The 120,569-nt window shown below is 39.5% G+C and overlaps 2 protein-coding genes, 1 non-coding gene and 2 pseudogenes across 7 annotated transcripts; 2 read left to right on the forward strand and 3 right to left on the reverse strand.

Moving 5' to 3' along the window:
- Positions 1-3,250: 3,250 nt before the first annotated feature.
- GPAT3 (glycerol-3-phosphate acyltransferase 3) lies at positions 3,251-65,161 on the reverse strand. 2 transcript variants are annotated; one of them, XM_042984251.1, is made up of 13 exons: positions 65,085-65,154; positions 64,656-64,933; positions 56,759-56,825; positions 22,730-23,000; positions 18,910-18,984; positions 18,298-18,387; positions 16,086-16,179; positions 13,598-13,713; positions 12,103-12,158; positions 11,494-11,579; positions 9,859-9,987; positions 9,295-9,374; positions 3,251-4,528 (listed from the first exon to the last, which is right to left on the reverse strand). In XM_042984251.1, the coding sequence occupies exons 2-13, from the start codon at positions 64,794-64,796 to the stop codon at positions 4,432-4,434; spliced, it is 1,302 nt and encodes a 433-aa protein (XP_042840185.1). In that variant the 5' UTR covers positions 64,797-64,933; positions 65,085-65,154; the 3' UTR covers positions 3,251-4,431. The 2 variants fall into 2 exon arrangements, with proteins under 2 accessions (XP_042840185.1, XP_042840186.1); XM_042984252.1 differs by lacking the exon at positions 18,910-18,984 and having other exon boundaries at positions 65,085-65,161.
- A 21,018-nt stretch (positions 65,162-86,179) lies between these two features.
- LOC122238290 lies at positions 86,180-86,286 on the forward strand (annotated as a pseudogene).
- Positions 86,287-88,728: 2,442 nt separating this feature from the next.
- Positions 88,729-90,162, reverse strand: LOC102964577 (annotated as a pseudogene).
- A 1,495-nt stretch (positions 90,163-91,657) lies between these two features.
- On the reverse strand, positions 91,658-91,764 carry LOC122238185. The gene has a single exon (XR_006217147.1). It is a non-coding gene; the product is annotated as a U6 spliceosomal RNA (small nuclear RNA).
- A 10,832-nt stretch (positions 91,765-102,596) lies between these two features.
- On the forward strand, positions 102,597-118,260 carry ABRAXAS1 (abraxas 1, BRCA1 A complex subunit). 4 transcript variants are annotated; one of them, XM_042984255.1, is made up of 9 exons: positions 102,597-102,616; positions 105,127-105,217; positions 109,177-109,213; positions 110,304-110,370; positions 111,894-112,087; positions 113,434-113,553; positions 114,502-114,586; positions 117,149-117,263; positions 117,652-118,260. In XM_042984255.1, the coding sequence occupies exons 2-9, from the start codon at positions 105,187-105,189 to the stop codon at positions 118,083-118,085; spliced, it is 1,083 nt and encodes a 360-aa protein (XP_042840189.1). In that variant the 5' UTR covers positions 102,597-102,616; positions 105,127-105,186; the 3' UTR covers positions 118,086-118,260. The 4 variants fall into 4 exon arrangements, with proteins under 4 accessions (XP_042840189.1, XP_007074881.2, XP_042840188.1 ...); XM_007074819.2 differs by lacking the exon at positions 102,597-102,616 and adding an exon at positions 102,750-102,938; XM_042984254.1 differs by lacking the exon at positions 102,597-102,616 and adding an exon at positions 102,952-103,104.
- The last annotated feature ends 2,309 nt before the right edge of the window (positions 118,261-120,569 follow it).

A 120,569-nucleotide genomic window follows, 5' to 3' on the forward strand; every position in this document is an offset into this window, starting at 1 on the left:
AGAAGACCAAAGAGGGAGGCATCACAATCCCAGACTTTAGCCTCTACTACAAAGCTGTAATCATCAAAACAGTGTGGTATTGGCACAAAAACAGACAAATAGACCAACGGAATAGAATAGAGAACCCAGAATTGGACCCACAAAAGTATGGCCAACTAATCTTTGACAAAGCAGAAAAGAATATCCAATGGAAAAAACATAGTCTCTTTAACAAATGGTGCAGGAAAAACTGGACAGCAACATGCAGAAGAATGAAACTAGACCACTTTCTTACACCACTCACAAAAATAAACTCAAAATGGATAAAGAACCTGAATGTGAGACAGGAAACCATCAAAACCCTAGAGGAGAAAGCAGGAACAAACCTCTCTGACCTCAGCCGCAGCAATTTCTTACTTGACACATCCCCAAAGGCAAGGGAATTAAAAGCAAAAATGAACTATTGGGACCTCATGAAGATAAATAGCTTCTGCACTTCAAAGGAAACAATCAACAAAACTAAAGGCAACTGACAGAATGGGAAAAGATATTTGCAAATGACATATTGGACAAAGGGCTAATATCCAAAATCTATAAAGAACTCACCAAACTCCACACCCAAAAACCAAATAATCCAGTGAATAAATGGGCAGGAAACATAAATAGACACTTCTCTAAAGAAGGCATCCAGATGGCCAACAGGCACATGAAAAGATGCTCAACGTCGCTCCTCATCAGGGAAATACAAATCAAAACCACACTGAGATATCACCTCATGCCAGTCAGAGTGGCCAAAATGAACAAATCAGGAGACTATAGATGCTGGAGAGGATGTGGAGAAATGGGAACCCTCTTGCACTGTAGGTGGGAATGCAAACTGGTGCAGCCACTCTGGAAGACAGTGTGGAGGTTCCTCAAAAAATTAAAAATAGATCTACCCTATGACCCAGCCAATAGCAGTGCTAGGAATTTACCCAAGAGCACAGGAGTGCTGGTGCATAGGGGCACTTGCACCCCAATGTTTATAGCAGCACTTTCAACAATAGCCAAATTATGGAAAAGAGCCTAAATGTCCATCAACTGATGAATGGACAAAGAAATTGTGGTTTACATACACAAAGGAATACTACTTGGCAATGAGAAAGAATGAAATATGGCCATTTGTGGCAACGTGGATGGAACTGGAGGGTATTAGGCTAAGTGAAGTAAGTCATACAGAGAAAGATAGATACCATATGTTTTCACTCTTATGTGGATCCTGAGAAACTTAACAGAAGATCATGGGGGAAAAGAAGAGGGCAAAAAAAAGTTAGAGAGGGAGGGAGGCAAACCATAAGAGACTCTTAAAACTGAAAATAATCTGAGGGCTGATGGGGGGTGGGAGGGAGGGAAAAGTGGGTGATGGGCATTGAGGAGGGCACCTGTTGGGATGAGCACTGGGTGTTGTATGGAAACCAATTTGACAACAAATTTCATATTTAAAAAAAAAACAATATTAGGGAAGGGTAACATAAAAACAAATTAGGGAAGGGTAACATAAACATTCCTCTCTAGGAAGCATAATCTAAATCCGAGCAATATTTGCTTTCTAAAAAGATGTTTACGGAAGCATGGCAATTCCCCCAACTGCAATTCACTTATTGTGCAATTCACAATAAGTTGCAATTCACTTATGCCAATGAAAACTAGCTGCCTAAGTCCAAGACCTACAAAGGTTCCCACTGAGATAGCATTAGACTTTCTAGTGAACATGTGATAGCATTATTGCTTCCAGAGTGCACTTGGAAAGATACATCTTACTGACATCCAAACAAAACAGCTGTTAGTTGTTCTATCAGCTTTTCTGATAACTGGGCTAATTAATACAATGGATTCATTAATTCAAGTTATATTGAATATGAAAAGTAAAAGGGAAAAAGGAACTCAAGGCAAAGAGTCACCCCGAATCAGTCACTTGCTGATTTTCAGTCAAGATCAAAGGGAAGAATCGGGGCCCCTGGGAGGCTCAGTTGGTGGAGTCTGTGACTCTTGATCTCAGGGTTGTGGGTTCAGGCCCCACGTTGGGTGTAGAGATTACTTAAAAATAAAACCTTTTAAAAAAAAGATCAAAGGAAAGAATCAAAGAGTAAGAACATAGGGAAAAAGGATGGGGGGTGCAAAGAACAGAAGAGTAGCTCACCATTTGGGTAACCTGGTTGCACATGTTCCTTTGGGAGCAAATCCATCTAGTTTGATAAGAATGTAAATCATAGCCCTATACCAGACATATGTATAGTGAATTAAAAGATAGTTACCTGGGTGGCTCAGTAGGCTAAGTATCCAAATTCAGCTCAGGTCATGATCTCACAGTTCAAGAGTTTGAGCCCTGCCTCGGGCTCTGGGCTGATGGCTCAGAGCCTGGAGCCTGCTTCCGATTCTGTGTCTCCCTCTCTCTCTGCCCCTCCCCCGTTCATGCTCTGTCTCTCTCTGTCTCAAAAATAAATAAACGTTAAAAAAAATTTTTTTTAAAAGTAAATAAATAACCATTAAAAAAAACTAAAAAGGAAAAAAAAGAGATAGTTGCCTGAGTTCACCCACAAATCAAGTGAAGTTTATGACTTGCTCAAGGCAGAGTCCACAGGGTCAGAGTCCAAATCATCAGGCAAAAAAAAAAAAAAAGAAAAAGAAAAGAAAAGAAAAGTGAGAGACTAAGAGAAAAATTACCAGGTGTACTCACAACGGCAAAGAAAAGACCTCCCCCCCCCCCATTCCCGAAACCAGCCAGGGCGTGCCCAGTTGTGGTTTGAAATAAAGGCAGGAACCAATCAAGTTCTGCTGAGCGTTCAAATTTAAATGTCAACCAATAACAGCTCTGTAACCTCAAAAAAATCCCTAACTTGTTTGTGCCTGTCTATAAAAGAACCTGTAAGATCCTTGCTCGGTGCCTCTTAGCGTCACCGGCAACGAGTGACCTCGAACCGAGGACCGGGTTCGAACCTGCAATAAACCTGCAATAAATGACCCTTGCCGCTTGGCTTTGACTCTGGACTCTGGTGGTTTGTTTTCGGGGGGTCTCTCGAATCGGGGCATATCAAAAAGAAAAGAAAAGAAAAAACAAACCAAAACTAGCTGTTCATGGTCTCATTTCTCAGATATTCCAGTCCAATATAATCTAACTATGTAATTGATATGGAAAACAAACAATTCTTGTTTATAATAAGAAAAAATTTAACCTTCCTCAGACCAGAAGAGGGTAGAGGTGAGGGAAAATAATGCAACACACATTTAGAAATATATAATTTATTTATATTCACTGTAAGACAGTTTCACATTTGGTACACAGTTACCAGAAGAGATGGAACACTCCCAGAGTTTAACATGGTGTTATATTGCTATCAAACATTGCTTACACTGAGTAAATTGGGAAACACTTATCTTCCCCTTAAAAAAATTTAAGGCTCAGTTTCCAAAAGGTAATTTTACCACTCATTCTTCTGTTTAAAAAACTGGGAACATCCTGAAATAAACCTCAAAGGGGTAGAGGGTGAGGAGCAGCACACACGCCTGGCTCATTCATACCTCCCCTGAAGACAAAGTGATTTTTTTGTTGTTAAAGCCTCCTCCTGTTTGAAAATATGCTTCGGTACAAAATCAAACAAATCCGTAAATGGGAGAGGCACTACGTATAGATCTCTACTGTAACCACAAGGAAACCTTAAAGCTTTACCACCAGTGGCCAGCTAAAAAGTTGTTTATTCAAAACTTGCCTACATACAAGTGCACACACACAGTAACCTGCATTCACCTTTCTTCGGTAAAGCTCACCAAGTAATACTTCTCTTCTAACACACTAGTAAAAAAATATTTACATTTGCTTTCAACTTTCAGATCAAGTGGCCACAAATCTGTCCTTTCTCCTAAATACGATCCTCATTTTTCTTTTCAACCTTGCAGTGGAACACAACCCTGGCAGTAACCTTGAACTGATGTGTACTCCCACTGTTTAAGTGATTGGCGGAGGGGCGGGGTGGTGAGAAGGAGTGAGAAAACAAATCATCAAAAGAGCCTGGGGGATTTTTTTTTGAGAATTGCCATATCAACAAGTTCCAAACACAGTGAGTTCCAAAAGTGTTTTAGAAGCACTTTTTCCTGTACAAATATTTCATTCAATCAACAATGACTTCATCATTTTACACAAGACAGAATCTGTTTAAAGTCAGTAAACTACCTTATAATTCATGAGGCTATTGATATGACAACAAAAGCCAAAAAGGGCCCCAGATGGGTTCTGCCTCTGGCGTAAAGAGGTAGAGACAATTCATCCTATAGAAAAGATTAACATTAAAAAACAAAAACAGTAAACCAAAACAATACTCCACTCTCCCTCTCACCCCACCAAAAACAACACATTCCATTTCTAGGGGCTAGTTTTGGTAAGCCAAATTTTATCACCAGGGTGGGATTCAGTCTGATTCAAAGAGATCCATTGCCTACAATCATCTTGCTGTAATTCTTCTGCTGCTCTTCCTTAAAGGTGTCCTTCACCTTTGCTCTCTTCAGCCCTCCATCCCTGGGAATAGAAAGGCAAATAAATAAAAGATATTCCCAGCAATGATTTAAAAGCATTTGCTGTTAACACACACTGTGTGGTGCCATGACACTTTAAGTGGCTGGTCAACAATGGGGCAAAGCACATGGGATTTGGAAGCAGAAAGACCAAGATTTCAGTCTCTGTTCTACCGCTAACTAAATGTGTGTTACTCTGGGGAAGGAACGATCTCTCTGATGCTTAATTAAAATATAGAATAATATCTCCACTCAGTTTCCTTTTAGAAGTTAGGGTTGCTAGGGGCGTCTGGGTGGCTCAGTCTTTTAAGCGTCTGACTTAGGCTCAGGTCACGATCTCACAGTCCGTGGGTTCGGGCCTGCGTTGGGCTCTGTGCTGACAGCTCAGAGCTTGGAGCCTGCTTTGGATTCTATATCTCCCTCTCTCTCTGCCCTCCCCCACTCGCACTCTGTCTCTCTCTCAAAAATGAATGACCACTGGAAAAAAAAAATTAAGAAGTTAGGGTTGCTATATTCAATATTTGGACTTTACATGTTTTTTTTTAATTTTCTAAATGTTTATTTATTTTTTAGAGAGACAGATTGCAAGCAGGGAGGAGCAGAGAGAGACAGAGACAGAGACAGGGAATCTGAAGCAGACTCCAGGCTCTGAGCTGTCAGCACAGAGCTAGACGCAGGGCTCCAACTCACAAACTGAGAGATCAGGACCTGAGCAGAAGTCAGATGCTTAACCGACTGAGCCACCCAAGGCGCCCCTGGACTTTATATTAAAACTAGGATTGTTTGCCTGTCTTTTTCTGCAAGGAAAGCAAAGTATTGTTTTCTTTCATCCAATCAACCTATGTCTTACTAGAAAACCCATATGGAAAATTTAAGGTACACTCAAATAATGGTGAGGGTACTGTGTATGTACGGGTAAATTCCTTAAAGATAAGTGGGTTAATCATTATTCAAACCAAAGCCTTTCTTCCTTTCTTTCCTATGTCTACATAGGAAGACATATGGAAAATACATAGAAAATATGGGAAAGACATAGGAAAATACAATGAAAAGTTGTATTTTCATTCCAAGCACTACATATTTCAAGCATTAATGATCTCCCATATTACAAAACAGACTCAGAATAAAAACGAACAACAAAATCATAAATTGCATTTAACCAGTAGTTAGTGCCTATGTAAGTAGCATTCCTTAATTCAGAGTCTGTGAATCTTTGAACTCTCTCCACGGTGGTGAAAACACAGAGCTGCCTGGGTTATAAGGACTCTGCATGCCTTTCCTTCTTTGGTCAACACAAAGGAACAACAAACTGTAAGCTCTGAGAGGAGAACTGGACTATAAGGGGCCACGATCTCTCTCCTAATCTAATGTTTTTGATTTTAACTCCTAAGAGCATAGATGGTGAACTTGCTTACCTTATACGGTACCTGTTTAATTTTAACCCAGTTAAACACAAATGTTTACCAAGTGCCTTCTGATGATGATGAATGGATCACAGGTTAGCCTGTAAACTCTGCCATGAGGACAGAACTTGACCTACAAACAGACGCCCGCCTGAACCACTGCAATGTTTTGGCCTCTGAAGTCAAAACCAAGACTCAGCCTGCCAGTGAGTCCTCAACTTAAAAACAGACTAAAGTCCACCCATCTTCCAGGGGCTCAGATGTAGGAAATTTCCATGAAACAAAGTTATAAATTGTTATTAGCTCCCCAGAATTGTCCCCCAAAGCCTCTTTTATCCAGAAGAGCTGCCTCTAACTATTCATAGCACTGATGTGAATTCTGAATAGTAGGAACTAAGAGGGGGGGGGGGGGAGGCAGAAGAAAAGCCTTTCTTTCTTTCCTAAGGTCCAAGCCAAAACTGACAAAACAGTTAAAAACATTTGCCCTTGAGCATCCTGACATTATTTTGATGCAACTATCCCAAGCACCCAGGTATCACACACAGCTCTGAGCACCCCAACTGTGACCTGCCCCCTCTAGAGACTTTAAAGTTTTACCCAGTTCCCCTTTGCAATGGCAGCAGACCTGAGCTCCTAAGGATAGCAGCAACCATATGTAAAAACCTGTTTAAGATGATACAACCGAATTCTCATTTAACCTAGGAAAAAAGCCATGTAGACACGTTAATTCATACTCAGTGTGTGAATGACAGGTACACCTGAAAAGGCAGTGAGGCTTGCATATGGCCCAATAAAAGGAAATTGAAAAATTCTCAAAATCTGACAGATTTTCTTTAAGCCAATCTGATTGGGATCTGTCCTGTGGCTGACTTCCTTAGGCTGTTGTCTTTCAAGACTTTCTTCCTTTCTTTGGTGTCTGAGGCTACTGATCCCAAACTCCTAGATTTTCATATGGCTTCAGGGCAGGAGGAGGGCTTTGATGTCAGGTGAGAGGAAGGAGAGTAAAGAACTGAAAACAATGAGGAAAGAGGAAGCCAGATCCAGAGTGAACTTGGATTCACTAGGGCATTGATAAACTAGGACATGTGTAAGCCTGTCATTTCATGATATTATGATGTCTGTAATTTAGTTTCACCTATTTCAGCTTAGGTAGTGTGATACAAATGTTAGTTTTAACCTATCTTGACCCTAGTCCTGGCCTTAGGACCAGTCAAGTTGCCCTAAATCAAGAACTCATACTCTGGGGATGATCAGCCAGGCATTTAATTAGAAGACCACCCTCCAAAGGTGTCACTATAAGGCATCAGCTATCTCTGTCTCCCATCAATTTCCCAACCTTTGTTAATTCACATAATGAATTTTAGAAATGGGTTTTCACTACAGAAATGATTGCCTTCCTAATTAGCATAACAGACGCCAGAAACAGGTTTCTTGGGTGAAATTGGTTGTACTCAAGGTATATGAATGGATAAAATATTCTAGAGACATTCCCCACCTTTGCATAAAGGAGTATAAGAACCCAGCAAGCCCTTATTCCAGAGGCTAATTCCTGAGCAGTCCCGGGTCCCTCTGCAGTTGGCTGAACTGGCTGACAACCTGACTCAGTCAAATCCTGCTCCTAGAACATAACTATAATTGCCTTAAGTGAACTTTTCATGCAGTGTTTTCAAAACACCAAAAATGATAAACAGAGGGACTTTATTAAACTTACAGGATTTGAAGTATGAACTGGTTTTTTTTAAGTTTATTTTTTATTTATTTTGGGGGGGGGGGAGAGAGAGGGAGAGAGGCAGAGCAGGGGAAGGGGGCAGGGATAAAGAGAAAGAATTCCAAGGAAGCTCTGCACTATCAGCACAGAGCCCAACACAGGGCCCAGACTTATGAACCATGAGATCATGACCTGAAACAAAATCAAGAGTGGACGATTAACCAACCGAGCCACCCAGGTGCCCCAAAGTTTGAACTGCTTTATGCAAGCTTGCTAACATAATGTCTGTGTGTGTGAGAATTTAATCTCCCACTATAATGTAGGTATATAGTTAACCCTCACTGATACAGACTAAATGTTTATGCCTTCCCGCCACACCCCCCCCCCCAATTCATATATTGAAGCCCTAACCTCCAATATGATGGTATTTAGAGAAGGGGCCTTTGGGAGGTAATGAGGTTTAGATGAGGTCAGAAGAGTGGTCACTAATCTTCAAGATAGGATTAATGTCTGTATAAAAAGAGACACCTGTGAGCTTGCTCGCTTCTCTCTCCCCATACTCATACAAAGACGAGATTGTGTGAACACAAGGCAAGAAGGCAGCCATTTGCCAGCCAAAAGGGAGAGAGAGCTCTCACCAGAAACCGACCTTACTGGCACCCCAATCTCAGATTTTCAGCCTTCAGAACTGTGAGAAATAGATTTGTTTTTTAAGTCAACCCCATGTATGGTAGTTTGTTATGGCAGCCCAAGCAGACTACTACACTCCCCTACAACCTTCCTCAAACAAATAAAGAAAAAATTAAATCCAAAGTTTCCATAACTAAAATATTCCACTTATTTCCTTTCAAGTTTTTAAGTTTTCTCTAATTTAGTTATAGCTAGCATTAAATATGAACAAGCCTATAAGTTGCCCCTTGCTCCCAGGGTCCGTTCTCCAACCCCAAATCTATTCTCACGTTCTTCTTCAGTAAAAGAATGCTAAATTTCAGCTAGACACATGGCCTTCCAGAACAAAGACGGCATTCTCCAGCTTTCTTTGCGGTTGCCGTCATATTACTTGAGTTCTAGCCAATGGATACAAATGGAAGTGGCTGGTCCAACCTATAATGGTAATAATGAGAGGGGTGTCCTTGTTTTAAGTCTTCCCTACTGGCCATTTTCTGGACACATGGAGTAGCCCTGAAGCCATCAGCCTGGACCCAAAAGTGGAAGCACACTGAGGATGGGATACAGAATGAGCTGTTATACGAGCCTGTGCAGCCTGTGTTTAAGCAAGAGGGATAAACTTCTACCTTATTTAAGCCATTGGTATTTAAATAAACTGCTCTTTCAGCTAAACCTCTGGTTAGCTAGCACAATAAATGACATTACTAAAGACGATTTTTTGGGGGGTGCCTGGGTGGTTGAGTGTCCAACTCTTGATTTCAGCCCAGGTTATGATCCCAGGGTCATGAGATTAAGCCCCATGTCAGGTTCTGCATTGAGCGTGGAGCCTGTGTACGACATTCTTTCTTCCTCTCTCCCTCTCCCCTGCTCGCTCACTATTTCTTTCTCTCAAAATAAACACACTTCTAAAAATAAATAGATAAATAATGCAAAATAAAAGTGATTTTTTTAATGAAAAAGAAATGATAGTACATCTAAAAAATTTCTTACCAGGGAAGCTCAGTCAATCCTCCTTGCACAGCAATAGCAGACTTAACCCTGTTAGCAAACTGGACAGCATCTTCTCCTTCCTGGGGAAAAGAAAATTACAAGTACATCCTGGGAATAGAGTTTTCAAACAATTCTTGAAATAGCTCACAATCATTTAGATTTGTTTTAAAATGTAAGAGTCACCTTTTAGCTCAGTTCTGTTCTCAATCATAGCAAATATCATTTGGTCTGCCAAGAAAATGCAGTGCTGTAATGTTTAATTTTTATCATGTACATATATTATTAGCCTTACCAATATGTAACATTCCATAATATTTGTAGGTTCGCTAAACCAACAGCAAGTATAAAAACCATTATGGAAAAGAGTTTCTGAATATAAAAGAGCCTGACTTGAAGACAGCCAAAATACATTTCGTTTTAAATGACTCGTTTGCTGAGAAAGCAGAAAGGAAGCCCAGCTTTTGCTACTGTGAGGAAGGCAGGCACCCAGGTTTTCAGGGAAAAGTGTTCTCCCCTGGATCTGACTGGATAAAGCACCAAAGACCAGTTGTTATCTATGGATACCTCTCTGGTCATGGGGGGCATGTACCACACATCACAGACGATGGCCCAGCTGGTCATCATTCGAAGCAGGTAGCTCACCATGTTGTATTTACTACTGTTCCAAAATGCATCCCCAAACTGAGGGTTATACTGGGGAAAAAAAAAAAAAAAAGAAGTAAAAGAAAGAAAAAACATTGCAGTCATGAACTAAGTGATGGCTTATCCACATTAGTGTTTCCGAGGCGACAGGCCAAACATCTCTACTGAACCCCAAGAGAAAGAGAAGCTACTTTGCTTGATAGAAATGATCAAAAAAGTAAACCAAGCCAGCTAACTCCTCTGACCAGAGCCCCAGAGTGCTGCAATAAGAGAGTTATCCACATGAGTCTTCAGTATCTGTCTCCCACTTCACTGAAATTGAGCGAAAGTAGGCACAGTACCTCTTTTGCTTATTACCGTGTCCTCAGTACTTAATACAATGCCTGGTACACAGTCCCCTGGAACCCGTCTGTATATGTACCAATAGAGACAGAATGATTGAGCAAACAGGGCAAAATGTAAACAGTTGGTGAATCTGAATAAAGAGTATACAAATGCCTTAAGGAAGACCTTATACACAACAGGTCTTTAGAATATGTTGGTTGGCTAAATATCTCCAACATAATGGCAACACAATATTTCCACCAAGTAATGGTATAACCGTGAGACAAATTACACGACATCTCTGAGACTCAATTTACAAACTGAGAAAGTTTAACTAAAGTTGTGGTTTCTAAACATTCTGGGTTAGCAGCAAATTACCAATCCTTTTCTTCAATTACATCTCACGCAGAATCCCAGGATATAAAACAGATTTGCAAAAAGGAAAAACAGATGTGGAGAAAAGAGATCGTTGGTGCACTGCTGGTGGGGACGTAAATCAGTACAGCCACTATAGAAAACAGCATATGAGAGCGTCCTCAAAAAGTCAAAAATTAGAACTACCATATGATCCAGCAACCTCACTTTTGGGTATGTATCCAATGAAAATGAAAACAAGATCTTGAAGAGATATCCGCCCTCCTATGTTCACTGCAGCATATTTTTCACAATAGCCAAGATATGGAAACAACCTAAGTGTATGTCAACAGATGAATAAAGATGTGGTGTGTGTGTGTGTGTGTGTGTGTGTGTGTGTATACAGATGATATTTGTGACAACACAGATGGACCCTGAAAGCATTATGAGGAGTAAAATAAGTCAGACAGAGAAAGGTAAGTACTGTATAGCCTCATTTATATGTGGAATCTAAAAAAGCTGGACTGATAGAAACAAAGATTAGAAAGGTGGTTACCAGGGCCTGAGGAGGAGAGACGGCACAGTGGAGGAACTGGGGAGATATTGGTCAAAGACAACAGACTTACAGTTATTAAGATAAACAAGTCCTGGGGACCTAATACACAGCATGGTGAATATAGTTAATAACTCTGTATATTGTACACCTTAAATTTACACAACGTTATATGTCAACTATATTCCAATAAAGCTGGGGCAGGGGGAAGAGTGTACAAGCCCTTGTTATTCTTACAGATTTTAACACTGAAGTTATATCAAAATAAAGTTACCAAGTCATTCCCCTTTTGGGAGCCTCGGGGCAGGGGGGTATATCTGTTTTACCTTAATTGCAACTGGATGTATGGTTCCTCCAATTTCAAAGCTTCCCTTTTTAAACATCATGACTGAAGTATTGTTGATGCAAGTCCCTGCAGAAGGGAGAAAAGGGTATGGTGACTATTTTTAAAGGCAGTTTTTCTCTTTCAAACAAATTTTTAAAAGGAATTATTTTGACACAAAATAAAATATTCAAATCCTAGCAAAATTGGAGTTTACTCTTATTTCACAAATCAATCCCTGCTTAATTAAGTAACTCAACAGTTCTAAGCAAGTTTAAAGACAAACTTTTACTTTGTTATTAAATACTCTGGAGATAAAACTTTTGCACAACAGGTGATAATTTTAATACTTGAAAAAATACTTGAAAAAATTAGGAACACTACCTGTACAAGTTCATTACCCAGAAATAACTTTTAAGATCAAAGAGGCACCATGCCTTCCATCAAATGTCAAAAGAAAGCAAGGGATTATTGGCTCAGAGAAGGCCATCCCATTCCTATAGGACAGCAGAGATCTGGACTAAGAGTGAACTTCTAGAACAATCCGATGCCTCACATACTTTTGGTGCTGGTTGGTATCAACTATAGCTTGGTAGGCAGTTACCCTTCTTACCTTCAGGAAAGATTAATATGGGTAGTTTTTTCTTATCAGCAATGTGTTCTTTTAGTCTGTGAAGAAAAATAAAGGATCAGAATGCTACCTTTATAAAAATAGAGGTGGGAATCCACTTTGGTGTTTACACTCCACTAGCACAGATATAATTGTATAGCAATAAGGAGGGGGAAAAATAAGACATAAGTAAAGGGAAAAACTCAAGTTGGACCCTTTCTAAAAAGCATAATGCTATCTGTACTATTTTAATTTCTCTCATTTCAAAGTGAGCAGTTTTCAGTGCCTTCTGCCTACTCTTAAAATAGAACGCTAGGCAGGGGCGCCTGGGTGGCGCAGTCGGTTAAGCGTCCGACTTCAGCCAGGTCACGATCTCACGGTCCGTGAGTTCGAGCCCCGCGTCGGGCTCTGGGCTGATGGCTCGGAGCCTGGAGCCTGTTTCCGATTCTGTGTCTCCCTCTCTCTCTGTGCCTCCCCCGTTCATGCTCTGTCTCTCTCTGTCCCAAAAATAAAATAAATGTTGAAAAAAAAAAAAATTTAAAATAGAACGCTAGGCAGTCATGTGACATGAGCTCTGGAGCCCCCCGTGTCATATAGTTTGTACCCTTCTCCATGTACTTATATTTCCTCATCTGAAAAATGAGAATACTGATCACTGGACCTGTCAGGCTTATGGCCATTGAGTATAAAGAAATTCCTTAAATGAGTCAGGCTCAGCTTTCCTGTGATATGTAATAGAGATGCCAGAAAGCTGAGAACGATGGAAGTTCTTCCAGGCTTAGGTCCTGTCTCCCCTGCAGCCAGCTTTATATTCCCAACTGCTCACCAGAAACTGGTAAGACTGAGAGAGAGAAATTACAGCTACCCGTGTCCCATGCTAAATAATCTCAAACTAGGGAATGGTTTCACTAACTTTCAACAGATTTCAACAAGTACTTTTCAGCTTACTCTTAAAAGCATGCCCTACCTTCAAGTTTCTAGAAGCAATAACCAGACGGCCTTCACTTAAAGGCCTCAGGCAAAAAGCTGTTGTTTCCCAACAAAGGCTTCTGATAGCTCCTCTCAATCCCAAGCCCCAGAGATTTCTTCTGTTCCATAAAGAGCATTAGCTCTGCCAGTCTCTTGATGGATTTAAATGATAACAGACATTCAGCAAACAATCAGCCATCTATTTACTCAGCAAACAGTTACCAATTATTTAACTTTCGTGGTAGTAAGTTTTAATTCTGAAAATTCAGTGACTGGACTATACCTAAACCACAGCAATACAAAATGTATGGGACTTCTAATCTCATCCTATAACCCACTATGACTACAGAATTCAAATTTTTAAGAATGTAGCTCAGACAGGTGATTCAGCAAAAAAAAGTCAACCACAAAGAAAACCCCATATATTTTAGGTTTAATCCTTAGTACTGCTCTGCTGTCTTTGCAGGAAAGCCAAGATTTATCAGATTTTATGTTACCCCAAAGAACACCGAGCAATGTCTCTGCTTACCGCTTAGTGACCAGGTGTCGATCTTTCATTTCCGATCGTTCAAACCAGACATGCGGACAAGCCTTCACCATGGCTCTCTGAATAATTCCCATCAATCCACCGTGAACCTGGCCAACCTAGAAGTACCATTAGAAAAAAAGAAAAATGTAAAGGCACAGATATGCAAAGAAAGCTTTTTTTTTTTTTTTTAAGTACCAGTAAGTTCGTATTCCCCACCAAGAGAAAAGATTGGCCTTCTTCTACTGACTGAAGTTCTTAGTCTAATCAAAAGATATGAATGGCCAGATATAAGCAAAAAGTGTTCTTTAGTAGCACCTTTGAATTTAAACTGTGTTCCTACACTAGTTATAATCTAGCTTTAAAAAGTAAAGGTCTTTCAACTCAGTCAAGATAAGGGAAATGCAAATTAAAACTACACTGAAATACCATTTTTCAATCATCAGACTGACAAGGACTCAAAAGCTTAACAATGCACTCGGAGCCAAGACTATGGAAAATGGCACTCGTACATTGCCTGAGATGGGGGAGATTATAACACCCACAGAAGAAAACTTGGCAGTATCTATCCAAACTACATACACATTTACCCTTCAACTCAGTAATCCCACTTCTGGGAATTTACTCTGAAGATATACCTCCAACAAGATGAAAATACATATACACGAGGTCTTAATTGTAAGATTATTTGTAATTCCAAGATACTGGAAACTACCTAAATATTCAAACTTTAAGAAATCAGATGAATAAACTATGGTACATATATGCAATAGAGTATCATGCAGCTGGGAAAAGAGCAAGGTTGATCTCTATGACTGATAAGGCATGATTTCCAGGAGATACTGGTTGGGGTTCTGGTTTTGGTTTGTTTTTGTTTTTGTCTAATTTAATTTTTTTTAAATTTGAGTATAGTTGACACACAATGGCACCCTAGTTTCAGTTGTACAACATATCACTCAACCCAATGGAAAGTTAGCAGGCTCTATGCTTTTCTAAACTTTGGCTAATATTATAACTGCAGTTACAACAATAAAAAAGCCAACAAAATTCTGAGGCCCTCAGTCACAAATGAGTTTTATTCAACTTTTTGTTGACAGGGACAGAGAACAAATATGGTCCCAGAAACACAAAGTCATAATTAAGTAAGTTGGTTAAAATGCCTGAGCCTCTGCTTTCTCATCTATAACAAAATCTCAGCCTTAATCCCACTGCATTACAGGGAAGGTCACATACAATACATGTGAATATGCTTGTCCACATAAACGCAAGGAACTGTCATACACCCAGAACTGTACTGGGGTCTACCAAGGATTGTTAACATAAAGGTCCTTGCATGGGCTTTCTAAGAAGCCATAAACATCTTGAAATTATGCACAAAATTGTGCTTGTATGATGCACATGTATGTCATTGTTTTTCTCAAGAAAGAGTACATAACTATTAACTGATTCCTAACCTAAAAAAGGTTAAGAACCACCAATTCCCATAAGTCTTTTCCTAGAAGTAGTTAAAGCTTCCTTGGATTTAGAACAAGCTCCACAACTTAAAGATTAAATGTGGTTGCATGGGGCACCTGCGTGGCTCAGTTGGTTAAGCATTGGACTTTGGCTCAGGCCATGATGTCTTGGTTTCTTAGTTTGAGCCCTACATGGGGCTCTCTGTGGTAACAGCTGGAGCCTGGAGCCTGCTTCAGATTCTGTCTCCCTCTCTCTCTGCCTGCCCCTCCTATGCTCATGCTCTGTCTCTCAATAATAAATAAACATTAAACAAACTTTTTTTTTAAATAAATAAAAAAAATGCGGTTTGCACAAGAGTCGTATATCTGAACTTATTGACAGAGAAAGGCAATGTGTTATATATATATTTGTCTTTCTCATCTGATCTTCATTAAAAAGTCTGATTTTTTTGTTTGCTTGTTTAATTGTATGTGACTCCCTGAAGGAAGACAGAACTAATTGGCTGGTAAGGGATTTGCACAGCTCTAAGGAGAAAGACTTTAATGTCTTGAAGTGTTATTGAACATTGCAGGGATTTTAGAAGCAAGATGAAGTCAACTTTGTAAATTCCTATCAAGTTCATGTATGTCTATATTTCACTAAGCTAAATTTTTTACCATCTTTTTTTTTTTTAAAAGAGATTGATCCATTTATTCATTTTTATTTTTTAAAGATTTTTTTTTCTTTTTAGTAATCTTTCCACTCAAGGTGGGGCTGGAACTTACAACCCTGAGATCAAGAGTCTTACACTCCACCGAGTCTCATACTCCAGCCAAGTGTCCCCAATTTTCTATTACCTTAAATATAATGGCTCTTTTCTTTCTTTTTCTTGCCCCATATAGTCCTCATTTAATGTGTTATATAATTCATACAGCTATCGTAGTATAACCGAGTCACTTTCTAATATAAAACTTTCTAATTTGTGCCAAAATAAATTAAAAGTTTGAACAATCCACAAATCATGCAATTACTTGAACTATCAATGAGCTGCTCTTACCATAGCATAGCATCCATCTGTTGTCAAGATCAAAACATCTATTGGAGAAGTATGGTTGGCAACACAAATGCCTCCCTTCTGGGGTCTGTACTGTCTGCAATTACAAACAGTGGTAAATACTATACCCTGGAAAAGAGCCACTATTCTGCAGCATGTAGAGATTCATCCTATTTTACTTTAAAAAAGTACATTAAAAGTACAGTTTCAAAGTATATGGGCTCATCTTAAAAGGTTATTTCTAGGCAGTATGATGGGAGTGGGGTAAAAGTAGATAGAGAAGAAGGGGCCCATGACTTTCCCTTTATATATATTTACATTGTTTTTTTGTAATGATCATATTTTCCTTTTATAATGAAAAAGTAATTTTAAAATATTAGATTGAATTACAAAGATTCCACAACTTTAATATTGTGATATGTAAGTTTCACATATTTTGTAAGTATTTTCATATTATTCCACTCTTTAAATGCATCACTTTTAGTAGCTTCACAATGACCCAAAAAGTAAATTTACTATAGTTTCCTCCCTCTTATCCCCCTAAAGCAGAGGCTGGTAACTTCTCCTACTGAGGGCCATAATAAATATTTTAGGTTTTGCAAGCCAGCCAATCCCTGTCAAAACTACCGGATTCTGCTATTTGGGCACAAAGGCAGTCACAGACAATATATAAATGAATAAGTTTCAATAAAACTTTATTTACAGAAAACAGATGGCAGGCCACATTTGGCCTCCAGCCCCATAGTTTGCCGACCTTTATCTTAAAGTTCAACCAGTATTTGATATTAATGAAGCAAAGTAGTTTTTGTTGGCCCTATACAAAGAAGAAAGGCAACCAAATGCATAACAACTTTAGCATGTTTTCTTTAAAATTAGAAGTAATTCGGGGCGCCTGGGTGGCTCAGTCGGTTAAGCGTCCAACTTCAGCTCAGGTCACGATCTCACTGTCCGTGAGTTCGAGCCCCGCGTCAGGCTCTGGGCTGATGGCTCAGAGCTGGGAGCCTGCTTCCAATTCTGTGTCTCCCTCTCTCTCTGCCCCTCCCCCGTTCATGCTCTCTCTGTCTCAAAAATAAATAAACGTTAAAATAAATAAATAAATAAATAAAATTAGAAGTAATTCTATATATAATAAGTTACGAACTCTCTATGTAATTAAAGCACCTTTTCTGTAGATAGTATCTCTTCTTGATCACAGTTCTATCAAAGCATTTTCTTCTACTTTTCACCCCAAAACTCACAGCTCAATGAAAAAATCATGTAATTTTAGAAACTTAAGGGGCCTCTCAATGTTGGTAACACATGGTAAAGCCAAATGAGAAAATGTTTCCCTTCTACAAATGAGACAGAAAGACCCAGTCAGGGAAAAAAAAAAAAAAAGAGAGAGAGAGAACTTTTAAAACAATGAGATTAAACGTAAAAAAATAAAACTGAGTTAACAGAAAAGTAATTAAAACAACCAAAATTACTTCAATCAGCTAACAAGTTAGCTACCACTACCCCTACCCTCTACAGTTAGGGGTGAGGGAAGCAAAGTGTGGGTGTTCTGTCTCAAGGCTCAGTTACAGAATTTCAGAAGCAGCGGGACTGAGACTGGAAACCAGGCCTCAAGACTCGAAGGCCAGTCCTCCTTCCTCCACACTACAGGCCTGTCAACTTCATGGCTTTTAATATGGACAGACCCAGTTCACAACCTGACTCTGCCACGTGCCAGGCATGTGACCCTAGACAACCAATCCCAGGGCTCCCAGCTCTTCACCTGTAAAACAGGACACCAGTGTCTCTCTCATAGGATGGCCTATGAGAAGCTCGGGCCTGGCTGCACACCATAAATGCCCAATTTTTGTTTTTTGTTTTTATGTTTTTTCATTATTTTTGAGAGGTGGGGGAGGAGGGACAAAGAGCCTTAAGTGGGGCTCAAGCTCACAAACCATGAGATCATGACCTGAGCCAAAGTCGGACGCTTAATGGGCTGAGCCACCCAGGCACCCCTGCCCAATTTTTAAGTGTCATCACATGTCTATTATTATGTTCCTTCTGCAAATGGATGGCTTTTTAAAAGGTTTTCGGGCAAAATTGTTATGTCTGTGACACTCTAAGCAGCAAGAATGAACACATTGGAAGGACTTTCATTTCATCTGCTTCCTCCACCTGCTACTGTCAGTCATGGGCTGGACTTCCTGAACAGAAAGGCAGAAGGAAGCAGGCACACACTCACTTGTTATGGTAATGAATGGTACCAGAGAGGGCTCGCACACAGATCCGGCAGCAAGTCAGGTGAACCAGTTCACTCAGCCAGTTTTTGAGGCTGAAAAAAAGAGGAAACATTTTATGGTGCAGTTCTGGGCACTGCTAAAAGACAATAGAATAAAAACTTCAATGTGCTCCTTCACAGCAGCATACTGTGTTCTGAAACACAAGCATAGTTCAATTCTTAAAGTCTCATTGATGCATTAGGACAAAATTCTAATGGAAAATAGCTCCCGCCCTACTAGACTATCATGATAAATGCCTGACCAAGATTAGCTGAAGCTTCTCTGGTCTCAGCCTGATGAGCCTGACCAGATGATAACACTCTCGTGGTTTCCTTGAGTCCCTCACTCTATTTTCTTTTCTTCATTTCCCCTTTGAAAAACAATTTCTTAGGATTTATATGAAAGTGTGGTGGCAAATCAGATGAAGACTATGAATACGAAGTAAGCAAAATTTTAATAAGTGTGATGAGGCCATAAATTTGATGCAATACATAGGAATCAAATATTCTTTTATGAGGATAAGGCCAAGAAAAGGGACGATCCTATTTATGGCTGGGTGGAGGCAAACATTTCACCTGCCATCTGGAAGCTGCCCAACCAGTGTAGTTCCCAATACCAACAAACTGATCCCAATGAAAGCCAAGGTAACCCTGAAAAAGAAAAGAAAAGGTAATGTGAAAGTCAGTTGAATAGCAGCAGTAGAGGGAAATAACCTGAAAATTCATAAATAATTACATTGTAAATAAGTTGCGAAACATGTATGGCAGTGCCATTAAAAAGAATCAGGTAGGGGCGCCTAGGTGGCTCCATCAGTTAAGCATCTGACTTCGGCTCGTGAGTTAGAGCCCTGCATCAGGCTCTGTGCTGACAGCTCAGAGCCTGGAGCCTGCTTCAAATTCTGTCTCCCTCTCTCTCTGCCCCTCCCCACCTCCAACTCATGCTGTCTCTGTCTCTCTCTCTGAAAAATAAATAAACATTAAAAAATTTAAAAAAAAAAAAAAAGAATCAAGTAAATCTATAGATTCTGACATGGGAGAATGGTCCTTGGTACTTTTGAGAAAAGAAAAGCAAAATTAATTTCAAAATAATATGTAGAGTATGATAACCATTTTCAAAACAACAGCAAGCATATAACTAGTTGATAGATGCATAGAGAAGGCTTGGAAATTTATTTATAAAGCTATCAAATTCAATCTATGTAATCACCAAAGGGTTAAGTGGGTTAGTGACAAGAATAAATTTAAAGGCTTGCCCCTTTTGCTTTTCAGAATTATTTTAATTTTCAAAAATATATTCATATTAACTAACATCTTAGATAATAAAAAGTTTTATGTTGTATAAAGGAGTCACGTCAGGTTGAAAGGAGTTATCTAATTCTGTTCAGGATACATTGGTGGGCATACTGTGGGTGTAAAAGAAAATATTTTCCAAAGGTATGAAAGTAACTTGTTTTTCTGTGTTTTTTCATGATGGAGGGAGGTACAATTCAAATTTTTCTCAAGGGAATTTAAAATTTATAGCAAATCGCAAGAAAAGCTCTTTCATATTAAGAACACCAAATTATATCACCATGTAGAAATCCTTTAATGCAGACCTTTGTCCCTTTGCATGTTTGTGGTAACTCACATCTAATCTCCACGAAGACACTTTCTCAGTTTTGAAAAGTGCTTTTAATATACATTCTAATCACTTCAGAAAGAAAATAGTCACCTTTAGAAATGTAAGTAGGATTAACCCAAAAAGAAAAAATTGAGATTTAAAATCTTTCAAAATAAGGGGGACTTCCTTATAAACACCTTCTTAAGGTGTGAAACCTTGTTGAAGTCTTATTTTAAGACCTTTTGACAGAACAATTTGAAGTTCCGATTCCATTTTCTTTCGATGCCACATTTTCATGCCAGCACTGATGCAATAACTAAATCACTGCTTAATCTCATTCACCAATTATGCAAAAGTTTTAAAAGAACGTTTTGCTATCCTGCTGTAATGGCAATCATTTGTTCCTATACATTAAGTCAGAAGGGCCTTACATTTTAACATGTTTCATAATTGGGTTCAAAACTATTGAAAGCTTTTATTTGCTTGATGAACAGGCCAAAAAAATCTGTTTTCCAATTTAAGAGAGCCAACATGAGAGTTCTCATAGATGACACAAGGTTTCAGTCACAACCTGTTTTTTATAAGAGTTCTACTGAGACACAAGTTACATATCATACAATTTACCCCTTTAAAGGGTTCAATGGTTTGGGGCCTATTCACAGAGTTGTGCAAACATCAACATAATCAATTTTAGCACAGTCTGCTTTTTGAGTGTTCACTTTGTAGCAACAGCTCATCTTATAAAGCATTTTCAGAGCAATTCTTTCACACTGAAGAGTATGTACTAAGTAGGAGTCTCAATTCTGCCATTTCTTCCTGTTCCTGGGTGCTTACATTACTGGATTATCCTACACCTGCTTTCTTCACAAGAATCTTTTATGTTATTTCTTTAGTTTGTGAGTGTTATTTAAATGTAACTAGATAACAGAATCATAATACCATTTGCTGGCAGCCACAGCAGCCAAAAGCTAACCAACAAATGAGGGCATCTCAAATACTCTGTGTGGCAAAATCCTCACTTTTTTACCACGTTGCCTTAGATACAGTGAATGACTCATGGGACAAGTGGAGATATAAGAGCTAATCTATATACTCTACTTTATTGAAGTTTCATTCCTTTTTAAGAATAAGAACAGAATAGGGGCGCCTGGGTGGCTCAGTCAGTTAAACGTCCAACTTCGGCTCAGGTCATGATCTTGCAGTCGGTGAATTCGAGGCCCACATCGGGCTCTGTGCTGACAGCTCAGAACCTGGAGCCTGGTTTGGATTCTGTGTCCCCCTCCCTATCTCTCTGCCCATCCCCTGCTCGTGCTCTGTCTCACTCTGTCTCTCAAAAATAAATAAGTATTAAAAAACTTAAAAGAAAAAGAATAAAAAACAATAAATGGAATTTCTAATTATAAATAGACTAGAAATCTCTAATAAATAAAAGTTCATGCATGTATACCAGTGGATAGTCTTGTGCATGCTCAGAGTACATGAACCCCAGTTTGGGAACACCGGTTTAAGGTTGAAGGAAAAGTAGATGTGAAATCCTGAATTTCACTTTGTTATCACAGCTGAAATGATTCCCAAAAGACAAACCATGCCCCAACTGGCAACATGGGCACGTGCACACACACATACACACACACACACACACACACACACACACACACACACAATGTACCTTTGTACTCTTTGTACTCTTGTAATAGACCTAAATGAGGCAAATATAGGCCACCCGAGGGATGGTAAAAAAGTTTCAACTCATGTGCCCATTTAAGGTGGCTGATAGCAACTATCTGGAAAACTCTATTGAGAGGATGCCAAGGCTGTGTCGAGGGAAAGCAAACAAGACGATCAATAGCAATATTGTGAATGGTACACATGCCTACAACCTCCCATCACCATGCTGAATACACCTTGGCTACTCATGCTCCTTCCCACTGCGCAGTGTCACTTCTGCTAATCTTATGTTCCACACTGTGGTTCCAGTAAACTGGACCTGAAGGTACCTCCTACCTCAGTCAGCATTCAAACTTAGAACCAGAAGGGGACACAGGTGGGTGAAATTTTAATAAGGAAAGTGAGGGGCAGCTGGGTGGCCCAGTTGGCTAAGTGCCCGACTCTTGAGTTTGGCTCGGATCATGATCTCACAGTTCATGGGTTCAAGCTCTGTGCTGACAGCATGGAGCTTGCTTGGGATTCTCTCTTTCCCTCTCTCTCTGCTCCCCGCAAAGGGAAGGGAAAGGTAGGGAAGGGGAAGGAAGGGAAGGGGAAAAAAGAAAAGACAGAAAGAAAGAAAAAAGAAAGAAAGAAAGAAAGAGAAAAGTGAGTAATCATAATGGAACTGGATGGAACAAATTCAGTCTTCTGAATGGCTCTCTCCCATGTGGTAACCACTCTCAGAAATTTTTTTTTCTCCTGGGCAACTGTGAACTGCTAAAGACTAGCAAAGAAAGGCAGTTATAGTTTGGTTGACACTCTGGTGAATCCAAAACTATAAATCTTCTCTCTTCTTTTTTCTACTTCCCTTTCTATCCATCCTCAAATTATTTATGACCGAAAGAACAACATGGATCCAGACTGATACATAGTAGATTCTGAAAAACACTTCCATTTGGGAAAAAATGTGAAAGGAGAATAGATAACATGTTCCTGTGGAGGTCACATTTGGTGGTGTTTTGCAGGTGTGAAGGGGTGGGATTAGTACCATACTACTCTCATGGGACATGATTTACATGTCCCGATATACATGATTTAAAAAGAAAGCCGAACCAATTATACCATCAAATTACTGGGCAGGAGACATACCTCAGGGGTAGTAGGACGCAGTAGCGTACTATGACGCCCAGTACCCACACCATGGTGAGCCGCAGACTGATGTAATGGAAATTTACATTGGTCCTTGTGAGGAGATTCCACGACACTAGCTCCTCTGAGGAGAACCTCTGGGTCACTTCATCTTCCACAATGGCTTCCAAGCCCTTCTTGGAGAAATAGAACACGTCAGACAGCTCAAAGTCCCTTCCTCGCAGACCAGAGAGCCCTTTTTCCATGGGTGACTCATCTCTTTGGATAATACCTTAAAAGAAAGCATCAGAACATGAGAAAATGCCATAGGACACAAGAACTGACCAATGAGGCAACTTTGTACAGAAGACAAATAAACAGATTTAATGGGTAACACGAAGCAGATTTCAAAAATAAAAGACAAGCAACCACAGTGGGAAAAGAGGTGAAATCACTGAGTCTGCATGAAATGGCCTCTACCGAATGACTTCAATTCACTACTGGTCCTCAGTAGCCTTTTTCTTGTTGCATTTCCTCCCTCCACACCGCTAGCGAACAAACTCTCCAGTATAGAACTAGACTGTGTGAAAATAAAACCTTCTGTTTACCCCTGATAAAAACCATAAAACCAAAATGCAAGCAAAGTGGCAAAAGGTCTTTACCACAATTGGCAAAAGGCTGCTGTCTTTAATATGCAGAAATTATTTAATAAGAAAATCAGTCTCCTGTGAAAAAGTGAGCAAAGTTCATGAACTGAATTCATGGAAACATTAATATTAATAGTTAAGATAATCAGAAATGTAGGCAAGAGTGTTCATTGTAGCATTTTCCATTATAATCGATCCAGACAATGAGATATAATGCATCTAATAAATACCCTAGTTAATAAATACTCTAATGTTAAGTGAAAAAAAGGCAAGATCTAAAACTATAGTTCGATCTAACTCTGAAATATATACGCATAGAAAAAATGTCAAGAAGGCCACATTAAGCAGTTATCTCTGGGCAATACGACTAGATTTTCCTCCTTAAACAGTAATTGTATTTCCCATAAGGAAAATAATTCAAAGATTTTTAAGGTACCATAAATTTCATAAGTTGAAAAAATGACTACTGTCACCCAGTTTAACTACTAAGTGAGAGTCATAGATGAGATCTTTGAATAAAAAGTAGTTACACACACAGTGACAAGACCATCTGATTGCCCCTCTGGGGTGTGCCGCAAAGGAATTTACCTCCCAAAGTAGAAAAGTCTTTTCTTTTGAGATGGAGATTAAGAGGTTAAATTCCCTGAAAGAAGATCCCTTTTGATTGTCTCACTTTCCAGTTTACTGGGAAACCAGTGAGGAGAGTGAAGAGTGCTATATTACCTAACCCCTGGAGAACAAGTGCATGCATCCATAGATGAAGAGGTGATATATTAGTTTTTTGAAGGAATGGAAGCATAAGGCACTGGAGTAGAAAGTAAAGAGGACCTGGAGTCCAAGGTCAAGTTCTGTTTAGGACAAAAACGGCTCTGTGACTGTATAAACAGAAAAGTCACCTAAGTCGGTGTCCTCCTTTACAAAATAGGGGGTGGGAAAAGTTTTAGTTTCCTTACAGGACTCAAGTTACACGATTTTCCTTTTGGGTTTTTTGGGTGGTTTTTCTTTGGTTTTTTTTGTTTGTTTGGTTGGTTTTTGCCAACATGCAAACTAATCACCTTAAATTAGAGCAATAAAGCAAGTTCTGAGATGATTAGATTATCTTTTCCAGCCATCAAGTCTAAGTGGTTTAACCTTTCTTCACCATCTCTGAAAAGGATTTGATTCCTATTAGAGGATGAACCAAGACAGTGTCACTGGTGAACTACCCTCTTGCTCTGTGAACACTGCAATACCACTCAGAGCAGCTTACTCAATCCAAGTACTGACCAATATTTAGCGGGGCAAGAATTTCATTATTTAGCAATATATAGGGGTTTTTGTGGGTTTCTTTTTTTTTTTTTTTTTTTAATTAAAAAAAAATACCTCTAGAAGGGTAGGGAGAACAAGCTATTCAGCAAATCTCAGAATGAAACACACTGGAGACAAGTGGACAGCCCTTCTAAACATAATGTTTTTTGGAGGGGCCAGAGATAAAATTTCAAGTTTGAGTTGCCTCATTATTTAACTGAGCGAGGAGAGAGATCTGTAAAGAGGAGCCAGCCCCCAGCGCTTTTCCACTTGATGTGCAATATTCTCTCTGCCCCCCTGACCTACTTAATTTTGTGGAGCTCAAATAAAATATAACTCAATTTTATATTTTTGTTAAGCCTTTCTTTTTAAGTTTATTCATTTATTTTCAAGAGAGAGCGAGCACAGGTGGAGGAGGGACAGAGAGAGGGAGACACAGAATCTGAAGCAGACTCCAGGCTTCAAGCTGTCAGCTCAGAGCCCAAAGTGGGGCTCAAACCCATGAACCGAACTGTAAGATCATAATCTGAGCCGAAGTCGGATGCTTAACCGACTAAGCCACCCAGGCACTCCTTGTGAAGCCTCTTTCAAAAGTATGTGGGTGACTACAATGCATCTAATTGACTAAGGATTAATTTCCAGAATATGTTAAGACATACAAGGGGTGCCTGAGTGGCTCAGTCAGTTAAGCGTCGGACTCTTGGTTTGGGCTCAGATCACGATCTCACAGTTTGTGAGTTCAAGCCCCACATTGGGGTGAGAGCTGACACCGCAGAGCCTGCTTGGGATTCTCTCTCTCTCCCTCTCTGCCCCTCCCCGACTCGTGCACTTTGTCTCTCAAAATAAGTACACAAACTTAAAAAAGAAAAGACATACAAAAAAATAAGAGAAAGTTTTAAAAATATGTGGCAAACAATTCATAAAGAGTAAGCCTTAATGACTACACATTTTAAAAGATGTTCAACTCCACTATAAGCAGAGAAACACAAACAAAAACCACAATGAAATGCTATTTCATACCCATAAAGATTAATACAAATTTTAAATTGAATAGTATCCAGTGTTGGTGAAAATTTGGAAAACAATTTGGTACCACCTAGTAAATTTAAAGAAATTCGTAGCCCAAGACCCAGCAATTCTCCTTCCAGATATTCCTCAGGAAGACTTTTGTTCAATAATTTCAAATCTACAGAAAAGTCGCAACAATAGTTCACTTTACCCAGATTCATAAATTGCTAACATTTTGTCACATTTGCTTTAGTGTTCTATCTCTAGATATATGTAAAATGATACTTTTTCCTGGACCACTTGAGAACAAATTGCAGGCATCATGCCCTTTACCCCTAATATTTCAGCATTGATTTCCTCAACACATGAAGTTTTACTTATTTAACCACAGTACAACTGTCGAAATCAGGAAAGTGGACGTTACTACAATACTAGTACAAATGTACAGCCCTTTTCGAATTTTGACAATGGTCCCAGTAATATCCTTCATATCATTTTTTCTGGCCCAAGATTCAACCAAGGATCATACACGATATGTACGTGTCATCTCTGTAGTGTCCTAATTATATGAAAAAGTTCCTCAGCCTTTCTTTGTTTTTCAAGATATTGACGTTTTTAGGACTACAAACCATTTATTTTGTAGATGGTCTCAATCTGGGTTAATCTGATGTCTCCTCATGGTTAGAGGCATGTTGTACACTTTAGGCAGAAATACTATATGAACGATGTATCCTCCATGCGTCACACTGGGAACACGTGATATCTGTCCCACGATTAATGACCTGTTCCTTTGACCACTTGGTTTAAGATAGTTATTACCAGGTTTCTCTACTATAAAGTTACTATTTTTGTCTTTTTGATTAGTAAGTGGAGAATTATTATCGATAAGTATGTATAAAGGAGAGACTATGGAAATATTGAGACTATGGAAATGTTTGAGACCATGGAAATATCCTGCTCTTCAAACCTTCACCCAATATTAGCAGCTATTAATGGTCCTTCCTGAATAAATTGGTACTATGTGTATTCTAAAATGGTATTTTCTCACTCCTTCCACATGTATTATCTGGCATCCCACCTTAAAGAAGAGCTTTTCCCTCATGCTTGAGAGATTCTTATAAAATTGTGCAAAGTAGACATATATAAGAACATCTGCCACATTGTGGGCAATAGCAAAATAGCGGAATCAATCTAAAGGTACATAAGATAGATAGATAGCAATGTATTAAAATATCAAATCATTATGTTGTACACCTAAAACTTACTGTTGTGTTAATTATACCTCAATAAAAATAAATACTAAAAGGCAGTTCATATAAAAAAGAGATGGATACATACAGTGCATACTACACAAGAGCTAAAAGAAATTAACTAGAACAATTACTCCCTTAGGTAATTTGCAAACATCAGCAGGAACAAACAACTCAGAATGATATGTGGAAGGTGATATTTTTATAGAGCTTGAATAATGCAAAACAATAAATACTATGTATCATTTAAAGATATATGCATGTATAGGGGGAATATGAAAAGATGCATAAAAATAATAAACATTAAAATCAGAGTAATAGTTTCAGGGGTTGACAGGGGAATGGAATCAGGGAGGGATACACCAAAGAACTGTATTGTTTCTGTAAAGTTTTATTTATTAAACTAAGTAGTGGCTACACATGTGCTATACCCCCCCCCAAAAAAAGTTACATGAAACTGAAGATTTTTCCTAAGATAAAGATCTATATTATAAGAAAGCAGGTACCAGCTTAGAAGCTCTTTAATAAGGCACACAAAATATGAAAATGGGTATTATTTTAAAATTAGATGTCAAAAGCAGCACTACTAAATACGTAATATTACTTCCTTCCTGAATTATATTGACTACGATGGTCAGAAACACTGATTCAATTTACCCTAGGTATATCTTCTGAGAGAAAAAAAATATTTAATTCAATCAACACATAGGGGATACTTACTCTGTATCAGGCATCAAAGTACACATTAGAAAGAAAAAGAGGAAATATTTCTTTTGGCACGAAGACACATTTATAAATAGACTGAAAGTCTTCAAAATATAGATTAAAAATACATACTGGATTTAACTAGCACAGACACAATTTTGACATCAGTTTTTATTGTCATTAAGGAAACCTAGTTATCACCAACAAATTAGTCCTGATCCTTCAGGATCCTTCATAAACTGATGAGACCCTGATTCTAGGAAATATTTCCTTTTGTTTCATAAATCAAAACAGTAAGGCCATAAACATTTGAACTTTGTCCTAATACTGAACGCTTTGGCCAACCCAACAAGGTTCATGCTTGAATGAAAATAAAATGAAAAAACTATCTCTATCTAATGCAAGAGATTAATTGCACAAGCTGCCCTGTGCCCTGTGCCCTCAGCAAGTCATGGTACATAAATAATCAGCTATGAAAGTCCTGTTAAATGGAGGCTAAAGTTAAAACCATCTCAAATATAATTAACTCTAAATTAGCTGAGCGAACTCTTGGAATGACTGCCCATTTATAAATCACAGTAGTTTTTCAATCCTCTAGTTGTAAAGCATGTTTCTAAGTCAGCAGTTAGGGAAAATTAGGGCCCACTACAGACCAAAAGTGTATACAATGGACTTTATACAGAGAAGTTGATCTTTAATTTACGAATGGGCTATATTCCAAAAGTCAGAAGCTTAGAGTTCAAAACACACTCTCACCTGGAAACTTGAATTGAACTAATCTGTTTGAGCTAGAATCCTATCCAATCATAAGCCCAACTAACCCCAAAACATAGGTGATCATATACTAGTAATACCATGAAGTAGAAATCTCTTTTAGCACTGTTTCTACCAGAATTTTTTTAATTAAACCTGGTTTGGGGGCACCTGGGTGGCTCAGTCAGTTAAGAGTCTGACTTCAGCTCAGGTCATGATCTCACTGTTTCTGAGTTCAAGCCCCTTGTTGGGCTCTGTGCTGACAGCTCCCAGCCTGAAGCCTGCTTGGGATTCTGTCTCTCTCTCTCTCTCTCTCTCTCTCTCTCTCTCTGCCCTTCCCCCACTTGCATGCGTGCTCTCTCTCTCTCAAAAATAAATAAACATTAAAAACAATTATTTAGGGGCGCCTGGGTGGCTCAGTCGGTTAAGCGTCCGACTTTGGCTCAGGTCATGATCTCGCGGTCCGTGAGTTCGAGCCCCGCATCGGGCTCTGTGCTGACAGCTCAGAGCCTGGAGCCTGTTTCAGATTCTGTGTCTCCCTCTCTCTCTGACCCTCCCCCATTCATGTTCTCTCTCTGTCTCAAAAATAAATAAATATTTAAAAAAAAAACAAAAAAAAACAATTATTTATTTTTGAGAAAGAGAGAGACAGAGCACAAGCAAGGGAGAGGCAGAGAAGGAGACACAGAATCCGAAGCAGGCTCCAGGCTTGGAGCTGTCAGCACAGAGCCTGAGGCAGGGCTCGAACCCACAAGCTATGAGACTAAAATTGGACACTTAACCAACTGAGCCACGCAGACACCCTCCAAAAAAATTTTTTTAAGAAAATAAATTAAATCTGGTTTGGAATTAACAAAAATATACTTCCTTATCCTGTAGTGACTTAGAGGGGACACTGGGAAACTTTCAGGGGTACTGATAATGTTCTTTTTCTTGATCTAAATGAGAGATACATGAATAAATTGACTTTGGGAAATTAATTAAGTTGTACATTTATAATTTTACACTCTTGCCTATGTATGTTAAGTTTCAATTAAAAAAAAATTTTACTTGCGATCTGCTGTACAATATTGCCTATAGTTAACAATATTGTATTATACACTTAAAAATAATGTTAAAAGGATAGATCTCATGTTAAGTGTTCTTACCACAGTTTAAAAAAAATAAAATGGGGGGCACCTGGGTGGCTCAGTGGGTTAAGCGCCAGGCTTTGGCTCAGGTCACGATCTCGCGGTTCGTGAATTCGAGCCCCACGTCGGGCTCTGTGCTGACAGCTCAGAGCCTGGAGCCTGCTTCGGATTCTGTGTCTCCTCCTCTCTCTCTGCCCCTCCCCTGCTCATGCTCTGTCTCTATTTCTCAAGAATAAATAAACTTAAAAAAAAATTAAAAAAAATAAAAAAAGAAAGAAAGAAAGAAAGAAAGAAAGAAAGAAAGAAAGAAAGAAAGAAAGAAAAAGAAAGAAAGAGAATTGGGGGCACCTGCGTGGCTCAGTTGGTTGAGCATCTGACTCTTGATTTCATCTCAGGTCATGATCTCACAGTTCATTTATAAATTACAGTTTTTCCATCCTCCAGCCACACTGTACTGACAGCGTGGGGCCTACCTGGATTCTCTCTTTCTGCTCCTCCCCTGCTTGCATGCCCTCTCTCTCTATCCCAAAATAAATAAACATTAAAAAAATTTAACAATAAAAAAATTAAATTAAAAAAAGAAGAATTGAAGGAGGCAGTATCTGTGAATCCCGTTTCAGTGATTTATCCACTACAGGATTACATAAATACCTACTTCCATGATCAAAAAATAAATAAATAAATAAATAAATAAATAAATAAATAAATAAATTCATATCCCCCTAAGCAAGTGGACAGGGAGGAGTTTACCTGTCTCTGCACCAACCACTGGGACTGAAGTCCCTTTCCTGGTGTGAGGAGCTCCTCTGAGGGGCTGTGGTCCTTGGCAAGGAAGCCGGGCGTACGTTCTACCCCCACCAGACTCCAATATCCTCCCTGACTCAGCCATGTGATTAAAGAAGAGACCAAAGTAAACTAGTTGTAAAGATTAACTGCATGTGGTTGGAGTCGGGGGTGGCATGGACCACTGCTGCTGGCTTTAAAGAACAAAAATATGCAACGTCAAGCTCCAGAGAAAGAAGACCCACATTCAAGCAATCGCTTAGATTTAGTTAAAGACTGAAAGGTATTTATTTATTTATTTTTTAACGTTTTATTTATTTTTGAGACAGGGAGAGACAGAGCATGAACAGGGGAGGGTCAGCGAGAGGGAGACACAGAATCCGAAACAGGCTCCAGGCTCTGGGCTGTCAGCACAGAGCCCGATGCGGGGCTCGAACTCACGGACCGCGAGATCATGACCTGAGCCGAAGTCGGCTGCTTAACTGACTGAGCCACCCAGGTGCCCCAAGACTGAAAGGTCTTTAGACGGTTCTCACAAGTAAGGGCCTAGGACGGATCCTCAGACCACCAATCTCTGTTCTCGTTCTTTTCCATCAGTCATCATACACATGAATATATCCATCGGTGCATCAACTAAATAGCCACCTAACTGTACAGATTTCCAGCCCTCCCTTTGTCACCTTTTATCACAAAAATTTAGCTGTAACACGGCAAGGCTAAATGCTAGATACACCGTGTGCAAAAAATTGCCTGGGCCAATAGTCAGGTTATAATTTCTATAATTTACATAATTAGGGAATTGACTATGCTTATTTCACAGTGAATCCTTTGTGTTCCTGATTACTCCTGCTGTCCTTCCTAAGTACTTTTTCAAAATCCAGTGTATTGTTACTAACTTAGTTAACAATGGTGTCAGGGTTGTTTTTTAAAAAGTCAATTTTTTGAGATGTATATACTGAAGTACTTAAAGGCGAAATGGCATATTCTCTGGGATTAGTTTTAAACTACTTCCATAAAAGGACGCATTAAGGTGAGAATATGGTGTTTCTGATAGCTTCTCTGTATTCTCTAATTTTCTACCTTGCTCACATACTGCATCTGTAATTTAAATTTTAATTAAAAAATACTTCCACAAAGGAAAAACTGAAAAAAGGACAGATGATGCAAACTCTTGTTGAATTTGGGTGATGGGTATAAGATTAGTGACACTATTGTTTATACCTCTTAAAAATAAATGCTACATTTTTTAAAAATTTGTTTAAGAAACTCGTTTGAAAAGTCAATTTCCTCATCTAAACCAAAAGCATTCATTCATTTAGTCAGTCGTCAGCCACTCTAGAGAGAGAATGTCAGGCACTAAACACAGAGGAGAGGGAAAAGGAGCTAGACTAGGCATGGTTCTGCATCAAAACATCTTGGCAACCTATAAAAATACAGCTGTTGGGGGGTGCCTGGGTGGCTCAGTCGGTTAAATGTCCAACTTCAGCTCAGGTCATGATTCCGCGGTCTGTGAGTTTGAGCCCCACATCGGGCTCTGCGTTGATAGCTCAGAGCCTGGAGCCTGCTTCAGATTCTGTGTCTCCCTCTCTCTCTACCCTTCCCCCACTCACACTCTGTCTCTCTCCCTCTCTCAAAAATTAATAAACATTAAAAAAAAAAATTAAAAAAAAAACACAGCTGTCGGGCCCAACCCCAAATCAACTAAAGTAAAACATCAACTACATTTTTAAAAATATACATGAGTGGAAGGGCACCTGGGTAGCTCAGTCGGTTAAGCCTCCAACGTCAGCTCAGGTCATGATCTTGCGCGCGGTTCCTGAGTTTGAGCCCGGTGTCACGTTCTGTGCTGACAGCTCAGAGCCTGGAGGCTGCTTCTGTTTCAGTGTCTCCCTCTCTCTCTGCCCGCCACCCCCCCCCCCCTTGCACTCTGTCTCTCTCAGTCTCTTTCTCTCAAAAATAAATAAACATTAAAATAAAGTTCACTGAGTCACGTAACCTGGAGAAATCTCATAAACATTATACTTTGTGGAAAAAATAGGTACAACAGAGCACATACTGTATGATTCCATTTATGTGAATTCCAGAAATAGTTAAAACTAATTGATGACTGAAATCAGAAGAGTGGTTGCACAGGGACCGAGGGATGAGCACTATATATGGTCAGGGGCTTGAGAGAGCTTTTGAGATTTGGGGTATGTTCTTTAGGGGGACTGTAACAGGTTCTTTGACAGGTCTATAAATACACAAACATTCATCTAGCTGAACACTTGATATTTGTGCATTTTAATATGTTAATTGTGCCTCAATTTCTTAAAAATAAGAAAAATGTTACATTTAAGAGTCTCCACAATTTCTTGCTATAATCCCAATTAGAGGCTCCAGGCAATCATACATATTTTTCCCCTGAATAGTTTTAAATTTCCCATCCTAAACTAGAAGACAACTGACAGTTATTGAATGTTTTCTGATGCCAGACTCTATGCTAAACACTTGACACCTGCACTTCCATAATCCCCATAACCCTATGAGGTATTGTCTGTTACCCACATTTTACAGATGTGGAAACTAAGACTCAGTAGGGTTGAGTAACTTGCCTGGGGCCGCAAAGACAATAAGGAAGAGAACCAGGATTTGAAGCCAACTCTGTGACTCCAAAATGCAATGCTTCCTCACATCCGCAAGCTTCAAATTCCACATCACCCTCTCCAACACCTGCCCTTTGACAAGTCCCAAACGTGTACAATCTTTCTCATCGACTCCACATCAGGCCCAGTTCACCTTGTTAAATAGAAAGCCCTGAGTAACAGTTCTTACAAGTGTCTATCCTATCTTTGAGGGAAGGAATGGAACTTTGATGCAGGAAAAACTATACATGGCCTCCACCTATCGTTAATCTGGATATGTACTTGTCACTAACTGATTTAGACTTACTCATCCTTCCCAGATAATTGGAACCCAAGTCACTTAAAACAAACAAACAACAACAACAACAACCAAAAAAAACTAGGGGAGGAATCTTTCATAGCCAGGAACACATTGATTAGGCCTCTAATGCCTTCTCATGATAAACAGCCCCTGCTTGATGCTTCCCTAGTTCTGTGGTTCAGCCAGGTCTGAGTTGTCCAAGGAAGCTGTTCTGTCGGACTTATGACTTTATGACTTCAGCACACAAATGTCCTTCTGGTACTTTGCTCTTCAAGTCCTCGCTGTGGCAGAAGCAGCTGCCCCATCTTATAGGTTAGTCAAGGTTTAGAAAGAATAATCACCCCTGGTGTTTTATTGTTGTTGCTCTTAGAAATACTTTAACACCTTCTGCCTCCTCATTAACCTTGTCACTCAGCCAACCTTTTTAGGAAACAGCCTCCATCTCTTTTGGTTCCAACAATCTGTTGTGCCTTCACCCATGACTCTAGGTTTGAGTTCAAACTCTCTGAGCCAAAGATAGATTGACCATGAAGGCAGTAAGGTTCATCTTCAGTCTCTTCACCTGCACAGCTCCTTCCAAAGTCTCATCCCTAATTTTTTATATTCTCTTACCTAAAGATTAGGCTCTCCAAGTTGTATAAGCTTCAGGCACCCACAAAATTACATTTGCCCTTACCTCTGAATCACATTATCATTTTGTTGCTACAAGCACCAGATCTGTGATAAACCATTCACCTTGCAAATTAAATTGATTTAGAAGGAGAAATACTTAAAAGATGAGAGAACCGGGGCGCCTGGGTGGCTCAGTCGGTTGAGTGGCCGACTTTGGCTCAGGTCATGATCTCGCGGTCCATGAGTTCGAGCCCCGTGTCAGGCTGTGTGCTGACAGCTCAGAGCCTGGAGCCTGTTTCAGATTCTGTGTCTCCCTCTCTCTGACCCTCCCCCATTCATGCTCTGTCTCTTTCTGTCTCAAAAATAAATAAACATTTAAAAAAATTAAAAAAAAAAAAGATGAGAGAACCAAGTTATTACCAATAAGTATTAGAACATTAGAACCAATAAGTACACAGACACACATTAACATATTTCTGCTTAATTTCACAAATTAGTGATAATATATTACCGATTTGATGATCAAATCAGCAATATACTCATTAGAGGACTGCTGTTGCCTAGGTTGTCTTTTGGTTATTGTTTTAAGGTCTGAAGTTTCTCTAATTTTGAAAGTGGAGAGGTTGAAAAGACATGCAAAAAACATGAATACACGCAAAATGAAAAAAAGCTCACTACAGAAGTTTCACATGTGTCCCTATCACAGTAAAAATGCTTTAAAAAACTAGATTATTATATGTCATATAATAGATCCATAAAAAGAAAAGGAGGGCAAAATCAGCACAAATATCATGACCTGTCATAAATATGAAAAGTGCTCAAAATTAATGCTGGCTTAGCATCTCCTTTGGTTTCCTAAGAGGTACTCGATCACAATTGCCTCATTTTAAAACAAGCATTAGTTACGAAACTACTCATGCTCTCCCTGGCAATGCTTCCCCAGTTGGCACATTTAAGAATGACATTCAACTTTTTAGTTTAATTTTATTTTTTGACATAAAAAAGGGTAAAGTTTACTTTAAACACCTATATACCCCACAAATTAATCCAATTAAGGAAAATAAAATAAATATGGACACAGCCCATATATGATACAAAATAAGAATTTACAAAGGAGAAATAATATAAACAAAATTATAAAAATCGTAAGAAAAAACTTTGCACAAAGTTCTACACAAATTTAATAAAAATCTGGGCAAAACGGATAGTTTTCTACAAACAAAACCAAAAACACATGGCTATTACTAACACCAAGAGATGAAGGCTCTAAAGAGAACCGTTTGTAAAAATAAAATAATGTGTAGGCAGTAAAAAAAAAAGTTTCACCACCCCCCCCCCCAAGCACCAGACCCATAGCTTTACAAAAAATTCTACCAAGCCTTTAAATCTAAGAAGGAAGAGAGAAAGGGAAGGATGAAGTAAGGAGGTAGCTAATACACTAATCTCAAGGATCAATTGCAACAATTCTAATCCCAATTTGGCAGAGAGTTTCCAGCATTATATTATGACCAGACAATGTTTAGTGCATAAATGTGAAGGTGGCTCACATAGTAAGCTATTAATGAAATTTACCATAATATGTCTAAGGGGTAAAATATATATTCATCACCAAAAAAGCTGAGAAAAGTATGACAAATGCAACATTCATTCTTCATTTAATATACTAAGAGTCAAGTACTTAACATGAGATAGAGAGCTAGACCAAAGCGAGTATGCTGTTTACTGGGAAGACACAGACAGCACTACTGCCTGTCCCGACCAGACCCGCAGCTAGCATCGCTGCCCTTCAGCAATGGACCAGAGTAGCGGCCAGTGCACTTAGGCAAGTGAAAGAAATCAAGTAGAAACTGGAAAAGAAATCAAGGACAAACTAAAGTTGAATAAGAAGTGATTAAATCATCACTATTTTAAGTTAAAATAATTGCATACCTGAAAAAAAAAAAACAGACAGAAAATCTGAAAACCTACCTACAGTATGAGAATTCTTACTTTTATATCCTCCTACCTTACTAAAATCACTTTCCAACATTGAATGACACATTGGACCAGATGGACTTAACAGATACAGTCGGAACTTTTCGTCCTAAAGCAGAAGAATACACATTCTTTTCAAGTGCACATGGAACGTTCTCTAGAATAGACCACATACTAGGTCACAAATCAGGCCTCAACAAGTACAAAAAGATTGGGATCATGCCATGCATATTTTCTGACCACCACACTATGAAACTTGAAGTCAACCACAAGAAAAAATTTGGAAAGACCATAAATGCATGGAGGTTACACAACATGCTACTAAAAAAATGAATGGGTCAACCAGGAAATTAGAAATAAAGAAAATACATGGAGGGGTGCCTGAGTGACTCAGTTGGTTGTGCATCCGACTTCAGCTCAGGTCATGATCTCATGATTCACTGGTTCGAGCCCTACATCGGGCTCTGTGCTGACAGCTCAGATCCCAGAGCCTGCTTTGGATTCTGTGTCTCCCTCTCTCCTTCTCTGCCCCTCCCCTGCTTGCTCTCTCTCTCTCTCTCTCTCTCATTCTCAAAAAAAAAACATTAAAAAAATTTTTTTAAAGAAAGAAAATACATGGAAAGAAGTGAAAATGAAAACACAATGGTCCAAAACCGTTGAGGTACAGCAAAGGCATTCCTAACAGGGAAGTATACAGCAATACAGTACTATATCAAGAAGCAAGAAAAATCTCAAATAAACAACCTAACCTCACACCTACAAGAAGCTAGAAAAAGAACAAAAAATGAAGCCTAAAGCCAGCAGATGAAAGGAAATAATAAAGATTAGAGCAGAAATAAATGATATAGAAACTAAAAAAACAACAGAACAGATCAATGAAACCAGGAGCTGGTTCTTTGAAAAGATCAACAAAACTGATAAACGTCTAGCCAGACTTACTAAAAAAAAAAAAAAGAGAGAGAGAGAGACAGAGAGACAGAGAAGACTTAAACAAAATCACAAATGAAAGAGGAAAAATAATAACCAACACCACAGAAATACAAAAGATTCTAAGAGAATATTGTGAAGAATGATATGTCAACAAATTCAGACAACCTAGAAGAAATGGGTAAGTTCCTGGAAACATATAAAGTACCAAAACTGAAACAGGAAGAAATAAAAAATTTGAACAGACCAATAACCAGAATGAAATTGAATCAGTAATCAAAAATCTCCCAACAAACGAAAGTCCAGGACCAGATGGCTTCAAAGGTAAATTCTACCAAACATTTAAAGAAGAGTTAATACCTATTATTCTCAAATTATTGCAAAAAATAGAAGAGGAAGGAAAACTACCAAATCATTCTATGAGGCCAGCATTACCCTGATACCAAAACAACCCAAAGACACCACAAAAACAGAGAACTACAGGCCACTATCTCTGATGAACACAGATGCAAAAATCCTCAACAAAATATTAGCAAACCAAATCCAACAATATATTTAAAAAATCATTCACCACGATCAAGGGAGATTTATGCCTGGGATACAAAAGTGATCAATATTTGCAAATCAAGGTCCCATTATTTCCAGAATGGCTTGCCATCTACCATCTCTTCTTTCTCCACTTCTCCCTCCCTTTTCCTGTCTAATCCTACTTCTGCAAAGCTAAAGATACATGGAACTTTGAGACGCCCTCATCTAAAGAAGTACTTTATTAACCTGGCATTTGAGGCCTTTTAGGACTTAACTTAAACCTATGTATCTATCTAATCTTAACTCCTATATCCAACTCATTTTCACTTATTCTAGTTCCAGCCAAACTAAATCAGTCTTTGGGCTCCTACTACTTCCTGGGTTCTCCCACCCTCCTGCTTTTCCTTACAATTTCTTCCACCTGATGACTCTAGTCCTAAAATCATTCAAAATTATTCACATCAGCAGAATGCCATCCCCCCGCCTTTTTTTCAAGCCCATGAACCACGAACTCCATTCATTACATGATGCAGGCATTGTCATAACCAATTATAAGCAAAGATCAAAAAAAGACCAAGTTAGCTCGGGAGGAGGGGCCAACATGCCAGAGAAGTAGGGGGATCCACACTTCCCGCTTCTCTCAAACAAAGAAGTGCGTAAGCCAAAAGACTTTGAACACCAGAGCCTGGGAGGAAAAGAGACTGAATCTACCAGAAAGAAAATGGGAAAGCTGGAAAAAAGATAGGGGTACTCCAAAGAACAAATCAAAGCATACCTGGTGGGAAGTCTAAAATAGCACTACGAGTAGGGTAATAAAATAACAAAAGTCACAACAACAGAGAGCAAGTAACAATCTCTGAAAAAATGTCACCTGGACAGTATATGACCCTCCTTTAATATAGCAGGGCTCACAGATGCAGAGCACACAACAAGCTTTTAAAATGCATAAGGGACAGAAAACTAGCCAAAATGACTAAATGGAAGAATTCTTCTCAAAAGAAATTCCAGGAAGTGGTGACCGCTAACAAATTGATAATACCAATTTAAGCAATATAACTGAACAAGAATTTAGAATAATAGTCACAAAATCAATCACTGGGCTTGAAAAAAGCATAGAGGACAGCAGAGAATCTATTGCTATAGAGACCAAGGGACTAAAAAATAGTCATGATAAATTAAAAATGCTATAAATGAGGTGCAAAATAAAATGGAAGCGGCCACAGTGCAGATTGAAGAAGCAGAGGGGAGAGTAGGTGAAGTAGAAGATAAAATTATGGAAAAAGAGGAAACTGAGAAAAAGAGAGGTAAAAAAATCCAGGAGTATGAGGGGAGAATTACAGAACTAAGTGATACAATCAAACGAAACAATATCCGTATCATAGGAATTCAGGAAAAAGAGAGAGAGAAAGGGACTGAAGGTATACTTGAACAAATCATAGCTGAGAACGTCCCAGATAGGGGGAAGGAAACAGGCATTGAAATCCAAGAGGCACAGAGAACTCCCTTCAGATGTCACTTGAATTGATCTTCTGCATGACATATCATAGTGAAACTGGCAAAATACAAGGATAAAGAGAGAATTCTGAAAGCAGCCAGGGATAAACAGGCCTTAACATACAAAGGTAGACCCATAAGGGTAGTAGCAGACCTATCTACTGAAACTTGGCAGGCCAGAAAGGAATGGCAGGAAATCTTCAATGTCATGAACAGGAAAAATATGCAGCCGATAATCCTTTACCCAGCAAGTCTGTCATTCAGAATGGAAGGAAGGATTAAGGTTTTCCCAAACAAACAAAAACTGAAGGAATTCATCACCACTAAACTAAGCCCTACAAGAGGTCCTAAGGGAGATTTTGTGGGTGAAATGTTGCAAGGATCACAAAGTACCAGAGACATCACTATAAGCATGAAACCTACAGACATCACAATGACTCTAAACCCGTATCTTTCAATAATAACACTGAATGTAAATGGACTAAATGCTCCAACCAAAAGACATAGGGTATCAGAATGGATAAAAAAAAAAAAAAAAAAAAAACAAGACCCATCTATTTGCTGTCTACAAGAGACTCATTTTAGACCTGAGGACACCTTCAGATTGAAAGTGAGGGATGGAGAACTATCTATCATGCTACTGGAAGTCAAAAGAAAGCTGGAGTAGCCATACTTAGACAAACTAGACTTTATTTTTTTTATTTTTTTTTTTTATTTTTTTTAATATATGAAATTTACTGTCAAATTGGTTTCCATACAACACCCAGTGCTCATCCCAAAAGGTGCCCTCCTCAATACCCATCACCCACCCTCCCCTCCCTCCCACCCCCCATCAACCCTCAGGACAAACTAGACTTTAAATTAAAGGCTGTAACAAGAGATGAAGAAGGGCATTATATAATAATTACAGGGTCTATCCATCAGGAAGAGCTAACAATTATAAATGTCTATGCGCCAAATACGGGAGCCCCCAAATATATAAAACAATCAATCACACACATAAGCAACCTTATTGATAAGAATGTGGTAATTGCAGGGGACTTTAATACCCCACTTACAACAATGGATAGATCATCTAGACACAAAATCAATAAAGAAACAAGGGCCCTGAATGATACATTGGATCACATGGACTTGACAGATGTATTTAGAACCCTGCATCCCAAAGCAACAGAATATACTTTATTCTCGAGTGCGCATGGAACATGCTCCAAGATAGATCACACACTGGGTCACAAAACAACCCTTCATAAGTATAAAAGAATTGAGATCATGCCATGCACACTTTCAGATCACAATGCTATGAAACTTGAAATCAACCACAGGAAAAAGTCTGGAAAGCTTCCAAAAGCATGGAGGTTAAAGCGCATCCTACTAAAGAATGAATGGGTCAACCAGGCAATTAGAGGAGAAATTAAGAAATATACGGAAACAAATGAAAATGAAAACACAACAATCCAAACGCTTTGGGATGCAGCGAAGGCAGTCCTCAGAGGAAAATACATTGCAATCCAGGCCTATCTCAAGAAACAAGAAAAATCCCAAATACAAAATCTAACAGCACACCTAAAGGAAATAGAAGCAGAACAGCAAAGGCAGCCTAAACCCAGCAGAAGAAGAGAAATAATAAAAATCAGAGCAGAAATAAACAATATAGAATCTAAAAAAACTGTAGAGCAGATCAACGAAACCAAGAGTTGGTTTTTTGAAAAAATAAACAAAATTGACAAACCTCTAGCCAGGCTTCTCAAAAAGAAAAGGGAGATGACCCAAATAGATAAAATCATGAATGAAAATGGAATTATTACAGCCAATCCCTCAGAAATACAAGCAATTATCAGGGGATACTATGAAAAATTATATGCTAACAAACTGGACAACCTGGAAGAAATGGACAAATTCCTAAGCACCCACACACTTCCAAAACTCAAACAAGAAGAAATAGAGACTTGAACAGACCCATAACCAGCAAAGAAATTGAATCCGTTATCAAAAATCTCCCAACAAATAAGAGTCCAGGACCAGATGGCTTCCCTGGGGAATTCTACCAGACATTTAAAGCAGAGATAATACCTATCCTTCTCAAGCTGTTCCAAAAAAATAGAAAGGGAAGGAAAACTTCCAGACTCATTCTATGAAGCCAGCATTGCTTTGATTCCCAAACCAGACAGAGACACAGCAAACAAAGAAAACTACAGGCCAATATCCCTGATGAATATGGATGCAAAAATTCTCAACTAGATACTAGCAAATCGAATTCAACAGCATATAGAAAGAATTATTCAGCATGATCAAGTGGGATTCATTCCTAGGCTGCAGGGCTGGTTCAATATTCACAAATCAATCAATGTGATACATCACATTAATAAAAGAAAAGATAAGAACCATATGATCCTGTCAATTGATCAGAAAAAGCATTTGACAAAATTCAGCATCCTTTCTTAATAAAAGCCCTCGAGAAAGTCAGGATAGAAGGAGCATACTTAACCATCATAAAAGCCCACAGCTAGTATCATCCTCCATGGGGAAAAACTGAGAGCTTTGCCCCGAGATCAGGAAAACGACAGGGATGTCCACTCTCACCGCTGTTGTTTAACATAGTGTTGGAAATTCTAGCATCAGCAATCAGACAACAAAAGGAGATCAAAGTCATCAAAATTGGCAAAGATGAAGTCAAGCTTTCACTTTTTGCAGATGACATGATACTCTACATGGAAAACCCGATAGACTCCACCAAAAGTCTGCCACAACTGATACATGAATTCAGCAAAGTCACAGGATACAAAATTAATGTACAGAAATCAGTTGCATTTTTATACACCAATAATGAAGCAACAGAAAGACAAATAAAAAAACTGATCCCATTCACAATTGCACCAAGAATCATAAAATACCTAGGAATAAACCTAACCAAAGATGTAAAAGATCTGTATGCTGAAAACTATAGAAATCTCAAGAAGGAAATTGAAGAAGATACAAAGAAATAGAAAAACATTCCATGCTCCTGGATGGAAGAATAAATATTGCTAAAATGTCAATACTACCCAAAGCAATCTACACATTCAATGCAATCCCAATCAAAATTGCGCCAGCATTCTTCTCAAAGCTAGAACAAGCAATCCTAAAATTTGTATGGAACCACATAGACCTCGAATAGCCAAAGTAATATTGAAGAAGAAGACCAAAGAGGGAGGCATCACAATCCCAGACTTTAGCCTCTACTACAAAGCTGTAATCATCAAAACAGTGTGGTATTGGCACAAAAACAGACAAATAGACCAATGGAATAGAATAGAGAACCCAGAATTGGACCCACAAAAGTATGGCCAACTAATCTTTGACAAAGCAGGAAAGAATATCCAATGGAAAAAACATAGTCTCTTTAACAAATGGTGCAGGAAAAACTGGACAGCAACATGCGGAAGAATGAAACTAGACCACTTTCTTACACCACTCACAAAAATAAACTCAAAATGGATGAAGAACCTGAATGTGAGACAGGAAACCATCAAAACCCTAGAGGAGAAAGCAGGAACAAACCTCTCTGACCTCAGCTGCAGCAATTTGTTACTTGACACATCTCCAAAGGCGAGGGAATTACAAGCAAAAATGAACTACTGGGACCTTATGAAGATAAAAAGCTTCTGCACAGCAAAGGAAACAACCAACAAAACTAAAAGGCAACCAACAGAATGGGAAAAGGTATTTGCAAATATATATCAGACAAAGGGCTAGTATCCAAAATCTACAAAGAACTCACCAAACTCCACACCCAAAAACCAAATAATCCAGTGAAGAAATGGGCAGAAAACATGAAGAAACACTTCTCTAAAGAAGACATCCAGATGGCCAACAGGCACATGAAAAGATGCTCAACGTCACTCCCCATCAGGGTAATACAAATCAAAACCACACTGAGATACCACCTCATGCCAGTCACAGTGGCTAAAATGAACAAATCAGGAGACTATAGATGCTGGAGAGGATGTGGAGAAATGGGAACCCTCTTGCACTTTTGGCAGGAATGCACACTGGTGCAGCCGCTCTGGAAGACAGCGTGGAGGTTCCTCAAAAAATTAAAAATATGACCCAGCAATAGCACTGCTAGGAATTTATCCAAGAGATACAGAAGTGCTGATGGATAGGGGCACTTGCACCCCAATGTTTATAATGCACTTTCAACAATAGCCAAAATACAGAAAGAGCCTAAATGTCCATCAACTGACAAATGGATAAAGAAGATGCGGTTTACATATACAATGGAATACTACTTGGCAATGAGAAAGAATGAAATATGGCCATTTGTAGCAATGTGGATGGAACTGAAGAGTATTATGCTAAGTGAAATAACTCAGGCAGAGAAAGATAGATACCATAGGTTTTCACTCATATGTGGAACCTGAGAAACTTAACAGAAGTCCATGGGGGAGGTGAAGGGGGGAAAAAAAGTTACAGAGAGGGAAGGAGGCAAACCATAAGAGACTCTTAAATACTGAGAATAAACTGAGGGTTGATGGGTGTGGGGGAGTGGGAAAAGTGGGTGATAGGCATTGAGGAGGGCACCTGGTGGGATGAGCACTGGGTGTTGTATGGAAACCAATTTGACAATAAATTATATTTAATATAAAAAAGAAAAAAAGACGAAGTTACATCAAACTCATGAAATGTCTTTCCTAAGTTTCTAAAACAAGCTTATTCTAAAGGACACAATGGGTGGCTTCTCCTATGGGGGTAAGGACAGAATGGCAAAGCAATGGCTTTCCTTAGGGAAAAAAGGACATTAGTTCTTTTTGTTGATTACAAAATACCTGTCTTTCTCTCTCCTTGAATGTATACCCTGAGACACACGCTTCTCTACTGACTGGTGACAGGCTTGTTGTGCAGAATGTCAGATGAACATCAAAGGCTGAACACCATCACATGTTGGGATTTCACAATGCCTGCTGGCTTCACACACTTGAAATCTGTTCTGGAGAGGTCATGTGGATTGGCCACTGGGTGCAAATAAACTGACTGTTGGGAACATTTGAGCCATTGAAAATGAAGATGCTCATTTATTTGTGTAGATTTGTACCAATGTCATTACAGAGGCAAGGAAAGGAAGTGATCTATATGCCTGATACTCTAACATAACAACCTAAAAAACTCATCACACTTGGGAAAAAGGGGACATACACTTAATCCTTGCAAAGGCTTTAAGTACTGCACATAGTCTACCAAGTAGGTGAATGTTATTAATTACTCATAGCCAAAACTTATACTCTCTGTCCAGTCTTAATCTCCTTTTTACCTCCTTCCTTTCTTCCTTCCTTCCTTTCTTTCTTTCTTTCTTTCTTTCTTTCTTTCTTTCTTTCTTTCTTTCTTTCGTTCTTTTAAAGATAGTCTCTAGAATTCATTATCAATTTCCTCTTTGTGTAAGCCAACAGAATTCCACTGGTTGCAAAGTGATACCAGAAATCATAATGCTGTTTTCTCTTTTAACTTGAAGAAGAATGTCACTTCATATGTATATGCACTGTCTCCAAAGTATTTTAGCTTTTTGTAAAGGCCAAAGTCAATGTTCCTCCAAGTTGCTGTCCTCTGCAGACAGTGCATTTTCCCTTTTAAAGGTAAAAGGGCCAAATTATCCCACCCACAAAGTTTGTCTATGGCATTTCCTACATCCTCGGGCTTTCAGGTCCACTCCATTTCCCAGGTGAAATGAGTCAGTGCAGGCTACCCAACACACAACACCAGAAAAGCACACAGGCAAGGCCCATCAATTCCAGAAATGCTGAGGCAAGACAGGGTGAAGGCTCTAAGACCCTAACAGAAAAGTGGACCACATCCCAGCTTTTTTTTGTTCACCAGGTGTCCCCAGAAGTTACAGGAGACATAAGGGCTCTACAGGTTCTACTCCCTGAGGAATCTTCAAAAAAACAAAATAGGACTCCAGGGAATTAAAGTTCTTCTCTAGTCAGCTCAAGTTTTGAAGGAAACAGAACTCTGAGAAAGAGAAGTGGAAAAACGAGGCACCTGACCTAGAAAAGTTAGGAGAGGAGGTACAGAAAGAGAGCTTTGAAAACATTGGGGTTGGCATACAAGGGGAAGGTCCCTGTCTAAGAACTTTGCCCATCCCCAAGGCATCCAGACATCACCAACTTCTTCCTACCCCAACCCAAGAAAAGGACTCTATCTAATCACAATTCTAACAGGCTTTCTCCTTTCCCTGAGCCCCGAGAGCCAATCCTGAACAACAATGGAACCACCACCATCTGCTTCCCATCCCCCCAGCCTTCTGTGTACCAAGCATGCTTTGGCACTCTAGCCTGTCACCTTCTTATTCATTCAAAAACTTATGCTTTCCCAAAAGCTTCAGCAAGAAAACAGAAAATTGGGAAATGCTATTATAAAACCTCCTAGAAGGAGGAGAAAAGGTGAAGAGGGCTTGATTGTCATGACTTATTGGCAGAATAAAGAGCTGATGAAGAGCTTTCTTGATTCCTCTGCCTATGGAGCCAATGACCCACAAACAGATACAGAGACACACACTGAAAAACTTAAGTTCTCAACTACATATTCTATTTGTTTTTTTTTTTTATTTCTTTTAATGTTTTTATTTATTTTTGAAGGAGAGACAGACAGAGCATGAGCAGGGGAGGAGCAGAGAGAGAGGGAGACATAGTATCCAAAGCAGGCTCCAGGCTCTGAGCTGTCAGCACAGGGCCCGATGTGGGGCTCGAACTCACGAACTGTGAGATCATGACCTGAACCGAAGTCAGACGCTTAACCAACTGAGCCACCCAGGTGCCCCAACTATGTATTCTATTTGTAAAACTTCTCTGTATTATAATCTACCTACTAGCTTGGTTTAGTTTTATGATGATTTTTTGCTAAGAATCTCTGTCTTACATGTAACAATTCTTTTACTTTACAACATTCTTTTTGTTCCAACATTTCTTTAAATTTATTTATTTTAGGTAAGATCCATGACCAATGTGGGGCTTGAACTCACAACCCTGAGATCAAGAGTTGCATGCTCTATGGACTGAGCCAGCCAGGTGCCCTTCTTTTGTTCCATCTTTTATGGATGTGGAGGGAAAGAGGGATGGCTTCTACCTTCTAATAATTAATCAACTGTCATTGGAATCATCTCTTCTTTTTTTCCAAATTCAATAATCAACCTTCACAGGTCTGGTTTGCCACTATATTAATCCTTTTTGCAGGTTTCAGAATTTCTTCTTTACCACCCTCAATATAAACAGTAAACCCAGGCTTTTCTATGCCTTTATATCACTTCAAAAGCACTTAGCATTTGAGCCCTTCACAACCTCATGTCACCTTCTTGCCAACCTTATTTCTATGTCTGTTCCCTTCTATGAACTTAGCTCACTACCATTGCTGTCCAAGCTATTCCCTCATTCCCCCAGTTTAGAAAGCCCTGTCACCTCAGTTAATCCCAATCCACCTCTACATAACTGGTTCAACACTAACATGTTCACCAAAACACCCTCTCTGACATCCCCCATCCTAAACGATCTCTTTTCATACTACGTTTATGCATTTCTTTACTCAAGGTAATTATATTTATTTTTGTGAAATTCAACACCATCAGCACTGCCTGGTTCCCATTTGCCACATGGACATGTGGATATTGGTGATATCTCCTTAAGTAGGCTAAGGGTTGCCTGAGGGCATCGTTCAGCATATAACCCGGGTACCCAGAAAACACTGGGTAAAGTGTTCATGCAGAGACCAGGGTGAGTGATTCAAAGCAGCTTGTCACTGTGTGTTGAACATGCTGGTTCTGCCATGAACTGCAGCATTATTTTGGGTTCTATACTTTCCCTGGCTTTCCATGCCTGATGGTCTAAAACTCTGCCTCTGGCCCTTCTGAAGTGGCAAGCCTTTTCCTATCAAGGCTGGCTTTTCTATTGCATTTCCGAGCATCCACCTTGGATAAAGGATCTTGAATGTCAATCTTCTCTTTGATGGCTCACAAATCCAAACAATCAAGATCACTATTGGTGCGAATGCAAACTGGTGCAGCCACTCTGGAAAACAGGGTGGAGTTTCCTCAAAAAATTAAAAATAGAGCTACCCTACAACCCAGCAATTGCACTACTAGGTATTTATCCGAAGGATACAAAAATGCTGATTCTAAGGGGCACTGCACCCCCAATGTTTATAGCAGCACTATCAACAATAGCCAAAGTATGGAAAGAGCCCAAATGTCTATCAAAGGATGCATGGATAAAGAAGATGTGGTGTATATATAATGGAATATCACTTGAGTATCAAAAAGAATGAAATCTTGCCGTTTGCAACAATGTGGACAGAACCAAAGTGTATTATGCTAAGCAAAATAAGTCAGAGTAAGACAAATATAGGATTTCACCCATATATGGAATTTAAGGAACACAACAGATGAACATAGGGGAAGGGAAGGAAAAATAAGATAAAAACAGAGAAGGAGGCAAACCATAAGAGACCCTGAAATACAGAGAACAAACAGGGTTGCTGGAGGGTTTGTGGATGGGGGGATGGGCTAAATGGGTGATGGGCACTAAGGAGGGCACTTGTTGGGATGAGCACTGTGTGTTCTATGGAAGTGATGAATCACTGGGTTTTACTCCTAAAACCAATACTACACTGTATTTTAACTAACTTGAATTAAAATAAATAAAATTTTTAAAAAGATTACTTTAAATTCTATTCGGTTTCCTAGGTAATTTAAAACCCAACTAAGAGCATTCGGTCAATGATACTGCACTTTCTATACAACCCCTTGAACAATACAACCAAATCTATGCCAAAGCCCAAGTACTCAAGAGGTTCTCCTCCTTTTAGTTAGTGATCCTTTGCTACACAGTGTGAGAAATTCCATTTATTCTCCAGATGGAGTGGTAACAAGGTTTCAACTTGTTTCAACTGTTTCATCAGCCATCACAGACCAACTCCAAATCAGTGAGAAGTGAGGGCGTGTCTGCAGGTTTGTGCTAAGGAGGCTACCCGGTGGTTCAGTGGCAAAGACTTCATCAACCAGAGAGGTCTTCCAGGGCCGTGGGAGGGGTAACAGATAGAGTGGATTTATCAACCCTGTTATTTGGAATAGGATACAATCAAAAGCTTTACTGAAGTAAAGGTACCTTCTATTTTCCTGTTTTCTATATGGCTTATATATCTGTAATAGAAAAAGTTGGCCCTTATTAAATTTAGAGTACTTTCCTGTTAGTGTCTCTCAGTTATCAAGACTAGAAGTACGAAGCTACAAGTAATCAAGACTAGAAGCACTAAGCTACAAGTACTGGAGACAAATTTTTGTTCTCCTGAGAAAAGCAGATGAGAAAATCAACTCCCTTTTTCACCATTATATACCCCAGTAGTTCCCTAGAAACTTACAAAATAACCAATGCTAATGATAAAAGAGGAAGATTTTAACCCCCAGATATAAATGTTAGTCATGAAATTAACCACGTGTTTACAACTGTTTTGAAGCATAAATGGAGGGAAGTATGGACACTGTTGTAATCAATTCTCAGTCAACACTGCAGAGAAACTAACAGGCATTTAGAATTAACAGGCAGAGTTTCAGTTTAACTAACATTTTAACATCCCATTCAGTATACTGTTAACCCATCTCTTCTTGGCTGATGGACCCCATTAACTTTGTTGATTTGGACATAACTCGTTTGATTAAACAAGAAATCCCACAACAGAGAAGCATCTATAAAACTTCATTGTCAAATAAGCCATCAAATCAATTATAATGTCAACATTATGGCTTGGCATTTATGTATAGTATCTTTTATTATAATTCTAAATGTTCTTAATAGATTTCATTTCTTTAAAAATTCTGGTGATGATTTGAAATTGAAATGTTATGTGTTTCCTAAGATGCGACGAAGCCAACTTTCAGCAGGAGTTTCCATTTGTGGAAGAGTTACCTCAACCTTCCAAGGGAGAATGAAAAGGCATGGATTGACCAGAGGAGCAGGTAAGGAAGGTATAGTTTAGGCAGGGAGTTGTGGCAAGCGATTCTGAATAGGAAAGACAAATTGGGCTTTCTTTTCAGTCTGCCCTGACTACTTAAATGATCTGAAGGAGTCACTTGACCTCCTTCACCCATTGTTTTCTCATCAGTTAAGAGAGAATTACCAAGACCTCCCTCATGTAAATAATTTTGCACAATGGAGCCATTGTTTAATAAATGGTGGTGATTCTTATTATTATTGACAGGATTTTGTCTATAAAGTAGAAACAAAATGGAGAAGCTTTGTAGTTTTGACTAGGGTTTTCTCTGGGGGGGGGTGTTAGGTGGGGAGATTAGTTTGGGGAACACTTCTAGAGTGACAAGCTGGATTTTAGATTTGATAGGTACCTGATGAGATGTCTGCTCCTCCCAATGTCACAGAGAACTTCTCTAAACAGAGAATGTCTTCTCAAGTTGACTATCCAGTCACCTGATCCAGCTATCTTCTCACTCTCAAAGAATCCCTGAGTCTCATTCTCATCTGACTTTTTCAAACCTCCACAATTCTGAGATGCAGGTACTCTCCCAATCCGCTGAGGAGTTTAGGACTAAGAGAGCCAAAGCACCAACAAGATGGCCAACAGCTAAACAGTGCTGGGGATAGAAAGATTTAAAACCTGCTTTTAAATTTGTGTTTAAAAGCAAAACTCATTTCATAGAAAATAGGGATTGGGCACAGGGCACGTCACCTACTTTGTTCCTGCTACGTGACAAGAAAACAATCTGCAAAATAAGAGAGTATGTTTTATGAGCTTCCTAACTGCTTTTTTAAGTTAGGAGCCTTCCTTTCTGTGATTTAGGGCTTATATCACTCTCCTCCCACCCATCACTTTACAATGCAATGAAAGCCATTAGTCTGATCTGACTTTTTACTTTCTTTCCTGCCAGAACCACTCCTTCCTGCTTACTCACGGTTGGCCAGAATTAAATGTTAAGTCATCTCCTTTCCGGAGGTTAGAGTACATAGTTGTACACAAGTCTCCAATCCATTCTAAAATAAAGCTCCCTCCAAAACAGCATATTTTCATCAGATTATGAGGCAAAGTTTGCAGAAAGAGTCCCTTGTCTCACTTCTACCTTTCCTTAAGGAGCAAGCTTCCTCTCCCACTATCCAGTGTTCTCTGCTCACCCTGTTGTTCACGTGCCTTACCTCACTTTCTGTCCTTCCCCACACCAGCCACACCACCAAAAACTGGAAATCAAGTTCTGCTCACTCAAGGGCCTATTTGTTAGAAAACTAAGATAAATTATGCTAATGATATTGGGTACCAATAGAAAAACACATTATTCTCTAAGAGCAGTGCTTTGCAAAGGAGAGGACAGAGGTTAGGAGACAGGAGAGGACTTTGCCCCCTGGGGACATTTGTCAGTGTCTGGAGACACACTGGTTGTCACATTAGGGGGTACACTACTATCATCTAGTGGGTAGAGACCAGGGATACTGCTAAGCATCTTACAATGCATTTACTCCCATGACAAAGGATTATTCAACCCAAAATGTCAGTAGTGCTGAGGCTGAGAATCCCAGCTCCAAAAGGTAATATATTTCGATTCCCATTGGTTTAAATGTCAACAACTCCAAGCATTGGACAGACTGAATGAAGATGTACTTTGGAGCAGGTAGGTAACCATCAATCACACCCCTGAGACAAATTTTTATTTTCTATTATAAAACTACTTCCACCCATCAGACTAAAGACTCTAGTTGAGCAATTCTTAATATTCTTAATATCTTATTGGTTGGGTTTTTTAAATTTTTATGCTTAAAATATAAGTTTAACAAAAAATTTTTGAGTTCAACAAAGAAAAAAGAGACTTATTGTCATATTTGCTTCAGGTATTCTTTTTTTTGTTTAAGGAAGGTAAATTTTTCTTAATGTTTATTTATTTTTAAAAGAGAGCACGCAGGGAGGAGACAGAAAGAGGGGGACAGAGAATCCAAAGCGAGCTCTGCACTGACAGTGGTGAGCCTGATGTGGGGCTTGAACTCATGAACCCCATGATCATGACCTGAGCTGAAGTCGGACGCTCAACCGAGTGAGCCACCCAGGCGTCCCTTCAGATATTCTTTAAAGAAAACAATTAGAGATACAGTTAAAGCCCATCTGCCCACCTTTTCTCCTCCCTCCTAGAAGATAAACACTAACCTAGAGTACATTTCATTTCCACATATATCTTACACTTATCTACATATATCTACATAATTATATGGTATCTGCGTATAGTAATAATTTTAAATAAATGTTACACCATACATTTTATTTTCGCTTAACATTAAGATGTACATACTTTGTTCTCTTCATGTAAATCCAGTTAGTTCATTTGAACTAGCTCACATATTAATTCTCCTCCTGAGGAGTGACAGGATTGTTGCCCTAGTTTCACTATTGGTATCCATTTGATGCATGTCTCCTAATACATACATGCTGAGAGTTTGGGTGGGTTTGATATCTTAGGAAAAGTGGAATTAAGGGGCTACCGTGTAATGGGTCTTCAGCTGTGCCAAATTGCTCTCCTAAGTGGTTGATTAAATTTCATTATATTGCTTAGAAATACAGAGGACTAATCTGACGGTTTACAAACAAACAAATAAACAAGCAAAAGAATTAAACCTTGTCTGCCACAGAGCTATATTAAGCTGTGAGGATAAAAATGCAAGGTATGCAAGCGAAATTTTTCAGAATCACCTGCTATTAAGAACTGCTGTTTTGTTCCAAGAACAAAAATTATACTCCATCTGTCCAATAAGCCATATCAATAAATAAATAAACAAGTTCGTGGGCCATGACTGAATCTCAATTCAAATAAATCAATTATAAAAACATTTTGCAACTGTTAGGGGAATTTATATATGGACTGTATATTAGATGATATTAAAAAATTAGGTTTGAATTAAAGGGATAATAGCACTGATTATTCTTTAATCCTTTTTTAAAAACACATGAAAAGGGGTGCCTGGGTGGCTCAGTCGGTTAAGCACGGGACTTCTTATGTGTGTGTTTTGTGGGTACAAGTCCCGCATCAGGCTCTGTGCTGAGAGCTCAGATTCTGCGTCTCCCTCTTTCTCTGCCCTCCCTTGCTCATGCTCTGTCTTTCTTTCTCAAAAATAAACATTTAAAAAAATTTTTAATTTAAAAATGCATGAAAGGATATGAAATTTTATACTGCATTGAATATTTTAGCAGAAAGTAAGAAGGCATAGATGAATTAGGTGTGGCAAAATCTTGACAAATATTGCCTATATTGGGTTCAATATACTATTTCTCTACCTTTGTGTATGTTTGAAAATTATCATCATCTTCATCACCACCATCAGGCACAAGATTTATGAATAGAGGCAGACTAATAAAAGCATTTGGCCGTGATAAGGAAAAATCTCATGCTATAATCCTTCCATATCCCATAAATGGATTATTTTTCTCTCTACAAGTAGCTAGACAAGTTCCAATATTTTATCAGCAAGATAACCCCTTTAAATGCATTATACTCTATATCCTTGAGGACTTGTACTCAGGGAGTTTATGCCAAGACAATAGTAGTTGACAATTAGTTGATGTAAACAGACTATCAAAAACAGCCTGCCCGAAGCAAAAATGAGTATAGAAAACGATACTCAAATTTCTGTCACAGAATATTATCCCACATTTTCTATAAATTCAAGGTATTGAATTTATAATATCTTTATTGTAAATTACAATAAAGATAACTATAGTAAATAAAAATCTTTATTGAATTTACAATATCTTTATCTTGTGAATTTATTAAATTCACAATATTGATGTGACCTATATTGTACCAGCATCACCATGGTTGATCAAGTCTCACAGAAAGAATTCCAAGAGTAAAATCAGTGGAAATGTTAAGCAGCCTGAATTCTCTCTGAATAGGTATAACATGAGAAGTTTCTCCACAGCATTTTGTCCTTTGTGTGTGTTTGGGTGGAGGAAGAGATGGGCTCTGGGGGTAAGACGCACAGGGCAGGAGAGAAATTCAGCACGGGGCTTCACTAACAACAGGCCATGTGACCACAGATCCGTGTGTGTGCTGCCTCCTGAAGTGGGGCAAAGGGGAGGACTGAGGAGATGGCATGCCTCTGGCATGCAGATAACGCTAAGTCAGGCCAGCGCCACATTCTAGAAAACAGTGCCAAAATGACTGAACCATAGCCTCTATTTATTGGTTTTGTTTGAGACACTCCAGGCCAGGGGCAAATTCGGGCCTTTCATCCTGCCTGTTGACCTATGGTGGGTAATTGTTCAAAATGTCCTAGTAATATAATGCAATGTACAGTGGAATTCATCTTGAGTCATGAAAATGGCATAATGAATCACAATGATTACAAGTGCAATCCTAATTACTATTTGAAATCTATTGCACAAGAAGTCTTCCAAATCAGTTAGGCACCCAAGGGTGAGGTTGGGGGCTTTTTTTTTTTTTTTTTAATAAATATAGCATAAAACTACAGTTTCATTGTTTTATTTGGGGTGGTTTTTTTTGTTTGTTTGTTTGTTTTGAGAGAGAGGGGAGATGTGCAAGTGAGAGGGGGACAGAGAGAAAGAGAATCGCACCTGGGGCAGAGAGAGAGAGAGAGAGAGAGAGAGAGAGAGAGAGAGAGAAAAGCAGGGCTCATGATCAACCCAAGCCAGGCTCAAGCTCACCCACCGTGGGACTCAAACTCACAAACCGTGAGATCATGACCTGAGCTGAAGTCAGATGCTTAATGACTGAGCCACCCAGGCACCCAAGGTTGGTGGCTCTTATTAATAGTCGATGGTCCTTTGCACTATTTACAACAAAGTAAAATAAAAGTTGATACTATCTCCATCAGACCACGTACCTGGGTCCGAGAAGATGCATTTGTCCTAAGGCTAGAGAGATAAAGCACAGCTGATGCAGAGAAGCAAAGGACCCAATAGCCTTCTTGTCTCTTGTTTTAGCCTCCCCAGCATATGAGCCCTCAGGAAACAAAAACTAGGGTAGAGGGGACTTCTACATTCTCCACTGAGTCAGGATGCTCAGAATAACACAGTTACTTGAAGGGGGGGGAAATATTTACCTTCATGGTTGTATTAACAATGAGGAAAAGTCCTTAAAACTGGAAGAAGGTGCAATAACAGAGCTTCTTAAAGAGCTCTTGCTCATGATCATATCTGAAGCTCCATCAATAAATGAGACAGATGTTTAACAGAAGATACAGCAGAATATGGCTAAAGACAGAAGAGGATAATTTAACCACAAAGGTAATATTTCTCTAGGTTCAGCTTTTAGCTGTCTTACTAATAAAGGCACAGGAGAAATACACTGAAAAAGGGGTCTCACTGGAAAGAGAGACTTAAAAAGTATTTCCAAAAATGTGCTTCGGGGCACCTGGACAGCTCAGTCGGTTAAGCCTCGACTTTGGCTCAGGTCAGGAGCTCATGGTTCATGAGTTCGAGCGCTGCATCGGGCTCTGTGCAGACAGTGCAGAGCCTGCTTCAGATCCCCGGTTTCCCTCTCTCTCTGCCCCCTTCTCCCCGGCCCTCTCTCAAAAATAAACATTTTTTTTTTAAATGTGCTTCATTAAGTAAAAGAGCAGCAGAGTGAATTTTGGGTGCAGAAAATAAACATAACTATTTTTCCTGTTTAGCAATTCTCTCCCTCTCAGTTTCGTAAACCTGTCATCAGCACTATATCATTCAGACATCACATCCGCACTCTTGGGGCTCTTGGTCTGCCTGTGACCCTTGCCTCAACTTTGACCGACTCAACGCTGACTCGGGCTACTGTTGGCTGCAGTACAGAGACATGATGCTCCGAAGGCAGAAGATTGCACCAGCCAGGCACACAAGTGCTCAGTGTGTGTGTTTCATCACCCTTGGCCAGTCTATCTAGGATTAAGATATTACCTCTTGCTGACTCCAAACAGCAGGATGTATCAATAGGGCACACACCCTCTAACAGGGCTACCCAAGCAGGATGTAAATCAGAATGGGAATGGAGGTGCATACCATGCACACTTGTGGGATTAACAGAGACGAAAGCAGGATATATCAGAGCCTAAATTAGATCCCACGTTGTCCTTTGCTTATACACCTACTTTAGCATTTATCACAGTGACCGGTCGGATACCTGTCTCCCCACAGGAACCTTATCTGCATCATCTTTGGATTCCCCACCAACCTTACAGATATCAAACACTCATAACTGCAACAGTCACTCCCAATTTCATGGCTAAAAGGAAAGACGGCTACTCTGAATGAAAGAAGAAAATTTGGTAGTCTTCAGCCATACTCTAAGCCATTATGATTTCTGTTTTCTCCTCTTGTTCGCTTCTATTCTTTCCTGGTGGTACCATGGAAAAGACAGATGTGTGACAAAAAAAAAAAAAAAAAAATTCAACAAGTGACAATATTCACTTCTATTTAGGCTAAAAAGTGCTAAGGAAACCCTCACCTAGAGATTTTAATCCTCTTAACCTACCAAATTGAAACACCTTGTGCCCTTTTAAATTCATGGCCCAACACATGCACCACCAATACCCCAATCTCTAGGGCTCTACAGAATTTCACTCAAGATCAGTGACAGCCCAGGGGCGCCTGGCTGGCTCAGTCGATTAACATCTGATTCTTGACCTCGGCTCGGGTCATGATCTCACAGTTCTTAAGTTCAAGCCCCACATTGGGCTCCACGCTGGCAGCCTGGAGCCTGCTTGGCATTCTATCTCTCCCTCTCTCTCTGCCCCTCCCCTGCTCTCTCTCTCTCTCTCAAAACAAATAAACTAACAACAACAACAAAAAATCAGTGACAGCCCAAAGTCTCACCAAGTACAACAGAAAAACCAGCAATAAAGTTTGTTGTCTCCTTAAATCATAAGGAGTACGTAATCATAACGTACATTTTTAAATGTACCCAGAAACATAAAATATTAGTAGATCTGCTATGTCCAAGAGAAGGTACCTGGCAATAAAAAGGGGATTGTGTAGCACCAAAAATATCTAATTTTGGTAAAATGTTACTGATGATAATACTTGGTGTCCAAGTATACACCTTGAAGGTCTACTAGCTGCTTCAATCATTTGAACATAACAATCCATTTACACAAAATGAGCCAATGTTTTCACTCAAATACTTTATTTCCAAAATGCACTGTGGTATACCATTTCTACAATTTCTCCTAGACGAGCCTCTGGAAGATAAGTTCCTTCTAGTGAAGTGCTTAACACTTTGGTCATCTTTTATCCTAAATTAGATAGGCACAAAATTGTTTGCACATTATTTTTGAAAAATACACGAAGGCTTAGTCTTTTAATTAAATCAAGTACCTAATTTCGTAGTCATCCTTTCCATAGAATTCTACTCTCCTATGATCCCCCATGTCTTAACCAATTCTTAAAATTCTTACCCTAAAAGTGAAAAAGTTTGTTGGAACAAAAGCAAAGCAGTAATGGATACACGAGTGAGCTCAGCTGACTTGTCAGCTCACTTCTAACAAAAATTAAACAAGTTTCTTTACTGTAGGACATTTCTGAGGCTTTGTTACTGTATAATATTACTTTCCAAAAGTAAGGTATAGCATGTGGTGATTCCCAAACTTATTTCATGGGAGCGTTATTATTTATTTCATGTATTATCAATCAGTCTTTAGCAGGAAAGGGTATTTTGAGGAACATTTTTGAGAACCGCAAGTTAGACTACAGTGCTAATAAAACCTCAAAAATAGGTTTAACTCCAAAGGAGTCCAATTAGCATTATTTTTTCAAAACATTGACTGCATCTTGAAAACTATAGGCAGACATCTTCAAATGTGTGCCTTTAGAAGTAAGAACACATAGATGAACTAGCACATTATTACCACCTTTCCAGTGAAAACTCATTCAAAACTCAGGCAACTGCTATTTTGCATAAAGAACAAAATTATGACTGATCCTAGGCCTATAGAATGCACTGCTCTCTGCATATTTCAAGTTCAAATTTGGTAGATGTAAATTTTTACAGTGTGGATATGTTAGCCATCATAACTGAAAAAGGAGACTTACCAACAGAAGCTGAGTTTTTAAGGACCGACTCCTTTGAGACTCCCTTTTCAATGCGTATTGTGGCCCACTGTTCAAAAATAAGTAGTGTTGTTAATTTAAACTGTTCCATAGACACAATGTAAAATACTCAAACCATGCTTATACAGAAGTGAAATTAAACATTATGCCCAGGACTATCTGAATTAAAGAGATACCTCAGTAAATCTCAGAAGTAGCAATATTCAAAGTCTCAAGTATACTCTTTTATATTAGTTACTGATCATGCCCTATTTACCCTATATAAACCCTATTTAAACCCCTCACACACACCTGGTACCCCAATAAACTACTCCTTGAAAGAGTCATGAAGCATGTCAGGCAAGAGCTCAGGTTATGGCATCAACACTGAGTTCAGGGGCGCCTGGCTGGCTCAGTCGGTTAAGCGTCCAACTTTGGCTCAAGTCATGATCTCACGGGTTCGAACCCCGTATCGGGCTCTGTGCTGACAGCTCAGAGCCTGGAGCTGCTTCGGATTCTGTGTCTCCCTCTCTCTCTGCCCTTCCCCTGCTCGTGCTCTCTCTCTCTCTCTCTCTCTCTCAAAAATAAATAAACATTAAAAAAAATTAAAAAGACTAAGTTTAAAGTTACTTAATCCCTCTAGGCCTCCATTTCCTCATCGGTAAAATGAGGATAATAGTTCCTATCCCATATGGATGCTATGAGGATTAATTGAAAGATGGGGCCCAAAAAATAACTATATTTTCATAACAAATTAGGCATTCAGGGGCAAGACACATTCAAACAGACCTAATTGCCTATGTCAGAAATAGGCTTAAGATTTGGAGAGCTTGGGGTGCCTGGATGGCTCAGTCAGTTGAGTGGCCGACTCCAGCTCAAGTCATGATCTCTCGGTCCGTGAGTTCGAGCCCCGCGTCGGGCTCTGTGCTGACTGCTCAGAGCCTGGAGCCTGTTTCAGATTCTGTGCCTCCCTCTCTCTCTGCCCCTCCCCTGTTCATGCTCTGTCTCTCTCTGTCTCAAAAATAAATAAACATTAAAAAAAAATTTTTTTTAAAAATAGACTTGGAGAGCTGGATAGGGTGCCTGGGTGGCTCTGGGTTTCAGCTCTAGTCACAATCTCACAGTATGTGGATTTGAGCCACACATTAGGCTCCACACTGACAGCAGGGAGCCTGCTTGGGATTCTCTCTCTCTTTCTCTTTCTGCCCCTCCCCTGCTTGCACACTCTCCCTAAGTAAATAAATATTAAAAAAAAAAAAAAAAAAAAAAAAAAGACGTGGGGAGCCAGAAAGGAATTAGTGAAATTGCTAACAAAGGAAACCACCTACCGACCTGTCACTTGCTTCTGTGGGGATGGACAGGGAAAATGTTATGAATATGAGGAACCACACATCTGTGAGAATTTAAGAACGGGGAAAATCAATTCCCATTTAAAAAAAATTTTTTTTAATGTTTGTTTATTTTTGAGACACACACACACACACACACACACACACACACAGTATGAGCGGGGGAGGGGCAGAGAGAGCCAAAGACACAGAATCTGAAGCAGGATCCAGGCTCTGAGCTGTCAGCACAGAGCCCATTGTGGGGCTTAAACCCACGAGCTATGGGATCATAACCTGAGCCGAAGCTGGACACAACCGACTGAGCCATCCCGGCATCCCAATTCTCATTTTGTTTTGAATGTACATGGAAGTATAAAGAAATACACCAAGATGTGACTTGTTATTTGCTTCTTTATGCGCTTTTTTACGCATTTCCAAAATTATCAACCATTAACAATAGTTCAAAAACCACAAATGAACTAACTTTGTTGACAGCATCCTGGAAAATCCCTATGACTATTTTTCTACTTTAGAAAGGGAACAAATAAAATATTATTTAAATGATTACAATGGTGATTACAATTCCAGAAGCTAACATTGTCAAAGGTGACGGGGGAGTGGGAGGAGGAAGGGTGAAATTAGAGGTGAAAGGCATTGTGATCGTTATAATTAGGACTTAAGTGCCCTTGAAGGAGCAAAAAGAATTTATCAAAAACCTAGTGGCAAAAAACAGGTATTTCTAGGCTCACAAGGAATTAAACAAATTTTTAAAAATTCAAATCAATAAGAAAATGACGGATAGAGACTAAATGACCTAAAACCTATACCTGAAGGTCATGAAGTAGGGCATGATCTGACTACGTCAGGACCCCTGCACAACATCCCAAAGAGCCAAGTAGGAACATGCTATTTGTGCTTAGAGAACAGCCTATAAATAGAGACTTAATCTTCTGGGCTTCAAGTGGCAAGTCACAAATGATAATCAGACTCAATCTTAATCTGATTGCAGCCTTTTCCCTTCCTTGCTGATTTGGTGTAGGAGTTCTCAAACTCTAGATATACCTCCCATGTCTTCTCAATAGAAGGAAAGGTTTATTTCCATAGTTTTTCCACTTTAAAGCTTTAGCCCCTGTTATCATTTATAAGTAGCAATATGATTTTATATTTTATATAAATGATAATTACCTTAGATTAAGACAATTATTCCATGCTTATTTTATGGAAAATATTGATATTTTGAGGCTGTTATGGGCTGATTTTGTGTCTCCCCCAAAATTCATATGTTGAAGCCCTAACTCCCCGGTATCTCAGAATATGGCTGTATTTTGAGATAGGACCTTTTAAAAAAGGTGACAAAGTTAAAAAATGAGGCCTTTAGGGTGGGCCGTACTCCAATATGATTGGTGTCCTCATAAGAAGAGGAAATTTGAACACACAGACACCAGGGATTTGCACACAGAGAGGAAAGGCCATATGAGGACATAGAACGCAGCCATCTGCAAGTCAAGGAGAGAGGGAGGCCTCAGAAGAAACCAAACCTGCCAACAACAGTTTCATTTTGAACTTCAAGCCTCCAGAACTGTGAGAAAATAAATTTCTGTTGTTTAAGCCCCCCAGTCTGTGGTACTTTGTTATGGCCGCCAGAGCGAACGAATACAGGGGCGTGCTTCATACAGCATGATGTACTACAAAGAGCTCCATGTTCTGTCACAAGTATCAGAATGCATAACCTCTCCTGAAATGGTCACGCCAAAGGTCTGTCCTACAAAATGCAGTCACAAATTTTCAGGTGGAAGAAGTCATTTAATGTCAAAGGAAATTTGCACTAGAAAACCATTTTCTTCTTTGGGCTTACTCTCCAACAAAAGTGAAAAGCGCTAACGCTTTGCAGCCAGACACATATGCATACGAATCGCAGTTGTGTGCTCCTGGCTGCACTCCGCTCGCTCCGCTCGCGCTCGGATGAAAGGTTGTCACCTCTTGGGACCCCAATTTCATCATCCCTACACCAGAGACAATACCAAGATAAAAGAGTAAGGAAGATAATCTTTCCAATGACCACCACCCAGTAGGCCTCAAAGTAGAAAACACTGGCTTCCTCCTCCCACTTCACGCCCCACAATTTATTTAGCTTCCAAAATGATCACTTTTTCGCAAACCACCCAGTGCATTTCCCACAAAACAGCTACTCCACTTCCACCATGCCAAATGACCAAGTAAGCCCGAAGACAGAGGTTGGAATATCTCTTCAGAGGTTCCCAACCTCTTATAGTGGTTATCTCAAAACACATCTGCCTCTTGCCCATAGGATGATGCTGATAGTAGTTTCTAATCCCCATGGCTACTCCCATCTCACTTCTCCCTACAAAGAAAGGTTGAAAGACACTGCCTTCAAATCAGGTTCTCACTCTACTCAGTTTTAAAACTCCTCCTGGGGAGCAAAAGGTAGCTGTCTCTAATTCACCAAAAAAAGAAAAACAGGTTAAGTCTGAGTTTTAAAGCTTAGATCAAAAGCTTGCAAAAATGATACTGTCATCTAGACAATTACAACTTTTAGTTTTCACACTAAAAAGACATTTAAAGATTAACTAAAAAGAGAAACTAAAGATTAACTAAAAAGAGAAAAGGAGAGGATGAAAATGTATACAATTACATAAAAATTCAAAATATTAGGTTTATGCAGGTAACAGCAGGCCACTGTCTGTAGCCTAATAAAACAGTTTTCTTGACAAATCTGTCATCTTGGCAGAGCAAGAACTCAGGCTCTAGATTCAAATTAAAATCCTAATTCTACTACGAACAGCTGTATGCCACTATCTGGACAAATTAACTCTCTGAATCTCCATTCCCCAATCTATCAGTGGGAGTAATATAGACTATGTCAGAGAGTTGTGCATTTAAGCACAATGCCTTGGTAGCTTTTCTTTATTATTACTTTCTGTCATAAACAGCCATGGCCTTCTAGCACATTTATTGTATTTCTAACACCAGGAATAACACCTGAATATCATATTAGCAGAGGTGTTATAAACCATCCTACATGACATTTATTGACATGTCTTTTGAAAAGATGAAAAGCTAATTGGTGGGTGGAGGAAAGTATAAAGGGGAAGAAAAATAATTAAGACAAAAGGTAGGGTGACTGGCTAGCTCAGTGTATAGAGCATGCAACTCTCAATCTTCAGGTCGAGTAGGCAGAAAGCCTACTTAAAAAAATATATTTTTAATAAAATAAAATAAAAGACAAGAATAGTCTGCTCTGAGTATGGATGCTAACTCATTAAAGATCTGAAGATGGGTTAAATCTCAAGCCACATAGGAGCAAAGACAAACAAAAAATAAAAACAAGACCAAAGAGTGTTTCCATTCAAACTCCACTGAGATTTGAGCACCTACTGTGTATCGTGCTTTCCCTGACCTCTCCTCATTTCATGCACACGGTACAGTAACTCTCGGAGGCATTCTCCTATACCCCCCGGTAGAAACTAAGGGTGAGATGTTAAGTGACCTGCCCAAGGTCACAAGGCCAGAAATTTGGAGGAATCTGTTTATCCTTCCATCTTATTTCTCAAAAGCTGAGGGAAAAATTAGCCCTGTAGACATTCATTATCTGTCCATTGACTGTATTACCTGGTTAGATTAGATAATTTACATACCATTGCCCTACCTTCTTCTCCACCAATGCTTATACTCTCTTCCCAGACTTTATTTCCCTCTAATCATGAGCCTTAGGCCAACAAATAGCAATCCTCACCCCCCCTTACCCCCATCGATTTCTGTGGTTGAAAACAGCACTTAATCCATACTCTGTGGTTGAAAACAGCATTAAATCCATGCTCTTATTTAATATACATGAAAACTTCACACACGCACCCTCCAGAATTTCTGATACACCACCCTACAATCCAGATGGACTACCCTCTACACATCCCCACCCAAAAGTTTTACTTTTCATAGTTTGAATTGCTAAAAACAATTTTCCCAATATAAAGTTGTAATAATGCCATCTATACTCCTTAGAAATGATTATATACCCCTTGAAAATCACTGGTTCAGAGAAAGATACAACCAAATCTGTTGAAAACAAAGTGCAATGAGTAACTGAAGGGTTGGGCTTTGCATAGAATCTACAAAAAGACAGCATTTGTCCAGACCTAAAGATGTCCTAATACTAAGCAAACAGCACAAGTTTTAAGGGAATTATCCCTACAGTCAGGAAAAGCAATTCGCTATACTACCCGCCACCTAACAGAAATGTCTTTGAAACATCTAAGGCTGTTCTGGCTGAAGGATGAGAAACCCTGGGTCACCATTTCCCTCCCCCGTGCCTAAAGCAGACATCATTATGGGATCACAGCTCCTTCCTGATGAGCCCAGAGGCTCCCAACCACAGGCACTCCGAGCAACTACTGTCAGAGCTGGCCCACAAAATGAATCTCCATTCTAATTACATATATGCCAAGCATCACTCTGACCCAAAAGCTTACTCTCAGCAAAAACGGAAGTTCCTTATGCTGCCATCTACCTGGTTTCCAAGCTAACTGGTCTATCTCCCACTAACCAAGCAGTGTATCTCTGAAAAGTCTCTTCAACTCTAGATGGACAAAAATTAAAACTTGAGGCCCCACCTAATTGATGGTCAGACTCTAAGCTGGATATATCCCTTCCAAGTATAGAAGTTATTTGCCAGGTTGACAGCAACTAGCTGGCCTCTCTCCTTGACAACTCTTCAGTCATACATTGAATTATTAAAGCAAGACCAACAGGAGTCAGCCGCTGAAAACCAGTGTGTGCAATTTACCTTCACTCCAATGTCACTTGGGGTATAAACTCCAAAAGACACTGCTGTATGGGAGAACAATTCAACCATTTCAGAGTTCTGAGAAAGAGTTCTGAACACCAGCCAAAGAGGATCATCTGCTATGGGGAAAGTATTTGAAGAAGATCTAGCAGTAAGAGGCAGCCTGAGAAGTTCACAGCACAGTGTGACCAAGTTCGGAGCGTGAAGTCAATACAAAAGGTTCAAAACTGCAATATCTCCCAAGCAAAAACAAAAGACCTTTGAACCCATGAGAGCTGAGGATGAAGAATCAAATATGACTTCAAAGACTAGATAGAAAAATAACCACGAGAAAGAAAGTGCAACAAAAATCTGGGGCAAAACAGGAGATTAGCAGGTAGAAGAGAGTCTCAGGAGTTTAGTAGGTGAGAGATTAGCAGGTAATCTCCAGGTGGGAGATTAGCAGTTTACAGATGTGTATCTGGGAGCCACCCTACTCACTGAGAGAGAAGAGCAAATAAAGCCAAGTTCTGGGGGTAGACGGAAAAGAAGGGCAGAAAAATGAGAACCCATATTAGAAGGTACCAGAGAAGTTAGAGAAACCAGGATGCTAGAGTCTAAATAATAATAATATTCTTTTAATAGCAGCAAACATTGATATAGTACCTAACACCCCACAGGCACCTTTCTAAAATGCTTGACGTTTAGGTCAGTTAAACAACCCTATGCAAATAGGTGTTAAATTGTTATTCCTATTTTACAGATGAGGAAAAGGAAGCACAAGAAGTAGGTGACTTCCCTGAGGTCACATATTGAGAAGCAGAACTGGGATTTTGGAACCAAATCTAAGCAAACCTGTATCTAGAGTCCATCCTCCTAAATCACTAGACCACAAGTCCTCTCCTCAGTTAAGACTCCTGTCTCCACTTAACTCAAGCAAACCGCTGAACTTAGCTCTAAGTCTCAGTTTCCTTGCCTGTAAAAGGGGGATAACATTGGCCCTCCCTACCTTCCAAGGCTTTGGGGAGCGTCTGATGAAAGAGCAAATGGGAAAGCCCTGTGTAATTTAATTAAGCTTTGTGTAACGGTGAGCTGCTGTTCCCTACCAGGCTCACGTCCATCTAACTTACCAGCTTTCTTAGCAGAATTTGGAAACAGGAGTGTAGAGAGAACAGAGATCAAAGAATATAAACTTACGATGACATTTCAAGTGCTTTTGGTTAGATAAAATTTCCATGACTCCATTAAAACATAATCAGATTTCTCACTACCGCCCCGCAATTGCTTTCTTATCTTGAACATAAACTAGAACAGGATGTCTTTCTGGACAGCATGCCTTAGTACACGAAAAGGACCTCTGAAACCTGGGGCTGTAAAAACTAAGGAGAGTGAAGGGACAAGGGCACTACATCATGGATGTAAAAGAATCGATGATATAAAAAACGGCTGCACTGTTATTCTAATCAGTAATAATAATAACAACAACAACAACAATAATAGCAGTGGGTGAGGATGGCTCTGCATTCAACTAGGGGAACAACACGGTGGTCCCATGGTCTCAGCCCGGATCCCTTCACTCTGAAGGAGTAGCCAGGATGCTGTCTGGGCGCTACTGAGGGGGATAAACTGAAACGCACAGCCCTCGGGACCGCTGACCTTCGGAACTGGTCCCCTCGCATCAACTCGGCTCTCAACAGCTCTACTAGCGGCCACCACTGCCCCAAGTTCTCTCTCCCTAAAGCCCTCAAACGGTGCTGGGGCGCCGCCTTCCCCCCCCCCCCCCAGCACTCACCTCTAAAGTTTTCACCAAGATCTTCATGTACATCTCAGAGATGCCCAAAGACACCCCGAAGGCCGAAGGCAGGAGGATGAGGCAGATCACCAGCGTCAGCCAGGTGGAAAGGATCTTCCCGGCCAGCTCTGCGCCCTCCATGGCTCGGCGCACCCTCTCCGAAGGAGTCCACGGGAGACAGCTGTCCCTGTCCCCAGGCAGTGGGGCAGCAGCTCCGGGAGCGGAGGCGCGGAGCCGGACTCCGGAGAGTCAGAGCCGCCGCCTCCTGGCACTCACCTCTGCGGGGAAAGAAAAAAAAAGGAAGGAAAAAACTTTCAGAACGACGGCAATTTCCTTCCTTCCCTTTCGGGCTCCTCCCGGCCCGGCCGGTTAACTCTTTCTCCGCTGGAGGCCCAGGCCAGCGCCGAAACCACAGCAGCGGGCACAGACCTGGTCGTGCCGGCCAGAGGACGGGAGCTGGGGGGTGAGCGAAGTGACACGGCGGCGCGGGCAGGACAGAGCAGTCGGGAACGCGCCCCACCCTTGTGCCTAATTTCCTCTGGGTGGCGATTACGACGACTCAACGGCTGACTCACAGAGGCCCTCCCGGAGGCCCTCCCCGAGCGCGGATCCCTGCGGGCGCACCGCACCACTGCACACAGGCCACTTCCACAGCCGTGCGGAAAGGGCCCCAGGCCGAGCACCGTGCCGGAGGCAGGCTGCGCTTCCGCGCCCGGCGCCCTATTTCTGCGCCCTGCCCGCGCCCCACCTCCCCCGCCACCCAACGGGGAGCTTCCAGGCGGGAATCTGCACCGCCAGCGCCGCAGCCTCCCGGGAGGCCTCCCTTCTTCCCCGCGCCCCGCCTCCCCCAGCACGCCTAGCCAAGGTCCTTTAGGGAGCAGAGTTTTCTGCAAAATGTTCGCATTTCTTCACCTCCAGAATGAACTACTGACGCACCCGGGACTCTTGAGAAGGTCACGTTTGTGTGGTTGTAAAACAACCTCTTTAGAAGAGCTTTCAAGAAGAGGGAAAGGCACAGAGCGCCGCTGAGCCGCGGTTTGCGCCGCTTTTGCAGGTCTCCCACGCCTCTCTGCCCTCTCCCCTGAGCGGCTGTGCGGCTCTCTCTTGCTCCCCGGGAGAGGGGAAAGCTCTCTCCACGAGTCTCCTACTCCACTCAGCCGCCATCTCCCTGGCACAGGAATCCTTGGGCTGGGGGGTCCCTCTCTTCCTGGGGGAAGATTCCAACCAGTTTGCCCAACCGTTCACCCAACACCCTGAGCGCACAGAAGCTGCAGAAAAATGCCAGGCCGGCTCAAATCTTCACCACGCTGACGCGCGCCTCCTGGGCGTTCAGTTCCCCTCACGCACAGCCGCCTTGCTAGCCCTTACTGGAACAATGAAAGGCAAAACCCTATGTGGCTGTTTGCTTCACTGCAGCTCATGTCTCTTGGGGACCTACTCTGTTTTTAAGAACGAACCTGAGATGGGATGTCCAGACTGTAGGAGACAGAAAATCAGGCTGCCCAGGGCTTCCAGATCATTACCGAATGAGACCAAAGTCTCCTACAGACGGGTCTCTTTCAGGTGTTATTTCAAGCTGGAAAAACTGGGAGGGCAAGCGAACTGAATTGAAGCAGTATTGATAGCAAATACTGTAAAGAGAGCTGCCCCTGCCTAGGGTGTGGAGGAAGTGGGGTGCAGAAAGATGCAGAGAAGCCCCAAACCAAAGAATGTAAATGTTTGCCCTCTGCACCTTCTGCCAGGTGTGTATCACAACCTCCTCCCCAGCTAAGAAAGAAAAAAAAAATTATGATTTGGTCATGCGAACCAAGTTATGAATAAAGAAGTTTTAGGGGCTTGGCTTCTCTGTATGTTCTGCCAGTTTTCAAAAACAAGGAAGACACAATTGCCAAAATCTGTCCAGAGTCCTTGCTGAAAATAAACATATATTTAGCATAAAACCTCAAAGATTATTCTGAGGTGCCTGGGTGGCTCAGTCGATTGAGCATCCGACTTGGGCTCAGGTCATGATCTCATGGTTAGTGAGTTCAAGCCCCATAGTGGGGGGGGAGGGGGGGGGCTCTGTGCTGACAGCTCAGAACCTGGAGCCTGCCTCCCATTCTGTGTGTATGTCTCTCTCTCTCTCTGCCTCTACCCCACTCATACTTTGTGTGTGTGTGTGTGTGTGTGTGTGTGTGTGTGTGTGTGTGTGTGTCTCAAAAATATATTCTATTAACTCATTTAACAAAGATTCTATTAACTCATTTAACACTCCAGGCAAAATCCTTACTCTCCTTATATTTCCTCCAAGGAAGGTGACTAAGGAATGCTGAATGTTTATACCAAAGTTTACCCAACAAAGTCCCAGTGCAGGCAACTCAGTGTAAGGATGGCTTTTTCTACCCACCCACACACAGGTGCTGACTGCCTTCAATCCCTAATAATTTCTGCTGCTCATGACCAAACTCCATGAACTGGTTTGGGTTTTTTGTTCTTGGGTTTTTGTTTTTTTTTTCACTATTGTGGAGGAATTACTGTCCCCCAACGGCATGGTCGAATGATAGTAACATGGGATTTGTAGTTTTAGGTTGAGTGTCCTTCTGTGTTTCCGCTTTCTCATCAGTAAAATGGATCATTTTTAGGGTCAAACATGATTATGAGCCTGAAACTACTTTTTTAACCACAAAGCTCTGTGCAGAGATCAGATGGCAAGTTGGTGCAAGTGCAAAAGCTCTCCATTGTTTTCATGCCTAAAACACACAAGAGCCAAGATAGGCTCGCCTTTGCAAGTGATGAGGAGAAGGAGAGAAGGGAAGAATGGGTGAATGGTTCCAACGTTCCCTTTCACTCCCTTCCTTGCACTCACCTCACCTCTCCCCTCTCCTGCAGCCCTTGAGTCGCTTTCAATCAAACCTAAGTAGGACCCTTCTCCCTTTCATGCATTTGGGACTCCTTCACTTACTCCATTCGTTTCCTGAGCCTGCCTTAACAAATGATCACAGACTTAGTGATTTAAAACAATAAAAATTTATTTTCTCAGTCTTGGAGGCCAGAAGTCTGAAGCGAAGTTGTCTGAAGGGCCAAGCTCCTTCCACTGGCTCTAGGGGATGATCTTTCCTCATTTCCTCTAGCTTCTGGTGGCTCCCAGCGTTTGCTGGTTTGTGGCAGCACGACTACACTCATAGCCTCTGTCTACACATGGCCTTCTTCCTAAATCTCTTCTTGCCTTCTCCTCTGTGATAAAGACACTTGTCATCCTGGATTTAGGACCCCACCCTAATCCAGGGTGATCTCATCTCCGAGATACTTCATGTGATTATACTCAATCGGCAAAGACCTTCTTTCTAAACAAGGTCACATTCACAGGTTAGGACTTGGGTATGTCTTTGGGGAGGCTACACTTCAATTCATGACACTTATCATCTCTGTAAACTGGGGATAATGACACCCATTTGGAGAGGTTGGTATTGGGATTTGAGATTGTATTTTTAAAATTTAGCCAATAGTAAAATGCTCAATAATGAGGTTTTTCAGGACAATCCTATTTTTCACCTTTTGTCCTGGCACATATTTTAATAATGCTTCCTCTTACTCTCAAAAATATCCTGGCTTGAATGGTAAATCACATGGTTTCCTTTACATAATTTCTAAGAGCCTTCCCAGTTCTAAAATATTAGATTCTTTGACAAAAATCACTGTCGTGTCCATGCTTGACCCCTTGTCAACAACGGAGGCCAAATGAAATTGTGCTGGTGGATGAAGAAAAGGGATTGCCATCTCATTCAGATTTTCTCACCTGTTAATGTGGGTAGAAATCCCTGGGGCTCTTGTTAAAATGTAGGTTCTTAGTCAGTAGGGTTGGGATGGGGCCTGAGATGCTGCATTTCAGTGTGTTCCTAGGTGATGGTAATGTTGTTGGCCTCAGACCACACTTGAGTGGCAAGCCCTTAGAGTATAGACAAAGGATGAGTTTCACATTTGACAGATAATAAAAGATTGCAAGGGTTCAGGTAAGTCTTTGGGATCCAACACAAAAAAGAATTGATTCTGGGGGCACATGTGTGGCTCAGTTGGTTGAGCATCCAACTCTTGACTTCAGTTCTGGTCATGATCCCAGGGTCAGCTCGCTCTCTCTCTCTCTCTCTCTCAAATAAAATTTAAAAATACACATACATTAAAGAAAAAAAAGAATTGATTCTGAAGAGCTGGTCCTTATCTAAGAACTCCTTTTGTGATTTTGCATCTTCTTTATACCCTTGCTTTGACAGCAAATGGATAATGTGAACAGAGGAGTTTATGCTAAAAAACTTTGACCAATTGTCAATACTCTCATGAATAGATGCCTACAGCAAATAAGATGCCATAGTTGAAGCCAAATGATGAACATTGATTTAATATAAGAGGTAGGATAGAACAGAGAAACCTGGGGATGAAGCAGATTGCTGAAGCATTTTATTAAACAGACAAGTTTTGTATTTCTCATCTCCAGTCAGTATGAGACTTCTCTTTTCTCAGATTTCACACCTTTCTTGGGCCTTCATCATCTCCTGCCTTGATTCATGTATTTGCTTTATTGTCCCACTGTAAACTGTTTCCTGTCAGGGATTTTTTCCTTCTTCTGTATTACTCCCTGCCCTCTGTTATCCACTCCTCCACCTGCACAGAATTTTATTTCATGGCACACTGTTAGTCAATGCCAGCAGTGTGACCCTAATGGTCACAAAGTTCAAATATCTTTGGCTAGTTCTTGAAGCACTCTAACTTTAACTCCCATTATGTTCTAACAAAACTTTCTCATCTTCCTCTGGTTTCTGCAGGGTTGCTTCTTCTCTGGGTCTTTGATCACATCACAGTTCCCCCTCCCTGTGCCCCCCACCAATATCCCTGTCCAACTCCCACCCCACACCCCTCTTCTGATCTCTCATCCAAATCCCTCACTTCATAGGTTAGGGATCCAACATGGGGATCCCACCAGTTGCTGAGTATTCTATTGCAATTATGCATTTCAAAACTGGGGAAATACCCACAGGATGGATTTGAGGACTTATTGGGCTCACTGTTTGATGGACCTGCCCTAAAACTCCATCATTCACCTGACCTCCATAAACTCCTACTTTCACTGATAAACCAAAGTAATGTTGTAGGTCTCCAGGAGTTAGTGTCAATTCAGAAACAGCCTCCAGTATTCCCTGGGAGTCTGATTACTACCCTTTTTTCAATGGACAATCACCATGATAAATGGCCATAGGTCTTTTGGGGGAAGACAGATGAACAGTTTAACACTTGTCAGTCTTTAAGGGGACTCAGTCTCCCCTTCTTTGAAGTGATTCAGTGTCTGTAATCTGGCTCAAGTTGAGGAATTCATTGAGGGACTAAGATTATCTCTCTGTGATTCAAAGTAGACTTCTATTGACTAAACCTAGAACATCTTCCACTTCTACAGAATACAAGTGAGAATCCAGTAGAAAGCCCATCTGGTTTTTTTTGTTTTCATTTTTGTGTTTTGTTTTTTTGTTTTTTTTTTTTTTTTGGTCAACTGGTCAACACCAGAGGTTTACTAGATTCAAACTATTCTGATAACTACTCTGATTTTGCTCCCACTATAGTCATCATACTCACCATCTGTGGCAATTAAGTGCAGCCACTTGGCCCCTGTGTTCCTAGTGTCCCATGATCCCCATTATACTTATGGACCCCAGTTCCCTCTGTAAATTCTAACCTACAGAGAAAAGCAACCACCAACCTCTTTGAGAATGCTGGGGACCCCTTTCACAAATTTATTTCTCCCAGTTGAAGTGAGGGGTACATCTTTGGATCTTCCTAAGATGAGTGACCTTACATGACAAATCTGCTCTAACATTCCAATCTCCCTAAGCCTTTGGATACTTTCCTCATACTACACCAAGGTAGTTCTGCCTTTTCAACTTCTTTCATGGAGACCATCTTTGGATTCATGTTTCAAGCCACCAATCATACTGTTAGAGTCCTTTCTGACCCCTTGAGCTGAAACACCAAATCTGTAATTTCTGCTTAGCGGGCTCATTTCAATAGATTTCACCTGATCCATACTCTTATATTCCTTCCTTATATTCCTTATATAAATATAAATTCCTTATGTTTATATTCCTTCCGCCATATTCTTACACCCTTAATATCCATTCCCACACATAGTCCACAGATTTCTGCCCATCTAAGTTTTAAAACTCATGAAGTTCTTTTGGAGTATAGCACATTTCCTCATGGCATATACTTTGTACTTTACCTTCCAGGGCTGCTAAGACTTGAGTGTAGTTACAGGTCTAGAAGCCAAGAGTGATGGAGAGTCATCATTGTCTTTCAAGGCAAGTACCTCAGGGGAGGCCATTACAGGTCCTTCAGGCAAAGGAGGACTGAGTTCTTCAGGCAGAGGTAGAAAACTGCTTCCTCTGGCAAAGATGACTCAGCAGAATTTAAGGGCTCAATGTCTCCTGGCTTTGTCAAATATGCCCATATATCCACTTGTCAGTTTTCAGGATCCTGTTTATTCCCAATCAATGCCATAGCTTTCATGTTGCAATTCAGTCACTCACAGAATGAGGCTCTAGGTTTGCTTTTCAGACATATTGGCCCATGGGTCAGAAGGTTAGGGTTCCTTTCAGGGCACATACAAAAGAAGCTGTCAGGTCATCTATTTGGAGTGCCACCCAAGAATTTGAAACCCTAAGCTCACCCTTTACTTTCCCTACTACTCAAGTATAGTTAGGAACGAATACCAACCTCATAATATTCCTTAGTTTAACTAAAATGATCGAAAATAGTAAATATAGGGTCACCCAAAATCTTGCCTTCTATTAATATTGATTAGGAATATCCCATGGCCATATTTTGCATGTCTCCTACCGTATCTTGAGGTGGACCACCAGTGTCCTCTTTATCCTTGAAAATAGAGGCATTGGTGCATTTAAATCTAATCAGATTAGAAAAACTACTCCAGAAACTCATCCTTAAGATTCTGAATGAGTAAGTCGTGGGAATAAAAGGCATGGCATAGGAATATAGTCAATGATATTGTAATAGCCTTGTGTGGTGACAGATGATAGTTACACTTGTGGGAAGCCACAGCATAATGTATAGACTTGTCAAATCACTATGTTATACACCTGAAATTAATGTAACATTGTGAGTCAACTCTACTCAAATTAAAAAAAAAAAAAAATTTAAAAACCATCTATCACACTTATGTGAAAATAAGGGGAAAAAGGAAAACTAATGCCTTACTATTACCATAAAAATAGTTGTGACTTCATGTACCCCTGACAGCCTCTCAAGGACCTCCAGGAGTCCCTGGGCTATGCTTTGCAAACTACTGAAGTATACATAAGTATTTGTCCAACAAAAAAATAATAGTGCATGGAGGTACATTATTTATGCCAGAGTTGCCTAATACCTCATGCCTCATTTTTACTTATGTGAATTAAATTATATGACTAAAAAATGAAAAGAGAAAAAAATTAAATAATGGCCATTCCACTCAGGTAGCATTTTGAGATGGGGAGCATAAATCTTTTCCTTCTCAAGGTGTCAGTTCCTGGATGGGGGATGAGGGTCTCTCAAAGTGTGAACATTTCCCTTGCTGGGTATGATTCTAGTGTTCAAAACTAGAATGCACATTTTTCAAACTGCTTAGCCCTAAAAGCCAAGCAATTTCTTCATCTGGGCTCAGTCCAAGGAACAATGAATCTATTCCAATATTGGAAGGAAAACTGACATGGTAAGAGGTAGTCTCTCAGTTTCCATGATGGAGAATTTCTAGTGAACTCTTCAAGGATGATTTTGACATACTCAACTTCTTTTCTTTTTTCTTTTTTAAATGTTTATTTATTTATTTTGAGAGAGAGGGAGAGCACATATGAGAGAGAGGGGCAGAGGGACAGAGGGAGAGAGAGAATCCTAAGCAGGATCTGCCCTGTTAGCCCAGAGCCTGACTTGGGGCTTCATCTCATGAACTGTGAGATCATGATCTGAGCCAAACTCGAGAGCTGGACACTTACCTGACTGAGCCACCCAGGTGCCCCTCAACTTTTTCTTTTGTGGGTGGGCTAAGAAACTAACTCTTGGATCTAGAATGTGACCCCACAGATTATAATCTACAATCTGATTGGGAACCACTATCATAGGACCTGATAGCTGAACCTACTATGTTTAGTCTCCAAATGTAGGAGCAACAACTAGCAGTTAAAATTTTTCATGCCATGGAAAACTGTTATGATATAGTGATATACTTAATGCACGTTTGCTGAATTGAACAGAATGTCCCAAAAGGGCAAGAATGTAGCTTCAAGGAGAATGTACATAGGGAGAAGGGAAGTCTCTGCCTAAAAAGTCCAAGCTCCCCTTTTCCCAAGCCATTTATTCATTGATTTTATGTAAATTAGCCATCAGAAATTACAGCGCCTTTATAAGACCCATTCAATGCTTTTTTAGAAAATTTGAATTGATAATCCACGTATTAAAATATTCACACTAAAATTAAAATTTCTAGACTCTTATAATCAGGCAACACTGAGCATGCTTCCTATAGGCAGAACCTCTCCATCTTCATCCCTCTCATGGTCTTTTGTCATAGAATGCCATTGATGTGTTTCTTATAGTAGAACAATGACTTGTACTTTGTACCTAGGGAGTTAGCAAAATTTTTCTTAACCTCAGCCTATTTCTTCATTTTCATTACCTACCCAGCCTCTTCCAGTAGGTATTTGAATTTGAAAGTAGATAAACCTCAGTTAGCCCCGTTAGTCAGAATTTCTTCCACAGGGAATTTTATTACCCCATTGCTAGCAAAGCTTTAGAGTTTCAGTACTCCTAAGAGCTGGATATCATGAAGAAATAACTTTCTTTTTATTTTCTTTTTCTTTCCTTCTTTTGTTATTTCCTTCCCTCTTTTAAATTTTTGTTGTTATTGCTGTTGTTGTTGTTCAAAGATTAGAGATCTTTGTTCAAGATTAGAGAAGGAGGGGGTCACCTGGGTGGCTCAGCTGGTTAAGTGTTGACTTCGGCTCAGGTCATGATCTTGCTGTTTGTGGGTTCAAGCCCCGCATCGGGCTCAGCACTGACTGTTCAGAGCCTGGAGCCTGCTTTTGATTCTGTGTCTCCCTCTCTCTCTGCCCCTCCCCAACTTGTGCTCTGTGTCTCTCTCAAAAATAAATAAACATTAAAAATACATTTTTTTAATTAAAAAAGAAAAAGATTAGAGAAGGACTTTGATGGTCAAGTGCCCTGTGTCCCCAAGAGACAGAAGACCCCACTCTAGAATCTGGCCAACATTTTTATTATCTTCCAATTTTATTCTCCTTTGTCATCATCTCTCTTCCTTTCCCCAGAAATTTAGGGAGAGATGATGACAAAGGAGTATAAAATTGGGGGATAATAAACATTTTGCCAAAAGTTTCCATTAAGGAACTGGTCACTTAGGGAAGATCTTCTTCCTCAGGCAGCTGTAATCACTTTATACCCAGTAATATCCACATTTACATAATTTACCAATATTCCAGGGGCACCTGGGTGGTTCATTCGGCTAAGCATCTGACTCTTGATTTCAGCTCAGGTCATGATCTCACGGTTTCATGAGTTTGAGCTGCACACTGGGCTCTGCACACTGACCTTGAGGAGCCTGTTTGGGATTCTCTGTCTCTTTCCCTCTCTGCCCCTCTCCTTCTCACACTCTCTCTGTCTCTCTCTCAAAAAAAATTTTTTTACCAATATTCCCAAAATATTTCCCCAATTTTGGAAGAATCAAGACATTATTATAATAACCAGTAAAACCTTTAAAAGATTTTGTTTATTTTTCTTTAACAGATTTTAAAAATTGACTTTATATTCAAAATTTCTGGATAATAGCAACAATTTGATGAGATGCTAATACTACATCTAGCCATCTGAACTTACCTGAGAGTAAGTAAAATCCTCATCTCTCCGGTGAAGTATTATACCATATCTGCACACACACGTGCACATACATAGTTGCATGTACATAGGTCTTGGTGGTTTGGTGAGTATAGGCATGATTTCATGATTTACCGTTCTCTGATGACGTAGTCAGGGACTGAAATTCATTCATGACTGGAAAACTTGTCATGGAGATTGATTTTCTGTCTTTTGTCCTTAAAATATTCACATTTCAGGGAAAATTAAGAACTTACAGATAAAAATTTTCAAAGACCAAATGCAGTTCTAAATTATATATTTGGACAAGTGGTAATAAATAGAAACTGGTATTTTAAATATTATTTAGATGCATACCTTCCCTTTTCTAGGGCGGAATAAAAATAAGTAGATTAGTAGTTAAGAAGAACAGTCAAATTTATCCCAGGATTAGTCCTAGAGTCTTTCATTCTGCAAGTTCATAAGTTAAAAACGTTTTCAAATCATGAGAGTTGCCTTTAATTAATGGCTTGTTGTCACCGCCCTATAATATATAGTGCTAAAGTTCACTTCTGCATTTTGAGCAGAAAGCAACTAGCTGACAACAATTAAAAAGAAAATAATTTGCTGACTAATTAGTAGCTTCAAATGCACTCTGACCTCTTAAAAATGAAATCTCTTCAACTATCATGATGACTGTTATAACACACTCCTGTTATTTATAATACTTCACCCATTTCTCTTTGTCTCCTCCTGGTGTCTCCTCCCTGAAGTTGGAGGAAAACCACTCTTGTCATCAAAACAGAGTTTAGTTGAGCAAAGCTTAAAATGAGGTAATGATGCCAAGCACATTCCAGTGTGATTTCTATGCTTCAATTATTTCCACCATTCTTTTTTGTTATTTTAACAAATGAAAACTTTTTTTGTTTTACTTACTTTAAAGCTATCAGGTATTGCTTTCACTAGAAAATGACTAACAATGTTTTGGGCAGGACCTCAACATCAATGCAAAGAAAACTGGCTAACCCAACATTGTCCATGAGTAAGTCAGGTGAAGACAATCATCCCTCCAGTTCCTCTCAAAATGGGGTTCCTGGAGCCACAGGGACACAGACATAGTCTGGGGGATCCATAAGTCTTCTGTGAGTAAGTAGTGACCATCTACTCTTTCAATTCAGTATTTCTTAACTTAGAGCATACAAACACATTAGAGATCTGAGAATACTCTGGTTTGAGCATCCCAGGAAGATGGTGATATGATTCTGAATCTGATGAACTTAAATCTGTAGGAAATGTCCTTTCTTTGGAACCACGAAAATCCCAGCCTATGGCTCTGTTTCTAAAGACCTTAAAAAACAGATGGTTCATCCACACGTTGGTGTTGAATGAATTAAGGAAAACATCAGCTTCTTCACTGTTGACTAAAGTCTCAGCCTCAAACTCTCCTATTGACCTGCCTTTACAAAAGTATGTTGGGGGCATTTTCTTGGTGACTCCTACCTGGAAAATACCATGACTCAATCTCCCCAGCACTCCTAAAGCCAAATGCAAATGACTCCACAGCAGAGATTTTGCAAGATTGCCTAGGAATGAACTACCCTGAGGAAGCAGGTTCTTCCCATAAAATTCCTCTGGGATTAGAGAGGGTGAAACAGAATATCAAAAATGGGGACTCACAACTACCTTAGTGTAATCATCTCCACTTGAGATAGCTAAAATAGCCCTTGGGTTTAAGATCTAAAACTTGGTTTAGTCAAGCTTTTGTGGCCGATTCATAATAATCAAATTCAGAGGAGACTGAGTTATGAATCATGGTGCTTAATACCATATATATGGTGCTGTATATATTTTTCTAGTAGCCAGAACATCTTCAAAATATAGTACCTCCTCCTTCACTCTGTCAAAGGGATGAAAGGCAAAATTCACAAGCAAAAGAAATGAGAGCAGGAGAGTTGTAGTTAGTGTCGAGGGTTCTTTCATCCATGGCCCAATTCTACCCGGACTCTCATCTTCTTTAAATGGGTTTCTTGATGGTCAGTGAAGTCATGGTTCCTTTTGGGTTAGTCACATTCTGGTGGTTCTTCTGGGAAATGTACTCTAGTCACTTTCATGGGTGTTTCCCACATCTCTTCCACAACACATTTGCCAGTTTTTTCTGATTTTTTTTTTTTTGCTACAAATGACTCATTATGCATAGTTGCATTCATCCTCTTAAATAAGTAATCCTTAAGAAATAAAGAAATTAAAAGTGATGAACAATAAATGTATAAATAATAAATGTATACCTTATTTTAATTCTCAATGGATGTTCTTATTTCCAAATTCTGGTGATCCAGGGATATCTTACTCCATTCTCTATATAATGACTTTTTTTAGTAACTCCTAATGAAAAAGTCCATTCATTCAATAAGTAAATATGGAGGACATACTATTTGTAAGCCAGATATTGTGATAATCTCAGAGGTTTAAAGAAAAATAAAATTGTCCAGTGCATGTGAAGAAATTAAGTAAGAGGGTTCATAAATACAGAATAATCTAGAATGAATCCACTTTTACCCCTTCTAATACATTTTCCACTATGCTATTTGAGCAGTCATTTTGAAAGCAAGCATCAGCGTGTTTTAGCTTATTTGGTCTTACAGCCATGTATAAGATATCAACAATCCAGCATAGATTGGGTTTTCCAAGCCCAGTCCTATTCCTCATTACTCTCTTCTAGTAGAGGTAAGGACCCTGGGTTCTTTGCACTAATGCAAGAGCTCTGGAGCTCTACAAGCAATTCTTAAATAATCCCACATCTGCCTCCCCAAGGATAAGCCTCCTTTGCTGTATGTAGCAGGAACCGTAGGCATAAATAAAGCCAAGAAACATTTCCCACCACAGAAGCAACTGAGTCCCAGTGTAGTAATAATTCAAGCTGTGAAAATTAACAAAAGGAAACCTCACTAAAATAGAGTCAGGAGGCCAGAAGGGGGAGCTCTCATGCTGTGACACTCAACATCAATTAACTCAAGAATTGCCAATTAATTAGCTATAGACCCCCAACAGAGGAACCGTCAACAGAAGAGAATCATCAGTTATAGGCCCCAACAGGAAAAGATGTACATTGCATCTCCGACATAAGAAATCAACTTACCCCAGCCACTCATCCAGATGAGAAACCATCATCATCCTGAACTCTTGCTTTTCTCCAATGGACTTTCATTCAGAACCACCCCTCGCAACATCCTCCTTCTTCTCCACAAAATAACATTTCTCTCTTTTGTTTGTTGGACTTGCCTATGGTTTTTGCTGTAGCTTGTTTGCCCCAAATTTCAATCCTCTGCTATTCCCAAATAAACCCATTTTTGCTGGTAAAATAAAGGTTTTAACTTTAAGGTCAACAAAGCATGTACAACTATTTACAATCCAAACATGGCATTGATTAAGACTTAATGTCCAAAACATCTCTATTCCTATTTTCCTTTCAGGTTTCTCCTAAAAACAAAGCGTAAGCACTTGCTTTACGTTTGTATAATTAAAGAGTCTATTTACAGTTGACTCAAAATAAGATTGCAAAATGTATTCTAATTTTCTCTCTCAGCTGAGGTAACGCTTTCCTCAGGTTTCAGTCCTGTCTTCCACACCTGGTGTTCTTTTCCACCCTTTCCTCCCTGGCGGTGTTTAGGTCCTTAAACAGACATTTCCTGATCCCAACACTAGGGGGGGGTTAGGTACCTTAATTATCCTTGCTTCTAGCTTTCTATCTTTCCTACAAAGTGTTTATCAGCATTATGTAATTATGTCATCACATAAGAGATTATGTCTTTAATGTTTTTGTCTCACATTAGATTATAAATTCCATTAAGGCAGGTACTGACGAGCCTGATTTAAAGTACATATTCACGAGTTGTGAATTCATGAATATGAGGAAAGTATAAGGCCAGGATTCCTGTCTTCTAAGAATTTAGAATAATATTGAGGGGGAAAAAATCCAAGAAACACCTACTATATCCAGAAGTTAAAAAAATTAAGAAGCAGGGGCTCCTGGGTGGCTCAGTCGGTTAAGCAGCCATCTCTTGATTTTGGCTCAGGTCATGATCTCACCACTTGTGGGTTTGACTCTAAATCTCTATTCATATGAAGCTCACATTCTAACAAAATAATTGATGTTGGTTAGAAAAATTCCATAGGAGTAAAAATAACTTTGTACAATGGTGAAGGATTTAAGGAGAAAGTGGAACTCTAACAGGCGAGATGCAGATTTGTAGAAAAGAAAGAAGGAATGAAAGGTCTGAATGCTTGTGTCTCCCCCTTCCCCATTCATATTTTAAAATCCTAAGCCCCAGGTGATGGTTGTAAGAGGTGGGGCCTTTGGATGCTAATTAAGTCAGGAGGGCAAAGCCCTCAAGATTGGACTTAGCGCCCTTGTAAAAGAGACCCCAGAAAGTCAACTGCCATTGAGGCTACTATGAGAAACCCTCATCAAACACCAAATATGCCAGCACCATGATCTTGGACTTTTCTAGCCTCCAGAACTGTGAACAATAAGTGTTTGCTGTGAATAGACCACCTAGTTCATGATATTTTTGTTGGAGCAGCCCAAAGAGACAAAGACAGAGCTATAAGAAAGTAAAATTCAGTAGAGAAAGCATGATTTTAGTGGGGAGTGGGGAAAAGGCTTAGGACAGTGGAAGATTAGGTGGATCAGACAGTGATTTAGCAACAAAGCAATCTGCTATTTTAGGAAATGCATTAATTTGCTTCAGCTGCCTTAACAAAGTACCACAAACTGGGTGACTTCACAGAAAGTCATTGTCTCACAGTCCTGGAGGCTGAAGTCCACGCTCGGGAGGGCAGGAATGGATTTCTGAGGGCTGGGAGGAAGAATCTGCTTCTTTCCTCTCTCCTAGCTTCTTATGGTTTGCCTGCAGTCTGGCATTCCTTGGCTTGTAGACACATCACAACATCTCTGCCCTCATGTTCACATGGTGTTCTCCCTGCATGCACGTCTGTCTCTTTACATGGTGGTCTTGTTACAAGAATACCAGTCATACTGGAGTAGGGGCCCACCCTATGATGTAAGCAATGTCCTTATCTCTAAAAGTTGGTAATAAAAGCATTTACAATCTTCTGTAAAGTAGTGGTTTACAACCCTGACAGCTATCATAACTGCATTTTTCAGAAATGACAATAGCTGGGCCCTACCAGCCTTCCTAGCATTCTCGGAGGATTTTCCAAAGTCTAATGGCCTTATATGTGAGGGTACCTCTTCTCTCTCAATCACCTCTTCATTCTTTTTGGTCTAGTAAGAAGGGTATAGATAGCACTGGGAATCGGGACCCCAAAGTTCTGGTTCCGACTCTACTCCAGATGAGTATTTACAGTTCGTTGCAGCATTATTAATTAATAGTTAAGATATGGAAATAACCTAATTATCCATCAAAGGGTGATTGGATAAAGAAAATGTGAAATGTATAGGAATATTATTCACCTTTTTAAAAAGGAGGTAATCCTGCCATTTGTGACAACATGGACGAAACTGAAAAACACCATGGCAAGTGAGATAAGCCAGACATAGAAAGACAAATACTTCATGATCTAAATAACCATAATCATAGAGACACAGAGTACAATGGTGATAGACAGGGGTTAGGGAGTGGAGAAGATGGGGAGATGTTGATCAAAGAATACAAACTTATAGTTATTCAAGCTGAGTAAGGTCTGTGGATCTAACATACAGCACAGTGACTATAGTTAATAATGCTGTATTGTATACTTCAAAATTTGCTAAGAAGGTAAATCCTAACTATTCTCACCACACACACGAAAAAGGTAACTATGCGGGGTGATGGACATGTTAACCAGCCTGATTGTGGTGATCATTTCACAAAGTGTACAGATATCAAAACATCAAGTTACATACCTTAAATATATACAATATCTTTCTGTCAATTATACTCCAATAAAGCTAAAAAGAGAATGAATCTAAATAAATATTAACCATATAAAATAGTTTGTAGAAAATAACTATTTATGAATTTGGATGATTTGATTAATTGCTCTGGGCTTTTAGTTTCTGCATCAATAAAATGAGAAGGGACTAAATAATCTCTGAAGTTCCCTTTAATACTTGTATTATTTGATGCCTGCAACCAAGGAGAATGTTTAGTAAATCTGCACAAAATAAATAAGGAGAAGTGCTTTAGAACATGCCAACCCAAAATATACTGCTTTAGCATATTGATTATTTTGAGCTGAAGACATCTGAAAAACAGCAGAGGCAGAAAGAGCACTTGAACCTACTCTTTCTACCAAAAAATAGGTCATAAAATTTCTCATGAGAGGGGCGCCTGGGTGGCTCAGTTGGTTGAGCGTCAAACTTTTTTTTTTTTTTTTTACTTTTTTTATTTGAGCATTCAACTCTTTTTTTTTTTAAGTTTTATTTATTTATTAGAGATGGAGAGAGCACAGGTGCAGCAGGGGCAGAGAGAGAGAGAGGGAGAGACAGAATCGGAAGCAGGCTCCAAGCTGTCAGCACGGAGCCCAACACAGGGCTTGAACTCACAAACCGTGATCACAACCTGAGCTGAAGTCAGATGCTTAACCTACTGAGCCACTCAGGCACCCCTGAGCATTCAACTCTTAATTGAAGTGTCCAACTCTCACCCTGGGGTTATGATCCCAGGGTAGTGGATTGAGCCCATGTCAGGCTCCACACTGCTTAGGATTTGCTCTATCTCTCCCTCACTCCCTCTCTCCTACTCATGTTCTTGCTATCTCTCACTCTAAAATTAAAAAAAAAAAAAAAATTTTTTTTTTTTTTAATTTCTCATGGGAAAAAGGGCCTCCTTGACCAGGAAGAGAACGAACTTTTTTCATTGATTTTTCTCCATTGTTTTTCTATTTTCTATTTCATTTATTGCTCTAGTTTTTATTATTTCATTCTTTCTACTAGCTTTGGGTTTAGTGTGTTCTTCTTCCTCTACTTCTTTAAGTTGTGAATTAGGTTGTTGATTTCAGATCCTTCTTGTCTTTGAATGTAAGTATTTATAGCTATAAATTTCCCCCTTAGCACTATTTTCAATGTGACCCATAGCGATGTTATGTCATGTTTTCATTTTCTTTTTTTTAAACACTGATTTATTTTTTGAGAGACAGAGAGAGACAGAGCACGAGCAGGGGAGAGGCAGAGAGAGAGGGAGACACAGAATCTGAAGCAGGATCCAGACTCTGAGCTGTCAGAACAGAGCCCGATGTGGGGTTCAAACCACGAGATTATGATCTGAGCTGAAGTCACACTGAACCACCCAGTCGCCCCTCATTTTTTTTTAAATGTTTATTTGGTGGGGGGGGAGGGGCAGAGAGAGAGGGAGAGAGAATCCCAAGCAGGATCCCCACAGCCAGCACACAGCCTGACACAGGGCTTCATCCCACGAACCTGTGAGACCATGACCTGAGCCAAAATCAAGAGTCAGACACTTAACTGACAGAGCCATCCAGGCAGCCCCATGTTTTCATTGTCATCTCTAAGTATTTTCTAATTTCCCTGGTGATATCTTTCTCTGATTCATTGATTGTTTAAAAGCATGCTGTTTGGGGCGCCTGGGTGGCTCGGTCGGTTACGCGTCCGACTTCGGCTCAGGTCATGATCTCGCGGTCCGTGAGTTCGAGCCCCGCGTCAGGCTCTGTGCTGACTGCTAAGAGCCTGGAGCCTGTTTCAGATTCTGTGTCTCCCTCTCTCTCTGCCCCTCCCCTGTTCATGCTCTGTCTCTCCCTGTCTCAAAAATAAATAAACGTTAAAAAAAAATTAAAAAAAAATAAAAGCATGCTGTTTAATTTCCATAATTTTGTGAATTTTCGACTTTTCCTTCTGTTATGAATGTCTCTAACTGCATCCCACTGTGGTTGGAGAAGATACTTTGGTACTTACCTTTTTAAATCTCTTGATTTTTAAGTGTGGCCTAACACATGGTCTTTCCTGGAAAATGTCCCGTGTGCACCTGAGCAGAATGTGCACACTGTAGTTACTGGGTGAAGCGTTCTGTACATGTCTGCTGGATCTACTTGGTTTATTGTGTGGTTTAAATCCTCTATTACCTCACTTATCTTTCGTCTGGCTGTTTCATCCATTATTGTGAGAGGGTGTTGAAGTCTCCAGCTATTATTGTAGAACTGTCGATTTTTCGGCAGTTTATTTCTTGAATTAAAAAATTCAACTCTATCCGTTTTTGCTTCTTGTGTTTTGCTGGTCTGTCATTGGGTATGTAAACATTTATAATTGTTATATCTTCCTGCTGTGTTGAATTTCAATTCATATATGGGATTCTTCCTTGACTGTTGTAAACTTTTTTGATTTAAAGTCTATTTTGTCTGGTATTTACACAGCCACCCCTGCTCTCTTTTGGTAACTATTTGCATCGAATATCTTTTTTCCCTCCTAGCTCCTGCAAGCTGTGTGTAAGCTGCTCCAGGAACATATGTCTATCTGGCTACTATGGGGCTGGGAATGGGACAGGGTAGCTGCCACTGTGCTAAGAGCCGAAATTGACCGATTACTCCAGGTAGATGCTATCAGAACTGAATTAAATTGTAGGACATCTGGCTGGTTTCAGAGAATTGCCTGATATGTGGAAAATCCACACATCTGGTAACAAAAGCATTACGTATCAATAGTGAGAGTAAATGAGAAACACACAGGATGAGTGTATTTTACCTATCCATGTGAGTGTTATGGGTTGAATTTTGTCCCCCAAATTCATGTGTTAAAGTCCTAAGCTCCAGTATCTCAAAATGTGACTATATTTTGAAATAGGGAATTTAAAGAGGTAATTAAGGTTAAATGGGGTCGTCAGGATAGACCTTAATCTAATATGAAAAGGAAATTTAAATGCAGACACACACAGAGGAAGGACCAGGTGAAGACACAGGGAGAGGGTGGCCATCTGCAAACCAAGGAGAGAGGCCTCAGATGAAACCAATCTTACCAACACCTTGATCTTAGACTTCCAGCCTCCAGAATTGTGAGGAAATATATTTCTGTGTTTAAGCCACCAAGTCTAGTATTTTGTTCTGGCAGGCCCTAACAAACTAGCACTGTAAGCACAGACCATTTTGAAAATTTGGGAAACAGTCATAGAAAATAGCATAATTATGGCAAAATTCTTTGAGCCTACCAATAAAATTCAACAATATATTGTAAGCTAATAACAGTCTATACTTGCGTGTGATTAAAACTTTTTTCTGATACATTGTTTAGATATTTTATAATTCCATTTCCATATTGTACTGTATTCTATGTAGTGACTTTATCTAAAGAAAATTTAGTGTAGGGGGTGCCTGAGTGGCTCAGCCCGTTAAGCGTCTGACTTCAGTTCAGGTCATGATCTCACAGTTCATGGGTTTGAGCCCCGGGTCGAGCTCTGCGCTGACAGCTCAGAGCCTGGAGCCTGCTTTGGGTCTCTCTCTTCTGCCCCTCCCCACCTCTCAAAAATAAATAAACATTAAAAATTTTTAAACAAAGAAAAGAAAATTTAGTGTATATTCAGAATGGAATATTATTCAGCCATAAAAAAGCAAATGAAGTTCCACCATTTGCAGCAATATGGATTAATCTTGAGGGCATTATGCTAAGCGAAATAAGTCAGACAGAGAAAGATAAATGCCATCTGATCTCACTTTTTGGAGCACCTAGAAACGTTGAGCTCATAGAAACAGAAAATAGAATGGTGGTTGCTGGGCCTGGGCAGTGGGGAAAATGGGGTGATGTCAGTCAAAGGGTACAAACTTTCACAGTTATAAGATGAATAAGTTCTGGGAATCTCATGTATGACATCATGACTATAGTTAACAATACTGTATTGAATACTTGAGATTTGCTAAGAGAGAAGATCTTAAATTTTCTCACCACACACACATACAAAAAGTCAAATATGTGAGGTTGCGGATGTGTTAATTAACTTTATTGTGGTAATCATTTTACAATATACATGTACATGAAATCACATTATATACCTTAAATTTATACAATTATATTTTCGATTATACTTCAGTAAAGCTGGGGACAAAAAGAATGACTTTGTTTTGACCTGTAATGGTCAACATGAATATTTACATTGGATCACTGATAGGAATATTAAAATAAAAAAGATTGGGGTGCCTGGGGCACCCCAGTGACTCGACTGGATAAACGACCAACTCTTGATCTCAGCTCAGGTCATGATCTCACAGTTCGTGAGTTCGAGCCCCGCATCAGGCTCTGTGCTGACAGTGCAGAGCCTGCTTGGGATTCTATCTCTCCCTCTGACCCTCCTCCACTCCCGCTGTCTCTCTCTCAAAATAAATAAATAAATAACTTAAAAAAAAAGATTGGGGTGCTTGGGTGGCTCAGTTGGTTAAGTGTCCAACTCTTGATTGGCTCAGGTCATAATTTCGTGGTTCATGGATTGAGCCCCACGTTGGGCTCTGCATTGATAGCTTGGAGACTGCTTGGGATTCTCTCTTTCCTCTCTCTTTCTGCCCCCATCCCTTGCACACATTTGTGTGTGCATGCATGCTCTCTTTCTCTCTCTCTCAAAATAAATAAATTAACATTTTTTTAATAAAATAAAAAACATTGCCACAAATTGAAAATGGGATCTTTATGGCTCAGGAAGACCTTCGTGGGTGACATGAGAAGGCAAGCACTCTGTCCATTTGGATCCTGAGAAGTAGACACAAAGACAAGGTTAGATGTTCAAGAGCCATATTGGGGAAAATATCTGTGAATGATAGGGGAAAGACAGGTGAGTAAGGAGGGAGAGGCTTCACAATGTCATGCATGTCTGACACCTGGAAAAGGATAAAGGGAAGGAAGGAGAGTTGTAGAGGAGTCTCAGACTACAAGGCAAGCTAAAAAAATCTCCGCCAGGCTGATGGAGACTCTTTGAGCAAGTCCCCTGCTAAAGGAATGTGGTTTCTCATAAGGATGGGCCTTCATTAGTACCTCCATCATGTGCACTGACTGGGAGCAGCCAGGATGGGGGAGAGTGGCCACAGCTCTCATAGAAGCTGCAGGTGAAGGTTTTCAGCCAACTGTGTCCCCCAGTAGGTTCCCTGGAAGACCTGAGTGGAGCATATCCATGGCCATACATACTCAATTTCCTTTGAAGAAACTATAATTGGTGATAGGCTGTTAAGATAATTTATATTATCTTGGGGTACCTGTTAAGCAGTTAAGCATCTGACTCTTGGTTTTAGCTCAGGTCATGATCTTACAGTTCGTGAGTTTGAGCCCCACATCGGGCTCCACGTTGACAGAGTGAGCCTGCTTGGGATTCTCTCTCTCTCCTCTCTTGCCCTTCCCCTGATCATTCTCTCTCCCTCTCTCTCTCTCTTTCTCTCTCTCTCTCTCTCTCTCAAAATAAACTTTTTTTAAAAAGATAAACTTATATCTTCCTTTATGATACTCATTTATTTTCAGGCATATTTATTCAAAATTTGGCCCTCATCATAATTGCAATCATTGCTTTCTATATTCTTTTTATGATCCTTTTTTTTTGGTTATGATCCTTTTTATGGGAAAAATAGATATATAAAAATGCAAATAAAGAGGTAAAAAAAAAAGCATGGTTTTCCTTGAAATGATTTGAGTTTGCATTAACCAACCTCTTTTAAATGCCACAACTACTGCTTCTCGGCCTTTTGGCTTAGATCAAGTGTAGTATCTGTTCTTACAGGTTTAATAAAATGTTGCAACTATTTTTTCTCTACATTTTGTTTATTGAGACACACTAATTAAAAGGCACAAACAGAGGGCATGTTTACATGGACATTATAACAAAACATATACATTAAAAGTGTAGGAATGTGTTGCCTTCCTGCTAAACAGAATGTTCCTAAGTTTTTATATGTACAGAAGTTGTCCTAAATGTCCTAAAGTACAAAAGATAATTTATAAAGTTATTTTACACTAAGTACTATTTTATTTTTTACTATGTAGTTCAACCCCCTCAAACTGTTTTGTATAATGACACACAGATATCTGTCCATGATGTAGGAAGTCTGCCTCAGATGTAAGGTGTTTGATGCTTGAACTGACACAGTGGGGTATAAACTGAAGTCATCCAATTTGATAGTCAGTCCTGCCAACATTCTGCAAGATTAATACAACTAAATTTCATTTCCTTTAACTGCAAGATTAAAAAGGGGGGGGGAACCCCAAAAACATATTGTAACTTAAAAAAAATCACAGCATCTTGGTTTTAGGAACTTTTTTTTTAACACAATGCTTTAAAAACATTAATGTGTGGCTTAATGGTGTAAAGAGTATCTGTTTCCCTAACTTTTGGTTTCTACTTTACATACAGAGATAAAGCATCCTGCTAAGAAATAAGAAGCACATGTCTTAACATGCAGAATCATTCCTGGGTTCCTACAGGGAGTACAGATAAATGCCTCCCTGAATGTGCTCGCTTCGGCAGCACATATACTAAAATGCCTCCCTGAAAACACCACCAAGCTGATACAAGTGTTTTTTCAAAGAAAAAAAAAGTGATGTTCATGTTTACAAAGTGGAACAAATCTGCACAATACTTGATTAAGAAATGGAAGGAGAAATTTAAAAAAAAAAGATACACTCTGCTTGTTCTGAAGGGGCATACTACCTAGTCCTAGCTGGTGGTTAGAATACAAACTGCATACAATTTAATATAAGACATAAACTGCAGTGAGCAACTAACACATCTTTCCCTATCATAGCATCAACAGGTTCTGATTGGGAAAGAGAGAGGAGGGGCATATCACATCCCAGTGCCTCCAGCATCTTCCAATTTAAAGCAATATATTTTGGCTGTTCTAAAGTACTTCTTGGCCCCTGAATAAGAGTCCCATGGCCTCTGTTTGTTAGGGGTCTGCCTGTTCACACACTTGACTTTTCCACTGTCAGTTGAGGCCTTTTCTTACCAAAACAAAATTTGTATATTTTGGTTGTTGTTGTTTTTTTTTAAGTCAACTACAATGCTATGTTCTATCAGGATTAATATGCTGAGTGATATTTACATCTCCAAATATCAGGTCACGATCTCTATTATATGTTGAAAGTAGAATCATAAATTATTATACGCTTTGCATATCAGAGCTGCTATCACCTTTCCCATAAAGAATGCTGCCTGAAATTAACATATTCTCAAAGGTAAAATGCATATTCTCCGAAATGCATTTTATTATGACAATGCATGTATTTACCCATAAAAACAGTAAGCACAGACAATTCTATAGTAGCTCTCACAAATTCTAAATTTGTGGATTTAGGACTTCAGGTTAAAATCAGCCATCCAGCCATCCACCTTGCATGGGGAGAAGAGTTCTGCTAGTGTTTAGAATAAAATGATTTCGGGGCGCCTGGGTGGCGCAGTCGGTTAAGCGTCCGACTTCAGCCAGGTCACGATCTCGCGGTCTGTGAGTTCGAGCCCCGCGTCAGGCTCTGGGCTGATGGCTCGGAGCCTGGAGCCTGTTTCGGATTCTGTGTCTCCCTCTCTCTCTGCCCCTCCCCCGTTCATGCTCTGTCTCTCTCTGTCCCAAAAATAAATAAAAAACGTTGAAAAAAAATTTAAAAAAAAAAAAAAAAAAAAAAAAAAAAAAAAAAAAAGAATAAAATGATTTCTTGGGATTAGAAACAGTAATGCTGTTTTTTTATTTTGAAATGGGTTTTGCTTTTTTATGATTGGTTTTAATTCTGGCATTTCATCTTGCCAGCTACTATCCTGTTTAAGCAATGCTGTCAGCTAAAAGGAATTTCTGATTAAACTAAAGTGGTCCAGTGATAAATTACATATACACCCTGCTTTGAATAATCCCAGCCAAATTGGAGAAAAATGCTACTACACTATTATTAACTAATGTAATGAAATATCCCCATTTCATGGTTTACTTTTTTAAAATTTTTTAATGTTTATTTATTTTTGAGAGAGAGAGACAGAGCACAAGCAGGGGAGGGGCAGAGAGCGAGAGACACAGAATCCAAAGCAGGCTCCAGGCTCTGAGCTGTCGGCACAGAGCCCAACACAGAGTTTGAACTCAGGAACCGTGAGATTGTGACCTGAGCTGAAGTCAGCTGCTTAACCGACTGAGCCACCCAGGTGTCCCCATAGTTTACTCTTTGCTTTAATAAATTAAAAGTAAGTTGCTGGGAAATATTTACTTTAACCCCTTTTTTTAAATTTTATAATGCTGTCTATCAAGGTGGTGATGTGGGTAAGGCTTGGGGTAAGAAAGGCATGCCCTCTACGGGCCTCACTGCTATATTGAGAGGGCCAGCTAATGTCACAGGTGTTGGCAGGTTCACTGGAGACATGATCGTGACAGGGTGGGCTATATTCACTGGAGCAGTGACAGAGGAGAAGGTTGACTGGGGTAGTGAATGTTAAAGGAGAGGTCATGGATAATGGGCTGGTTATAGTTACAGGGTGCCCTCTGTTCGTTGGGCTGGTTATGGTAACTGCACTTGAAACATTTACTGGATGCTTCATGCTCGTTGCTGCTGCCACTGTGATTGGGTTTGACATCGCCCCAGGTGACACGCAGGACATTACATTGAATGGAGCAGTGAGAGTCACAGGTGTCATAGCAGCCACGGAGGTCTGGCACGGGTTGGCAGCTTCTTGCTTGCTTGCTTTGACAGCTTCTTCCCCCAGTTTCAGTGTCCCCACCTGCTTCCCCGGTCATCTATCACATGTTGTTGTTGCCGCTGCTGCTGCTTCTGGCTGCCGGTCTCCACTCATGCATGCATGTTCTACTGACGCCTTCTTCACATGTATTACAGCTGATACCTTGACTCTGCCCGTGTGTCTTTAAGTGGCTGGTGATGTATGCTGCACTCAGAAGCTTCCCACAGACGTTACACCGTACCTTGCCTTCGTGGCGCCCCGTGCGTGTCCGCAGTCTGTCTTTGGTGGCCAAGGCAACAGGGCACGTCTCGAGAAGCCTTTCCCACAGACACTGCCAGTATGGGGTTTGGTGCTGCCTCCTTCGTGAGACCTCACATGAGAAGTCATCGGCCCTTTCTCTTGAAGCGCTGATTGCAAACAGGGCACTCGAAGGGCTTTTGGTCCGAATGGGAGAGCCTGTGCCAGTTGAGGTGGTACACATCCCGGAAGGCCTTCCCACACATCTGGCAGGCATGGTTCTTGACAGGCTTACTGGGTTTCTTGACGGCCGGGGCCACGGCCATAGCTGTGCTCCTGGCACTGCCGCTGGGGTTGGTGCCCGAGGAAGACACAGTGACTGTTGATAGGATGCCAGCAATGGTAGAGACCAACGAAGTTCTGCTGCTGTCCCCAGCGATGGTGGAGATGAGGGGAACCACCGTAGTGGGAGTTTTCTTTGACCGGGACACCAGCTTGATCTCTGTGTGGCAGGACTCATGGTGCCTCAGATGATAGCTGTCCCTGAAAGCTTTACTGCAGTTAGTGCACACGAATGAACTTTGGGGTGTTTCTTTTTTAATCCTGATGGCATCCTTTCATGTTTCTGGTGCCACTTGAGGTTTCTGAGTTATGGAGATTGGAAGCAATGGTTTCTGATCAGGGGGCTCTGCAGCAGGGCTCTGGAGGGGCAGCAAGCCGTTCTGTGCTGCCTGCTCGTGGCGATGGGAGGCTTCATGGGCTGCCATTTTACAATTTCAGATGTCTGTGGCAGCATAAAGTATTTTTACAGAATTGCTGAAGCTCACTCTCACACACGGGTCACACCAGGTCTCTGCTTCTTGAGTGAAATGCTGTAGAATGCCTCGACCACCACGGGAATCACTTTCTCAGGATTCTTAGGATCCCCACATTTCTACATGAAGCCTTCTTTTTTTTATATAGAATTTTTTTAAATGTTTATTTTTGAGAGAGAGAGAGAGCAAGAGCGGAAGAGGGACAAAGGATCTGAAGCGGGCTCTGTGCCGAGAGGCATGAGCCCGATGTGGGGCTCAAACTCACGAACCGTGAGATCATGAGCTGAGCCCAAGTAGGACATTCAACCGACTGAGCCACCCAGGCGCCCCATTACATGAAGTCTTCTAACAGGGGAACTGGGTTTCCCTAACTTGTTCTCTGAGGAAGAGACGAGTAAAATAACAACCATCGCCTGCCTTCAGTTAAGTGATTAAAAAAAAAAAAAGAACTTCTGGGGAGACTTTTGACTAGTATCATCAAACCAAAGCTTTAATTTTATCTCCCATCTCTTTCAACTTTTTTTTTTAAGTTTATTTATTCATTTTTGAGAGGGACAGAGAGAGTGAGCAGGGGAGGGGCAGAGAGAGAGGGAGAGAGACGATCCCAAGCAGGCTCTGCACTGTCAGCGTGGAGCCCAACGTGGGGCTTGAACTCATGAAACATGAGACCGTGACCTGAGCCGAAACATAGAATCAGATGCTTATCCGACTGAGCCACCCAGGCGCCCCCCCCCCCCCATCTTTTTCAACTTTAAGGCTTTTTTAATCCTGTGCAAGCTTTCCTTTTTCTGGGGTTGGCGAAAAACAAAACAGAAATGCTATTTCATCACCCAGGGTGGTAGGTAGGAGGTAACAACGTGAAATCTCCAGTGCCAGAGGGCACAAAAAATTGTACTGAAACAAATTAGCATCAGTGAGTCATACCTTGAATGTCTTGTTAGGAGAATCCATCAAACATCTTAACAGCTGTGGCTTTTGCTTTCCACCAGGTTATCTGGAAAGCAAGCAGGTATTAAATTGTTTTAAAATATAAATTCAATAGTATGCTCTAGGAAAAAAAACAAGAGAATTTAACACTCCCATTTCTCCAGGAAAATCTACTTAAGACTGAAGCTGAGTGAGTCTACTCATACCTTTCCATAGAAAAGACTGAAATAGTCTCTTTACCCATTCAGCTATCATGGGTTCTAAATTATTTTTCCAACAATTTTCACTGCACACATCGCCAAGCCCAGGTTCAAATATTAGCTTTCACACTTCTCCAGCAGGTGGAAAAAAAGATTTTAATTGCTGAAAAAAATTAAATAGAAAACCTAATTAATGAGTTGATCAATAAATGCTTGGCACGTGTTTTATCCAGGAAAAGAATTAACACAAGTATTCCAAAAGATTGTTCATCTAGCTTTCCAAAAATAAGTTATAGGTTTTTCTTTTACATAAAGATCTCAAAAATATGGAACGCTTCTCGAATTTGCATGTTATCCTTGCGCGGAGGGCATGCTAATCTTCTCTGTATCATTCCAATTTTAGTATATATGCTGCTGGAGTGAGCCCTACAACTATTTAATAGAGATGAATACTATTGGATCCCAATTTTAGTAAGCTGGTACATCCCTCTGAAGCATCAAGTCTCTAACTAACATGATTCTAATAGAGCAGCTGAACTGCTTTTCTTATACTCTTATCTTCTATATTCTGGTATTGAACTACCAGGTCAATATGCTATATTATTCATGAAATTGTTATAGTGCAGAGGGCATAAATCTTTTTCTCTTATTCAAGTAAGATACCTACTAGTTTTCACAGGAATTCCAAACATAGAATGAGACTATAGCTCATTACGGGTTTATTTCCCTAGAAGAAAAACTGTAATGTTGCTGTTGATTACTTTATAGACCAATGTGTAGATGAATTCCCCCATTTCAAAAATATACATCAATATAATATTATTATTAAAATATACATCGGGGCGCCTGGGTGGCTCAGTCGGATGAGTGTCTGACTTTGGTTCAGGTCATGATCTCATGGTTGAGAGTTCGAGCCCCACGTCAGGCTCTGTGCTGACAGCTCGGAGCCTGGAGCCTGCTTCAGATTCTGTGTCTCCCTCTCTCTCTGCCCCTCCCCTGCTCAGAGTTCTGTCTCGCTCTGTCTCAAAAATAAATACAAACATTTTTAAATAAAGTATACATTAATCCGTTAGTTTTGTCCTTTCTGTACTCTATATTTATTTACTTGTTTTCTCATTTTCCCTGACATAATTATACATAGAGTTCAATAAAAGAAAAGTTTCAGTGTTTGCATTTCTTTTCTGGACTTTATCATTATTCATTTTATTTTGTTATCATTACTGAAAATAACTTTGTTGTATAGAAGAAAGAAGGTCAAAAAAAACCAATATGCTTGTTCCAGGTGTCAAATACACTAGATTCACCACTGGAAGGCTATACTCTGGGGTAGGTTATTTCCTCAGCCTGGCAATCCCAGACTCAAATATTAGGTCCACCAGCCTCAAAATATTAATTTCAAAAAAATTAATTTACAAATTGGCTTTGCTTAGGTCATGTCACAGAATAATTCAGAGATCTTTCACATAAGTAGCATATTAGGAATTTACTTTTGTTTACAATCAAACAAAGGTAAAAAAAAGATTTTAAAAAAAGATGATAAAACAGGAAGAAAAATGATAGTCTAGGAATAGGGGTTCTGTTTTCTTTCACTGAAGTCTCTGATTGACTGGAAGTTACCCTTGAGAGCCCATCATGGAGTCTGCCCTAGAGCATGCTACTGGGTCCCAGGGAAAACAATTTCAGTTGCTTGCAGACTCTTTTGAACAGTGGTTCTCCAAAGTTAGCAGGTTCTAGGAGAGCTTGTTAAAACACTGAGTGCTGTACTGATTCCTTAGGTTTGAGGTGAGGCTGGAGAATTTGCATGTCTAACAGCTTCCCAGATACTCTTCCTCTGGGAACCACACTTTGAAACCATTGCTCTGGAAAGCCATGAGAGTCTTAGCTATAGTGTATCACGTCTGCCTTTGCTCTCCTGTTGACAGCTCTATCTAGTTAAACCAAAAGTGCATCATTTTCTTCATCAGAAATTCTAGTTACCCCCTTTTGGTTACTGTCAGCTCTCAAAGGAACAGAGGTGTACATAAGGGCTGCTTTTTGACACAGTATTCTTAGTTGGCTTTAACCTTGAGATAATGGCTGCATAGCAACACTTAAACACCTATATATCAGACAATGGGGAAAGACAAAAAGATCAATGCAATCATGAATATCATAAGAAATATTTAGAACCCACTTTTACATTCAATTCTTTAGTCAGCCTAGAACTATCCAATTTGGGTCATGGTTAAATTATGTATCACAGATTTTTGTTCAAGAACTTGCAGTTAGGTGAAACAAAAAAATCCTTGTATAAACCAGTGACATGCAGCGTCTCAGACCATTCCTGGTAATTTATCATCCTAATAAAATAAAGAAACTGGTGGGTTTGTTTTTGAGTATTTGGAATCTAACTGATCACTGATGTGTGTTGGGTTCGCTGAAAGCCAACACTGGGATGGAATTTTGCCTATAGGGCATTTATTAGGGATGAACACTTGGGAGGTAGATAGGAGTAGGATTAAGCAGAAGGTGAAAACAAATGGTCATGCAGACCTTGCAAATCCTTGGCCAAACCACAGGGAGCTCTGGGGCATATAGGACTCATCAAACTTAACCTTCTTTGGGCCAAAATGGCCAGGCCTTTATACCCCTGCAAGATCGGTTAGATGTTGACCATGAAGTGACTTCTGGAGCTAAGGCAAACCTTGGCAGCTGAGAGTAAATCCTGTTCACCAGAATCATGCCCAAATTACACCCTGCATTTTGATGAGGTAAACACAGGGAGAAATGTCCCAGGGATTCTCATTAAGTAGACAAATGTGCAGTTTAAGGTAACTTGAAGGTATCAGTTGCTGCTTTGATTTAGTTGGTCTGATTATTGAGGACACATGCCCTGAATGGAGTTAAACAAATCACATAATGGGTTCTATATGACTTTGTGAGAAAATAATAAGATAATAGCTTCCATTATCAGCCCCACATCTCTTTTATATTCTTGATGTCTTCTGGGTTTCTTCAGGGCCCTGGAAGATAACAGTTATAGCAGTTAATTATTGGAAGCCTAGGGTGTAATTAAGGCATGTAGATGTATTGGGACTGATAATATTCTAGAGGGTTCCAGTGTCAATTAATCCAATAGTTGGAAAGTCCAATGGTTAGAAAGTCCAGTGGTTAGAAAGAATTGCAGTCATTCAATTATTTGAGAATGATATTTAGGGATTTTAAAGCTCATTGCCAGATCATGGATCTTGATCCATAGATGATGGGAGAAAGATGTTTATACCAAGGACTATAAAAACTCTCAGCACAAATGATTCCAATCCAAACTCATACACTAAGAGCCTTGACCAAACTTTAACATGGTTCTGAGCAGACTAAGGCCATGTCCCTGGGATGACTGCCCCTCCCCCTACCTTGCATTTCTGAGGGGAAGAGCTCAAGACTGCCAAAAGAACTTGCTATTTGTTTCAGTCAATATCTGATGATAGGCCCCTGACCTTCCTTTCTTAGAGCACTTACTGAAAAGGGCTTACAATCATAAATCCTTCCTCTGCCCCTTTGAGATATATTTGTATTTCCTATGACCAAGAGTGTCTTTCCCAAGGACCAAAAAACCATACCTTTGAAATGTAATAATGAGAAAGGATAGGGTCTTTGCCTCCAGTCTTTTGGGGGAGGGTAGAAGCCTAATTTTGATAGATGCTAGTTAGCAGAAACAGATGGTCTAATCACATTTACGTCGACCAACTCTCTTGCCCTTTTTATGTAATTTTTCACTTCCCTGACTCTGCTTAAGCCTATACTTGCTCCCCCCTCTCTCATCCCTCATACTCCCTTTAATATGCCCTATCATCTCTGCACAAATTGGAATGGACCTCACTTCTTTCCCCTATGGCTGTAGTTACTAAATAAAAGCTGCTTTTACCACTTTATCAAATGTCCAGCTTTGTTTATCTTTGACAATACCCAATGGTATCTTATTGATATATTGATCGTTTGGAGATAGCTTTCTACTTTTGGAAGCCTTCTACTTAGGGAGACCACTTAATGAACCTCAGCATAAGATCTCCAGTGGAACTGGATATCTGGAATCCCAAACACATCATGCTGGTGGTGTGGACTGAATTGTGTCCATCCAAAATGCTTATGTTGAAGCCCTTACCAACAGAACCTCAAACTGTGACTATATTTGCAGGTAGGGTCTTTAAAGAGGTAATTAAGTTAAAATGAGGTCATTAGGGTGGGCCCTAACCCAAGCAACTGATGTCTTCATAAGAAGAGGAAATTTTGATATACAAGAAGATATCAGGGATACTTATGCACAGAGGAAAGACCACATGAAGACACAGACACACAGCGAGAAGGAAGCCATCTGCAAGCCAAGGAGAGAGGTCTCAAAAAAAAAAAAAAAAATCTTGCTGGTACCTTGATCTTGAACTTGTAGCCTTCAGAACTGTGAGAAATAAATTTCTGTTATTTAAGCCACCAGGTCTGTGGTGTTTTGATATGGTAGTCCTAGAAAACTAATACAGCTGGAAAGCATATTTCCACAAGAGTATGCATTGGAACTTAGGAAACCTATTTAAGGTTGAAATTTCCTTTCTAGTATGTTCTAAGGCTGACTTCTATTGGTGTCTCTTCTTATATCTTATGATGGTACATGAGGGAGGAGTATGTCTAGAAATGCTCCTTTTGGAAATGTATCTCATACATGTTGGACATATACTGTGAAAATGGTATTTTGAAAATACCTGACAATATTAGAAATGTACCAGGAGGAATCTGTCATAGTAGGAGTCAAGCCAGGCTTCATGAGAACTTCCTATAAAATTTTCATATGGTGACAGTTTATGAGTATTTTGAGGTAAAGATTGTATTATTATTATTATGCTGGAGTAAAACTTTAAATTAAGGAAGATTATGATTTTTGAAAAATTCAGACTGTTCTCTTATAATAGATCATCTCGTTTTATTTTCTTAGAGTTTGGGGAATGATATTCACAGTGACATTTCTGAAAGTCTCTTCCTCAGTTCCTTAAGTATTTCACCTGTAGAATAGGGTGTTTAAAAATTATTATTAATAGACTATATTAAAGGAATTCCTTATGTTGGAAAAACAAATGTATATATGTATATGTATATATATATATATATATATATATATACAGAAAAGTTTCATATATATATGCATATATATATATATATATATGCATATATATATGCAGAAAAGTTTCAATATGACCAGAAAATTTACAAACTATTATTTAAACATACTCAAAGATTTGCAATTTGGGTAACTGGAGGAGGTCTTTCTATATATTTTTAAAATAGTTCTTAAAGTGGAGATTCCAGGGGCGCCTGGGTGGCTCAGTCGGTTAAGCGTCCGACTTCGGCTCAGGTCATGATCTCGCGGTCTGTGAGTTCGAGCCCCGCATCAGGCTCTGTGCTGACTGCTCAGAGCCTGGAGCGTTTCAGATTCTGTGTCTCCCTCTCTCTCTGACCCTCCCCCGTTCATGCTCTGTCTCTCTCTGTCTAAAATAAATAAATGTTAAAAAAAAAAAATTAAAAAAAAAGTGGAGTTTCCAAAGTTGCTCTATTTTTCAGGTTTTCCTGAGTTATCATATGCTAATGATGGAAAAAGGCAAAGAAAAATCAGGTAAAAGTATTTTTCAACAACAGTTCAATATTGTTTGAACCAATTTGTCCCTGCCATTGTGGGTTATTTCTTACAGCATTTAGTTGTCCTGTTTTTTAAGTTTTCTTTAATCTAGAACAGTTTCTCAAACTTTGTGTTCCATGCCTTTGACATTTATGAAGAGTACAGGTCAGTGATTTTATAAAATGTTCTTCAATGTGAGTTTGTCTGATGTTTCCTCATGGTAAAATTCAGATTATGCACTTTTGGCAAGAATATCACAGACAGGATGTTCTCTTCTCGGAGCATCATGTCATGAGGCATCTGATCTTGATTTGTCTCTTTATTGATGATGTTAACTTTCATTTTTTGGTTAAGGTGATGTTTGTGAAGGTATATTTCCTCCAGCCATTCATAAAAATCTTTGGGGAAAGATACTTGGAGATTACATTAATAGCCTATTACTCAAACATTGCCCAGTGGTGGTATCAGTTGCCAGTAATTGCCTTTTTTTTTTTTTTTTTTTTTTTTTTGAGAGAGAGAGAGAGAGCATGTGAGCAGGGGAGGGGCAAAGGGAGAGGGAGAGAGAGAATCTTAAACAGGCTCCACACCCAGAGCAGAACCCAACAGGGAGCCTCATCTCACTACCCTGAGATCATGGCATGAGCAGAAATCAAGAGACCGAGGCTTAAGCAACTGAGCCAGTCAGGCCCCCCTGTTGCCTGTATTGATGATGAGAAGGAGGAGGAGGAGAGTTCCCAAAAGAGATTTTCTAATTTCATAATTTCTTCTACATTTATTAGTTGATATTTTACTGAAAGTAAGAGCTTCCTCTTACCCTAATTATTTATTCATTCATTCATTTACATCAGTATGAACTCAAATATTCTTACTTTATTTAGTGGGACATAATCCATTATTATTGTTATTTTAATACTCAAATTGCCTCAGATTTGGTTAGTATCACCCTTTTCCACCTGACTCTTAGGCCAAGGTGACATGTTTGCATCATTCTTTGAGCCCATCTTTACTATCTGGCACCCCCCCAAAAAAATTAGTGAAGAAAGGCAACAATTATCATTTTTTAAAGTCTTTTAAAAACAATACTATTGTTTGTGTGAATCTAGTGTTTAAACTTTTGGTAAATGATCTCTATTATGGTTCCATGCAGCCAATGCCATTAGTGATTAGTCATAACTAATAATTGCCTCTAATTCCAAATAATGTTTTTTTTATCATAACATAGGGAGGTGTTCCTAAACATGATACCTTAGAAAGATTAAAGACATGAATGGAAGTTTTAAATACAAAGCTTTCAATTTTCTGTATTAAAATTAAAAATTAAAAACCATCTGAGAAGAAAACACTTTCAATATTTGACAGGCAAAACTTAATATCTTTAATGTATAAACACTCTTTAAAAAATTTTTTTTAATGTTTATTCATTTTTGAGAGACAGAGAGAGACAGAGAATGAGCGGGGAAGGAGCAGAGAGAGAGGGAGACACAGAATCTGAAGCAGGCTCCAGGCTCTGAGCTGTCAGCACAGAGACCGATGCTGGGCTCAAAAACACAAACTGCGAGATCATGACCTGAGCCAAAGTCGGACGTTCAACCGACTGAGCCACCCAGGAGCCCCTATAAATGCTCTTTTAAATCAATAAGATGTAAGCAACAATAGATAAAGAGCAAATATACATTGATGTAATTCATGAGAGAACAAGTAAAAATGGCCAAATAATGTCTCAACTTCATGAGCAAGCAAACTACCTATCATAACAACTGAAACTACCTAAGAGAAAATTTTTGACATATAACCTTGGCAAAGATTCCAGTTAGTGACAATTTATTTTTTCAAGGTAGTCATTTCTCATGGAATTATCAATTACAACAGTTTTACTCTAGGACAATTTGATGGTGTAAAGTAAAAACCTTAGCAGATTTTTGGTTTTACAGTACTAAGTTTAGAGGCCTCTTTTAGGCAACCAACCTGAGCAATGAAAACCTGAGTAAAGTAAAAGTGCCCACAGTGACCCCCAGGCTGAATACAAACAAGCCATTAGGCAACCCACCTCAAAATGTCCATAAACCCTAGCTGACGAAAAAAGGAAAATTCTATTCGTTCCCATACCTCCCATCCTTCCCCTGTTAACTATAGCCCCGCACCACTGCCTCCTGGCAGACAGTCTCTTTGCTGCCCTGCCCACTGCTTCCTTGCAGTGTATTCAATAAACTTCTATCTCCTTTGTTCTGCCTTGGGTGAACTCTTTCATCTCCTGGACGACTGCCTCCACCCGACTGGATTGCCCCACACTAAGTAGGAAAAGTGTTCCCCAGTCAGTTATAATATAGTTAGAAAACAAAATTCAACAGAGTAAATTTTATTTTATTTTTTTTAATTTTTTTTAACGTTTATTTATTTTTGAGACAGAGAGAGACAGAGCATGAATGGGGGGAGGGTCAGAGAGAGAGGGACCACAGAATCGGAAGCAGGCTCCAAGCTGTCAGCATAGAGCCCGACACGGGGCTCGAACCCGTGAACCATGAGATCATGACCTGAGCCGAAGTCGGACACTCAACTGACTGAGCCACCCAGGCGCCCCTCAACAGAGTAAATTTTAAAGATTTTATTTGCTTTATTCAAAGATGCATAAATCGGGCAGCATTCAATCTAGCAGACAGAAAGGAGCTCCAAAGAGCTGTACAGAATGAAAGACTTTTATAGGCAGAAGGGAGCAGAAACAAGGAAGTTATACTAGACAAAAAAAAGGTTGATTATTGCCAGATTGCTTTCCTTTAGGGGGATGGCAGAGCTCTATCAGGCAGATTACCTAACTAGAGCTAATTAGGCACTAATGTAAGATTCCATCTCTGGGAGAGAAGAAACTCTAAGTTAAGTCTCAGTTTGGTGGCATGGGACTTTGCAGAAGTGACTCCACTTTAGGCCTGTTGTCCTGTTTTTACCAGTATCTAACCCTCTAAAGCATTCAGATAAAGGAGACAAAACCTCTTCACATAAAGCCTGTTTGAACATTACAATTTTCACTCAAACTTTCACCTTAATCCTATCAACTCTTACATTTCTATAGTCTCTCAATCTAATTGTAGCCCCTGGTAGGGCTTCACCAACAGTTGTTGATACCACCATGCATGCATCTCCTGTGTCCAGAAATCTTGGAAACTTCTTTTCTTCATCCTCTGACCATTCTACCTACTCCTGAGTGTTAGGCTTTGGGTCCCCAGCCAAGGGACCCTGCCCTTTTGTCAAACTTTATTTTGCTTAATCTGCCTATTGCCCCGGGTGATCATAGGCCAGGTTTCTCATTGTATTCTTTGCCTTCCAACTTTTTAAATTCCTCCAAGTTGGGGTAAATAGAGCAAACTCATTTGGGGCATTTTAATGTTGGGGAACCAGCAGGGGGTTCATTTCGTCCACCCAAACTTCAATAGTGCTGTAGTAAGCACACTTTTCAACCCCATCAATGTCTGTTTTATTTATCTTATTTGTTAATAACCATCTAAAGATTTCCACCTTACTGGGAGAGTTCTTTGACTCTTCTCTGTTCCCTTCCCCATTTCCTTGTCAGCTAATTTAATTTTTTTTTTTTTTTTTAATTAGTCTCTGGAAGACCCATGAGAGGAAGCCCAGGAAACAAATTTGGTAAGACTTCTCAGACATTTGCTTGCTTTTGCCCAGGGAAATCCCATTCTTCAGGAGTTTTAGTGGAGGTTTCATTACTTAGGCAAGATTGATCAACTCATTGGCCGTTCACAGTTAATCTCTAGTTAATCTCTAGTTCCTATCACCTAAGAGGTCTGGAGTGGAGCTAAAAATTCCAATCTAATTAAGGCTTGGTCTTTCTGGCAACTAGTTCCCATCCTTGTGCTATCCAGCTGCCCCAACCCTAGAGCACATTAGCAAAAAGATACTTTTATCACTTTGGAGACTCCAAGAGTTATAGGAGCATTGTTCCTGGATGCAGGGACAAAGACCAAACATATTTTTTATTATACCGTTGCCATCCTGATGCATGTGAAGTAATACCTCTTTGTGGTTTTGATTTTCATTTCTCTAATGACTAGTGGTGGTAAGCATCTTTTTGTGTGCCTATTGGTCATCTGTATATCTTATTTGGAGAAATGTTTATTCAAGTTCTTTGCTCATTTTTTAATTGGGTTATTTTACTGTTGTTGAGTTCTTCCTTATATATATTCAGGATACTAATCTCTTATTACATATATGGTTTCCAAATATTTCTCCCATTCTGTGGGTTGCCTTTTCACTCTCTTAATAGTGTTCTTTTTTTTTTTTTTTTTTTTTAACATTTATTCAGTTTTGAAAGACAGAGAGCGTGAGCAGGTGAGGGGTGGAGAAAGAGAGGGAGACACAGAATCAGAAGCAGGCTCCAGGCTCTGAGCTATATCAGCGCAGAGCCTGATGCAGGACTCGAATTCACAAACCATGAGATCATGACCCAAGCCAAAGTAGGATGCTTAAACGACTGAGCCCCCCAGCACCCCTTGATAGTGTTCTTTGATGGACAAATGTTTTTAATTTGATGAAATGCAATTTCTATATTTTTTCCTTTAGTGTCTGTGCCTTTGGTATCATCCACAGCATCATTGTTGAATCCGACATCATGAAGCTTTCCCCCTATGTTTTCTTCTAAGAGTTTCATAGTTTCAGGTGTTACTGTGACATCTTTGATCCGTTTTGAGCTAATTATTGTCTGTGGTATAGGGAAAGGGCCTAACTTAATTCTTTTGCATTTGTTGAAAAGACTGTCCTTTCCCTAATGAACAGTCTTGGCAAACTTACTGAAAATTACTCGACTTTATATTGAGGGTTTATTTCTGATCTCTTGGAATAGTGCTGCATTTTATTTTTTAATCCTTTAGATTACCATTCACAAAACAGAAATTATGTGACAAATCTTTTCGTATTAACTGATTTTGCTAAACTGAAGGCAAGAAACTTAATTTTAGGTAATAAACATATAATTCTACACATCTGTCTTCAACGTGTTACTCAGCCAAACACAGCCGCCACACAACAAAACCCAGAAATATGCAACAGTAACTCAATTCAGTAGTCTGATATTTTGCTGACTTAATAATTTAAGAAACATAGCTTTACATATTGTGTGTGGAATATCGTCAAGCCCTGGTCTTCCCACTCCCCTTACCATTTATATCAAATGACTCAACACAACACGGTTATACATATCATTAAACAATATTTATAATCAGCATATTCTTTAACCTGATTCTTCAGTTTTCTAAAAGATAGCAAATCCTCAAAGAAACCGAAGCAGCCACCCCACCATACAGACACGCGCACACACACACACGCACGATGTAACATCACCGAAGAGTTCTAGAAGAGACTGTGAAAAGGGTGCCAGTATGCTAGAGGTCTCAATGGGTAAATGGCAGTATCACGCACTTTGAAATCCATACCCAGGGTATTGCCATTGTGCTATTACAGCGACATAAGCGCTGTTTCTATCCTGTCAGCATTGTTCGTTTTTTATAGTTTGCATATACGCCACAGGGCCCTTGGCAGCAGCTGGCCACCCAAACGCACTTCGTGGTAGCCAACAACCAACCGCCCTTACTGCGAAGCCGTCAGCGGAAGCCACGATGCGACCCGGACCGCGCCCCAGGTGAAAAACCCACAGCGCCCCGGCCCCGCCCTCCACAGCCGCCTGGCCGCGCCCTCCTCCACCGGGAGCTCCCTCGCCTCCCCGGGCCCGCCCCCTCGGCGGAGCGCGCAGAGTCCAGTGCGCCGGCGCAGGCACCACCTCCTCGCTCGGCCCCGCCTCACCGCCGCGACGCTCCAGGAGCCGGGCCCGGGCCGCTTCTCCCGATCCCCCCCCTGCGCGTTGAGCCTGCGGAAGCATGGAGGGGGAGAGTACGTCGGCGGTGCTCTCCGGCTTTGTGCTCGGCGCGCTCGCTTTCCAGCACCTCAACACCGACTCGGACACGGTGAGCCCGAGGGGCGAGGCGGGCTCCAGCGTCGCCTCGGGAGAGGCCCCGAGCGCGGGCACCCTTCGCCGCCGTTACCCCGGCCCCCGCCCATGAGCTTCCCGACGGCGCCGCGCTGGTTCTCTGCCCTGGGGCTTTGCCTTGTCCCTCTCCCGGGCGGTCGTAGGTGTGTCTCCCGTCCGGCAAGTCTTCTCCGGGAGTAGCCATTCCTTTTCTAACCAGTGTTTATTTCTTCGCCCGGACCGGAGTGTCCCACACACACGCGTTTCTTTTCCAGCAGTCCCCCTTTTTTTCTGATTAAACTTAGTTGTGAAAGGATGGAGAGTTCACATAGCGTTCTCCCACTACGGTAGGAAAGGTGTTGCGGGTTAACTTTACGTTCCTCCTAACTACCGATAGTGGTTTTCAAAGGCCGCTGAATTTTTTCGTGCAGAGCAGCTGCTGTGCGCGTTTGTTGAAATTGTAGGCCAGTGAAGGAATAGAAGATGCATCCGGTGGCTGTTCTGGGGCAAAGCTTAGTGGATGGGAAAGCCTAATTTGGAGTATGTGATACCTGATTTTTGTTTGCATTGGTGTCAAGTTTATGAAATTGTAAGGCCTCAGCTAGTTCCTTTTTGATGCTTTCAGTTACAATAGAAACATTTAAATTTATCCTCAAATTTAGATATTATTATTTCATACTTCTGCCAGGTTCAAAAATCTCCGGATGAAGTAGTGAGGTAGTTTTTTAAATACAGTACACGTTTTGAACAACTTACGAAATCAGAAAAATACTATAAAACTTTGAGCCCAAGAAATACTGGCTTAGATTTAAGAGCTTAGTATGCTAGTACAGTTTAGAGAATACCATACTGAACACAGCCTACTGATTTCTGCTAAATATTGTGTATTTCATTTCATGTCGTTTCCAAAATTGTTTTTTGTCACAATCCTAATAAGGTTGGAGTTGATACCTTTCATGTATACAGTTTTAAAGTTGGGGGGGGGGGTTCTTTCTTTATTTTGAGAGAGAGAGCACAAGCAGGGGAGGGGGAGAGAGAAAGACCAAATCCCAAGCAGGCTGGGTGCCATCAGCTCTGGAACTCAGGAACAGTGAGATTGAGTTGGACACTTAACTGACTGTGCCACCCAGGCACCCCTACAATTTTAAATAACTTTGTAGATTAATACCTAGCTAAGAGCAGATATATGACAATTTATAATGTGTGTGGCTGTGGAAATTATTTTGGAAAGTCTTTGTGTGAATATAAACAAAATGGGTCCTTAAGTCTCTGTAGTTTAAAGGATTAGCCCTTGGGAAATAGCATCGTGTTAGAGAGGCCAGTACTCTTACATCTTTTTCCTAACATCTTTAAAAGGTGATTTTCTGGATAGCTGTTCTTGCATTGACACTGCTTCCTTTCCCAGGGTTTGTCTAAAAAACTGGACTATAGAGTTCTGGATTGTTCCCCCTAGATTCCAGTAAAGATTCACATTATTGAAACTTTTTTTTTTTTTGTCATTTTTTTTTTAATGGAATGGGAGGGGGCATTCTTACCTAATTATAAAGAAGATAAAATCTTTGTCCATCAAGCATATTGGGTCTTTAAATGTGCCAAATGAAAATATTGAATTCTCTGAAATTCAAAGACATCACTGCTGTTGTGGCAAAATGCCTGCATTTTAAAACAATTAGGGCTCCTAGATCCCCTTTTAGAAATTAGACTTTGATACTGAATTCCAAATCTTTAATATTTTTGTATAACTTTTAGTCTAAAGCCACTGATCATTGTGTCATTTCATAGCTCAGAAGCACCCACTGGCTCCCAGAAGCATGTGCCATTAATCCAGAGTCCTTGGCTAGTTATTTGGGATGTTTCATTATTGGCACTATTCCCATCTATCCATAATTTCATTACTCAGAAAGGGGAGCCTTCTGTTCCAAGACAAACTACCCTGCTCTTCCTTCTTCAGACATTATGTACTCATTTCTGGCTTTAAGCCTTTTATGTTCTAGGTGTGCTAAAATCACAGCAGTATTTACAATCTCTTCTATTCATTTTTATTGAACTGTTCATATTTCCCAACTAAACTGAAAGTGTACCTGGTCCCTCACCAGGGACCCTCACCTGATCTTGGGATATATTGGTTAAGTGATTGAGTAGTAATTCTATCATGATATTCCATAGATTGCTTTTTACCTTTATAGGAAGGTTTTCTTCTTGGGGAAGTGAAAGGTGAAGCCAAGAACAGTATTACTGATTCCCAAATGGATGATGTTGAAGTTATTTATACAATTGGTGAGTCACTCAATTTCTTTTTTTTTCCTTAAACTTTCTTTATACATTTTTAAAAAAAATTTATTTTTACATTTATTTATTTTTGAGAGACAGAGACAGAGCACAAGTGGGGAAGGGGCAGAGAGAGAATAAGACACAGAATCCAAAGCAGTCTCCAGGCTCTGAGCTCTCAGCACAGAGCCCGATGTGCGGCTCAAACTCAACCCCTGAGATCATGACCTGAGCTGAAGTCGGGCGCTTAACTGACTGAGCCACCCAGGCGTCCCTTAACTTTCTTTATATATTTTGAGAGAGAGTGAGAGTGCAGGGGAGGGGCAGAAAGAGAGAATCCCAAGCAGACTCCACGCTGTCAGCATGGAGCCCAATGTGGGGCTCAGTCTCACAAACCGCAAGAGTATGCCCTGAGCAGAAACCAAGAATCAGATGCTCAACCGAGTGAGCTACCTAGGCGCCCCTGTGATCACTTATTTCTGTGTCTACTATAGTTGATGGTTTATACTAAATGGGATCAGCATAAATTAGTTTGTAAATTGTTTTAAAAAATAGATAAAACCTTTTAATGCAGATTTTAAAAGATGCATTGTATTCATTTCTCAATTAAAATCATGGCTCTGGCCTAAAGCAAGAGTGTGGAACATAAGATGTCGTAAGATTACTGTGGGGAAACGCGGCTGAACTAGCTCCTGCATGTATTTAAGTGGTAGGAAGGTGGCCTAACAAAAGGAGAAGGAACCAGTAAGCAAGACCACTAAAAAAGATAAAACAGTTTGGACAGAAACACTAAGTGCTACAGAAAAATTGGAAGATGAGAACTGAAAAACTCAGTTTTTTCGACTCCGTTTTAGATCATTGTAAGTAACTTCTGGAGTGTGATGTGGAAAAGGCAAGACTGTGAAGGGTTTGACGAGTGGGTGGTGAAACACCTGCAGCAGATGGCAGCTGTTCTTTCAGGGAAGAAAGGGAAAAGGGAGCTTTAAAATATATGGGGGGTGGGGGGGAGGCTCTGATGACCTAACAGAGTTTTATCTAAGTATATTTCTAAAAACAAAATTGGTAGTATGCTGTATAAAAAATGTGGCATCATGACATCATACTGTGTCATGACCACTTCCGTATGTTAAACAATCCTCTAAATATCATTTTTTATAACTGCAGTGTATTCTGTTAGGTTTCTTACTCTTAATGGCTCTATGTGATTTCAGCAGTCCTTTAAATTATAATCGGTAGTTTCCAGTTTTTCATTATTATAAATTATATTCTGTGACCATCCTTGTACATAAACATTTTCCTACATTTATTATGGATAGATTCTTGGGGGTGGTATTATAGTGTCAAAGGGTATGAACATTTTTAAGGTTCTTGATCTGTATTAGCAAATTGCTTTCCAGAAATACTGTACCAGTTTATATTCCTACTGTATGTCATTTTTTGTTTGCCACTTTAAAAGGTTAAAAATGGAAGTATATATGTAGATTTATATATGTATATAAATGTAGTATATATGTGTAAATATATTAAGTAAATTTAAATTCACTCTCAATAGAGTCTTCTCTGGTCACCACTGTTTTATGAGTATTTTTTTGCTCATTAATAATACACATGTATATAAATGTGTATTTTTATTTACACGAAAGGGATTATACTATAAATGGGTAAATATCTTCAAGATAAATATCTTCATTGATACTGTTAGTTCTACTGTTAGTGTAGAATAGTATCAATGTGTATAGTTTGCCATTCTTTGTAATGGCTTTATATTCCCACTGTATCTACTTACCAGTTACGAATTCCCACTGTATCTACTTAAGCCAGTTACGAATGACTTTGTTTTTTTTAATACAAAACAATATAATAACACTTTGTAGTGCATGTATCTCTATGACTTCGAGTCTGTTGGAAAGTCAAATTCCTAGAGGTAGACCATTGCCTTGGGAAAAGTCATGTTCTTAAGACTCTTTCATAATATGTAAAAGTGCCTGGGTCCCCATACTGGTGCCACCACTAGGTATTTTCCAATCTTTTCATCTTTGCCAATTCGATAAATGAAAAGAAATTATATTAATTTGTATTTCTTAGCTTTTGTTTGTTGAAAAGGACAGCACTGTTGCATACTTTGACTATATTTCTACTCCACTGTTTTGCTTTTTCTTAATTGATTTGTAATACCAAATTACAACTTAGGGAAATTGGCCGTTTGTTATGTGTTACAGGTGTTTATACAGTTTGTAGCTTTACTTTGTTAATGTGGTTTTTTTCCTTGTCAGAAGCTTTAAAAACAAACCTTTGGGGCATTCCCCCCTCCCCCCACATTGTAACTGGCATACCACCCAAAGTAAGCAAAAGTATTTTGAGGAGTTTAAGCAACCACTTACTGAGCAAGTCCATCGTGCTGGAACAATGCTAAGCATTAAGGTATTAGGCAAATGCTATAGGAAAACTTAAGTATTTGCTCAAATTATTTTAAAATGTTGGATTATTAGATGATAACAAGTAAAATCCAGGATCTACAAATTACTACATTGCTTTGGTTAGTGAGATTTTCTTCATTTTTGTATTTTCCCATATCTACACCAGAGTATGTTTGACCAGTTATCAGTTACAAAGACTGTTTCTGTTCAGTTGTTGTGGTTTTTTAAACAGGGATTTGTCTGAGGGTAACATACATTTTCTAGAAGAAAAATGTCTCAAGAGGATGATCACTTTTCCTTTTTTAAATAGACCGAATGACTTTTATTAATATACACATAAAGTTATTGAAATGGTGATTTCATGTAGTTTTCTCTTTAAAGATGGCACTTGCAGGTACAAAGATGCAGAGATGTCTACAGCCTTCAGATGTTTACTTGAAGAGATTCAACAGCAGTTTGATAGTGGGTTTCCTCACCTTGCTGAAGATTCACAAATTCTCTGTAATCACACTGATGTCTTTGATTTAAGTAACTAAAAAAAATTCTAGTACTCTGGCTAGGATCTGCCCAGCTAAGAGATATGCAAAGAGAACATGTCACAGGAACTATCTGAAATAAGTGATTGCTATTACAGTAATCCAGTAAATGCTGTCTGGTAAAATTTGATTTTTGACACAAGTTACAATTAAAAGTGGGAAGCCCAGAAGGACTTGTATTCTCTTTTTCTGTAGTTGTTTTTAAAGTATTCTCTGCATCCAGTGTGGGGCTCGAATTCACAGTCCTGAGATCAAGAGTCGCATGCTCTACCAACTGAGCCAGCCAGGTGCCCCCGGACTTGTGTGCACTGGATAAGTTTCTTTGTTATCAGATGTGGATGTTTCACTCATACTGCTCCTTGAATAATTTTGAGAGATCTGGAAGTTTGGAATAATAGAGGGGACACCATATTCATCTGGATATTTCTTACAAGACTTATAATAATGTCTTATGCAATAGAATTTATTCTGTTTTGCACAGCATCTGTAGCTACCAGAATTCAGATGTATTTTGATGTATTTCTACTGGAAAGAGAATAAAAGTTACTTCCTAAAGGATACTAGCTGCTTTTTTTTTTTTTTTTTTTTTTTTTGTAGTTAACATTGACAAATCCTTTATGAAGCAGCTGCTTGGAACAACAAAAGATAATCCCTTTAACAGCTGTAGTTGTCAATTGGGTAGAATTAGAGCATGACCTTTTTAGAACCCAATGAAAATATAGCAACTTTAAATTTATCTCTTGTGTTGCCATCATTAAACCTATTGAGAGTGAGTGTAGTGTTCTAGTTAAGACCGAGGCACGGGCTTTGAATTTTGGCCCCCCACTCTCTCTACCTGTTACCACATCTTTAAAATGGAAGGAACGATTGGTCTCATAGCTTTGTGGTGAGGATTAAATGAGATCATGGTAAAGTACTTCCTCCCTCAGTATATGCTGTTCATATATGAAGTGCTTGGTGTATGCTATTCAAATGATAACTTATATAATCATAGCAAAAAATTCCTTTTTTCCAGACATCCAGAAATATATTCCATGCTATCAGCTCTTTAGGTAAGTAGCAAGAGGAAGTAAATGATCTATTGTGAAAATTATTCTGTGTGAATGAAGTAAATTTTAAAACTAACAAGATATCTTAATTGTCAGTTATACATGGTGGTACTGATAAAAATGAAAAGACTTTTTAAAGAAAATTCACTTGTTCATTTCAACCCTGTCTAATAGTTCTTTCTCTGTATTTATATGCTTGCTTTCGCTGGTGTCCACTGCCTCTCCCAGGTACCAGTTTACCTAGAGGGTTTTTCTCACACCCAGTCACCTCATTGCATATTCTAAACTCAGTGACACATTCTCATATATCAACAGCAGCCCTTTTTTCTACTCTTTCATTCCAGTTTATTTGATCATTTGTGTCCTCACTTACCATATTCTAATGTAATCTTTTGCCTGGTTAGGTTCTTTATCCAGCCTGCTTCCTATTGCCTTTCTATGGTGAAAACTTGTGTTTTTAGTCCTACAGATAGTAATAGCACTGTAGCCCTAATAGGCTATGATATTTCTTAAAACTTTTCATTCAGGTATAACATACATGTAGAAAAATACACACATAAGTTACATACATTTTCATAAAGCAAACAACTACAACATGGTGTAGTTTTAATGAAATGGCTTTATGATTTATATCAATTGTACTTGAAAAATCAACATTACTATCTTACAGTCACACTGTGTGTACACATAGCTAAGGTTGTATAAGAACTGCAGTGGAGCATATGGTAAAGGTGAGAAAGATCTGTGGTAGGGGATGATAGAAATAAAGGCTTTTGTGTGGTCTTAAACTGCTCTGCCAGAAAAAGCTAGAGCTTGTATAGTGTTCTACGTACAACGGACATACAGAAATATTTGTTGAATGAAGGATCCCTGGATTCTCCACTCCCTTTGCCTTTTTCATTGCTTATGGATCTCCTGTTTCTACCACTTTAAGTCTGTTAATTTGAGAACTTTATTCTTATTTTTAGAACTTCATATGACCAGCAAGTAGGTATATGGATTTTGGGTGGGTAAGGAGTAACTAAAGTTAAAAATGCTAATAAAATCCATTTTTTTAGCCTATTTGAAATGCCTTTAATTTTGGCTTTTACAGCTTTTATAATTCTTCTGGTGAACTAAATGAGCAAGCACTGAAGAAAATATTATCAAGTGTCAAAAAGGTATTCCCTGACTTGTTGGGGGTTTTTTGGTATTGTATCCTAAAACTGTAATACTTTAACGGAAGTTTTTGGCAACATTTGTCTTCACAGTGTTCTATAAAGCAAGTGAAGAAAGAAAGGCTTTTTCCTTCCAGAAGTTCAAAGGGATTGCTCTGAGAGCAAAACCAGTCATTAAAAATATTAATCTTGTTCTCATCTTTGGCTATTCTTTTTTTTTTTAATTAAAAAAAATTGTTTTAACTTTTATTTATTTTTGAGAGAAACAGAGCATGAGCGGGGGAGGGGCAGAGAAAGAGGGAGACACAGCATCCAAAGCAGGCTCCAGGCTCTGAGCTGTCAGCGCAGAGCCCCTGTGGGGCTTGAACCCACAGACCATTGAGCTCATGACCCGAGCTGAAGTGGGATGCTTAACCGCCTGAGCCACCCAGGCACCCCACTTTCTTGACTATTCTAATTAGCATTGATCTCTTCCTCTTCCACATTCCTACCATACCCCTTCCCATACCGTTTATTCCAGGACTTAACTCATTACTGTTCTTTTACATAGCTGCAGTTAAAGCGCTTTGCTATATAGCATCTAACCTTTACTAGTATACTTGGTGTTTAGGTAAGACTTGTTGAATGATCAAAACAGGTCTTTTTCCCCCCAGATACAAAATTGGCGGGGGGGGGGGGGTACTTCTTAAAACTTTTTGGTCTCTGAGTTGAGAATAAAAGTAGATTCAGTAAGTTTCTTATAAAAAACTTCCTTTGTTGAAAATGCTTTGGGCTTGCCCCCTGATTATATTTGGGTATTTAAAAATGTACTTACAAAAATTTTTTAGTTTTAAAAAGAAGAAAACTTTTAATTTCCTTAGTTTAAATGTGCAGATACAAAACTTAGTTGCTGACATTGTCATACACAGACCTTTAAGCAAAGTAGTTGCTCTTTGTTATAATTACTAAACTATAATTACTAAATGAGATTTTATTTTCCAGTTTTTAAAAAAAAGTTTAGTAATACTAACAAATTTGTTCAGCAAATGTTACAGTTTGTAAAACCATTTCATATGATCCTACTCAATTTTGAAACCCACTTTCTAAAGGTGGTATCATTCCCATATACATTTCAGTTAAAAGCTATTGGGTTCAATTTATTTAGCAAACCAAATATCCATATAGGAAGTAAATTTGTTTTCATTGACATTTTCTTCATTTAAATTTTGACTAAAGACTAAGATTTTAAAATAGCAAATGATATCAAGAAACTAAAAGAAGTTAGGAATTTTTTTTCTCTATATGAGTAAAATAGTAGCTCCATAACTGAATGGAAGATAATTTGACTACACGAGTCAGTTTACATACTTGATAAATGTAAAGTATATACTTAAGTATGTACTTTGTTTATATATGCCAAAATCTTGCTAAATTTAAGAGTGCCATTTTAAAGGTTGTCAATTTTATTGCTTAATTATGACAGTAAGACAGATAATAATTGTAACCACTAAGGTCTACACCTGATATCTTTCTGTATTTTCCCTCAGGCTGTGGTTGGTTGGTACAAATTCCGACGTCATTCAGACCAGATCATGACATTTAGAGAGAGACTGCTTCATAAAAACTTACAGAAGCATCTTTCAAGCCGGGAACTGGTTTTTCTGCTGTTAACACCAAGTATAATAACAGAAAGCTGCTCTACTCATCGGCTGGAGCATGCCTTATATAAACCTCAGAAGGGGTAATGTTGGCCAGCCATTGGCTGTTTTCAGTTAATAGAAAAATATACTCAATGTTTTCATTGTACTTTTTGCAGCCTAACAAATATTTCAAATACTGTTGCATTTGTTACAATAACTGTCTGAAGTTAGTGTACCATATTTTCTTATAGATGGGGAAGATGAAGGTTACATAAGGAAATTAGAAGCCCAGTATGGAATGATGACTTGTGTTTTTGCCACAGAGGATTTGTTATAAGGTGGAAAAAATATGTGTACTTTGGATATGGTTCCTAAAGGACGTAATATAGAACTAATCCTAGGTACTTGAGCAGCTTTTCTATAACCTCTGCAAAGAAAGAAGCAAGGTTGTTCTTGGTGGTCCACCAAAATGAGTTAACAGAGACTCCCAACAGGTTATGTAAACAACATTCTCATGGGATATGAGGATTAAGTGAAAAGAGTACCAACTAAGATTAATTTTATTATTTTTTTTAAGTGAGCTTGACACCCACCCCCAGTGCATGGATTTGAACTCACCACCCTGAGATCAAGACCTGAGCTGAGATCAAGAGTCAGAGACTTAACCAACTGAGCCACTCAGGTGCCCCTAAGATTAATTTCTTTTAATGTTTACTTATTTTGGGGGGAGAGAAAGAGTATAGGAGGGGCAGAGAGAGAAACAGAGGATCTGAAGCAGGCTTTGCACTGACAGCAGAGAGCCTGATGTAAGGCTCAAACTCACGAACCGTGAGATTATGAGCTGAGCTGAAGTTGGATGTTTAACGAACTGAGCCACCCTGGTGCCAAGATTAATTTTATTATTCATGGAAGACAGAATGAATCTCAACAATACTGCCTATTTTTACATGTTAAAGTAGACATTACAGTCTTCTTTTAGGGGCGCCTGGGTAGCTCTGTCGACTGAGTGTCTAACTCTTGGTTTTGGCTCAGGTCATGATCCCGGGGTTGTTGGATTGATCCCTATGTCGGGCTACATGCTAAGCATAGAGCCTGCTTGGGATTCTCTCTCTCTCTCTTTCTCTCTCTCTCTGTCTCTGTCTCTGTCTCTCTCTCTGCTCCTCTCCCCAGTTCATGCTCTCTAAAATAAAAAATTTTTTTAGAAAGGTATTGTTTTCACAAAATTACCTTGCACGATGCACATTTCATCACTTTTAAATACCATTTGCTTCAAGTCAATAAATTTCATTTCAGGTAAGTAGTATGGAATGGGGTTTTTGTTTATTTTTTAATCTTGGAGGGGAAAGGTATTCTATATATAATATGTATAAGTATATATAGGTATAATAAGGAGAGGTTAATATTTTACTTTATTCTAACTTTATATTTTAAAATTTTATTATTTCAGACTTTTTCACAGGATACCATTAGTGGTGGCCAATCTGGGCATGTCTGAACAACTGGGTTATAAAACTGTATCAGGTTCCTGTGAGTCCACTGGTTTTAGCCGAGCAATAAAAACACACAGGTGAGATTCTTCAGCTGCTTTCCCACTAAATTTCTATTCATTTTTTGAAATTAATTTTTATTACACAACAAAATAAAAATTAAAGGAAAAGTAATAACCACATATTTCAAATAAACTAGACTGTTTTTTACTGTTTCCGTATTTCTTTCTAGCACTTGTCCATTTATAATACACAGAAAAGAGAAGGGTTGTTGTATATCCTGTGTATGTCAACATATATATTCTAAGAGTAAGTAGCTGGCCTGAAAATAATTTTCTAAGGCAGCAATTTAGATCATAAAGGCATAAAATTAGATTGGATATTAAGTAACAACAAAAATATGAGGCTTTAGCCAAGACTCACTCATACTATAGGCTACAGCTATATAGCTAGAACTGTTGTGTGTTCGTTAAGGGAATAATGTCAGAAATAACAACACTGGTACTACAGGGTACTTACTGGAGAATAAAAGACTAGATTTTATTTATTTTTGTGTTCCACAAGAATTAACAGTTTTAAAGAAACTGAATACATTAATTCTGAGATGCACAGTTTTACATTTATCTCTAATTGGGATAATTTACAAACTATGCCTTACCGGGTTTTTTGTTTGTTTTTGTCTTTTTGGTATATAAAATAATGTTGCCTCTTTTAATCAACGATGACTTAAATTCAGTAAAATATTTTAAAAATTGAAAACCTTTCTCCCCCTCTCTCCTTCAGTCTTTATTTTTCTTAACATCTTTTGAGTCTTGGCAGTAGTACGTAAGAGGCTTTGAAGTCCGCTAATGTGAAGATACATGAACTAAGTTTTCTGATTGGTTTTGCTGTGAACAAGTAGGTTGACAAAATGTCCCTGCAAAACCAGTAAAAAGAATCTTCTGTTGCTCCTCAACTACAAATAAGTTTTCGTCATATTATTAAAATGACTTCTATACATTTGCTTGACAAAATGGTAATTTTTACAGCTCTGAATTTTTTAAAGAAGATGGATCTTTAAAGGAGGTACATAAAATAAATGAAATGTATGCTTCTTTACAAGAGGAATTAAAGGTAAGTTCACATATCAAACACTTTTAAAGACTACTTCTAGAGTTCATATCAAATTGATAACAAATCTTTTAGGGATAACTTGACATTTGATTAGATTCGTATTTTTCTAATGGTTTAGTTTCAGTAACAAAGACCTCAATCTCAGTGGCCTACAAAAACAAAGGTTTAGTCTCACTCACATTATATCTTGGCTGCAGCTCTGCTCCTGTTCTAAATGTCATCTTTATTCTAGGATCCACACTGAAGGAGCAGTCCTTATATGGGACATGCTCGTCTCATGACAAAGGGAAAAGAGCAAGAGCTGGTGGAAATTCACAACAGCTTTAAAACTTCTGTTCAGGGGCACCTGAGTAGCTCATTCAGTTAAGCGTTCAACTTCGGCTCAGGTCATGATCTCACAGCTCCTGAGTTCGAGTCCCGCATCAGGCTGTGTGCTGACAGCTCAGAGCCTGGAGCCTGCTTCGGATTCTGTCTCTTGTCTCTGTCTTTCTTTGCCCCTCTCCTGCTCATGGTGTGTGTGTGTCTCAAGTATAAGTAAACATTAAAAAAAATTTTTTTAATTAAAAAACCAAAAACCTTCTGTTCAGAGCTTACATGACACGTCCACTCACATTTCATGGGCCAGATTATATATCCCTATTTCATGGAAGTAGGCAGGGATATATAATCCTTTTACAGGATAAAAAGGGAAGCATGTATTTGAGAACAGAATAATCTACCACAGGACTAAGTTCTGTTTCATTGTATCAGTTGAGAAGTAGACTTCAGGATGGGATTAGACATGTAAGAGATTAGTCCTGAGAAGGATAAAAGGGAGAGGAACAAGAACAGGCAGGGGGACTTACAATGCTGAGTCTGACACCTGAGAGAAGAGACAGGATGGGAGGACAACTGGGTAGAGAGAGCTTTAGACTACAGGGCTAGAGGGGCGCCTGGGTGGCTTAGTCGGTTAAGCGTCTGACTTTGGCTCAGGTCATGATCTCACGGTTCATGGGTTCGAGCCCCACATTGGGCTCTGTGCTGACAGCTCAGAGCCTGGAGCCTGTTTCGGATTCTGTGTCTCCCTCTCACTCTGCCCCTCCCCCACTCACACTCTGTGTCTCTGTCTCAAAAATAAACATTAAAAAAAAAAAAAAAAGACCACAGGGCTAGAGAGGTGGCTAAGCAAAGTTGTCCTACAGGAATGGATTTGTACTAATACCCACTGTGTTTAGTCATTGGTTAAGAGTGGCTGAGGGAAAGTGTGGCTTCAGTAGCTGACCTGAAAGTTTGGTAGCTAGGGCTGTCAGTCAACTATGCTTCCTCCAGTGGAGATCTGAGTAGTATATTCCATGGCCACCGTACTCCTCAATATAGCACACTAAGGGAGAGCACCTGGTGGCACAGTTGGTTAAGCATCCAACTTCAGCTCAGGTCATGATCTCGTGGTTCATGAGTTTGAGTCCTGCATCGGGCTCTGTGCTGATAGTGTGGAGCCTGTTTCAGATCCTCTGTCTCCCTCTTCCTCTGCTACTCCCCCATGTGCTCTCACTCTCTCTCTCAAAAATAAACATTAAAAAAACATATACACACACACACCACGCTAAAAGAAATAGGGTTAATACATTTTATAGTACTAATGCACACTGGTTTTTAATGTGAATGATAATACAGAATTTTAGAAAACAGACATGTCCAGAATCCCAACTTGTAACATAACTATTTTCACTTTATCATATTTTCTGGTTTTTCCCTAATATATATACACATGCTTTTATGTAGTTGATGATGTTGGGGACTGTCATGATTTTTATTTGATGTCACTAAGCATTTTTCATGTTGCTACATAGTCTAGTTCTTTTTAATGGCAGAATATTTCATATAGCAATATATTAGAACTCTTATGTCAAAAGTACTAACTTGGGCTAAAATAGGGGATATAGAGGTATGTTACAGGAGCTGTAGGCAGAAAGCAGCTGAACTTCGGGAAGGAATTGGAACCAGGAGCCAAAATGCTATCAGAACTTTCTTCCCTTTGTGTCTGCACATTGGTTTCTTTCATAGTACCAGTAAAACATAGTTACTTGCTATTGTCAGTTTCTTTTTCTTTTTTTAAGATTTTATTTTTAAGCAATCTCTACGCCCAGCATGGGGTTCAAACCCACAACCCCAGACAAGAGTCACACACTCTACCAACTGAGCCAGCTAGGCACCCCTATTGTCAGTTTCTTAATGTTGTGTTTGGAGTAAATATGCATCTCAAAATACTACAGTATTTTTTGTTTCAAAGTAAATGACTTAAATATTTTTGTTTTTTATTTCTGTGTATTACCATGCAGATAACAGGTGTGATAAAGCTGTGTGTGTATAAATGGGAAGTTAATACATCTGGAAAGCATTTTATAACCTATAAAGCACCATACAAGTGCTTGTTGCATTCCTTCAGAAAATAGCAAAATAAAAAAAAAAAATTTATAAAGGCTAATAATAATATAAAATCCACAAAGGGCTTTCTGTTGTTTATGAACCTAGGCTGTAGTACACCACTTAGAATTTTATCTACGCCCTTATTTTATTTTGCAGAGTATATGCAAAAAAGTAGAACACAGTGAGCGAGCAGTAGAGAAACTACTAAAGGATGTACACAGATTGAAATGGGAAATTAAAAAAAGAAAACAGGCACAAATTCAAGTAGCACGTAAGTAAAAGGTTCACACATCACTGCCTTCTGTGCTTTTAAAAAAAAAATCCTGACTGAACTATGGATGAGCCCACTAAACTAACTGATGAACTTATGTACCTTAGGATTAAAAATAATTGTTTTATTAATACTCTTAAATCCTACTTAACAAAGAACTCGGTATTATTATAGCTATACTATATTGTTGATATTAAAAAATACAACTTAAATTCTCGTTTAGAATATAGTGGCCTATAAATTAGAATTTGGGATTATGCACACTATTTTTCTGAGTTTGGAGGATAGAAATATTCAGTTAAGCTCTTTTTGACTTAACAAATAGATCACTACAAAAGCTTTGTAAAACAAATATCGCATGTTGAACTGTTAATTTTATTTTGTTTAGGGGAGACCGTCGAAAAAGACCCTCAGGAGAACATTTTTCTTTGCGAAGCTTTACGGACCTTTTTTCCAGATTGCGAATTTCTTCATTCATGTGTTATCTCTTTGAAAAATAGGCATATTTCTAAAAGTAGCTGTACTGCCAACCACCATCTTGATGTGATAGACAACCTGACCTTAATGGTAGAATACACCGACATTCCTGAAGCTAGTCTAGCTAGCAGTACACCGCAAATGATTAAACATAAAGCTTTAGATACTGATGATGGATGGCAATTCAAGAAGTCACGGCTGTTAGAGACACAAAACAAACCATCTAAAACAGATACTGATAGTAGTAATCAAGAAAAAGCATATACATTGAGCAGCCCTGAAATAGATGAAGAGATTGAAAAAATGAAGGGTTCTGGTGAATATCCACAGTCTCCTACATTTTGATCTTTTTAGGCCAAAAGGAGAGCTTTGATTGGCTGAAGGGTAAAGCCAGACATTTATATTGTCTTTACTATGTTCAACAATTTGCAGTAATACATAAGTTCTAGTGCATTTATTTTTTAAAGCACTTTATTTTAAAACCATAACGTTTTTCTGCCCCCCACCTTTTGAAAGATTTTATTTTTAACTAATCTCCTACACCCAGCAAGGAGCTTGAACTCACAACCCCAAGATCAGGAGTCACACACTCCACTGACCAAGCCAGCCAGGTGCCCCTTTTACAAAACTGTTGAGGGAAAGGCTTAATTTAAGTAGATGGTTCTTTTAAACTTATATAGCATACTTTAGAATTGGAAAAGAAAGACTAGCATTAGAACACAATAGAAGAAGATGTCTAAAAATATGAAGAGGTATTTCATTTTTATTTAAGTCATTACAGTTTCTACTCCTTAAGTTATAAGTGGCTAGGGTTGCCAGATAAAATGCTGGAAACATGCAATATTAGGGACATTCATTAAAAAATTATTCATTGGTTATCTGAAATTCAAATTTAATTGCATGTCCTATATTTTTATTTGCTAAATCTGGCAGTTCTGATTATGGCACAACTAAAATACAGCACAAATAATCTCTTCCTAGTCTAGAGTCCTCTACACAAAATTGAGTGAATCCAGTATTTGAGTACAGGACAAGTCTGGTAATGGTGTGTCTGAGGTCAGTAGCTGGTCAAGTAGCTAAAAACACCAGTTAAAGTGGGAACCAAAAATGGTGCATATGTGTATATATATTTGTATATACATGTCTATCGCAGATTTCATTTTAACATAAAGTGGAGTTGTACATTCATTTTGTCAACCTTTTGTTGGACAAAAGGTAGGAACTTTTCTGTGAGTATACTGGTGTTCCTATATAAGTCACATCCATTACTTAACTTTTATAATTCCCAGCTTTAGTTTCTTTATAAAGAATTTAAAGAAGCTTGCAAAGCAACATAAGTACAAAATGCTACTACTTTTTTTTTCCATTTCACAGCATCCTCCTACTTCCACCCTTCTTTAGTTGTCCTAACCACACCTAACTTGACAACTTTTTTTTTTTAAATGTTTTATTTTTGAGAGAGAGAGTGCGCGCACATGAGCGGAGGAGGGGCAGAGAGAGGAAACACAGAATCTCTGAAGCAGGCTCCAGGCTCTGAGTTGGCAGCACAGAGCCTGATGTGGGTCTTGAATTCATGAACTATGAGATCATGACCTGAGCCGAAGTGGGACACTTAACTGACTGCACCACCCAGGCACCCTGACAACTATTTTCTTAAAGCTAGTTATCTTTATAAGTCTTTGGAAAGCATTTACTTAGTTTTCATTGCAGTAACTTTTTAATGCTCCTACTTCATCAATACAGTGACGAAACTGACACAGACTTGGGGAACAAAATAGCTGACTCTTGGCAATGTAGAACTCAACAGGTTTGAAGAATTATGGGCTTCAGTTTGATATTTGAGGATGTAAAGCTCCAGTTTAATCCAGTGAGCTGGTTAAATGGAAGTTGCCTAAGAGAGCTTTTACTGTGTGTTTTATTTCTTTTACATAATTGTGAGAAATTTCCACAAGGCCTACACATTATATGAAGCCTTCATGTTTCACTCACTGGATGAAATGCTGAACACAAACTTTGAGCATAGCTTTTCCATCTGCTACTTCCTAGTGGCAGAACAAATTCCTAGCTACTATCAAAATTCTCTTTTATCTATGTTAACATGTATTAGTTACCCACAGGGTGCTAATGAAGCCCACATAACAACTGAGATGTTTTATATAAAGAGTTTCTGTTGGGGCTGTTTAACTGGTTACCTAAGAAGCACTGTGGTGTAACAACACAGGGCAGAGGGAGGGGAAATAGGTTGGCAGTCTGAAACCTGACTTAAAAATAACCACAAATGGGGCAGGTGGGCAGCTGGGTGGCTCAGTCGGTTGAGTTTTTGACTCTTGATTTTGGCTCAGGTCACGATCCCAGGTTTGTGGGACCGAGCCCCGTGTTGGGCTCTGCACTGAGCATGGAGACTGCTTAAGATTCACTTTCCCTCTGCCCCTCCCCACCCCACCCCACTCACACACTAAAATTAAAATAACCAGAAACATCACTAGAGCATATAGAGCATCACATAGAACATAATGACTAAATGCAGCCAACAAATGATTTGCTGGAGGTCACTGAGCACACATCACCTACTTTACCTGCATGCTGGACTGAGACAAAGGTTTCTCACCCCCTCCCATCCTTGGAATGTACACTTTGCCTACTGTTACCACATTGGGAGTGTTCCAAGGACATGGACTTGAGAAAGCTGTTAAGACCATATGGATTGTGTGTGACTAAACCCAGTTAAGACCTCAATATAAACTTTTAAGACTCTTGACAGGCAGGTGCAGAGATCTGTTTTTCTGAGATCTGTCTTGTGGTCACCCAAGACCAGCTTTGTAAGTAAGT

Source organism: Panthera tigris, chromosome B1 (assembly GCF_018350195.1).
Source record: "Panthera tigris isolate Pti1 chromosome B1, P.tigris_Pti1_mat1.1, whole genome shotgun sequence".
NCBI lineage: Eukaryota > Metazoa > Chordata > Mammalia > Carnivora > Felidae > Panthera > Panthera tigris.

What these genes read in the sequence shown, in the direction of transcription:
- GPAT3 (XM_042984251.1), bottom strand. Translation starts at nt 64,796, where the DNA reads ATGGAGGGCGCAGAGCTGGCCGGGAAGATCCTTTCCACCTGGCTGACG. An exon ending in GGGCAGCTTCCAGATGGCAG is followed by an intron (nt 18,388 to 18,909) that starts GTGAAATGTTTG and finishes TCTTTTTTTCAG; the next exon opens with CCTCAAAAACTGGCTGAGTG. An exon ending in TGCCCCCCATGACCAGAGAG is followed by an intron (nt 9,375 to 9,858) that starts GTATCCATAGAT and finishes TCTTTTCCCCAG; the next exon opens with GAAGGAGAAGATGCTGTCCA.
- ABRAXAS1 (XM_007074819.2), top strand. Translation starts at nt 102,852, where the DNA reads ATGGAGGGGGAGAGTACGTCGGCGGTGCTCTCCGGCTTTGTGCTCGGC. An exon ending in TGAAGTTATTTATACAATTG is followed by an intron (nt 105,218 to 109,176) that starts GTGAGTCACTCA and finishes CCTTTTTTCCAG; the next exon opens with ACATCCAGAAATATATTCCA. An exon ending in TATTATCAAGTGTCAAAAAG is followed by an intron (nt 110,371 to 111,893) that starts GTATTCCCTGAC and finishes ATTTTCCCTCAG; the next exon opens with GCTGTGGTTGGTTGGTACAA.